Here is a 144179-nt window from a genome sequence, read left to right as displayed (position 1 = left end):
AAGGAAACCAATATCAGGAAATATATGGCTATACTACAGCCTGTAATACTCTATAGTTGCGAAGTTCGCTTGTAGTATCTCAAGAAGAAAAACCCTAAAATTTGAGAAAAAAGTACTATTAAAAATATCTATGCTAAATGAGCTGAAAAATCTGGAAAATAGGGAAACAAGAAAAACATAGGGATATTGTTAGAAGCGCAACAATAAAAATCAAAGGTTCAAGAAGACTGCAGCCACGTATTTGAGAAGGAATGATAAGAACAACAGGGTGGTAAAATAGTTTTTTATGGCAGAGCCAATGGAGGAAGACGTCAAGGAATTTCAAGACTGCGTTGGATGGACCAAGTACTGAAGGTTGTAAGAAGACTTGGAGAGATAGAAATTATGGAAGGCAGATAAGACTGGAAGCGAGTCGTTTTCTAAGCCAAATACCGTCATATATGGCCACGGGAATAAGTAAGGGAGTACTGCGATACGACTATTCTTTCTATTTTTAGGCTTCGTTGGGGGATGGAGGGCGCTTTCTATCGTCCATATCCCCTTCTCCATAACTACGACGCTGGACCAAAGTAATGCATTAAACAAGAAGCTGGATATTCAGTCAGTCGTACGAGTGCAAATTTACACCAAGGGCGAAAATCACCACTTGGCCTACCCGTGAGAAGAACCCAGGACTTCTAATTGGTGGTCAGATATGATGTCAGTTACGTCACGTTGGTTTACATGGTGTCGACGTCGTGAGTGGAAATTATGGAGCTTTGGTGCCTCCTATGGTACAAAGTGCCACTTCAACGTCAGCACTTTGTTTCGAGAAAATACCGTGATATTCACCTCAAGAGAAGGTGGTGTTGTTCGTATTATACGTGACCTACAATAGGGATCTCAAGGATCGAATTCTCGCAAAGCCAGATGCTTTTTTCCCTCGTGAATTTGAGTACACATAAAAATGTGCCATTGCTTTAAATTTCGTTAGTAATTACTCAAATTGCTATTAGTAGCACTCTAATGATCACAGACACAGACCCTTGGAAATGTTGAACAAAATAGAATATTGGTCTTAAGTGGTGGAGTTGGATACTGGGCAAAAAACTGCTTCCCCTTTTGCCGACAGGCATTATTGCTGTATACATTGAAATATCTCGATAAAAAATTCAATTTATTCATCCTCGCCGTTTAATTTTTTTTCTCTCTAATGAAATCTAAATAGGCATCTAAATTTCACTCAACTACGAGGCAGCACATAAGGATTTGTCAATAACACTTAAATGTCAGCATAAAAACCATCAAGCATAAAAAATAAAATACCTAGTGTTAAATAATATCTCCAGCCATGCCTTAACATTTTTTGAATGTCACTAATTAGGCTAACAGAATGAGAGAGAACAGAAAACCACACAGTGGCCTTCAAAAACTTTAAGACGAAAACAGTGTAGGTGTATTTAAATTTTAATTCAAGTTCCTTACCACCATTTCGATAAACACCCTGTACGCTAAATAACATCTATGTAGATATCCATGTAACCTCTTAAGTTTCTTAAGTAATTATTTTCCATTCGATCAAAATTATTTTTTACTGATCAATGGTAAAAAGATATCATGTGACAAAAACCGTAAATATTTCATCATCATAGTCACATTTTTCACTCTGACACATTATAAATTGGATTTAAAAGTAAGCTCTCCATCGCCACTTCGAAAATAATCCTACAAGCGAAATAATATCCACGTGCATACATTCACATAAGACTTGTAAGGTGATTAGTTTCTGCCGATAAAATTTGCGATTTGACTATAAAATATTTTTTTCTGATCACGGTTTTATTTTGTTAAAAAAAACATAATTACTTCATCATCATCACATTATACATTCCTCCCTTCCGATGAACTACAGATCCACACAAACTTTCACTCGCCTAAAAACCAGAGAGATTTCTCCAGATTCGGAATCTCCATTAGCATCGGAAGATTCACTCGTCGCAATTCAGACCGAGTCCTGATCCAGCACAACTCCCTCCAAAACTCTTCCCTTTCCCTTTTCTAATACCCTTCCCACGCGCCATGACTCTCCCTCACGCAACCCTACTCAAAACCCTTCAGTATTACCCTTCCCAGGCCTCGCATAATCCTTCCCTATCCCTCTCTCCTCCACCTTTATGTAAGAACCTTCTCCTCACCACCAACCCCCAATAACCACACCAATCCCCACACTCCTTCCTTCTCGCCATCCACCTCGAATACCTACTCTCCGAGCTCAAAAACACGGGAATTAAATGGGCCCTCCCCGAAATGCTTATTCAGATGGACGTGTCAATAATGCTTTATCGCTCCGCGATTTCGATAGCGTGATATATCAGCGTTCGAATGCTTCGGTTTTGCCGGCAGTCGGCGGGGGGAGAAGTGGTGGGGGTAGTTTTGGTGGATGGTTATGGCTGGTAGGGCGGTTTGGGGAAAGTGAAAGGGCGGGTGGAAGTGGGGGAAGGGAGTGGAGAAAGGCTTTGCCGTCTCCCGAGTTTGAGGAAAGTGGATCCATGGGGATGAAGCGCCCCGTTCGGAAACTTCGGATATAACCCCTTTTTGATTAATCTGGTTAAGCAAACCGTCACATTCTCACAGATCAGGTCCTTTCAAAAGCGATGGAAAAAAATGTAATTAAGAGCAATCCATTGCGTCTGACGCGTTCCGGGAATCCGATAAAATTTTTTTTTCCAAATATATATGCTTTTTTGTGGATGTGTAGCGTTTTTTATCACAAATACTTTTTATGATTTCAGAGTACAGCATGCCTTCATATGATACGTGAATGCCTATTATATACAAGAAAAATACTCTTTGATGAGTCTTGGGTTAATACTGGAAGAGAAAGAAATCTTTTTCATATTAATAATATTTGCATGAAAACAGCAAATACTAATTGTACTTTCAAAATAAATTCATTTTTTTGGGTAAATTCTTCTGTAATCATAGGTACGTGGTTTCAGAATGTATCTCTTATTATAATGTTATTATAATTATAATAGCATTATCTCCCTTTCACTAGAAAGTTGCTTTCTAAAAAATTCAGTGATATCGGGGAGACTTAACCGTATAGTTAGATATGTGTGAAGTGTGTCACCTTTGTTGAAGTAAAAAGTATGATTATCCAAAGTGGACGACGCCTCCAAAAATATATTCAATAACATCAATTTTCAAAATTAAAATTTAGCCAGAAGTAGAAAAAATATGATTTTTTAGAATAAAGGAATGAAATATTATTACTATATTTTTAATTGAGAATTCAATTACTCGCCACTAAGGTATTACTCCATGATAAGTAATTTCATAACTCAGTGTTTAAGTGGATATTTAGAGTCATTAAGTAAGCAATGGTTTGAAGGTGAGTCCAACAGTAAAGTCCCTCACCACTATTGAAAAAAAAAATGAATTGGAATATTGTATGAATATTATGAGCATATTACATATCGAGACGCAAAGTAAACTGACTTCATTATTGATGAAAACATTATAAAAAGAATTCAAAGGCCGTGCCATAAAAAATATTGCAATTAGATTGCCAGCATAACCACTAAATTATTCCGTTTATAATAAAATAAAATCATGCAAATGGAATGTATGCAAAATATAAAATTTCTCCATTTTGAGTCTATGCTGGACGGTAAAAATGCTAGCTTGCCAACAATGGTGATGCTTATCAAAAGGTCGGCCTCTGAGTGACCCAGGAGATGTCACCGCAGCAAAGGAGCTCATGCGGGCTGTGTGTCGAGACGTGTTAATCACGTCATGGTGAGGCCACATGACAGAGGCCTAATTATTCATTAACTGGTCAAACTATCAAAATTGAGGTGCGCTTAAATATGCAACTTCGTGCAAACGGAGAAGATCGGTGAAGCACAATTCTAAGTAGTAATCACAAGACACAATTCGGCTCTAAAAGGACAAGAGAATAACGCCCCATCCGACGGCCAGTGAGATTTACATGAAATTCAATCAAATAATTAAAAATCATTCTTCCATACACCTCGAAAAAAAATGTATTAAGGACACTACGCTGAGTTAGCAGAAATCTTTATAGCAACGAGTCCGATTCGAAAAAGTTTCCGGCCAGCATCTAGCCGGAAATTTCTGCGGTCATTTTGAATCTATCAAACGTGAGACTTCATGAACGAACAGTCGAAAAATCAGGAAAATTTGGTATGAAAAAAAAGCGGAAGTAGCAAATGAGTTACTTCCTATGAAAAGAAATAGAAACGGGAAAAACTTATAACAACCATCTTTTAATTCCCGCACTCGATGCGCGATTATAAATCAAATAAATTAAGGAAATACAGAAACTAGTGAAGCCTAACAAACCTATCTTGAGGACTAAAAACTATAATCAAATCGCCGATGTCAAGAGTGACCCAGAGGATGTCAGCGGAGTAAAATGGGAGCAAATGCGGGCGACACGTGAAGCACTACAAAAGTAAGCCTCCAAGAGACAAAGACTGACCTTCATAATTCCCTGAGCAGTCAACTTGTCAAAGATGAGGTGTGGCCGGAAATAAACAGCATCCGCGAATGGGAGGAAACGTCCTCTCTGATGGCGCACATTACAAAAATGATCTAGGAAGGCGAAGGCAAAGAGCGCTGGCATTAGATTGCCGTGAAGATAGGCCCCTCTCGCAGAGGGCAGACCGGGACAATGGTGAGATAAGGACGAATTCCTTTTGTTGGCTAAAGAGCTGTTGCTGAGGCTGGGCTTCAGTGGAATGGGGCAGATAATGGGGTGTGTGGGAGGGGAGAAAGATGGGGGTCTGCCTGTGGATAGGGGCGAAGGAAGAGAAAGAGAAATATATGGGATGAAGGAAGGGAAGGAAGAAGGGAGCGCTGGAGTTAAAGGCAGCCAAGGACATTAAGGTCCCGAGATGTCATTAAACGAAATCTTGGGATGAGCTAGGGGGGTTCGGCTGTGGAAGAGGGATGGCCCGAGCGAGGAAGGCGGGGAAAAGGTCCAGTAGAATGGAAGCGAGGGACAAACAGACAGATAGTAGAGTAGAATGGAGGAAGAAATGGGGAGAAACTAACTAAAATTACGCCATGTAATGTTAAGCTTAATATCTGAAGTAGATTTTTACTTGTAACTACTGCATATCATGTAATAATAATAAAATCATGGCTTTATTCCATTCATTTGCAAAATTATTTGCATACAATAAGCATTAGATATAATATATGAAATTAGGCACTCTGGAGAGATTGTAGGATGAAAAAGTTAGAGGAGTGATATAGATAGCCGCTGAGAAAAGAGACTAGTCGAGGAATTAGAGAACTGAAAAAGGGTTTTAGTTGGTCTTACAACAACATCTCTAACATGGCGTTCGCTGTGACTCTCTTAAAGATATCTATTCTCAATTGCTCAAGCGATGTAATCCTAGCGCCCAACTTCCGAGTCTGTAGCGGCTCCCATCCTAATTTGCTTAACATCAGTGTAACAATTTCTGTACACCCGTAGCGGTTTTTAATGAATCGCGCTGTTTTCCTGTTTACTTAATTCAAGTCACTGGTTAAGTCTTTTATCCACCTAATCCACTATGTTCACTGCACATTCAAGATGTGGTCGGGAGAGTTGGAAACAGCACCTTTATTTTCTTTCTCAACCGAAAATCTTCCCACATTATGCTTGACGAATCATAACTTCTTCAGGACTCTTTCACAAATATTCCATAATTGTGTTCCACACAATAGGTTAAAATTTATCGTAACTCCCAGGTCCAGGTAACTTAATTATCTCTACAAATTTTTGTTTCGACGATATCTACTTTGTAGTTACTACGCACTGATTCTGACATTTTTGCGATAAACTTGCCTCCCTAGAGCACTTGGCAAGGACAGTTTAGGAAGATGGAATTGGGAATAGTTTAATCTTCGTTTACGATTTAATTTTCGGTAACTTTTCATTACAACTGCTATATTTGAAACATTTTCTCTGCTTTCAAATTAAGGCTGCTATATATCAGCAATACTGTGTGAAGTTTTTGTTCACATCAATCGTAATTTAGTAAATATAACCATGATTCCAGAAGTAGGCGAAAGCAATTCATTTAAACTTGTGTTGAGAGAAATGAAAGCAATTCAATAGATAAGATAATACAGGAAAACAAAGCGGTTCGAAATTCTCAACGGTATGTGTACAGACTATCCAAGGCCATAGCCACGATTTTAAGTTCCGAGGACGGGAAATTAGACGATATTAACCCCTAGAAAGCCAATAGCCTTCACCGAAGGGTAGGTCATAGTTTGGGCCTTCGTTCAGCCTGTTCTTCATATCATGGCGACAACTTTTTTCGGCTCTTTTTGTGAAATTTCACAGGAAAAATGCTGACCGCTTCTTATTTGCCTATGTTCCCGACTTCATCCAGGATATGGTTCTCTTTGGAAGAATTGCTTCAAATATGATGGGGTTAAAGCCAAGATCGTGCATCTTATTTGCATGGTATTTGGAGTGGGTGACCGACGGCTAATGCAATTTGCGCCCTAGAGGGAGATAGGAAATGATGGGTGCAGAAAAAGCTAGTGCTGACATTAGCCTGCTCATATCCCCCACACAACATTCAAGCAGGGATCAGGAAACCAATGATGCGCTGATAAATCTTTACCGCAAATTAAAAATATGTCGGAAATGTTTTCTGAATGCCCTCTTTCTTCTGATTATTAATTCATGTTCTCACTATGCATTTAGTATACTTTAACATCGGTGTTACATTTTTGCTTCCTATTACCAGGAGAATTGTCGCAGATATATTATCATTTCGTTTTTTTTAGCAAATGTTGTTTTTGTATTTGCTATGCGAGTAAACCCATAGAATAAATAAACCTCATTCAGTCATACCACCACCGTATATTTCATTTTGGGCAATAATATAACGGATGGACGCTCGCTATTTCCAAAATACTGCCTGATTGTCTTTTGCTGCACCATGATCCTTCATTTTTATTGATAGTCGTCACTGATGACCAAAAGTGTAGAAGGACCAGAGTCAAGTTCTCCTGTTTGGTACCTCAACTGTCTTAATTTGGGGGAGAATTTTTTTGGGCACAGCAGGGTGGATGAAAGAAGAGGGATGGGGCTGGAATTGGAAGGGGATGGAAGAGGTGTTTGGCCAGGGGTGGCGGGACGAATGCGTCCCCAGGGCCGTGTCCCTGGCTCCGGTCCAGCGGGGAGATCCGGAAATGTTGGGCGACGGGATAAAGTCTATTTGGGACACCTCGGGGCAATCAACGTCCCTCTGCCTGATATCGCCCCGTGTTGCGAGGGGTTGTTCGGATACGTCACGCAGACCCAGCGCCACCGTCCATCCTTCTTCGCGGACCGTGAGCTTTATCCTCAACGCATTGCCGCTCCTCTTCCACGACAATCTGTAGGGAGTATATTTAATGAACCGCATCCCTCTTGCACAACCAGATCTACTATTTTCACTGCATATCATGTGTTCAAACGGTTCCTCTTAGGAAGATTTAAGAGTATACCCAGTAGAAAAATTATATGTTCAGCATATTTCTGTATTTCAAATATTATAACTATTAAACGAATTGAAAAATCGTCGACCATTTGTTAGGGTGATAATGTAAATACAAAAATAAACATGCTAAATTCAAAACTACGAAATAGTTCACAAAATTCAATTTCTTTCAGCCTCGCATTAATTTGGAATGGCTCCAACATTATATCTCTCCAACATAAAATTTTGACTCTAAAACAAAATACTAAGGAAAGGTTTCCAGAATTGGGGTACAGGAAAATGTTGATATGGACTTAATCTGAAAAGATTATAGACCTATTTCCAGAGAGCAACAATCCATGATTGTTTTGACGTGTCAAATGTAAGTGGTATATTCTTTTAATCCTGATTGCTGACAGAAAAAATACGCGCCCTTTTAACAACAGTTTTAAAGTGTGCCGTTCTTATGACTTCGGCCGAAGTCCAAAAAACCTGGCTGATACTCTATTTTCGAAACTCACTATTTAAAAATGCTCATATTCATTAAAGTTTTTGCGTCGAAAAATGTCAGAGTAATAATTTAAAAAATCGATTGTTAACGTACGTCATTTTGGTAGAAAATCGATATGAAATGCGCAAGGAGATAATTGTTACAATGTAAAAATTTCAGAAGAAGCGTTGCATTGCGTCACCATCGCAACGTTGCGGTCATTCCCATGTCTAATTCAAATGAGTGGATATGCGAGAAAACGCCGTCCAGCATTGAGAACCTGCAAGTCACGAATGATACGTCCATTCATTTTTCTCGAGAATAATTGGTTTTACTAATATGGATAAATTTTTGCCATAACCACCAAAGTAACAGTAGAAAAATACTTTTTGCGGGTTCATTAGTTCATGAGCGCTTAAAAAAGTGAAAATACCATGAAAATTAAAAAAGTGACACCATATATTTGTTGTCACTTATCAAGGCGTGGTAAAAAGTAATTTCACCAAATGGTAATTTGGTATATATCGGGGAGGTATAGGTTCTCGTCCACCATTATGCCTTTAAATGCAAATTTCCCTGAAATTATTGCCTGTTTGATAGAAAACAAATTATAAGGCCTTATTAATTCCTCATACCCACGTATCACGTTCTTAGGGAAGAAAGTGATAGATTTGAAAGAGATGCTTTCGATGCTGGATGACATGTTTTTACGGGCATCGCAGGCCACACTTAGAAAAAGGGGAAAAAGAAACGAGGCGCACAGTAGTGAAATGTTTGTAGGAGCGGCGTGTCGATTGCTCTTCGGGTGGACGCAGAGAGAGATCGTTTACCTCGAATGAAAAGGACTTTTACGGGCGTTTAAAAAGTGCTCCCGAACAATCCGGGGACTCGGATTTTCTGGTCAGGGAACGATTTAAGGTGAAGCGACCGACATCGTCTCGAAATTACACTCCAATCCGAATTGCCGATAACAGCAGAATCAAATCAACGTAATGAAATCGACGAGTAATCAATCACGGCCAAGCATGTAGAATAGGGCAGTCCGTATTTTTATAGATTTCGAATTTGTTTTAGGACGCCCCCCCAGTTTTGTTAACCCCTGGACGCCCCCCGCTTCTGTCATATTCGCGCAGTAATTAATAAATTAAAGCTTAACAGTATGGTTATAAACAATAATTACGATTAATCTAAGTGTGATAGGAATTGTTTATGTCAATGTTTATTCTTAATCAATAATATTAGAAATGTTAAAATAGTTCTTGGAGTGTAGGCCAATGTATGTTATGCAAAAAAGTTTTAGCCAACGTTTCTGTCTATTTTAAACCATCATGAGGGCTTAACTTTGTACATATTTATTGATTTTATGTTACTAAGCAATGAGAACTATTTTAACATGAATTAAACGAGGTCAAGATAAGGGAAAAAAATAATATTAGAAACTGATCAACAATAGTCGCTCACTAATTTCAATCAAATATCCTCCTTGAATACATAGATGCAAATGGCGCAAAGCAGTCATTCGTGTTTTTGACCGTGTTACACTAATTTTAAAAATCTGAAAAAAATTGGAATATACTTTAGAGTACGGGTAACAGCATGTATTTTTTTCGGCGTGTCTATTGTTTCCTAAAGTTTTTAATTCAATTTTTAAAATTTCAAACTCATGTAAAAGTTTAGTTTTCAATCAACAAATTTTGAAAAAAAATCAGAATGGTAGTAAGTAATTGTGTTTACATTTTAAAATCAAGAAAACGATTTTACAAAAATAAAAACTGGAGACATAGTTGAAAAACTAAAAATCATGTTTCAATTCTTGTTGGGTTATTATTCATTGTTAAGACCTGAAACTTTGGGAAAACACACAATTTTGGATGCACTTTATGTGCATATTTTTTTATTTTTCAAAACATCTGGGGGCACCGTTCACCATCTTAGCCTGCTAGACCCTTTTGCTATCTTGAGCTTTTTCGGACATAACTGAAGATGATGTTGGTCTCGGATTACTCTATCACTTTTATGTGTCTCACAATAACTCATTTAAATATTTGTAGAACACCACTTCAAATATCTTTCATTTCTGCCCTTTGGTTCCCGGGATATCGCACCAAGAAAAGAGCGCACACCACACCAGGCAAATATTTTGGGTGACACTTTGTGCATTGCATTTGCACTTTGCACAACGTACAATTCTGTATTGAAAAAACAATCATCGAGCCAGCCACAAAATTTTGATCTGAAGAAGGGTCGATTGCATAAAATAACCTGTCCAGTGAAATACACCTGAGGATGAAGTTCGCCGTGAAAAAATATTTGAATTAGCCGGGAATCGAATCCGGATCTCCCGATTGCCAATCAGATTAGGGTTCAAATCCTGACATAGTGAAATATTTTTTTTATGGTGAACTACGCGGCTGAGCTTTAAGCCACCGAGTGCGTCCACCGGGTTGCGGATGGTGGGTCAACCTCTAGATATAGAGGTTAGCTGCTATATAAGCAAGTTTACTTGTCGAATAAGCAGTCGTGGACAAAAAGCGGCGGTTATCCGAGGTGGTATGGGTCTATCCCTGGGTGAGAAAGGCCATCTAAATGATACACTAAACCTGTGAAGATACCGTGACTCGGCGATGAGATGCCGCCAACAATTATGCCTCACATCACCCGGAGGAGAGGGCAGCAGCTCTTCTTCATATGAGTGAAGGTGGAGATCACGATAGTCAGTACAGCGATGCTCATTGCACTTCAGGCGTGGTAACATTTACTTTAACGGCTGCAGTACTGCGATGTGGAAGGCAAGGGGAAACCACCACATTATTATCCCGAGGAGGCGCAGCTACTCCAACTTTAAACTATCTGACATGAAATGGAGAGCTGCGTCAAACCAATCTGAGGATTGTTGACTAATGATGATGATGGTGAAATACATCCTAAGGTGGATTCAACTTTGCACCCATGGATATATTGGACCCCATTATTGAGGGAGAGATATGGAGATTGAGGAACAACAAAGAGTTGAGAAAACTGTAAAAAGAATCAGATATTGTGTGGTAGTCGCAGACGATAAGGATGGCTATGACATGTTCTTTAAGCCATTTTATCCTGATTTTTACGTATTGTAGATATATGAAGGAATGAATGCACACGTAACAGCAGTGGATTTGCCTAGTGTTCCAAAAATGGAACAATGCTAAAAAAAAGCTTATAACAAAAAAATACGCTGTTTCAAAATTGTCTTCACCAAGCACCATAGGTTATTTAATACTGAACATGCAGGAAAAATTTTACAACATTTGGGCGTTATGGCAAATGGTTATTAATATAACATTAGAGATGGTCTCAGAAAAACTGACTTGAAAAAAAAAGACCGATATTTTTCAAAACACTGGCCGCGATGGATGGGCCAAACTGACTAAATCTTTGCGCCCCATAATAAAACATAGCTTTATAAAGAGGTACAGAAAGAAAACCCGTGGCATATTGGTGTATAATAAGTCGTATTCATTAAATTAGAAAGTCGCGTCAGGTGTTCCAAAAATGGAACACTAGGCCTAAATGGGTTAATAGAAATCACAAGGAAATGGGAAACTTGATGGCGAAACACCACCTGGAAGACCAAGAACATTCTTGAGTGATGGAGTGAAGACACACCTCTGAAATATGGGAGATCAACTCGACATAGCAGAGGAGTGAAGGGCGCAGAGGTGTGCGGTTAATGAGGCCTAAGACCCTTTCCCAAATCCCTCGGACACGGGAGTACGAGAAAAGATGTTAATTGTACTTCCATCATTATGGGAATGTTTGAGGGACGAGCATGATTTGTTATTCGAACAATGGAAAAATAAAGTTTCTGCTATCATGCTACCATACTTTACAATATGAAATGGCTTAATTCAACTGATAGGATGTCATGAGTAAATATCGATGCTTAAATATCAGCGAATTGTGTTTTGTCAAACATTCCTGGGAAATAAATCCCTAGTTGATTTTGGATGATCAAGTAATGGACGTGTATCCAAAGTATTTATAAACATATAAGATCACTTTTCTCATGAAACCGAGATAAGTGTCATATTTTCTAAAAAAAAACTTAATTAAAGAAAATTTTATGGTATTAAGGTACCAAATAATCTGCATCAACTTAAAATGTATCCAACGTTAGGAAAGGCTTGACCGTGACCATATAACGTTTACCGAGTAACCAATCATTGTCAACGTTGGAATACGTTAAAAGCGTAATCAATATAAATTTTCTATAAAGCATGACTATACTTTCCACGTAAGAGTACTCATCTAGCAGAATCCTGAACATATCTAAATAAAGGTGAGATTGATATTGAATTACTGGAACGATCGCATTGGAATAGGGACACCAAAACAATTAAAAAGTCCCGATGGAGGATGGATTTTCCTTGATAAATCACAGCTCTTATTACGCTCCAAATGCTTGGGAGGTTTCGCAGTTCGCCGCATGTGCTTGCAGCGAATACTGCACCGAGGTTCATTCAATGCTTTTCCAACCGATCCTAATGAAAATTTAATTGGGATCGTATCTGGGTCAAGAGAATGAGTTATTCAATACTACGTTCACATACAACTCTCTACCACTTATTAACAATCAGCCATTTGCATGCGTTAATGGCAGTAGAATCGAATACAAATTGTATAAAATAGGTCAAAATCATGCATACTTAGGCTTTAAATACGACGTTGGTGAAATACAAAATTAAGTTTTTGTAGATGGCACTTGTCAAGGATCAAGACATAAAAGGTATAACCCATTTCATCAACGGAATGAAATCACGGTTGGCATTATGAATTAATTTGAAATTTATAGATGATTTTCCATAATATGATTAATCATAAATGCAATCATGTCAATGTTTGAATGTATACATCAGCATTGACTTATATAACTCACGTAGTACGAAGCGACATTAGGAATTATCGCCGTTAGTTCCTGCATTTTTTCAAACCAATTCATCGTATGACTTAGGTATTGTGCCATCACTGCCACTCATAAGTCATTTTTCCATTATGGTTCATACGTAATAGACCCTAAATAATAATATACTTCATAATTGCTTTCCGAAAAATAACTCCCGAGATTGTTTCATTAATATATATTTCAACTCTTATTTATTCCAATGCGGCTCATTATATCTACCAAAACTTAAAGTAAAATTTTATTTAAATAAAATAATACAAATGTACTTGAATTAAATCATTGTCACACATAAGTCAATGTTTCTATTGATGAAACAAGGTAAATATCCGAGGGAAAAAAACTAGAAGAATTATAATTCTTCTAGTTTTAATAATTATTAGTACAAAAAATGTAAATCAGTTTGAGAAAAATCTTAACATTACATCATTCACGTGTACAAGATAGAGAATCCAACAAAATGTTTTGTGATGTCATATACCCAGGAATTATATGCAGAACGATTTTTATTTTGTATTAAAGTTATGAAGAAATCATCATTCCTATTCCATTGCATTTATTTCATAGCACTTCGACAGCTTAGTTATTAGTTTTCTGCACCAAAAGGAAATTTTATTGAAACCCTTCTCTGAGTGTTTTATCAAATTAAAAAAAAAACGAAATAAATTTTTTCGTAAGTTCCAGCAAAGTTTCCGATAAAGCTACTAAAGATCAGATGCAGTAGCTGCTCCCTAAGATCTCGAAATCCTGCTGAAAACGTTGGAAGGAAAGAAATAAAACTACGTAGACTGCATCGAGATAGAATGAGAGATGTAGTTGAATATGCAATGAGATTATGCAAATTGAAACGAAGAAAAATCGATGAAAGTGGTGGCTTTTCGAAGTGAGCTAACACGTGCTCCAAGTGAGGTAAACATTATTCCATTAAGACTTTTGGTATCGGGTGCATTGCCTTAGATCCTTGTTCAAAAAATCTTTCGTCTCAGGCAACGCCGTGGGCTACTCTCAGGAAGAAGAAAAAATATGCTTGTTGATGCTATTTAATATTAAAACGTATCCAATTAATTATTTTGAAAATCTCCAAACCTCGGTCGTATAAATGAAAGAAATTTCTAGAATGTATTAATGAATTTGCCTGTCTACAGTAAGGTAAGAGAATTAAAACTAGAAGTCAGGAATCTGATATGAAATTATGTTTAATAGGGTATATGGCACATATTCATCTAAAGTATTTGCTTATTGATGCAAGGAGATATTTATTTTTTTACGAGAATATTGTGATACATCTGTATTAGATGGATTAAAAAAATACTGGGGGTATTGGACAATTTAAATTTTATAAACAAATTTTGACATAAATCTATTGCATGCCTTCTGGTACAGAGGTACACTGCATTTGCAAACTATTATTTCAAAATTTTACGCCAAATGCTTCATTCTGCATGCAAAAAATAATTAATATAAATTTACAAAACAAATAAGGCAATAATGTTAAATTTCTCTATTTATCTTCTGAAAAACTACTTATGCTCCGGCTATTTAGTATAATAGAACCAGAATTTCATCTAAATTGGTACCTAACCAATGAATTGCATTCGACAACTTTCCTCTCTAGAATGGACGCACAGTAAGGTATCAACTCTATACCTACCGATATATCTTCCCACCTTATATAATGTCTGGCCTCAGGATTCCTCCAATTGCTCTTTCCCCTCCCACGAGTCATGGACATGAAGATGAAATGGGGGATAGGGCATTAGGAGTGGGGGTCCCATTTTTTCCAACACCCTCTGCGACCGGTGGAGGGTGGATTGTAGAAAGGGTCTAAGGAAATGGCTGAATATGAGAAAGATGGCGCGATATCGATTGCTTTGGGCGCTGGAAACAGGGACTATGAGGGTGGGATGTCATGATTGGTTGGGAGTGGAGACTTCATGAGATTCCCTTAAACCATAACTCCTCCTCGTGCTCCCTTCCTCACGACTCCATTTTTTTCCTCGCCTTTTCCCACAACGTCACATGAACTCCTCTCCCTCCACTCCGGTATAAGTACCTACTTCCGATAAAAAAATAAGAAGAAAATGCGAAATAAGACTCCGATTTTGTTTCCTGTGCATGATTGCCCAGTCGATGGAAAGTAAAGGCATAATGTAAATATGAAGGAAAACGTTCTAAATTTAATATCAATTTTGGGGAAAAGCGTGACTAATAAACTCATGGTTTCTATTTTTAAAACCCCCGTGCTTATTTTACCACTCCTAAAAGTAATAAACTGTAGATAATCTTTCTAAAACTAAATTGTATTCGCAGAATGAACTGAATGTATTGGAATTTACATGAAGCTGGTATTGTTTTATATTGTATATCATTACTAAATGTCCCCTATGTTTATGTTATGTTCTTATGTTTCCTATGTTTAGGGTTGAAAATGATGAACCCTTGTAAATTTACGATCCTAATGTATCTTGTACGATTTTCTCCATGTAACTGTGTACAATTATTACATATTTTATGAAATGTTGGCCTTCCTGTATTTCAAGAAGAAGTTCCAAGCAATGCAAAAAGAGCAAATGAATTTAACCGAAAGTGTAGGACTCGAATCAAATTAGAATTTCTTATTATCGAAGGTCCTTAAATTAACATTAACAAGCTATTCCAATTCAAGGAAATGACCACTGTATATTAGCGGTGGACCTTTAATTGTTATCGTGAGTGCAGCTAAAAGTGCGTAAATCCCTGACGGTAAAAATAATTTTCCCTGACTCGCATTCAAGCCCGGATCTTTTGAGCTTAGTAAGAAATAGCTAAAATGATATAACACCTTAGTGGAACTTGGAAGATCCTAGATTCGAAATTTCCCGTGGAATTATCACAACGTCAATTATTTATTAGTAGAATAAATTTGTTTGATAGTGGCCAAAAACGTTATAAATGTTATTCCAATGAGAAGGATGGTGCAATATCGATGTCTAAGGTTGCATATGAATAGCACATGAAGAGTTTGAGGGGAGGAAGGGCAAGAAAAGGGAGGAATTCATTATATAAAACCATTGCTAGCTCACAGAATGGTTGAGAGCAGTACCGATAGCTGAGATCATTTGCGCCCTGAAGGAATGGTAAGGAAGCAAAAGAGGTGGGAGGAAAACCAGGTGTCCGCATTAGGCTCCTCTACTCGGAAGGTGCCAAAGGGTCCACAGCTCAACGTTCATTCGAAGGATGGAGTGCTGTACTTGAGTGTTCACCACAAAGCACTAAGGTACGAATCTGGTTGGCTCCGAAAAATCTCCCCCTCCATCAGAATTTGAATCCGAGGCCACAGGGTAATAAAACACTATAGCAACTACACCAACCCGATCTCCGCTGATTGTAGAGGCTACATGGGATTCCTTAGGCAATAAATAAAATAGGGTAAATTTTTTTCTCTGCCCTTTCCACACCTCTCTCCAAAAAGTTGTTCTCTACCGCCTTCCCAATGGCAAGTATTCAATGGAAAATAATTGAGTCGAAGGAAAGACTTTGATAGGTACCTATTATCCTATTTTTACATGATTGCGAAATCATTCGAAAAAACTTTGTCAGAAATATGTTTCCTCGACTTAAAATTGGTAATAGGACTTACCAGTATTCGGATATTTACAACACGAAGTATTAAACCCTCACGATTTCTATTTCAGCTACGGCCCCAGGGAAATCCAATTAAAACGCCATAATACAGAGCACCAGTAACTCTTTCGATTTGGTGAATGAAAGTGCTCGTAATCATACATACGTAAATTTTGCGCACAATAACAATTATTTTCAGAACTGATGAGAAGAAATTCGTAATTTACTCCCGGAAAGTGAGCTTTAACTCCCAGTAAAACTATGTAATGCTGCAGATATTGAATCGAAAATGAATTTATGCTTTGCAGTCTTCAAAATGTCAACTGCATAATCATTAAAATGCTTCTTATTCTGTGGGGAAGATTGTGCGATACAGATCGTGATATCGGAGATGGAAATGGAGACTATTAGGGAGGGATTTCATGATAGGCTGGGAGCAGGGAGACTTCATAAGAATCCCTTAAACTATATCTCCTTACGGGTTCAATTTCTTTCTGTGTTCCTTCCACACTGCCATCCAGTGAGTTGTTCTCTCCCGCACCTATGGGATCGCTTTCTGTGGGCTCACTTCATTCCCCCAACTTCTCCTCCCAACCCTCTCCCCTTACAGCGGCAGACAAAATCCCTTATGCCCCCTCATCACTCCACTCCACCCCACACTCACACAATCACCGTTTCCACTACGTCACACGAGCGGCAGCCCCCTGCTCCTTTGCTCTTTTTCCTGCCGAAGATGCTTTTCCAGAAAACGCCGTCACTAATCCTGGCAGTTTACCAAATGGGTTCCATGTAATTCCCTCTCCTCCCGATCCCACGACCATTCTTTTTCCTCCTCACCCCGTCAACGCATTAGGTCCAAACGTCCTCATTCACCCCCCTCCCCCACGATTCGCGCCAAACGGAATGCTTCCCAACCCCATGTCTTCTCTCATTCATTCCTCCCGCCAGTTCTCACGTTCTCCTTCGCACTCCATTGCTCGCCTTCGCAGGATTGACACCCAATGAGGATTTCTCTCGTAAACTTAAGGAACAAGAAATGCGTCGGGAGGAGTTGACGCACTTTTAAGGCCTGGTTACACGGTGAATTGACCAGTATTAGTACATATCTGTTTGCATCAACGATTTTTGCGGAACGGAACAATATATGTGCGAATGAATGAACCAAATAAGAACAGATTCAATTTTATATTCAGGCATTTGCAAAGGTTGTATTAGTTGGTCGAAGAAATAAATTTGTACGGGTAAGTGCATCGTTTAACGAGGCCTTTATGAGATTAGTTGTAATGAATTTACCTTATCCTTAGAGCCTAATGAGTTAGCTTAAAACTGGTGTGTTTTTGCGGCAATTCAATGTTAGTATATGTATAATCTCAAGATTATTTCTTTCACATAACTAAAATTAAACAATCAATTCTTTAATAGATTTCTACAGTCATTGCTTGAGATACTCATATAAATAGAGTATTCTATCGTCTCAGGTTTAACATATTCGAATCAAAAATTAAGTAGATGAAAAGAATACAGTTTTTTGAAAATGCAATGCATGTTAAGTAGTTAAAACGCCAACATATAGAGAACGCGCATATTTTATTTTTCACTAGCGAGTTTTATTTTTCATGATGGATTTCTCTTTTCCTGAGAACTCGTCTCTTAATCATTCATCTATTCCCGTTCACGTGTTCATATAGTCTACTGATCGCGTTCACAGGATTGACACCCTATGAGGGTATTTTTCTTACAGGTAAGGAGTAACAAATCAGGAGAGGTTATTGTTGTTCAAAAATAAATGACAATGAATACATCAGAAGCATACAGCCATTCAGGCTATAACTGCGTGAAGGCGAGTTCCTAGAATCGGGAGATCCGAGTTAGAATCCCGGCAAAGCCGAATGATTAATTCATGGCGATTTTTTTCCTTTGTGTAAATAAATTTTCACACGTGCGTTTGACTCCGAACAAAGTTACTTGCTTCATCCAAAGCTTTGGAAATAAATGTTTTCTAATGCCTCAAACCGGAGATTGCACCTTACAAAATATTTTTCGTAAAACCAACTTTCAAGAATAAGACATAGAGACTTGAGAATAACTACAAGATATGCTTACACAGGAAAGTATGAAGCGAAAAAGGAGCCAGTAACCAACATAATTGTGGAAAAATTGAATTGCTCGAATTTTAGTTTCAATACATTGAAATTACTAACTTTTTTGTAAGAATAAGTCGCGTGGAATCGATCACTTGTTTGAAATTGATTAGCTCGAGTTATTTTCTGCTTACTGCCTGAATAATTACGGCCAAATTTTATTCTTAAACGTAATCGCAAACATATTTAATTTTTTGAAGGTACACTGACATGCTTGCTACACTAAGATTATTTTTTTAAATTTACGAAGGGAAAATATGCAATTTACAATCCATTGAAATAAAAATGGATTTATATCTTTGTACGGATAAAAATCATTACGGAAATTCCCGAGGAATTATTACGAGTATGATTGTTTAATAGTGGTATTCCCTATCAAAAATGTAAAAAATATACTCCATGAAGACATGCATAACAACGTGAAATTATATGCAAAATTAGTTTTAGAAATAGATTCCGATAATGAGGAAGTATGCCTTGTGCGAGGCATGATGTCTAGGACTTTATAAGCAGTAGCTAAACAAGAAGTTGAGGCATAAATTCAGTGGTAAAAATTATTGCAGTGTCTTGCTAAACTGAAATGATAAGGTAGAGGTTTAAGGAGAGATATTTCTAAAACTAGTGAAAAGACAGATAAACCACAATGTTACCCCTATCACGCTCTCGTTGAACATGATTTTATGGAGAACTTATTTTAAAGTGGGATATCTCCGGGAAGAAGAGTAAAACCTCCCAATTTGTTACTTTCGCTTCCGCCGAGAAGGATCGGCAGTTTAACTCAATCCGGGACTCACGGGGTCTGAGGGACGACGTGACCGGAGTTCGAAAATAGGTGGGCATGCGAGTTTCGGCTCGTAAATCAAATTTCCGATCGGAAAAGAGCCATTGCCCTCAACAATCTCTCTCCATCCCCAACCAGCTCTTGTTTAAACACCTGCATCGGATACGGAACTCGCGTCTCTCCTTCACGGCGTAGCTAACACACCAGTGATGGACCGATCACTGGAATTGAGTGATTGGTCTCCATTGCACTCACTTCAGCTACAACGCAATTGACTACGAGTGTCAATTAATCTTTAAAATACACTATGCATTACCCTTTAACCAGTGACGTGCAATTCTCGTTACACTACCAGTGACGTGCGGTCTGGGAGACCGCAGTAAAACAAAAATTCGTAAAACGTTGCAAAGTCATTTTTATTGCGTAGTTTACTGTTTCTTTGACTTCTCAACTACTATAAAATTTATATTTAATATTATGCATTCCAAATACAAACTAACTTTTCAGTAAAAATTGTTATTTGAAACAGGATCAAAAAACGGACATAAGAAACACTTGAGTTATTATTTTGGCTATGGTATTTTTTTTAAATTAACTACTTAATTATCCACGTTATGCAACTAAAAATGCACCCTTACAATTTATTTATTATTATTTTTCTTAAATATCACTAGGAATTGTTTTCGACAACTTTTTAATTCATTTCCTCCAGCATTACGTTTATTAGATTTCGAATTTATTGACGTGAGGCCACACAGACCGCTACTAAAATTCAGTCGAATATTTTCAGAAATAAATAGTAAGAACGTTAAATTTTTAGAGTGCTATTTCCTTATTATACAAAGTTATGACGCTTACGAGTATTATAGATATTTTGAAAAAGCAATTTTGAAAATATTCATAATTATAGAAACGCAGCGGTCTCTCAGACCGCACGTCACCGGCTAAGGGTTACTATCAGTTGAAATTTAATAAGATTAAAAGTGAATATAAATGAGTAAAACCTGAATTTAAATTCAATAATCTACGTCACAGCTAAGTATAAATCATTAGATGTTCTATGCTCGTTGATAACAGTTACTTCAACTACAACGCAACCGACTACGAGGAGCTTTTACTCATATATAAATATGCATTACTATCGAATAAAATTTATAGAACCCAAAATTAAATAGGAATAAATACAAACTGAATTAAAGTTCAACCACCTGCATCACAGCATAAGTAGATATCATCAGGTGCTATATGTTGGTTGATTACGGTTACTTAAGGTACGACGCTATTCACTGTTAGTAACAAATTTTCTCTGAAGAATTATGCATTACTATCAGATTAAATATACAAAAATCAAAAGCAAATAGAAATAAGTACAAAATTAATTTCAATTCAACGGGATAGGTTGCCGCAAAAGAAGCAGTCCTCGGGTGCTATAGGCTGGGTGGAATACTTTATTTAAATCTAAAGCATTGCATGAAACTAATAACTTTGTCCGCAATCACACGCATGGGCGCCAATTTATGTACACCAAGGATGGTATTTGCCATGAATTGATCATTTGGCTTAGCCGATATTGCAACCCGGATCACCCGGTTGCCGGCCACGTATGCTACCATCTTTCTTCTTGCTCGCTAACACCAGTCTGAGATTCGCATTGAAAAAAAAATTGCTTGGTGGTTTAACTAACATCCTTTGAGTATCTTCCATCTAATACATTCTACAATAGGGTGGTTTCCTATTTTTTTAATTACCGAAATCGAAAGATTATTACTCCTGGAGTACGTCTTTTACGCTTATAGATTTTAAATGACGATAACTATTTTTCGCGATTAAATGAAAAGTGAACATTTTCAAGCGCGCAAAAACGCGACGGCTGAGTATGAATGCCGGGAAAACACCGTGTGACGTTGTTCTGGTTCCCGCTGCCGCAAGTGAGATGACCTTGGGGCGAGGACTTGAGCGCTGATACGACGCAGGATTCTAGCAGGTAGCAGAGTACCTTACTTGCAGGTAGCGCTTGGCTTAAGTAAGTATTATTAATACCTTATCAAACGAAGGAAACTTTCCGACCATAGGAAGTTTTAATAGGTAATTATTAAGATATGTTTCCCTGTGCTCTGTGCCTCATGCATGCATTGGTAATCTCAGGCGATGTAAAACTCCTATCTACTCGTATAGAAACTAGGCCCCTGTGACGTCACGTGGAGTGGCATCGCATGGGCGCCAATCTAGCATTTTTTCAAATGCGGTTAAAATTGGCCATTGCCATTCGTCTACACTGGGATTTCTAAAACAAAATAATTTGTATATTATGAATACACTAATGGTGGGTAACAAATCGAAATCAATGCCTTTCGTTTTCTTTGATGAAGGAAACAACCCTATTCAATAAGAAATGAATGCTCTGTTTACTACAGAATGAGTGTTACATTGGAGCAAACCATCGAGAAATTGTATCTGATGATGGTATACCATGCTGCAATGCTAAGCCCGTTCCGTAGTTAAAGTTAATCGTGCTTGAGAGCTCCCAGAGTATCATAATAGACTGACGAAAAAGCTGCATCACTAGAGAAAAAGTTTATGCAGGATATTTGAGGTAAAAAAATACCAATCTTTGGCAGCGGTTTTGCATAGTGATTGAAAACCGTTATTGTTTTAACCAATGGGAATGATGAAAATTTAGTTACGCGAAACTTTATTGTCATCCCATGTATTGAAATTTTCTTCAGAAAATAAGATGAATGACATTGGTATTAGAATAGCAAAGTTTGGAGATTGTATTTAAACTCCCTTATTTATCACCCAGTTAGCAAAGCAAACCTATCTCTGAAATCGGTGAGTCTATGGCCATGAAAATATGTACAAACGTGGGCAGGAAAAGAGCAATAGCCTTACTAAGTTTAGAAAATGCAGATGATAAAAACTAGACCCTTTTTGTGAAATTGCAGCCTACCAAGGCAGTGCTTGGCCTACAGTATGAGGCCTGCGCTACTGATCGTTTCGCCAGTATAATTACGTATTATACACAATGTTTGACACCGAGAAAATATACTGCCTTCAGAAGAAACAAGCAGATGACCGGAAAATATGGTATACATTCCTGAGAGAAATGAAATAACTCGAAAATTTCATTATTTTTACCGGTTGCTTACCCTCCTGTGGAATCAATATTTTCTTAAAAAGGGATGACACAAAATTTCATTCCGCAACTTGGATGCCGTATTTTTTAACTAGTACAGATGGTATATAGAAACGGTAACTTTACACCAACTCCTTTTAGTTTCATCGCTATGAATTATTTGCATTGTCAAATCGGCCTACAAATTCTCATTGCCCCACAATCATCGTTAGGTGTTTATGTCGTTTAATATAGCTGTTGGCATGCATATGATAGATGCAAGCGTTTACCGAAGATAAAAGATACCGTTCTCGGCGAAATTCAGTGGAATTACTTGATACTTTACATGATGAAATCTCTTATTTCTACGCATCTTTCTTTCTACCGAAACAGGTTTAGGCACGTAATGCCATTTTTAAGGTAATTAAAAAAATATACAATAAATAAGTGTGATCTCAGACAAGTGCTTCCTAGAGATGTGTGAGTACTCGAAAATTCGAGTTCCAACTACTCGACTCGAGTGCTTCGAGTAGCATTACCAATATCGAGTTGAGTCGAGTAGTTTCGGTTACATAGATATCGAGGCAAGTGAGTTCAGAAATCTGCTGACAGAAGACGCCATCATGAAACTCATGTAATAATATCGTTTTTAGAATCGATAAGCCGTTCTCATACCTTAGCCTAGGAATTTTATTTATTTTTTTATTTTTATTTTATTCTCAAACCACCGGATACAGCTCCTATTGGCCATTTTACACCGGGGTGTTCAAGAAATGTAATTAGTAAACGTATACAAACAACCATGCCCTGGACCGGGGAAACCTACCCAGGCGGGACTCGAACCCGCGACCTCTCGTTCGGCAGGCGAGAACGTTACCCCGCCGCCACCGAGGCCGGCCGGAATTACAGCTTTTTCAAACGTAAGAAAGAGTTTGCTATAATTGATTAAACGAAGTAAGATATAAGGAAAAAAGATTTTGGTCTAAAAAGCTAAAGGTAATTTCTATAGCTCGTTCGCTTCGTCAACTCAAATTCCATGAAGATTCAAGATCCATAAAAATCGTTGATATAACTTCTAATAAAGATCTACAAGGTTCCCCAAAACTTGCAACTTTGGCAAGAAAGTACTTTTAAAGCCAGACAATGTATTGCTATAGATAATTTTCTGTAAGCATTAATACTGTAACATGGAGACATCTAAACCTGCTGCCTGAGCATTTAGAACATTTAGTTTTTCTACGTGAGAATTTGAAATGGTAAAATATTGCATGATTCATTTACACATATAATCTTCCTTACAATTATACAAATGCCTTTACTGAAGGCTCTTCTGAGCAGTTTGGATACACGATTTAATTGGATTGACGACATATTACGAGAGGTAAATTTATCTTAACTGTGCTTTTGGAAATGCATAAGAAACATTAACTGTCATTTACCTCCTAATTGTGGCACAATAACCATCAACGTTTGTTATATTCTTTTTATTAGATTGAGCTAAGCATTCAGAATGGAAAATTCACTAGGGGTTGAAAAAAATAAGAATATGTTGGAGCATTGGCGCAGCGAGAGGGGGGTTTTGGGGGATAAACCCCCCAGAGCTCAGAAAAAATTTTAAGTTTAATCCATTTTACTTAATACATTAGTATTACTTATGGAATAGTGTTAGGATTTATCAAATGTCTCTCATAAAGCGGTAAAACTCGCCATTTTGAACAATTAATCTTAAAATTTTCTGGAGGGCCCCCGCAACTCCCGCTGATCCTGGCGAGTATGCAATACCCTACACCCCAAAGTATTAATTGCACCTAAAACCACCTCCTATCCCTCATTCCTAGCTGCGCCCCTGTGTTAGAGCATGCATTGCTATATTGCCTAGTTCAGGAATTGTCATACTCGACTCGATACTCGCGAGTAGTTTTCAGTTTTACTCGACACTCGACTCCATATCAAAAAGTACTACTCGCGCCCCCGTAGTGCTTTAATTATGTTAAATATTTACCGGAGACGTTGCTATCTACCCGGCATCAATTTATATCCTTACTCAGAGGCCCCAATGAGCCATTCACCCGATTGCATCGTTCCAGGGGTACCTTCTCTCATCACGGTTCGAACATTAAGAACACAGTCGACTCCATTGCTTCCAATCGATGGATGTCGTTTAATGGTTTCGCCTGAATGCCTTCCTTCCCTTTTCTCTCCGCCAGTTTTCCCATTTGAACCAAACCGAAGAGCGTCCTTACATCTTCATCCTCTAACGTAGTGAACACAGATGATTAGTCATAATCTTCACCAGATATCATCTTCCCCTTCGCTTAGTCTGACATGCATCCCCTTGAACCACTTCACTCCCCTCCACCCTTCTCCAGCCCTTAATCTTTCTTTTTCCTTCAATTCCTCTTCCCAGAATTCCGTCTACTCCTCCAGCCGTGGCGCCTTGCGAAGAAATCTCCTTTCCGAGCAATGAGCTTCCTATTCATTCGCCGCACGTCTTACCATCCCCTTCCCATGGAAGTCCACCCTCGTCATCTTAGCATTCATCTAAAACTGAAAAATACTTGTACTCCTATAAATCCTTTAAAATTGATAAAAAAAAAATCCATATTTTTTGGTAAAAGGCGACCAATAACGCACCATTTCATTCATATCACCCCCATATGCCAGCCAGCATCAATTAATGTACCCCATAGGGAAAAATACTACGCATCTCAAAAGAAAATGCCAATAGTAATTACCCCTTTTCCAACGAATGGATTTGACAAGGATATTTTCCAAGTACTTGTAACTTGACCTAATTATTTTTACTATCGTCAAAAATAATCGAGTATAGGCAGCTTGTTTTTTTGCGAAGTAATACTTGATTGTTTTTATAATATTGTGCAATTGTTTTTATAAATTGCTTAGCAATATATTTATTAAGATATTTCTCGATTGAATTTGACCTTTAATAACAAAATTTTGGACTTCACTGCCTCAAAACACCATCGGAAGGGTTAAGTATTCGTAAAAAAAATTCCCATGACAGTACTAATAACGCTATAAGGCAGTCAAACGCCTGAGGCAGTAAAAATATTTTTTTTAAGAGCAGGAACTAAATATATAATATTCACACTTTCGGCACTCATAAAGTGGGTCCTAAAACTGTTGACCACATCAAAATAGAATTTAAAACATAAAAAAGCCATAAGGAATAAAGTGTGCCGCAGGCAACCCTTCCAAACCGAGGGAGTACGTTATGTGTGTGGATGACAGGTAGCGGGGGGACTTCATCAAGGAGATGGGCGAAATAATGAAAATAAGGGAGGTGGGACAAATGTTACGAGGGAGGGAGGAGATGGGTGGTTTATGGTCGTGAGGGGTGAAAGTGTGCGGGAAAATAAAAGGCACAGGGGGTTGAGTTGAGTTGAGGGAAGGATACCGCCCGAAATTTACTGAAACAAGTCACTCACCCCCTTGCTATTCTTTTATATCCGCTCGCAGGCAGGCAGCCGTAGGTGACGAGGACTTCGCGGATATGCTTCGATGGACATTATGTGAGGAAAAATTATGGGAAACGGGCCGAAGGCAATTCAGTAACGGGGGAGGGAGACATTTGAACCGCGAGTGGGCTCTGGGGTACAGGGGATAGGATTAGAAGGGAAAGAAACCATTTAGGGGAATGGAACAAGGGTGAAGTTGGAACAAAGAGAGAGAGAGGAGTGTGAAAAAAAGATTACTTAATAAAAAGTGACGGCCTACAGAGGGAAGTCGGATGGTTGGGCATAAAACCTCATCGCTTAGCATATACAATGGCCTCAGCTCCTTTGTCAATGGTGATTTGGGCCGATGCCTGACGATGACACTTTGTCCCTTACCGATGCCTGATGGTGAATGCATTGGTAATCATTATTTTGGCCGAAAAAATTTGACTGTTTGGACTCCTTCTACAGTTACCCAGCAATGTGGCTCTGTAGGTGACCTCTTTAACAAGGGAATATACTCAAGTTTCAACAACAGGTGTTGTTCAATCTTCACAGTGTAATGGGAACTGAACCCAGGACCCTGCGATGAGCAGCCCAACGCACCAACACTAGGTTAACACTAAAACCGCGGACGGGACTTTTTTGTCCCATCGCCCTTTGCAAATGCTTGCCATTCATGTACTAGTGGTTTGATCCCTTTGAAATTTACTGACTATTACTCATTTTTTTATGTTCTTTCGAATGGTTGTATGGAAAACATTGAACGATGTTTGTTTCGCGAGAAAAAACGTCGATTTACCTAGAACCGCGGGATGGGACTTTTTTGTCCCATATGGGGAAAACATAAAATTCCAGTTTTTTTTTTGTACACTTATTTTGTATTTAGCATAATAACAGTTTATTACGAAGGGGATCGAAGCACAGATATCGTTATTCTGCCAGTTAGAAGCGCAAAAGGGAATAATCTGTGCACTGCGCCGGCCGCCTACTTACGCAGTGCCGGCCGCGTCACCTCTGCCCGGCGCGTCTGCAGTTCTGAGCTTGCAACCAACACGCTTCGCCTTGCAGCACATTTAAACATTAAATACTACCTAAACACGCGTTTTGTTCATACAAACCACAAAAAACCGTTAATTATACTTAAACATGACAGGATCAACGTATTTTGACAGTGGGACAAAAAAGTCCCATGCCGCGGTTTTGGTGGGGTTGGAAAGTTCAGCGGCTCTAGTGTTAACACGCTCCGCAAGAGTGCGCAAAATAGGTCACCTGCAGAGTTTGGTACAGAAACTCCTTACGTCCGGCTGAATCGTATTCAATAGAAATTTAAACAACTAAATTTATTCATACTAAGTTTTGGGAAAGCGTCATTTTTTTATTTATTCCCAAACCACCGAATACAGCTATTATCGGCCATTTATATTGGAGTATTCAATAAATTTAACAATTGCACGTATACGAACAACCATTCCCTGGATTAGGGAGCCCTTCATGAGCGGGGCTCGAACCCACGACCCCTAGTTTGGCTGTCGAGGACTTAACCACACTGCCACCGAGGCCGGATTAGAAGAGGAAGAAACCGTTCAGGGGTGGAGGAGAGAGAACAAGGCCGAAGTTGGGTTTGACAGTGAGAGTGGAGGGTGAAAAAATGGGTTACTTAATAAAAAGCGACGGCCTACTATGGGTGAGATGGACTGGTGGCCATAAAACCTCTTAGTATTTCGTCCCATCGCTTAGCATATACAATGACACCGCTCCTGTGTCAATGGTGATTTTGGCCGATGCCTGATGATGAAATGTTGTTCCTCATGTATCTGAGAATTTAGCATAAAACCGCCATGAAATGCATCGGTAATCATAACTTTCTCCTTCTGCTTCTAGCCTCTCCATCGAAGCTGCCTAAAATTACTGTACGTTTACTATTGGAAAGTAATTTGTTGTCTGGGGCAATTAAAAAACATTATTTTTATTTTTTTTGATTTGGTCGAAAGCAGCTGCAGTGTTTGGACTCCTTCAACATCTACCCAGCATTTATCACTCTAACAAGAGATGGTGTCCTGGTGTCCAGTGAGTGTCCAGTGACGGATCTATTGGATGGGTGGCGGCTAAAAGGACTAAAGCCCCCCCCCATTAGGGGTCCAATTTACACTAGATATAATGGTAATTTTTTCCTACCCCCACTACTGCTAGGATTTTTAACCCCAATGAGCCCCCCTTTGTCCTATCCTGGATCCGCCACTGTTAGTGTCACCAACAGGTCGCGTTTAAACTTCGCAGTAAAATATAAAATCGAGTTTTAAGAGATGAATATCAATGCTAAGGCGTCCAACAGTTCAATAGACCTTAGTTTTCGAAATGTTATCTATAGAGAGGACATGAATTTAGCCAGAGGAAATTTACGGTTTTAATTTTTAAGTCACCTAGTTACCACAACTTATGATAATTAAATCTAAAAAATAGCCATATTTAAAAACGACTATTGATAATAAATTCTACAGATTAGTTCAGACCCTTGTTGGTAGAACCATATTGGATTATTACACAAATATCAGTATGAAGCGTACCGGACTATTTGAGCGTAACAAAGTCTTGGCTAGAAAAAAATAACCAAGCATGCAAATTTTTGCCAAAAACTAACATTGCTTGAAAATTAAAAAACAAAGTAGTTACATTATATAGCCTTTTAAGAAGGAAGACACTGAGACACAGAACACTTGCTTTCATGTTACGTCAAGCACTGTGGTGAGATTGCTGGCCAAAAGCTGAATTCACATTAAGCGAATTGATGCGTGGATAAAAATCAAGGTGACCGTGAACATGTATTTATCCAAAGTTACTTTTTTACGTTCTTTTGGTTTTAACGGTTCATTTTTTATATGAATAATTCCTGGGTTAATAAAGTAGTTGCTCTACTACATATATCATTATCAAAAAAAGTTTATAACAGTATAATAAGAATAGTTGACAGTGTAATACCTAATACTTCAAGAGAAACCTTTTAAGAAATTAATTCAACTACTTGTGTAAAACAATTTATTTTTTAAGTTGACCAATTTTTATCATTCACTAAAAATTTAGTGCTAAAATGAAAATATTTTAAACGACTGACGGAGCAAATAAATAAACAACGCTGCACAGACCTCACTTTTTCGGTGCATGAAGATATTTACCAACAAGCTTGAGTCAACTGTTCATTCTGTAATGACAGACGGCAAGCAATCATGAACTCCATAAGTCAGTGGCGCAGCGAAGGGGGGGGGGGGTTTGGGGGATAAAACTCCCCCCAGAGCTCAGAGAAATTTTTAAGTTTAATCCATTTTACCTAATTCGATTAATATTACCTATATAATAATGTAAGGATTATAAAGATATCCATCAGAAGGGTGTAAAACTCACCATTTTAAACTATTTTTCTTAAAAATTTTTCTGTAAGAAGGCCCCGCACCTCCCGCTTCCCTGGGGGTATTCCATACCCCCTAACTCCCCAGTATTAGTTGTGCCTAAAACCCCTCCCAGCCTTAATTCCTAGCTTAACCCCTGCCATAACCAAGTAGCCCAACGCGTCATTTATTCTTGTTAATCAGTCACTTTATGCTGTCAATTATAAAGAAAACTCATGGAATACCTAAACTGGCATAATGAGACAATTCGAAATAGAACTCTGCATTCACGAAATAACATCTGAATGAACATAATCTATTCCACTATCTTAGCCGCTCAAGATAGCGGAAAGACAATGAAAAGAAAATATCTTCTTTTTAGACTATGAACATCGCTCTTGAGAGACTGAGAAATGGTTACTTCTGACGCAGAGTGATTCGTTAACTCTCGAAAACAACTGTATTCAATAGCTCGAGCAGAAAACATTGAGTTATTCACAAAGAATTTCCCTCGGGCGGCGCTTGCCTCCTGTCGCTTCTCTACGAGCGAAATTTCACTCGAAGAAAGTCATGGGACTGTCACACTCGACGTATTTTTTTCCCTCCTCCTTACTCAGTCCACACCAGAGAGTCTTCTTTTCCTCCGGAGAATCTTCTCTCGGCTTCGTCCTCTTCCCCACAGCAGAAGCCTCAAGCTTAAGTCTCCACCCAACCAACCTTTCTCCTTCGAGCAAACCTTTTTCTCATTCTTACCCGTATCTCCCTTTATTTTTATTTTAATTTCACCAGAAGCCCCTCCTTTCCATCATACGCAGGAATAACTCCATCTCCCGGGAAGTCACGAGATTAAACTCCCCCCCCCCCCTCCTCCCTCACCTACAGATTCTTCCCCTCTCCTTACTTATTTTTATTATTTTCTTCTCTTCTTGACGCCAAAGCGATTCCCACGCACCCCCCCACACAGTGCCTCTCGCGGCGCAAAACCCGAAGCTTCCACGACGATGATCACCGCCCGATTCAATTTCAGTAAATCCAGGCCGAAGATCTCTTCATTTTTTTTTCTTTTCCTTCCAGAGATAGCTTCACGTGCACATTTACTCTTTCACTCTACCGTCCCTCCTCCAAAAGCAGTCACTTCTTCTTTTTTTATTATTATTTCCTCTAACTCTCCTTTCTTCCTTTCTAATCGAGTCTTTAATCGCATTCAAGTGTGCATGTATTTACGTAAAACGTGCGTTCCGTTCTTCAAGGTTGAGGACGCGCATAAAGATTTCCTTTGGTCTTCTTGAGAGGAACACGTTTCTAATCTACGAATCGCAGCACTTATATCCACGAAAAAAATATGAAATTTAATACGGCAGCGTCATTTGCACGTGCATAACCTTCTCCTAACTAGGAAAGTTAACATAGCTAGCCATTAACGATCGGTAAATGTCTAGAATTAATGATGCTAAGGGCAACTTTTGGAAATATCATTTTAATGAACAAGTTTTTCTTCAATCTCATTAAAGTGATTATGGGAATAGAATTTGGCAATAAATAAAATAATAATCGGTCTTTCACATAAGTACTTGATGTAATTTTTTATATATGCAATGCAGCATTCACAACTAGCATAATGCACTATGCACTCAGAAAAAACTTCAGAGTTTTACTCCCAATACTCATGCATTCCAATGCAAATTATCCAACTTCAAAAAATACGTATTGAGACGAAAATTTACTTCATGAAAAAAACTAATGCTGAAAATAAAATAACAGACGTAGGCCAAGAGACCTAAATTCCTCTTTGAAATAAGTCGATGAAATATTTACATTGATTCCTCATATAGTAATTGATTTCGTATCAACGAACATGTTCACTTTTTTGCTTAACTGCTTCTTCAATTTCGAATCTAAATCGTTTTATGTGGGTGTAAGCATGTAAAAAAATGCGTCTCATTCTTCTAGGTAGAGGAACAATATAAAAAGTCCGTTTGGTACTCGTGAAAGGAACGTTTTTCTAATCTACGCATCGCTGCACCTCCTCTCGAAAATAAAATTAACGAAGCAATATTGACTGCAATTGCGTTATTTCCGCAAGCATACACTTCTCCAAAATAAGGAAGTGAAAGTAGTTAGCCGTAGGTTGTCGCAAAGAAGTTAAAATTCCGGTCTAAAAGGATGTTAAAGGCAACTCAAAGAAATATCCTCAGAGACAATTTCATCTGTCTATTTTAGGAAGACCTTTAGAATGGAAGCACAAAATAAAATATTAATTGAAAATGATCTCTATGGATCGAAATATGTTGTGCCAAGAAAATAAATTATTGGAAGTCAAGGAATTCTTCTTTTCATTTGTGAGTATTAATTGGTCCATTGCTTGAATGCGTGGTGAATATACCTAAGTACCTAACAGGTTTTACAAGGCGTGGTTAAATGCAGCGGGTTCGGTTGGGAGAAAGAAGGATTCATACCCCGAATACTGATATATTACTGAAAGTTTACTATAATAAATAATACAAGTCATAGACGGCCCTTTTTTACCCTCACCCCACCAACACCTTGAAAAGTTCCTTCAAAAACCACAAAATAGTAATGATAGAAAAAATAATGATTCTTAAAATAAAATGCAGCAGTATTTACGAAGGATATAAAAATCTCCAGTTAGCAGTCGGAATTCTAACACAAAAAATATATTAAGCAAGCGAAATGTAAAAGTTTTTATTGGGAGAATCGAAGCAATGACACGTTTATAATACCCTAAACAATAAACTTGATGGAACTCACGCAGTTTTTAACATATTTACGTATATTATGTTATACATCAGCAGAGATATTGGGAGAATCTAATTAATGACAAACTGTAAATGATTCCTTAGAAAATCTACAGCAAATTATCTCTTACTATATAATTAACTTATAACGAATTTTTCAGTCATTGTAAAACTCGTCGACAGCCCATTCCAAGAAAACCGTTATAAGACCATTAGTGGTTACTGATACGCTCGGGGAACGTGGCCATTTCTCCCAGCACCGAATGAGACACTGGAGTGAAGACAAACACGATTAGATTGCATCCGTGCATCTTCTCACGGGCTTGAGTTGTCTCCGTTTAATTTCCAAGACCAACCCAGCAAGTGTTCATCACGGGTGCACCCTTATATATTCCCCACCTTGGAAGAAACCCCCGCCGTGATTTTAAATGCCTATTCGGCTGCACGGAGATGCTCACTTCCTTTTACTCAGTCGGTCTGCTCAACTCATTCCGAGCAATTACTTAGCGAAGGAAAAATCAGCAAACGCTCAATTATCTCCAAACGAGAGAATGAGTCGCATCAGCTACCTACTCGAAGTTTGCTGAGGTATGAAAAGGGATTCTGCAGAGAATTAGCACCATTATGCAGCCAAAGATTGCTCTTGTTTTGATTAGATGCGCTTGTACCCGATTTTGTACATCACAATCACATCAGTGAAATAATTGAGAAGAATTTCCCAAATAAACAACAGTTTTCAGCTGGAGGAAGACAAGTAGTTAATATGGTACCTTTCTTCGCTCGTAAATCCTGCTTTTTATCATACAACCAATCTACAGATATTTGGGATTCCTACATCAAGAGTACAAATTTCTAACTGAACTAAATGTTTTACCGATGCACATTTCCTGCTTTCAATTCAAAAGAATTTACAAATCTAGTCTCTATGCGCAAATATATATTTTTCAACTGATCAGTGTTAAACGTTGAAAGAAAAACTCTGCGATCATAAGTTAAGCTGCACTTTTGAAAACATACAATTGCCATAATTTATGCTATAAAATATTGTCAAAATACTAGCTACTACTTTTAATTGCCTGTCTAATCACTAATGTACACTCAAAAAAAGGATTGGATGAGACATCCAGTTTTAATTGGATAAGTGAAAGTTGGATACAGTATCCACTGCAACAGACACGGCAGCCAACGCGATTAGGTTGTATATCTAATTAAATTGGACAATCATAACTTGATTGTAGTGTCCAAGTGTTGGTCCCCACACCAATGTCGAATATATCCCTCATCCAATAGTTGGATCCCACAGCCAACTCGATGGATAAGGCGACCATTATCGCTTCTGCGTCAGTCATCACTATAGCGACGGACTCCCAAACAGTTCTTATAATAAACAACTCGTAAGTGAACATGTTTGGCGTGCTTTGTGGTAAGTAAATAGCTTTTAAGCTTGCTCTTGTTATTGAGAAAATATTGCCATTCTATGCCAATTTTAATATTTTTTATATCTTACAGCACTTTAATACGAGAAGAAGACCGAGCTAAGGATTTTCTTGATGCTTTGGGCCTGAACCTTCTCGAGGAAAAATATACCGGTAAGCTTGCCTATTGTGTTTCGTTATTATGCGTAGCTCTTATATTATTTCACCGTTCAAGATTTTACCTTGTGGGTTGATATTATCCTTAGGTTGGATACTATATTTTTCAACCCATTCGTTTTCTCGAAAATACTTCCGGCCAATTTTGATGACTACCATATGAATTATACATTTCGTTACTAAACAAATGAGTGCATTTTAACTTAATACATGTGTATTACAATATCACTTTTACTGAATGAAATGTTTGTATTCTCATTTAATCCATTGATGAAAAGTTTCAAGTAGTTTTTCATTAGATTTCAATTTCAATTGGATTGGATTGCAATTTCATGCACATCGGATAACCTGAGTTCCACTGTAAAAGTAGAAATGCAGACACTTATGCACTTATTATGCGAAGGGCTCTACCCTAAATGTATATAATATCTAAGTCTATTATCAGACGCTAGCTTCTTCCAGAGACCTCTTTATTCATTTCATATCACAATTTATTTTTCCCCCTTTCTTCCTTCCAGCTCCTATTTAAATGGCTTCCCTCTCAACGATTCCCTCTCTCTTTTCGACAACTCATTGGCAACAATCCATTAGTATTTATTAAGCATCCACATCAATTAAACATAAACATCAAATAAATAATAGAAATCAAAACATAAACATAATATCAAACGTTACAATACGTATGATCTGCAATATAGAGATGTGTATCACGAAATTTAGAACTCATATCGAGGATATAGACCTATATACTATAGTATCCATACTGCAAGGTGTAACATACCACAGAATTTTTAAAATCATTTTTCTTCTAATCTAGCTATTCTTGATGTTTACATGTCAAGATGTTACGGCTGATTTATGTACTGTATAAATAGCTTAAGTTGTGAGTAGGAAGTAGCTTCCTTTTCATGTAAAACGTTGGTAACTAATTGCAACAGAGTATAACCAATAATCATAAAGGCAAGTTTAATTATGTAAATTCTTTATATATTTATTCCAGTTCCTTAGTGGAAGATTGTGAGGTGTTGATGGACACTGTGAACTTAAAGGAAAATTCCCCGTGAGTTTGTGTCATCTTGCCTTGAGGTTCCTTGGGTGAAAAGGAAGTTCACCCGTTACCGAAGTGGAAAATGTGTTGCAGTTGGTTTCGACGATTCCAGCCTTCCTGAATTTGGGAATGTGGACAGAATAATTTCCAACGAAAATGATTGAGTGTTTCGTCTACAAAGCTCTGTACACCCTGGATTTCGACAAATTTTTAATTTTTACGAAGTTCTTGAAACCAGCATAGTAAACTCCATCAATGTTGAAAACTTAATATCTTTACAGCCTGTAATTTATGTAAGAATGCCGGACTATCGCAGCAGAATTGTATGCAGCCTTCAGATATTGTGTAATAAAAATTTTCAACTGAATGTTTTTTTCTTATAAAAAAGTTGCTTCCATTTTTAGTAAATACGTTTTATAAAAGACCACTGCTTTCTTATATCATTTAACTTATTTGCATTATTTATGGCATTCAATTCAACATGATAGTGATCTTAGGTGAGTAAGTCTTCAAGGTAACAAGTTGCAGTGAAAATTATGAGCCCCAAAATTTACTGTAAATAAAACATTATATTTAAAAAAAATGCATTTTCTAACTCTAATGTTCGTCGTAAGTGGCGGAAATAGTACCACGAAAGGATATTATAATGTTACTTTCAAATGGTGACACTATTAATCATAATATCAGTTGAAATATTACCCATTCATTAAACGCTACGGCAACAATTTCGCAAGGTTGTGGCATCCAATATAGATGGACGTAAGACCCATCGACGCTGGCTGCGGTATTCAACGAGTTGGTTGTCACAGCCATTTCTTTAACATGGCTCCCTCATTCAACTTACTGGATGGGGCCATAGCAACCATTTAAATTGGATGTGGGATCCAATCATCCAACTATTGGATACAACAACCAATTTTTTCTTTCAGTGTAATTTAAAAGGTTTGGTAGGAGTAAAGAGGAATGTAATAATTTGGTTAATTGGCGAAATAAGGAATTTATCCCACATATTTTTGTTGATATACTTTTAATTGCTTCATTTTGTTGTAATTTTGTATTCGTTATACTTTTCGTTTACATTATTTGCAATAATGATAATTATTACTTATAAAATTTTTATAATTAGTAACATACCTATGTAAATTATCGCTATGAGATAAATGCTTGGAACCTTCCTTTAATCCATGTTCCCTTTTTGGGAATTAAAAATAGAATAAAGGGTCATTTAACATGATAGTCTGATCAAAATGCGCAGAGCCTATTAACAACTGATATTTATTGATAAAGAATGACTGATCCTTCCAACAAAAATATCATTGTTTAGTTTTTCACGAATACTGAATAACAGTCCTTATGTATAAGTTAAATGAAACTTGCCTAAATCCTGTATTTACGTTTTGTACTGGGTATCATTTTTGAGATAAAGAAATGATGATGCTAAGAAGCTATTAGAATACTTGCGCCATTTTTTAAAGTTATTTATCTTTACACCTTCCCCTCGAAAGCAGCAAATTTAAGGCCTTTATAGTGGGGGAACTACTGAACAATAATGCATCACAATTTTTGAGATTCATTTCTTAGTTTACTTCTTTGATATACCGCAAATTGTTTAAACTATTTCAATCACCAACAATACCGAGGATCTATCATAAACAGCTCCCAAAACAAGATTCGACGAAAAAGAAATTCTAATTTTAGGAATTTCATATTCATTGTTAGGTTTCATTAGATATTCCCAAACATTCTTCCACACTATCATAGTATCAATATCTCATTTGAAATATACGAAAATACTATGGAAAAATCGGCATATTCATTCAGAGAAATTGATAGTTCTTTTTAACTTACCCCTTTTCAGAAGCATTGTAAGGAGGTATGACTTTGAATTGAACTGTTAGTTAAGGAACAGAATCAATCACTCACCTGAAACAAAGGAAAAGAATGTATTAGCTTAGGATATCCAGGAAATAAAATAAAGCAAAGGGCTTCATTGATATACTTTCGACGGGAAATATAATCACTTGCTAAGACAAAAATGACAAATATCTAGAAAAGCAAAGCTAATTCTCATTCACTCGGGTGATGCATTAAGTTAAGGAATAATTTTAAGTCACTTATTACAGGGTAGGTAATCGATTGGGATGCAGCATTTAAAGATGAAAAAAATAATACATAAACTATGTGAACTTCAGACGGCAGAAAATATCTTATTGCTGATAGGAAATGGAAAAAAAGAAAACGCACGCAACACACAAGTGGAGAATTAGATAAAATAAGTTGTTAATTGTGATCGATCATGAAAATGAAGTTGTGAAATTTATCCCGGAAGACAAACAAAAGCCTTTTTTTTACAACCCAATTATTAAGTTGTTCTTGCTAAGTTGTTGTTGTTGCGTTCAATTGCTTAGTTAAATGTAATGTGCCAAACTAAGGACAAACCACTTCCCTCACTCCAATTATTAGTATGCAAAATCAAACGCTGTGATTGCGATAAAATATTCATGTGTTAGTCAGACGGGCCGAAGCTTTGCTACCCGCAAGGTGGAGCACAAGATATGTTGGGCGAAGGGAGACCACGCCTCTCTCCTGGCGAAACGCATTCTCAAAGAACGCCACACTCGTGGATTTGACCTGCAGATATACCACGTGGAAAGAACGGGCTAAAGAGTGGACTTATTAGAAAGTCTGAATATTGTGCAGGGAGGAAGCAGTTTCCGGTTGAATGAGCAAACGTTTTCGTGTCACTCCGAAATCCTCGCCACCCCATTTCCCAAGCGTCCATTATTTCAATTACTACTCCACCACTTCCCCATCCTAATTATTCCTCCTCCCTCTGAGTGATATATAAACGGTTCACAGATATTTTATAGCTGTATGTGCCCGATGATGACCTAACGGTTGAAACGCGTAGGAAAAAGTATAACTTTTGGAATGAGTCTTGTTTTCCTCAAACAAGATGTATTATTTCCATAATATTAATTTCGATGCGTCAGTCAACGATTTCGTTACAATAGCGCCGACCCCTGTGTGCAAAGGCGAATTTGTGCTTTTCCTTAAAAATACCTCACTATGTCAATTCGCGCAATTGGCTTCATCCCGTGTTGCCCTACCTTATTGCCATTTCCAACTAGTATTATTCACTTGTGCGTTCCATCAGTGAGTTATATGTTTTACGCTTGTAGTACACTAATGTGTCTCTTGATTTTGTGGTACTACGAGGGGCCATTTGTTTTCAATTTCCGATAGCTCAGCAAAAACACCATGCAAGCGACAGACAGGTGCTGCGCGGATAGGGGAACTGAAGGAGCTCTGCACCACACGCTCAAGTAATTTCTGAGTGTAAGTTGTTAGTTTAAGGCTAGAAGCAATCTCATTAACTACACTACCTCAATTGATTTCCTCGCCAAGTGTGCACTGCCGACCGACACCCAGAAAACTCGCAAAAGGGCTTCAAAATTGACTTGCTTTCACCTTAATGATGATGAAAGAGAGTTTTTTTTAATTGAAAACTTAAAATGTAAATTTGAAACAGTGTGAAACACTATGTCCATTCTCTTTCAAAAAAAAAGAGACATGCTGACTTCTGTAAGAGCTCCCATCCATGGCAACGCCCGTCATTTCAGCGCCGTAGCTCAACTGCTCCATTACGCGGAAACGAAGATGTGGCTTGGAGGCAAGCGTTTTCAAACAGGCGACGAGCTTCAAGATAATGACAACACTCATTGGAAGTCATAGGTGGAAACATTCCATGAAGAAACGGTAGTAGAGCTTGTCCACAGCCATGACCAATTCCTTGATCGCCGAGGCGATTATGTCGAAGGAACACACAATTGTACTCAATATTTACCTATGAAATGATTTTTAATCAATCATTTCGTCATCTGTTCATGGCCCACCGAGCTTGAAACAAACGGCCCTCATATTATGGGGAGGCAACGAAATACCATGAGGTAGAAATAAGTCATTCCTAACGTTTACCAAGTCTCCCTCACGCCCAGACCAAGTTCCATTTGGGACCTTTACCGTCCATAAAATAAATATAAAGAAATCAGCCGGCACCAAGTCACTGACGAGCTATGCGTTCGAAATATGCAAACCATTGAATCATTCTCCTCTAATTACCATTTATACCACTTCCCGTGCGTTTAAACACTTTCTACCAACGGTCCTCTGTTAGATACTTGAATAAAGCATTCGCACCCAGGGCATCAGATCAAAGCTCAACACGCATACCGCAAATTAAAATAATTTCCGTATAATTAAATAAAGGGGCGCATTCAGGCAGTAACCTGATAAACAATTTCCATGCGTCATAAAACAAATAAACCTTTGCAGTTTTCGGTGGTTATATACGCACTCTCGCACCCTTTGTTATGGGGGTTAATTAAAAATGGCAGTATTTACAGCGGAAATTTTTATTTTTACAGCGGACCATTAAACAAAGTTAAAAAGAATATAATCATTAAAAATAGAAGCAGAGACGCTATTTCGCAAAAAAATAACTAAATAATGCATGTGCACTACAGTGAGAGGCTCAATTTGAATAAATAATCAAATAAACGACACAAAAAAAATACACATCCACGAAATTGCCCCGATATATTTTACTAAAACGTATGAGTACTGACATTTCATAAATGAAAATATGACACTATAATTCGAAGAAGTTTTTTTTTAATCAGTTGACTGGTTTCATCTCTTGAAAGATTAGCAGTCAATAGGCATAGAAAGAGAAATTACGAGATCATTAGTAACGATCTAGAGATTTTAGCTACAATTTATTGGTTGCCGTATTTGTAATGATGAAAAGATAACTTATCGTCCCAATCAATGAATTTAATCCACTGTGTTATGATGCTTACGATTTAAAAAAATATTAATATAAGTAGCTCCATCAGCGTTAATATAGCCGTATGAGGATGTGAAAGTCGAGGGTTTCTCAAGAAATAGCAATGGACGCGGTGCAGTTAGAAGAGCTTTCTTTAGCGGAATAACGAGCCACGACCAACAGCTCGATAAGTATGGACACAGCTCCACCGCCCCCGTGTTCGGCGAGGCAAAGATGAGCTTTTATTTCAGAAAATCCTCGAAGATATGTTGATACAGATCATTAAAAAATGGGCCTCTATTGCACCTGAAGTCAAAACATTCCTCAAGCAATTCTCTTCCACCGTACAGCATACTTCTAACGCATTTCTCATGTTTACATTAAGGGCTACCTACCTTCAATCCCTAGTAAAAAAAAAAAGAAATAACCTTTTACCCGCATAATTTTTACGCCAATTCCTATCTCAGTGAAAAGAACACCGAGGCGTTCACGAGAGGGATAGGATATTGGGTAAACATTGGGTTCTTTGTAGCAATTTGGGGTCTAGAGGCAGGATTGATAATAATAAGGGGAAGTTTATACCGTGTCAAAGTAAAGGATTTCAAAGAAATTTATCAGGAGGATTGAGTTTGGTTCGTCTTAGGGCTGATGAACGGGCCAAAAAGCTTTTTTTCTGTCACATCCTTCTTTCATGCCTCATGGACTAGCGACGTAAGATCTAGTAATGCATCATGAGGTCGCCAAGTGCAGACAGACATTTGAGAAAACTTGCTTTATTTATTGCCGTACCACCGAAAACAGCACCAATGGCCTTTTACATCAGGGTATTGAAATTAATGTAATAAATATATTACGTTATAAATAATCGAACGTAAACAAACATCTTTTTTCTGAATAGGGGCAACCTACCCAGTCGTTATTCGAACACATGACCTCTCCTTTGGCAGACTAGGCTAGACAGGATTGAAAACTATTACGACACTCTTTTACATTAGGGAAAGATTTTTAAAGTATAAAGGAGAAGACACTAGTATTCAATTGAAAGGAAGAGTAAGAATGTCAAAAATATCTAATTGCAAGAGGATTAAGAAATAAGATGTGAAAATTTGAATAAGAGCCGTACAGTATATCCAAAGGCGTCTACAGCGACGTGGTCAAGGACTCTCACAGATTAGCAGACATATACTTCCCTCAAAAAAGCAAAGGAGGAATTTAAGTGAGGAAATTTTTATGATAAAAACAAAACATCTCAGTAAACATTTTAAACTCAGTCTTTCCAGTTCTTCTGACGCATAAGAAAATATGTCTAGCTATACTTTCTTCTACTTCGTGAGCTAACAGGCTTCTGATACCTATAAAAACTTATAGCTTTCCATTTTCTTGAGAAAAAGCGCTGGGACACCACTTTATTTTTACCTTGACCGGAAAGAACACTCACTAATAAGAGACTTGGGTACACAGGCCGCTCAGCGGTGGAAAACATAAGTACTTATTACAGGCTTTGGGGCCCCAAAAGTCCGACGACTCCAGCGAAGATTCCAGCGGAACCATCCTATTCAGTGCACCCCTAATTTTAATCACAATTGCACAATAAATACATGGAACCTGATACAGAGAATATCGTAGAATCCATATACCTCTCATCTTGAGGTTAAATAGAGATGCATTCAACATGACGTAAAAAATTCCTGAGCACCTTTTTAACCGGTTCCATATCGTTATTCTATTTAATAGTTCTCTACGTGATCTCTTAGCAATGCTAGATGTACACAAACTAAAACAAAGTTCGTTTTACGCGCAGAAGCCATATATACATCGAAAAATAAAAATTATTTATTGGAAGTGATTACGCATCGATCTATTGCATCCTACAATATCATTAAGGATTCATTGGTGACCCAATTAAAGAATTAATCACCAATGTTTAGCGCAAACATTCCAATGCCCTTGCAATATAAAACATTTGATGAATATACACATTAATTTTTACCATTTCATCGATAAATATAAATGGATGAAGTGGTGCAATTGAGTGATAGCTTCACGATATGCAAATATTATGCAGTCACCACGTGAATTATTCCGGGGGTGATTGGTCAAAACATTAGCATATACCAACCCACCATGAGTAACGGTCCATTTGTTTTTAAAGATAATTGTTCAATTAGAGAAAAATGAGGGGTCAAATTAAGCTATGTGAAAAGCTATCGATTGACTACGATGTTTAATTAACACCGGAACATAATCAATCACCGTTAAATGCATAAATTTCAGGTATTAAAAAAAGTTAAATGACCCGTGAAAAAAATGAAGAAAAATATATTGACGTCCATAAAACACGCACGTGTCCAAATAAATTACGCAACCTTGCCTGTGAAAAGTGAAATAAAAAAATAGAAAGAGAGATATCAGGAGTCATAATGGTTTTGCGAATGAGTTACGCCTGGAAGAGATCGGAATATGGCATCCGGTCACCGAAAAAAGAGGGTATAAATATCTGTGAATGCGATAAAAAAAACTGTAATGGAGAACAAAACGTAATTGCCTGCAAACCGATCGATATACGGAACAAAGGCAAACTTTGGCTCAAAAATAACTCCCCTTCATTCACAGGATCCCGGAAGTTTGTGATTGTTTTCTATACAAGCCAAGCTTTCATTCCCGTTATTTTCTACGTTCCAAACATTTAATGTTAAATTCTCGATTAAATATATTTCGCACCTTAAGTTCTAAAATCCGACGATTTCATGGATATGCCAAGTTGAAACTTACTGATAAATAGGTCATAAACCTTTGAATTTAACCTGTGAATTTTACACATTCAGTGAAAATACCATATTTATTCCTTTTAGCTTATTCGTACTTAAATTATTTCAGTTTCTAAATATTCTAACGAAATTTCTAACCATATTCCATACTTTAATTAAAAAAAAGAGATATTAATACGGTTAAGTTTTAAGTACAATGAACCAAATCATCCGCAAAATTAAGAACTAAGTTATGAATATTGAAAATTCCCCAGCAATGTTAATAATATATATATTTTCTGGAGAACCTTTCTAAATTCAAAAATTAAATTTTTATTTCAATCGTAAACTCATTAGCATTTTGGATAATGCTGATAATCTCATAGTTAAAATAGGTTAATAAAGAAGTACAAAGTCACGCTACATTTCGCGGGGGGGGGGGGGGGGGGGGACTTGATTCCCAGGATTTAATCGATGATGGCTACAGAATCAACTGAAAATCTCTTGTTACTAGCTAATATGAGAAATTTGAAAATTGCTTATAACAATCACACGTTTTTAAATATACAATTGCGTCAATAATGAAATTGTTTTGGAGAAAGGCTTATTACTAATACTTCGATAGTGCCAAAATGCTTGGAGATCAACATAAAACATCCTCTTTTCACATGTCCTCAATTTGCTTGACGTTTAAACTCCGTTTTTGAATTCCTTAAACTAGTAACAGTTGTACTTTAAAGATTTAGTCAAACAATTACTTATCTCAAAGCTTGTACGTATTGAATTGGATTTGATGGGAGTAAGGATTTCATTCCTCAATCTTGTGAGCAATGAGTTTTATTATCCGATCCCATTTTCAAACCTATTAATCTGACCTCAGCGTGATTCCCAAGAAACGAATGTGTGCAAACTTAAATTGTGGCAATCAATAGGGTGGTAATTGAAGAAAATACGCAGTGAGTACTGTACGGTTTATCTTTACTTAAACTATAGCAAAACAAATTTAAAAAATCTTTCATAATTTCTTGCTACAAACTAAATTTGTTTTTTGAATGTTTTAAGTGCATTCAGCATTTTTTCAATTTTTATACAAGTATTGATAAGAGATTGTGGATAAAGCTTGATTATGCAGTGATTTTGATGGAATTTTAACACGAAGCCCTCAACGTCTTCAGAGTTTCATTAAAATAACCAATAAACTTAAAGTGTGTCATAACGGCAACCAATAATTTTAGGGGCTTAATAGTGTGCATCAAACAATTTTCAGGAACTTCTCAGGATGGCAGACAAAGATTACCAAGAGACGAACTACGAATTACATATTACAAATTCCACTCTCAAGAATTTCGTTTTTCAACCAAATGTCTAAGGAAAGTCTTCAGTATCTCGTGGCTTTGAATATCACTGTCCATATCAGATCATACCTTAGAGTTTTTATGGCCAAAATGTCTCCTTCTTTTCTCAGTAATCTCAATCTTTTGAGTTAAAAAAATCAATGAATTTGGAGAGTTTCCCGTGCTGTTTCCATGATCCTATATCTGATAACTCTAACTTTTTTTCGCCTTCTGGCTCAGGTTATTGGGTACGAGTTACATTTAAAAAAACTCAAAAAGGTGAAAAACACAAATTGAAGTCGGAGCAATGAGCATTGACGCATCTGCTTCACCTGATATTCCTCCTTTTGCCAAAACGAAACCGGACGGCTTTGGAACCCCAATCGGACACGTTTTTTTTACGCCGTGCAAAGTTTTAAGTGAATTACCGGACGGCTATGTTCCGGTCCCATGTCCCTTATCATTACCATGCGCACTTTGACTGAACTTTAGCGGACGACTCTTGTCAGCCTGGCGTTGCGGTGTACCCCAGGGGTAACGGGAAACCTGATTACGGGAAAAGGGACCGGAATTGACGAGTAAATATGCCTCTGGCTAAAATAAATGTTTCACTCAAGCTTACACAAAGAGAAAGATCATCTATGGCGTAAGGAAAGTTAGCATAGGGAAGTGAATAATATTTTGGAAAATATCCTCAAATCGTTTCTTATTACAAGGGACACACCTTAAAATTTAATAACCTGATAAGGACACCAATAATTTGGGTCTTGAACCGTGCACTTCAAAAGAATTCTCAGGAACTTGAGATGGGAGAAATACAAATAACCTATCAGAAGTATTTTTTATAATTACCACTTTCAAAAATCACTATACACGACAATATAAGTATCTAAAGTGAAGTCTTCAGCATCTCGTACCATTAATTATACATGTCAACATGGAAGTATATCTAGTAAAACCCATCACATGATAATTATAACTGCGGTGCATTTCGTTTTTTATCTACGAATTTTCTTAAAGCATATGTATTCATTGATATTGAAATTAATTTTTTAGATTACAGGAAACCCACCATGGTAAAAGTAGGTGAACTTTCTCTTTTACACGTTGCTGATTGGGTAGCTGTGGTCCCCGTTTATGTTATCGGTGTTGCGGATTTCCTAGGCTTACCTGATATGCCTTGGATTGTAAGGGCTCCCTTTTGCCATCATCTCTGCTCTATCAAAATGAAATGTATATCCTGCCTCACTCCAAACGTTTCTAGTAATGGCTGAGAAATGGTGTTGCTTTTGTTTTGTAGCCCTTACATGCTCCTTAACCCTGGTGAACATTCCTTGGCATTTTTCTCCAGCGTACCATATACAACATTTATCATAATCTGTAGGCAAGCGAATAAGTGATGAATGGAAAATGACCAAATAAACTTTGCATGGATTACTAATATATTTGAATGAGCACTACACAGGCTTCATAATAGGCTACTTCATCAGATCATCGTCAAGATTATGAAACTTGGGTCATGCTTCTTCAATTATAATAGTGAATCTAATACAATTTATTCTTTTATTTTTCATATTGGAAAGGTTTCACACAGTTAGGCCTGATATCATCATTTATAAGTGAAGAATACTACCAAAACATAAAATTCATGTGCATTGTAGTTATCGGAAGAGCAGCTTCCATTAAATGGATATAGATTTCCAGGAAAATTAGGACAGAAACAAGAAAAAAATTATGATTTTTTGCATTTTTTGGGGTCGTCAGAAGAATTCCACGCATTGTTTTGGTTATTGTTCGACGCTGCATGCCTCAAGAAACGATTTTTCAGGGAACCAGCCGAATTCTCTGAATATTCCGCATTTTCCCGGTTTTCTATTGCACGGACACCCTGCATTTATAAAATGAATCATCATCACTGGTCAACAATCCTAGGATTGGTTTGACGCAGCTCTCCACTCAGTTCTCCTTTCAGCTAATCTTTTTACACCTACGTATTTCTTCTCTTTCACATCTCTCTTTACTTGTTCCATATATTTTGTTCGAGGTCTTCCTTTTCCATTCTTACCTTCCACTAATAATAAATATTTGTATAATATAAAAAAATAAAATGAATACTATTCCAATATTCTATGGCTAGAAAAGAACATTACATATAGATGTTAAATAATTTATTTTCTTTTTTTATGCAATCACTGACTAGCTATGGTTTAGGTTTCTGTCAAATGGTAGTCCGATCTTTCTTTTTTATATAATGAGTTATTGTGGAATATTTGAAATTTTGCGTTAATCCCTAGCCCCTTGGTGCCTTTCGATAAGAGCAGGCTGGTACTGGAGGTTGGATTCTCTCCACTCGTCCTTCCATACCCTTCCCCCATGGCATGAATGACCTCAGCTGCCGGTCGCCTCCTCCAAATACCGTACCATGTACTATTTAACTGACTCACTTCATAATGAATAGAAAAGAAGTATAGAGTACTGTAATGGAAAACGTGAAGAACTACGCGTTCTGTGTTACTTCGCATTATATGCATGGCTTATAAAAAGGATAAGGAATATGAAATAAAATATGCGCATAATATATCGACAAAATCAAAATGATTTATCCATTTCTGAGGTCTGATGCAGAGTGTGTGAGTCTGACGTCTATTCATTGGTATGTTTTAAGATTTTTTTCGCGAGCAGTGGCTGGGGCAGGTGATGACGGTGAAATATCTATTCGATCGCAACCGAGAGACTAGCTTGGCTGGCATGACGATGCATAAAAGTGAAGTTTGCGGTTCGCTGCACACTCGGGCTTCTGATACACAGTTTCCAATCCAGGTGATCCAGTGAAAAGCCAGAGAAAGGCCACGTTAGGTTACGCATTGCTTATTTGAGCTCGACTGCGGATAAAAAGACTTGTATGGAAAGTAGAGCGTGCAGACTCATATCTTTCCGGAGCTAAATTCACTGGCGCTGGAGGAATGAGTCAAGCATAGGGAATATAGGTATATGTTTTAAACTGCTTCACAGTTTTAACGCAGAGTTAATCACTAACGGAGAGCATGTTAAGATAGCTTTGTGAATCCCTGAGGTAACATGGAACAACTCAGTGGAATAATACGCATAGAAAATTTATGATGATCACAAAAAGAAGCATATTCAATGTATTTGCTGTGTATTTATTTGAAACCAATGAAAATTTATGTCCGCGTTATTTGGGTGCTTTTATTCTTATAAATCTATATTTTACCTATAGAAAATTTTGATTTCATAAGCCACGGGCAAGATACATATACGATAATGAGTATTATTGAAAAATTTGAATTTTGGTCACAAAAATGAGCGGAAAGAAAAAAGGAATCTAATCATGAAATAAAATTGAACTATAAAAGTAAGAGATAAATTTATAATTATTTGTTATGATATTAGTTGATAGACTCTTAATATCTTTTTTATATTTATCCAGTAAAGAATTGATTTCATGGTTGACGTTCTGTTGACAAACATTTTGTAAGAGGTTAAACAAATATCGAGACTACTAATGCTCTAATGTTAAAAATAATACTTTATAAGAATTTTGAGCTAGTTGTAACTGAAATGATTCAAATACAGATTCAATTAAAAAATAACCCGGACAAGTTGTGTAATGATGAGTCATGCAATTCGAAAAATTCACCTTTTCTTCAGCTTATGTAAGCCACATCATTTCATGCCCTGATGAAGATGGACAACTCGCACATCGAAACGTCGGGCGATATGGAGTTGGAGAACCTGACCCGGTGAAATTCCCGAGTAACGTTCCACAATTCTATACTCCGGGAAAGTCTGCGATCATTATTCAGTGATTGTAAAGCCTACCCTGAATGTTTGATATTCACACGTATGTGACTTAGTTCAAGATGGGCTCTGCCCACACCCATTCAAACCAACATTCGGGCTGAATGACTGAGTGATTGAATATTATTTTATCATTGGTCGATTGACATTGAGAAGGGAATATTTCTCACAATTATTTGGTCGGGGGAAGGGTTTCGCAAGTGGTTGAGATATTTAAAAGCAGAGGAAGGGAGCGTGGAGAGAACGTGGATTAAAAATTCACTCATAAAAATACACACCTCTTGGGAATGCAGGGCCAGAGATAAATGTGGGAGGTTGCGTAGGCATTTAATATTTGAGCCAGCCATAATATACCAGATTATGTGTCATAATATTTAAAAAAATATATACTTTCATGTTCATTAAGGTCTTCATGTAACTCCGAGAAAATACGGGTATATGCCACTCAATCCAATCAGTTAAGTAATGCGGTGTCTGCTGGGATCTACTACACATGCATTTCAACAAAGAGCAACATAACAAAATCTCCAAGATTGCTGAAGGTTTTAATATAAAAGAGGTAAGCACATAAGGGCACTCTTGTAGTAAGGTGGTGGAGGAGTAAGGAGGTGTAGGAAGAGTTTCACGTCTACAGGGATCACCGCCTTAAGACTTATACTCGCGGGTGAAATGGAAGGCCCTGGAGTACTAAAAGACTTAATACACTGGGATGCATTTAATGCAATGAATCTGATGCATTGAATTTGATTGAGCACGGATTTAACCTATACTGCTTAGAGATAATTTCGGTGTATAAGCATAAAAAATAACATCAGCAATGATTTCCCAATTTTTTGTATTAAATGAAAAGAAATAGTATTACACTAATTGACACAATGAAACATAATTTTCATGTTATCTCCCACATAATAATATGGATTTGCCACTTGGAAAATATATTAATTTTTATTACCTGCATAATTGAAAAATGGAAAACTATTCCTCAGATTTCATTGAATTCCTTACATAAAACCTAATATTCGTAAGATGTTTTATATAATGTGAAATACGGGAAGATATTACGCTCAAGAATCTACTTTTGGACCTTAACAGGTGCAGTGCTATCATTTGAGGACTGTGGACACATGCATTTCACGAAGTACTATGTTACGCTACTCCAACGGTAGTTGATGTGCTTCAAGGTTTAGGTTTGTACGTAAGTGAATGAGAGGGGTGAAAACATCAGTCATGGGTATGAGATTCACCGCCTGTAGATATGTAAGGGAGCCAGATAGCAGGGACAACGTAGTACTATAACAAAACACAATATCAATAACGGCTATGCCTTTACTGAGAAGCATTGAGATATAACAGGAGGCATATCTATAAATGGTCACGGATTTTTCTCTTCCGAGTTATGCATGTATGCTATCCGAGGAATTAGAATTTTCATGGAATTTCTGACATCTAAACAAAAAATATTGAATCTTTGACTTTTGAGGAAACTAACTTATTCCCATTACTCTTGGATAATACGCATTTCCTTTTAATTACTTGATATTAAAGAAAATTAAAATAATTTTCTGGAATTCAAGTTGATTAAATCGTATAATTATACCAACATTACATCAAATTTATAATTAAAATATCAAATGAGGACATTTTTAACTCATTTACTCTTTTTAAAAACTATTTTGCAAAATTTTAGAAAGGAAAATGAGTATTTTTTCATGATATTTGCATCCAACGCCGTAAGATATTTCACAATGACAACGGTATTCGAGGAATTCTCAGGATAAGAGGTTGAGGCGTGAGAGGAGAAGGTTAGTCGAGGAAACTTGATTGAGATTGGCGATAACCACCTCATAAAGACCATTGCTTATCTAGTGTGCAAAATGACATAAGCAGAGCTGTACGTAACTCCAACGAGAGGTAACATATGGCTTTACTAATGTTTCAGATATAGCAAGCAATTTACCTCTGGCATAGTTATTTTAAGTAATTATTTATCATCTCTCTTTTTCCTAAGATATGTGTATGAAAATTTGATGTCTTAGAATTAAATTTTTTGGAATGAAATATAAAATTCTTATAGTAATTAACAAAGCAAGGTTCATTTTCCGAACCTGCCCAAAAATTGCACCGAGTAGTTACTTGGAAAATATACCACGTTATTGTTCCAGGAAAGTGTGCAAAGTATAATTCCAGAGCCTTTACCAAGAAACAACTTGTATATTTTGTAAATTAAAATCAAAAAGTTATGAAATACTTTTTAAAAATTTAATTTCAGCAGGTTTACTTCACTACTACATTTATAGAGTATTTTAAAGTGCAATGCTACCATAGTAAGCATCTACTAGCTGAAATGTGCATACTGCTAACTGTTGCGAGTATGATACTCAATGGTTACGTCAGTTGACGAGTTCTCAGGATAAGGGGTTGGAAGGTAAGCGTAGAAAGGGTTGGGGAAGGGAAGGCTAGTCACGAGGATAAGAGTCACCGCATAAAGATGTGTACGAATCAAACGAGCATGATAGAATCATCGCAGCTGTAACTTTAACTAGAGAATTATATCACTTACATATGTCGCTTTACTAATCACTAGTTTTGAGAGATAGTTAGCAAAATGATTCAGACAGTTATTTTCAAGGAATTTTTAGTCTCATCCATGTTCCCAGTGAGATATGTGTGGAAATATTTATGTCCAAGAACTTTCATGCAACATTTTTCTGTTATTTCATTATTAAAACTTTCTTGAAATTATTAACGAAAAAACAACGCTTGTTTTCTTGACCTACTGAAAAAAATATTTAATTCTTACCTGAAAAATATATACCCTTATTTTCCTAATTAGTTAAAAAATAGCAAATTTTCCAGAAAAGCTTTAGTTATTAAATTATGAATTCAAACCACAACAATATGGAACAAGTGAAATTTTGGCAGTATAGATTGATCAAGGCCGATTTAAGAACATATTAAGAGCAATAGTATCGTGTAGAAAGCATATATTGGCTGACATTTGCATTCTGCGAAGTATTATGTTACACAATGCCATCGGTAGTCGAAGAGTTCTCAGGATAAGGGGTCGGCACGTAAGGGAAGGAGGGCTTGAGTGGGGAGGAAACGTTAGTCACGGGGATAAGAGTCACCGCATAAAGATGTGTACTTATCTAGAGGGCGAGATAGCGGAGCCGCAGTTGTATAACACGACGTCTTCATCATTTACGGCTGCGGGCGTCCCAGGGTGGGTTGGGAGGGGGTTATTTCTTAGGGGTGAGTGGGGGTTGGTTAACTCCCAGTGGCGAGGGCTGGAGGGGGGCGTGGTGTAACAAGGACTCTAAAATGCTGCCGAGCACTGGAATACACCCCACTCGTCCGACTGCGCGGGAGAGGGCTTCTTTTTAAGTGGTCGGTGAGGAAGAACGACCGACTATGTGGATCACGGAGGAGAGCGTTGGCTGTACTGACTCCTCCTACCGTCTACCTATGTCTTTATTGTCACACCGGACTCTTCTAAGTTTCTCCGGCCTCTCTTTCTCTTGGCTTTTCCTCACTGAAACTTTAAAAGCACTTAAACGTTTCTTTGTTCGCATATTTGGTCATAAATATCGCCGAGTTTTTTTGTTTTCTAAAACAGCATTAATAGAATGGTTTTTGTACACATTCTTATTATCTGTGATAGTGGTCCCTCAAGCAGAATTATTACTCTGAGGACGTATATATTGTCTGGGTTAAGCAATATATTGATCTTTTGTGTTGCATGTAGCCCAAGGGTATTCGATAAATTAGCATAAATATTCTTTTATTTTTAATGGTGGACGAATTTGTGAGTTTTGTTCCCTCGTAAAAAAATGCAAAATTCAACCTCTCATACTACTTGCCTTCCTGACATGAAAATAATTAGACGAGACAATGAGTCTATTAATGGATTATTTTTTACTTGGGAATTAAAAATTTTCTTTCAACGTTCATCGCTCATCGTTTATATTTTATAATACCTATATAATTGCGGCATATACTATTCGAATTTGTTTATAAGAATGAATTTCCCAGTACCTACCTAATAAATTATTGCACCACACATTCATGACTTTATTATTATCAACGAATTGAGTGGATATAATTTTCTTTAAGCTGGCAGACACTTTTCTGTTTCAAACAAATGTTATTCAGTTAAAGAAATAGTGCATTATCTCTATTGTACAGATTTTTACTGAGTCCTCTTTCAGCACCCCGATTTCCCGTGACGCAGGAGGCGAAGCATGAGGAAGAAGAGAAATACGTGGCAAAAATAGAGCGAAGGACGGGACGCCAGAAGTCGAGATGGAAGGAGGAAGAGAAGAAGAAGTTAACGGTTTCACCCGAGGATTATTTTCGGCTGGAGATAATTCGGTCCAACAGCACACGGGGAGGAAAAACCCTCCTTAACATCCCCAACCGCCCTGTAATCACATTGACACGGAAAGGAATTTAAGTTTCTCGCAGGGAGAGGAGGGAATCGGGAGATAAATAAATTGTGCGGAGCCCCGGGGAAAGAGGACTTCTTCTAAAGGAGGAATATGGTCGGGGAGGAAATTTCATGGTTGCATTAAAAGATTTACAGCCTCAAAAACGCGGACGGCGGCCATTATGTTACCCTTCTTCTTCTCCAGTGACGAATATCAGCACGGGGCACAAACGCCGAGAGACAATTTTCCACAACCTTGAGGCACCTCGCAGCGATAATGAGAGCAATAAAACGCGAGAATTCCAGCTGGAAGGTAGGAATATTAATGCTAGGGGAATGATCGTATATTACTGGTGATTATACAAAACACGGTTGCTTTTACGATCGAGCGCAGGGAATTTTACAATGTTAATTCTGCGTATTCAAAGAATGAATTATAGCGTAGGACTCCTACCACGGTTATTCTTTATGACATATCAAATCTCATGTCTAAACTACGTGGCATTGGATAATTAAAGCGTAAAATTATTATCAACGGTGCTTCTTGAACATGTTCTCGACTTATTATCTTAGTGGAATAGCGCCAGGCATAATAAATTTACTATTATTATTAGACATGTGGGTACTGTATAAATATGAATAACTTTTCCAATGTCTTTCAAAGCATGATATTCAGCTAGATAAGACCCCTCTTATGCGCTCTGACCTGGTAATTTTCTCATTATATGCACGAGAATCCACTATTTCTTTAACTGAACAAAAGTTGTTAATATCAGAGAAGTATATACCCACCAACTTAAAGTATACTTCATACTTCATCGATAGTAATAAAATTATTAATTAATAATTAAGAACTTGGTCTTTTAAAAGTTTTCTTTGTCTTCAATGCAAATAGTAGATGAAGCAGTTGATAGATTAAATGAAACATGAATGTTGATTTATTATATAAAATTTTGAGTTTCTAATTCGAAAATAAGCCATTAAGAGACTCATTGCCTCAACTAATTATTTTCATATTAATAAGGCAAATAGCCTGAGGGACTGCATTTTGCAGTTTTGCTTAGGGACTGAAAATTTACCATTCTACCTATCATTGAAAATAAAAGGATATTTATACTACTTCCGTGAAATTCTTTGTGGCTACATACTACACTAAATATTAGTCTATTGCTTCACGCAGACAATAGATATCCTCCGAGTAGTAACTCTATTTAAGGCTATCTACTATCACAATTGAGAGAGTTATGTAGACAAAAGTCATCGTGCAATGGCTGAGCATGAAAAAAAATAAAAACATATAACGTAATGCTATTATAATAGCACAAAGGCACACAAATTTGTCAAACTACTGGGTGGCTCAGGGAACCTCACCACGGAATTATAATGCCTGTGGCTTATTTCGAGGTAAGCTCTACCCTAACCTATCTAAACAAACTTTCGGCTTGTTACTGAGTGAGTATATGAGTATTGGTCAACATGGAGTTACTTAAAATCAAAAGAACTCACCTTGATTGAATATATGCCGAGAGGAAAAACGCAGGAAACAGAGAATAGTAAAGTTATGTAAGTGAAGTTATCGTTTGTAGAAACTTCTGCTTCAAACCTAAGGGTCCTCAATTTATATCACGGTTGAAGCCTTCGGGCAACGCGACACTGAGTGCCATTACCATACAAGTTTCGAATTTAGTGCTGATGATGACGGTAGGCACCAAATTGCATAGCAAGATATCGTCTCAATATCTGACCAAATACATTTGAACTAATTGAAGTTAACACGCCTTTGGTTTAATCTGGGGTTTTCTATACCTTAATTCATTTTTAGCAACCTTCAAATTAGCAATTTCAATAGGACATTTTGATCTCCCACCGTTCAATGCCAGCCTAGTGCCATGTGTCTTTCATCTTTACGCTGAAATGAAGATGTGGCTAGAAAAGAAGCGATGCGCTTCTGGACAAAGGCCAAAATCATTGGAAATCATTGGTGGCAACATCCTATGAGGAAAGAATAGCAAATCTTCTCCACAGGCATGACTAGTTCCTCAATATCCGAGGCAATTATGTCGATAGGACACCACAAGTGCGCTCAATATTTACCTATAAAATAAATTTTAGTCAATCATTTCGTCTTATATTCATGGCTCATTGGAGCCTGAATAAAAACGGCCCTCGCATAAAGCTTATGTATTGAAGCATACAAAATTTTGCAGACAATGTGTCTATTAACGCAACCCGCATGCCTCCGAAGCAAATTTTGGTTACGTGCCTAACCTGCGGATAGAACAACGCCATGAAATAAATTGAGTTTCGAAAACGAATCGTCCAAAAGAAATATTTAGTGCCCAAACTGCTGAAAGCAATTAAAAAACAAAGCAACATCATCGCAAAAATCGGGGAACCGTAATTCCTTATTTTAAAGGAGACTTCGTACAACGAATACTCGAGGAGGTAAAATAAAATATACAACATTAGTTGATTCTAAAGAGGAAAAAATAAATAGACCTTGGCGTAGAAGAAGAATTATAATGTCGGAACTTATTTACTAGTTAACTTATACTTCCCAATTTAAACGACCAGGGTGTTCACTGCCGAAAATTACGACTTAATTTAGAAAAAAATATAATTCCTATGATTTATTGTCAATTATTTCAAAAGTTAAAACTTTTCCAAGTATAAATTTACTGCCACACATTGCAACATTTTAAAATCCTTTAATTATAAAGCCTTCTTTCTTTGATTGAACGACAAGAAGTGGAGTAAAAAATGTATAGTTGTCTATAGGGTAAGACGTTTATCTGCTGACCGACGGGTCCAATGAGACGCAAAAAAATCTACCCTACGTTAAACGTCAGACATACAAACGTAATTGGTGCATTTTTCTGGTGTGAGCTCTACTTTCACCCACCCCCAACAAATTTCTGGAGGAATCACAGATCATCATCGCTGGTCAAAATTCTAAAATTGGTTTAACGCAGTTTTCCTATCCATTCTCCAATTAGCTAATCTTTTCACACCTACGCATCTCCTCTCTTCCACATCCTTCTTTGCCTGTTCCATATATTTCATTCGAGGTCTTCCTTTTCCTTTCCTACCATCTACTTGTCCCTCTGCAGTTGTCTCCATCAGGCCATTATGTCTCAAGATATGGCTGCTGAGGTTGTTCCGCCTATTTATTAAGATTTTCGAGGCTTCTATTCTCTCAAACACTTTTTAAGACTTCCTAACTACGCATTCGGTCAGTCCATTCTATACCTACTATTCTTCTGTCCTTACACATTTTGGAAGCCTCTAAACTTGATTCCTTCCCTGATTTCATTGTGCATGTACCCCAAATGTAAGTTCTGATAAATTTTTTACTCGCTTCCATGTTTATATTTCCTGTATTGAATAGCTATTAATTCTAATGGAATGTCTTCCCCTGGCCTAATCTGCTGCACTGAGTGGAATTAAATGAAATTTTTGGGCAAATTCAAAACAGTTATTCTACTGCTAAGGTTAAAAAAATATTCTGATAACAGTACCAAACAGGAAACATAATTAACTTTGTAAAAATATAATATAGCCACTAAAAATTTCTTACATCATAGATGATCACTTCAACTGAGCGTGTTAGGAGGAAAAAGAATATAAATAACTCCCGTATACGGAACTAACGGGGGTAATGCAATAAAGCTGGATTCGAGGAGGAAGATCGGGTTGCCTTGTCATTTCGGGACTGATAAACTAGTAAACTTACTTTCCCCCAGCTAAGCAACCAGAATTATTGAACTTCATTTAAAAAATAGGTATTGCGGTTTGTTGTTGATAAGTTCAAAAGTTAAGTTTCATCCGGATATGCCGTCAACGACAAAAAAATATTATGATTGTATGCCAAAGAAAATAACAATATCAGATGATATGGTATACTAATAATAATATCCGTTTGCTTATATTTTCATTACTAAAATCATAGTTTTAATAATATTACGTTGGGAAAAAAAATTATTACATTATTCTACAAACTTTACCATAAACAAGTAAGCATTAAAAGTAACTGTAAGCCCTGAAATTTCTTAAAATAAATGATATCTTTTCGACCTTTACCAATCCGTGGCAACATTCTGTCGGATTCACTGATTACCTCTCGTTTACCACAATTACCTAACTGTGTAAACTAAAAATTATGACATTATTCCATAAACTTCACCATAATCGAAACAACATCAAATCCAAAATGTAAACCCTGAAAATTCTCTAAATCAAATGATATCTTTTCGACTGAATGTCTTAGGAGATAAAAGAAAATAAACTCCAGTACACGAACATAAAGAGGCCAATGCGATAAAGAGAGCTTCGCGTAGGAAGAGTCTCGGGTTCCCGTTTTCATGACTGGAGGGGGCGGAGACTAAAGAAGGGGGGTGGTTCGGGGTGGAGGAAGAAGAAATATGGAGGCAAGGAAAAGGGGTTGGCGTGACTCGTGTTAGCGGGAGGATAGCCGTGGTCACGATTCGGATTAAGCCGGGCGGAAATAAAGAATCGTATTGCAGGCCTTGATTTGTAATAAAAGGAGAAGATAGCGCTTCGTGGCGGTAATTCTGGAGTCGGGGACGTCCGCAGTCGAAAATATGTTCTCGAGTCACGTGCTTCGAGAGAGGAGAAGAAGAAATGGCTTCTTTTATCGCGCTTGAGAATGAAATCTTTCTTATATTTCCATCGGAGCCAGTGTCTACGCAAAAGAACACACTCGTTCGAAACCACCCCCTCGCAATAATCTAATTTAAATTTTGCATCGACAATTTAAAATTTGAACAAATAAGTGTCAAACTAATTAAATGAATAAAAAATAGAAAGTAATATGCGACTTGGGCAATAAATTACCAAAATAATATCAAGTTCTAATTGAAAAAAAATAAAAAAAAATAAAGTGAAAAAATACTGAAATGAGAAATAACTGCACAAATATAAATAATTACTTATTCTCTGCTATACACGTTTCTTATTTCACAAAACAATTATCTTACACTTACTACGGACACACATACGCCAGTGAAAAATTCTCACTATCAATAAATTAGTTTGGCTGAGTTTTGTACTGGCCGGAACGGTTGTTAATTACATCTTTGGCGCGTTCATTCCATGCTTGAACGGAAAAAATAGTTATCCCAGAAATGTGAGATATCTGTCGATCCGTTCATTACGAATAAATCGTTAATGAATGATTAAATATAGTTATTTTGTTTTTAAATAATTTCATTTAGATTGTAGTCATAAAATACAAAGTCGATTAAATCATGAGATAAAATTTTCAACCGTTGCATGGCCTTAGTTAGTTCTGCATTACGTGATAATAATTAAAATTTTGATAACATTTGTATAAAATTCGAAAGCAATCTTTTAAATAATTCTCTCAAAACAAAGTCTATGCAAAACAACGTACCCGTTCGGAACCCGCGATGTCCTAATTCATATTTTGTATCAGCTTGTAAGTTGCAATCTTTGTCTGCATGTCAGCGCGTACGCAAAATAATTCACCCGTTTGTTACTAGTGGTAATCTTATTTTCGTATCAGTTGCTAATTTTATTCTCCCTATGCCGTAAACAAATTCATTGGCTCAAAAATGTATTTCTGAATGTGATACTACAGTATATGTTAAGCCGATATTGCAAATAGTTATAGGGGATATTGTTAATAAAGTAGAATTGTACATTGTCGGTATTAAGTTTCGTGTACATTTCGCTGTCATTATTTAGTGTATCATGACCGGGAATTTAAGCAAATATTCATTAGAAACACTCCACAAAATATTGGTCGTTAATTTTGTATACATGTTACAAATAGTTTCTCAAAGAAAAGTAGGAAACACTAAAAAGCTGAGGGTGAAGAACTTAATGAATCATAGAGTGACCAGATTATACAGTGAATTCTGCTAAAAATTTCTACGTACATTTTGGCACTACTTAAAGAAAAGAGAGGGACAAGGAAATATTTGATATGGTGAATCGTGGCTTAAGAAGAAAATAGTTTCCGGACGTATCTTGTCGTAAAGTATTACCTACTGCATTGAAGTTCTCAAAACTTACGCATACTCTTTCGCAGAAAACTAAAAGGATTAGAAGCGCTTTATCATTTCGCAATTGATACTTTGTCATCGGTCGTGAAGAAAAAATGTATCGCAAAAATGATAGATTGACATTACAGATATAAAAAATTGCGCGTGATGCAAATGGATCTCCTTAATTTATTAGTTTCATACATCCTGGCGAGTTATTAAAATAATACAACAACCCTAACTTTTTTTATTCAATTTAAAATATCGGATTACGATTTTGGAGTCAATACACTCATCTATCCTTCAAAGGGTAGCATAGAAAACTTGGTCCATTTAATCCGTATTAAATATTAAGATTGAAACTAGATACATGCATGTTCCTAACATGAATATTATGACGCAATGAAGAAACTTTAAACTAGATGATAGGAAAATATTTCAACGATTCTACGAGGAAATATAAGAACTAAATATTTCTGCTGCGTAACTAAAGTACTAGGAGCATGAAGCTAAACTCCAACAACTGGAAAAAGTGTGCGCTATTAACATGGATAGCGAATTTAAGCAAAACTACATCACGTAACGTCATAACATACCAAATTTACAGTGAGACAGCCTTATTTCCGGAACTCAAATAAGTCAGTTCGTTCCACGAAATAAAATCTCCTGTTTCAAATCCACATTGAACGACTCATTGGTGCAGCAATAATATTCAACCTTCGGTAAACATGCAGCGAAACTACATTGAAATAACGATACCCATATTTAACCTAGATAAGGTTTAGGGATAGCAACTGATATATTTGACTATTAACTTTAAACTGTGGGGAGCATATTAATTTTCGTTATTTTGATTTCCCTACCACGGGTTTTTCCGCATTGCGATTTTCCTAATGACTCCCCGTACGCAAAACTTTTTCGCGTTGAAATTAGCAAAGGCGAGCTACGCGTTAAAACGGGATGCCACTAGCTCTACGCCCTGAAGTAATTCATTTCGAAAGTGGGATTAAAACGGCGAAATTTATTGATTCGCGGATCGTTCGTGAGTGCACCTGACATGTTGCAATCCTCGCTTTATTCCCAAACATATGCGATCGCTGCTCCGCGGTGATGTATCTAATTAGGGATTTCGCGAAGAGTTACGAGGGAAGGTAAGGTAAAAAGAAAAGTTGAAGGAGCAAGTTATTAGCCACAACATCTGGGGAGGCGAAAATAGGTCAAAAAAAAACTAAATTGCATAATCCGACCATAAATCTTTCCACCATCTTTGAATGAAATGGAAAAAAATAATATGAGCATCTTGCATAGTTTCTTCTCTCTAGAATATGGTGAAAAGACAATATTTTCCCTGTGTGCCTTTTGATTTTGTCATCCAATGTGAAGTTATCAAAGTGGAAAATAAGTTTTAAAGTGTTTAAAATAAAGATAATTGAGATTAAAAATTTAGTTTAGAATATGAGATAACAGTGGTATTATTCTGGCATGGCTTATAACGATTGTAATGAAAGGGAAAGCTTGTTTTTATCGATTGAATTGACTAATATATATCCATTCTGTAATGGCAAAAAATATCAAAGAAGGACTACAAAGTATCGAATTATAAAAAGGCTCTCTGTGGAGCAGTGACCGAGCCATGGAAACGTTATGGTTCCCCGATTCTTCCAAACGAGAGATCCCAGTCTTTCCCAGAAGGTAGTCATATACTCATTCGTACAGTGATTTAGGCGCGCTTTCGTATGAAGAAAAGACAGAGTGGGCCACCCACAGCTTGCTTCAAGTCGTACATAATTTTACCGCGGAGGCAAATCTGAGTGAGGCCAAAGGAGTTAGTTCCGCAAGAAAGATTTTCCACACGATCCTTCCGGTGGTCCAAACTTCCCCTCGCGCCACCATCAATCACCTTAATAGGCCAGCTTATTTTCCACCGCTGCATTCTTACCTCCAATAAAGATTTAAACGCAACCTAGTTCTCGGAGCAGTAATTAATTCCGCTCCGTAGAAACTGTTTTCCACCGCTTTCATCATCCTCATAAGCCCACTGCTAACGAGTAAAAGATGGTCGACTTCTCATTTCGTCCCTGTCCAGCCATGCTCTATGGTTTCCACCATAAGTCCACCCACGTTTGCTAGCTCTGTTAAAATAAAGTTGCAACCAAAGCATGTGAGTCAGAATCCACACAAACCAAATTCTTTCACCTCTAAAACTAAGGATCTTGTCTCCCACTGTAAACGACTCGGATTTCAACGGCCACTTCCGGAAAAAAGGGGCTAGCTCCAATGCAATAATTCTATTCTATCTATTGTGTTTACCGCGGGAATTATACTATTGAGGATATATTGCCTCAGTAACCAGAGAATATGATTTGAAGGCTACAAGAATGGCTTTGATTTCTTAAAACATATTTCGATTGGAATTCGTCTCCCCCGTACAATAAATGACTTCAATATATGCAACTTTGAAGTTGGTATTCAAGTTATTCTAAGCCGCATCCGTATTTTGTTGCTGGTGTGAATGAACTGCTAAAGGATTTAAGTATAAAAATTTTCATTGATTGGTTTAATTCTATTTTTCACTCACAACTAATTAACAACAAAGTACGGCGATAAAAAACACACGCATTCTAAATAGAGGGCCGCCTACACAGGCGGAACTCGAATCCACGACCTTCGCTTTGGTAGGCGAGGACTTTATCCAGCTTCAAACGACTCATGGATACCTGGATTATACAGATTTTTTCGCGGATATTGAAGCGTAATATTATTTTTGATCCCGTTTAATTCACAATAAACGATGGTTTACTTCACAACAAACGATTATTTACTTCACAATAAACGATGGTTTACTTCTTATATCACCCTTACAAAGATGTACTACACGAGTATTTCTTGAGTATTATTTAGACATTTGTTTCCATGGTCTTTCACTCAGTTCAATCTTCGTCCAAGTCAAGTTTCCATCATACTTAGAAACTAGAAATGCTCCACACAACGAGTTGAATATTTTAGTGAATTTCATGACACTAACGAAGAAAGCAATTTATCGCATGAACAAATGTCTTTCTTGAACTCTCTAGGACATGACATTTAAAACTCTTTATGACTTGCATTAGTGCATGAAAATAAGTTCCTCCTATCATTTGAAATAGGTAATTTCTTTTTGGAATTTTTAAATCCCATATAAGGTCACAATTCATAATAGGTGCATAATGCTCAAAATTACTACTTATGAAGGAGTACGAATAAGTATTCATTCAAAATATAGCGAAACTACAGTGATAAATGGTTGCCGCCATGTTGCCTTCATATGATCGATGCTCATCAGTCGGGAATAACAACAATTTTCAATAGCCGATTGCTCAAATTTGATACTCAGACCGATCGAAAATAGCAATCATGCGTACTTATTATAGTAATTACTTGGAATTTATTGCCATAGAAACTTTTAAATTGACAAGGATACAATGAAATGGATATTTTTCTTTCGGGGATCCGTGTATATACGTACGCAGTGCGCAAGCTTTAAATATGAAATTGCAGAGACAATTGACATGCTAAAGCCTTGAATTAAGATACTAAAGTAGTTACATTATGTGGTGCATCAGCGATTAAGGTCATTTAGCCGCATTTAATGATCGCAAAAGATAAGGGAAAGGGTAATAATTTTAATTAAAAAACAAGTCTGGTCCTTGAGTAACGTGGAAAAAATAAAAAAGATGCAATTATATTTCAAGGTAATTTGAGCGTAAGAATGTGATGAGTCGAGAGACGTGATAGTGATTGTCCCCTAGCACATATGCTAGGTTCCCCGAGGATATGACTCACCCATGCGACCCAATATTTTTCACAGTCCGTCAGGAGATGTCGTCTTGTTAGTAAACAACCGCAATCAGCACATAGGGACTGAATTTTCCCTTCAGCAAAGTGGTGCGAATGGGTTAGTACGCTGTCACCTACCCCAACCGTGTTACAACGCTTTTCTCTCGGCGGACATTCCTCAAGATGGTCTGCCAATCAGATGTTGCAGGTTTGATTTCGGGAAGTTTGTTATCTTCGATCTTCAGCATTTGATTCTTTCAAATTTTACGAGTGATTCTCATGATAAAGCGCTTAAATTCAGATTCATTCCTGGTTCAGATGTATCATATAAAAATGGTTGAAATTATAGCTATCTGCAATAACTATGCACTTTAATTGTAGTTATTCCATGAAAATATTTTTTTGTGATATTACAAATATTTACTAGTTCAGCAATTGAAAGTGATTTCACCTCCTATCAAGCTAAATTTGAAAATAATCACATGAGCCACTGATGTCCTCATATAAGACCTGTTATCTTTTTTAGCAGGAAAAACCTTTGAGTAACACCGCATATCTCGGACACCTCCCTTCCATGAGATGCAGCATACTTATTCCGCCCACTGGAATTTCGCTTTAAATTTACACTACACAACCCTTCTTCCCTTAGGTAAGCCGCGGTCGGCGCGGAGCCAAAAGATGTATTATGCATGCGCTTTATTTACCAAACCTTACAAGCAGAACGCCCCCTTTCCGATAAGACCCCGTTTCGCCAACACCAATCCTCAAATTCCTCGCGTCCCTACCCTTTCTTTCGCCCTTCGCCTCCCTGACTACTTGGCTTTTCCCCCTCACCCCTCAAACTCCCTCTCCTGAAGGTATATAGAAGAGTCTCCTCCCAAAACCTTAGCAAGCCCAAACCCCCACCTTCTTTGCCCACCCTAGGATGCGACGGAGGAGGGAAACTTATCACCGGAGGAGGTTTTGCATATGATAATGAACCTGGCTAAGAAGATTTGTTTCCCGAAGCAAAACCTTCGCATCTCTCCTCTCTCCTTCGCAAGACCAACGACACCAACAGGCCTGTCCGTGTTCCCAGGATTCCCCAACCAACCGACCAACCCGATGAACTTACCCCGGGACTGGGAAAGTTGCTACGCTTGGGTGCCTCTTTGATCGAGTTCTTTTCTTATCAAGTATACCGCTTTGCAATGGCAGCTTGGGAGACAAAAACACCACCATCGAACGATGAACCAACGTTGGAAATTAACATTGCCGTCACAATAATTTGTTCTGGCATTGAAATTGCAAAGCTTCATCATTTCAGTAACTTCTTTTAAACTCGAAATTTAAATCAGTACCATCTTCAAAATTCTTTCCTTGGGATGTCTTAGTATTCGATTAGAAGGCCAGTCGATCCTGTTCTGTCCACCACACGCATCTTACTTGTGATCTAAATGTAGCCTGCCAATCAGGATGATGACGTGAACACGTTTCCCTGCCTCTTCTTAACCATGAAAAAAATAATTTGGTTTAAGGAAAAGGTCACGTTGACAGAAATATAATAACTATTTTTTTAATTGTTATCTTGACCTCGTTAAATTCATGGTAAATAGTGCTCGGAGTATAGGTCAATGTATGTGATGCAAAAATGTTTTAGCCAACGTTTCAGTTTATTTTTAAACTATCATCAGGGCTTTGAAAGAAAACATGAGAACAATATAAAATAAAATGATATACAATACTTTACATAAATAAATGTTGCGATAAAGTTTTTTTTAATAATATAATTTAATATAGGAACAGAATAAACAAAAAATTTTGACATACCTTAGCTTTGCACATATTTATTGATATTACGTCACTAAGCTATTACGAAACCTAGTTACCATTTATTTTGATTAATTAAATAAAAATAAAATTTACTAAGGTTTTCAATGTCTGTTTTTTATTATAACTGTTTATTGATTTAGGTATATGAACCATCTCTTTAAAAAGTCATTTTCGTTGGATAAAACTTTTTTGCATCACATACATTGACCACACTCCGAGAACTATTTTATCAAGAATATGATAGTAATTTTAACGGTCGACAGCAACCATAAAGGTGAACTATCATTCTTTCACGGAGGTTTTCTATAATGTAACAGATCTTCACTTATTTCCAAAAAAAAAATAAACAGCCTCCAACAATGTGACTGGCAAAGGAAATAAGAATCATAATTACGAATGAAAAAATATGAATTATTTAATTCGCTAATGTATAAAAAGAATAATATTATATCGATTTTTCCGGTTTCTTCTTGATCAAATCATCCAACAGTAGACATATTTGTTCAGGAATGTGTTATATGACGTTGTCTGCGATGAGATATAATCCCAATGTAATGACACCTTATAATATATATAATACTGAAATGAATAAAAGTAGTAATTGACCTCGAGAGTGTATTGTTTTAGTCATTCGGAATAGGATAGTTAGTATTATTATTATTAAATAATTGGTTACAAGTCGACCGTGAAGTCGGGTGGTAACATAAAGTTATTACACAATAATATACATAAACCACAATGCAAAACAAAATACTTACTACCACAAAATTTTTAAAAAGCCCTCAACAAAACCATTTTTACACAATACATGTCCCCGTATACCTAGCACCAAATCAGCAAAAATACAATACATATCTACATTTACATTGCCCTCAAAATCCATTTTTACACAATAATATACTAATTGTAAGACCAAATAAAAAAGACAAGAAACACAAAATTTTTTAAATATACAATTACAAAGCCCTCAAAATTCAATTTTATCTATCCTTTTGGTAAATATAGAGGCGTGAGTTGGAAATGGCTCAGAAAAAATTTCTTCGGGTAAGCCATTCCAATCCTCTATCCCCCGATGTAGGAAGGAAAATTTAAGTCTATCTGTCAGCTGCCTTGGGGCCTTAATCTTATAATTATGATCCCTCCTCCCTAGATAACTTGGTCCTTTTAACCGCTTCGTTAGCTCCCTCCACGCAGGATCACCACTGTAAGTTTTAAATACACACTTCAAGCGTGCTTTCTTCCTCCTTGATTCTAAAGAATTCCATCCCAGCGTTTTTAACATTTCCGTGACACTTGCCTTCCTTCTGAAATTTCCCAAAACAAATCTTGCTGCTAATCGCTGAAATTTTGCTAATTGCTTGATCTCACGATTCGAATGAGGATCCCATACTGATGCCCCGTATTCTAGAATGGGCCTAACAAACGTTTTATACGCGAATTCCTTTGTTTTTTTACAGCTTTTTCCAAGGGTCCTCATCAAAAAATGTAACGCCCTGAAAGCTTTGGTCGCAGTTTTTTCGATATGAGTTCCCCATTGCAGATCCCAGCTTAATGTCACTCCTAGGTAATTACAACATTTGGTTTCTGACAGTAAGTCACCCATAATATGGTAATCATTTTGTACACAACTCCTACCTTTCCGAAATCTAATTAGATTAGTTTTGCTGGCATTGATGATCATTTTATTTTCTTTAGACCATTTATCCAAATTATTTAGGTCATTTTGTAGGATGATACAATCATCTACTTTGTCTATGACTCTATAAATAATGCAATCATCTGCAAACATTCTAATTGTGCTCTTTATATTCCCACTAATATCATTTACGTAGATAATAAATAGCAAAGGACCTAGCACACTTCCTTGCGGTACCCCTGAAGTGGCATTGAATTCATCGGAAAAAATATCGCCGACTCTAACACGTTGTGATCCACCTACAGTAAATGAATTTATCCATTTTACGACCCTACCATCCAAGCCGAGCGCGTTTATTTTTTTAAATAGAATCTCATGATCTACCCTATCAAAAGCTTTTGAGAAATCAATCAGAACCCCATCAATTTGCTTCCCGTTGTCAAGCCCCTCCACCAAATCCTGATAAAGAGATGCTAATTGACTTTCACAGGAGTAACCCTTACGGAAACCATGTTGTCCTTCCCAAAACCAGTTCTTTTTTCTTAATACCTCCTTGATATATTCCGCGATCAGATGCTCCATTAATTTACACACGATGCAAGTTAGACTAACCGGCCGATAGGAATTAACACTATCTCGAGGCCCTTTTTTGTAGATGGGAGCTATGTATGACTGTTTCCAATCATCGGGTAAATCACCATTGTTAATTATTACCGTGAACAAGTGTTTAAGAATTATAACGACAAGTTGGTCACACTGGCCAACTAGGATATGCTGTGCATGAATGCTGCTCCACATCAAGGTATATAGTGCGATAGAAATAAAATAAAATGAGTTGTTATCTTTTAAGTGTGGTATAATCGTGGTTTTAAATCGAATTTGAAATCCGTGCGACCTCCATGATTCTTTCCTTGGGCGCTTTTGAGATTCGCTTTGCATCCTGGTCGGTCCCGTGTTACCTACTACACGCAAAACACGTTGATCTTAATGTAGTCTATTATTTAGGATAATAATCATGAATAAGTTTCACTGCTACCCCTTCCAACAATGCAATTAAATGTATCCCCTTATGCGACGTATCAAACAAAACTCTCCTCTGTGAAATTGATCATCCACTAATGTTTGTACTGCAAAATAAGTATAACAAAACAAAAATATGGGCAAATGGATTATCATTAATATGGGCAAAAATATTTCTAGCCAAATGAAAAACCATTGCCTTCAACACAATAACAACCTTTGTATTGACCTGACCAGACACACTCCCCCAACTACGTAATGCTGAAGGGAATTTTTTGCCACTATCTTTCAGGGTATTCAGTATCTTCATCACATTATTTCATTCAAACCATCCTTCTCTGTTTAGCTCTTCAAGTTTTGTCGGAATTTTGTACTCTACAGATTATCGTGTCTCAGAATGAGGACAATTAAACTGTGCAGCGTTTCTATATAGCTTCCTCGTAACTCCCTTCTTTTCAACGCATTTGTCGTAGAAATCATAAATCGTACTGCTTCACCTAGCGGAATTCCAAAGATGCTGGATAGGAAAGAACTTCCTGAACGAAGTCTAGAACCGCGTAAAATGTTTAAAGCCGTCCTTGTCTGAATTCACATGACTTGCACAGGGTTTGTTGTTACAGTTCACAAAAGGTTTGATTATGGCACAACCAAATGACATTTTTAACAAGGATTAGGGAGCGTGGTATTCTAGTGGGCGGAGGGCTTGGGTTTTGATTGAGTGGTCGCGAGTTCAAATCCTTGAGAGTGAAGGCTTCGGACACCCCGAAAAAATATCCACGAACTGCGAGGTAGCCCGGGAAAAGGAACTGGTCATTATATGTGGTACCTATTCATATTGTCGTGTCCGACTCCTTCGACGAGTAAGCTAAAAACCTAAGTCTAACATGTACTTCTATTGAAAGTTATTAAATGGACTTTACTTAAGAAATGGGTGTGTATTATTTTATGATGACTGCCTCTGAGAAATAAGATTCCTCTCTACCTCAAGCTACGTAACGACCCCCTTCAATATCGTGCTCTTTCGAGACCACGACAATATGCCTGCTTCTTATTTCGGAGTGAGCTCTACCCTCGCCAATACAAAACCAGCCTTTGGGTTTAAATGCTTAGTCTAGTCGAATTAACACTCAAAAATATTATCAAGCCCTGAAGATATTTTTTTTATTTCGGTGACACCAAAAAGTAACGATCGGAATGAAATTATTACATTAAAAAAACCTGATTGGTTGACGGGTCATTCTAGGAGCAATTTGAAGCTTGGATGGTATCAATGATGAGAGCGTGCGAACTAATATGGTAAGAGCAATGCAGAATTTCTAGAATATTAAGATGTGATCCACAAAATACTAGAAATCCTGAAACTGCTATAATTTCAGCATTGTTGGATTTATGTGAAGTCGAGTATCGTGTGTTTTTGGTTTACAATACTTTCATGAATACCATAATTTACGCAATATTGTAATCAGGTGTCACGCTAGTTCTTACGCAAAGGTATAAAGGCTTCCAGCCAAACAAATCTGCAATAAACTAAGTAGAAACGAATCTTACTCGTGTCCAATTTATTATAAGAACTGAAAGCGTAAGTTGCGTAAACATCCCATTCCTCTTGAGCCCAATGAAATGAATAATATTCATTCCATGAAGCGATGCCATTACTATATGCGAGAATGTAGGTATTACAATATACTTTTCGTTCAAATCAGCCAGCCCCTGAACTCTGAACTGGAAAAGTTATTATCTGACATGGATATGCAAGAAGAATCCTTAACGGAAAAGCTAAAAAAGTGCAGACAAGCAACGCTTCATGAATGAGAACTTTATTCATTTATTTATTTATCAAATTGTCCACATACAGCATAGTTTGCCATTTTATAGTGGCACAGTATAACAAACTTAAAAAGTACAAACAAAATCAAACATAATAAATTCAAATAAACAGCAATACATTGAAAGTAAACTTATTGACCTCAAGAGTTTCTATTAAGGTAGGAAAGAGCGCGGTTTTTAAATGAGTGGTTTGGAAAGGAGAACGGGTCAACGTGATCTAGAAGGGAATTTATGAGGGAAGAGAGGCGGGAGAGGATGGAACGTTTGGTTAGTGACAATCTGGGAATGGGCATATGGAGATGCGAATGCGTTTGAGTGGGTCTGGCCATTGAAACTCTCGTCTTCCGTATGTTTTCCGAGTGCATAGTGCCTAATGTACCCGACGACCAAGGCTGGGAGAAATACAGACTCTTGGATTCTTCATTATATCCGAGCCTCAAAAGATATTTCCTTGCCATGCGCACAAAGTAAGCCGCACGTCCATCACTCGTTATCCACCACATTCTCCCTTGGCCAAAGAATCAAGGCAACTAATAAATATTTTAAGAGTAAAAAGAAACAACAGGCTCGATACTTAAGAAACTGACGCAACGAAAACACTTCTATGGTATACATTAAACTCTTGTCTATGAATTATAGTAACAATTCCTCATACTTTTTATAAATACCACGTTAAGCGTTGACGGGAAGCTTTTTAAGTCTTCCAGCTCAAATGAAATACCTCGATACCTCCCTTTTCGTTTATTTTTTCCCATTATGACCTCCCCTTATCATTTTTAGTTTTGGTAGACTCCAAACCAAACTTGGCCAACGTCCGAGCCATGGCAAATACAAGAAAAATCTCATTGGCAGCCATACAAATCACAAATTTGGGCAAGAATCGACCTAATCCACAGTCTTGTTGACGATATTGATGATATAAATCCTTATTCTTACCGAGATATAAAATAATACAGGGATACAAGTACAGATATTGACCCTGAAAACTTGCTGTGAACAAGAAATTCTTTTTCACTTTATAGGGAATACTAATCACTGAGAAATTGATAGCCTTTAATGGGCTGAACTCTATAACAATCTGGCAAAGAATATGCTGGAGGTCTGGAAGGATTCCAGTCAAACAACAGCCCAAATTTAAGGCCTTGACACAAGTGATGATGAAACTCTCTCCTTTCCATTGTTTTTTCTGCTCACCACCACCCGTGGAGGGACTATGCAAAGCGCCAACCGTCTCCGAAGACGGAGGGAAGCGCAGACTCTTGAGTCCTCATTATCTCCGCGCCTCGAGGAGATATTTCCTGGCCGCGGCCACCAACTGTCCCGCGCATTCGCCACCCGTGACCCGTAGAGCCCCACGGCGCAAGCCAACCCACGGATTTATTAAGTGCCGCAGCTTTATGTGGCCGCACTTTATCACAAGCGCGGCAAAATGGAGCTAATATATAATGCTCTTTGCAGGACCAGGCACCGTGGATTACGGAGCGAAATCTCCTCCGCTGGAGACTATCTCATCCTCACAGCCGTTACAATTTTTTTCTATCTCTCCACCGCGTATTCCTTCTCGGGTTCTTCCAAAGTCGCCCGATTATATTCAGAAAAGTACCACCAAAACCATAAACTTAACTTTCTCTCAGTCCAACCCGTAAGTCCTGAATTCATTTTTTAAATAAAAACCATGCACAATTTATCTGCATAAACTACATGGATCATCGCGTTGCTGATCGATTGTAAAGTGCAAGTTCAAAAAATATTAATGCAACACAGGCCAATTTTAAATTTATTTGTAGATGAGTAAGTTGGCAACCCTAATGCGGGGTAAAAGTCGCAGAGGGTGACTAATTTTTGTTCATGCAAGCTCCATGCATTATTTGTATTATGAGAAGTAAAATAATCAATACTTTCAATTTTACGAACAGATGAATATAGATTTATGAGTACTTTCCTTTCCACGAGAAACAACATTTTCAACGAAGTCTCTGCTGTTTTGTTATTCTAAAACAGTGTAATTTTCTAATTATGAAAGAGTTAACACTTAGCAATCACCGTCAAATATCAACTATAATTGTACAGATCGTGTGTCGTGTTTTAGCCAAGCATTTTTCTCTTACCGACATATATCGCCATAATACAGGGAAACTTGTCGAGTTATATTTATAATCAACAATTGAATGAACTAGGAACAGCATTGTGTAAGCACCGATTTTGATGACAGCTATAAGGAAATATCATCCGGTAACGAACACCAAGTACAAATTATAGCAATAATGCGATGTTAATTTTTTGCTAGTAATGTGTAAATTCTGTAAAATATGCAGAAGGAACGCAAACAGTCCTCTAAATTTATTTTACTTACTGAGCAGTACTGAGCAGCAATCACCTTGCACATATGACAGCCCCTCCATTGGTGAAAAAACATGAGTCACAGAAACGAAGTTGGGAAGCTATTATTTGAAATTGGAGCTATGATTTCGGGAGCTAGATTGTGTGCCCATTATAAACTAAGTTCTGAAAGTGTAGATTATAATGGACAGAAGAGGCCTATACCTATTTTACTACAATACGACCGATAAAAATAGAGAAAAGGCCAAAATATCATACCAGAGACATTATTATTTATTGAACTTTATAAAACCTACCCTTAAATTGAGGTTGACATGAATTTAGCAAACATTGCTTAACAACGAGAAAAGTTAAAACATTTTTTGTAGAAAACTAAATTTCTGCAATCTATGACGAACCACTGTTTTCATGATATGAAATATTTTATGATTTCGTGGTATGAAAACGTTCGTTCGTTAAAGAGAGCTAAATAAATAAAGTTCGTTAAAGAGAAATATATCTTAAATCTAGCACTGTCGGCATTTGCAACTGAAATTCATTTGGCTCTTTTCGCACATTAAATTGACAAATGCAACTAATTAACTTCACAAAATACTTTTCAATGATAATTCTTAGCAAGGAAACCATTTACAATAACAATAAAATAGAATTTGAAGTCACGATTTTTGCAATTGCTTTTAATTGAAATTATAAAATGGGTATGCCCGCTAGGGTGGACAAACGCATCTCGTTTCTCATTTAAAAATTAATAAAGTCGGATGAGATATTTTGAGTAAACCATCATTAGCGTTATGAGTGCACACTTCCTCTCATACGAAGTATACAAAATTTTACACGTTAAGGACTTGGTGAACATACTTCGTGCGATGTTGGTGACGATAGCAGGATAAGAAAAAAATATCAGGAGAATATATTTCCTGTTTTTTGTGATAAACCAATGACGTTACTAGAAGGACGAACCTGTAGTAAATATTTTGACGACATTTAAAGAAAGTGGACGTCACAGATCATCATGGAACAAATTTTGTAACGACGGCAGTACGGATACTTTTGTGCTTGCTCGACCAAAAGGGCAGAAAGTCTTCCCAAACTTCGTAATTTCCTTGAAATAAAGCATAATTTCATATATAAGTTCACAATTGTACTTATGTCATTAATTTGATGCTTGAAACTTGTGAAACAGTGAATTTTATTTGTATCACTTGCTGCTAGGTCAGCGACGGCGGCAATCTTGAACAAAAATAAGAAAATACCCGGTAATTGCCTTCCCTTACTCTAGCTATAGTTTGCCTTCCATATTAAAGTTAAAGAGTCATTAAAGAAGCAAAAGAGAGCGGGGATTTCTATAAAGATATTGATCTACTTACAGCTGAAAATACAAGTATGGACGTGAGGAAACAATTCATCACATGCTATTTATAGAATATTTTACTATATAGGAAGGAGGTTAGGACACTGAAAGGTGTGGATAAATCAATGGTGGAAGCATTCAAAATGAGGTGCTATGGAAGAATGATGAAGGTAAAAGGGATCGGCAGAGTAAAGAATGAGGAAGAATGAGGGCTATGGAGAGTGGAAGAAAAGAGAAGTGTTCTAAAATCCATGTTAAAGGAAGACGGGGAAACTAAGTAAGCCACAGTATAAGGCATGATAATCTGATGAAAAAATCGCAGAAGGACAGGTGGAATGGATTAAGGGCAAAGAACAGCCGCGAATGAGTCTCAAACGTCGGGCTATTTAGAAGAAATGAAATGCGTCGCAATGAAAAGGCTTGCCGATACGAGAGTAGAATGAAGAGATGCATCAAAGTAATCTTTGGATTGTTGACTTCTACTCATGAGTTATGCACAAAAACAATGTTGATTGAATAGCGATAATTTGAGTAGTTAGTTTACTTTACTTAGATTCCTTGGTGCAAATTTGGCGAGGGTAGCATTCCTTTATTTCTTAACGCGATTCAAAGGAAGATGAGAGTATCCGACGAATACATTCCCTTCACTGATGTCCCTCGCGGGAGCTTGAGAATCCTAAGTAGGGAAGAAAGTGGCAGCGTTCTGCCCGGGACGGCCATTAATAAATCCATTAACATAGATTGCTCCCACGAGAGAGAAAGCCCTCATCCGCCAGCTACGAACGTGTGAAATCCTGGACCACTTACCTACCCCTTGTGCCTCCAATGCCATTCTCAGCCAAACCTCCTCTCTTGCATTGTCGCCAAGGAAACGTACAGGGGTAGAATTCTTTATTTTTCCACATCCGTCCCTTTCCTTCTCCCTTCACGAAACCTTGAAAGATCCTTTCCAGTGCTTCAGGCGACGGATTACTCGACCACACGCTTTCCATCTTGATTTACCGACGTAATGCTTGTTTAATTCGAATATTTGGGATTAAAATTATCAACATAATCTTGAGGTATTCAGGAACATGTAGGAACTTTTCCTACAAGACAGTTTTATGTCACATATGACTGATCTTCCTTTGAGAAAATAGCAAATATTACTATACTAGCAAACGTATTTGGTCTTGCTCTTTCGACGAGGTAACAAGCTAACAGGGTGATTCTCAAAAAGAGGAGTCGTCTTACAGCTGAAAAAATTAGGAAACAATTTATTAGGTCATGCATTTGAAGCATGTTTCTTTATAGCATTGAGACATTCACGATGACAGCGGTGGAGATGTCAAGAGAGGTAAGCTTTGAAGACATGGTGTAATTGACGAACGAAAGATAGAAAACCAGCGAATGATGAAATAGAAATAGCAGGATAAAAGGGATTTTAATTTTAATTTAAGAGTAAACTAAGACTAAACTCAGCAAGACGGTTCAAATCTTTAAGCATTCACAGTAAATTTTCGCAGCAACTGGGAGCTGAAAAAGTAAACAAATATGTTTCTGAGGAAGACTTCGGAGGGATGCTAACTCAATAATAGCCAAAATTGTACAACAAAATCCATCCTGCGAGTCAGTTAAACCATGTTTCGTACTGCAGCCAAAAATTAAAGAAGGCTTTCGGGTTATGACTCATTTATTCAAAAAAATTGATGCAAAATGTAGAGCACAGACATCTTGCCCAACGTTAAGCAGCATCAGTATTAACGCTGAACGCAAGACTTTTTTAAAACCACTCCTGCAAAAACTGGTAGAGCGGGGTAGCTCAGCGGGTGCAAGACATAGCTGTTGATCACAGGGTCACGGGTTAAAGTCCTGGGTGAAGACTTCGGACACCCCCAGACTAGATCCTCGAAGTTGGAGGTGGCCCAGTGACGGGCACCACCCCCATCCTAAATAAGCGAAAGTTACACTCCTGTAGCTTACTCAGGGGTGAGCTGCATCATCACCTACGAAAACTAGTCTTACTAAGTGAGTGAATCCCGTAAAAAAGCTGCTAATAAACACCGAAAATTTTCAAAAGAAAGTGAAATGAATGCTTGAATAGTGTGAAAGTATTTTTACATCCTGTAAAAAAAGCATCTATTTGGATGTTACAAAATCGTGCATAGCAAGGACAAAGACGACACACGGACATGCCAGCGTATCCCATTACACTCCACTTTTTAATCAATATAAAATTACGTAACACGATTTTCCCATTCACTGATTAAAGGAATCCCACGTTTCCGCCGTCACCTCTCGACCATTACTCGAATAGCTCCCGCGAGATATATTGTGCTTACAAAGTAGAACTAGAAACAATTCCAATGGCTTTTACTCACAAGACCAATACTTAATATTAACCGCGCGTGCTTCCCCAAGAGGAAATAGGGTTTGCAGGAAACGAGAATTATGCAAAGCATCACTCAATATCCTCGGAATGGAGAGATTAAAAAAAAATGAAAGATTCCTCAGCCGAAGCTGCAAAGATTTCTCGAGAGACAACTAGAAACTGACAGAGCATGTCAGGGCTCCAAGAGTCAGCTGCTTTTGAATTCTCAAATATTCTTTCACTCATGTCCCGACGAAATAAGTGCACACAAAGGTAACAATCGTGCTTTCGAGCGCGCAATTCGGAACTTTTTAGACTACCTTATCCATCATATCCCAGTAAGATCACTCCATGAGCACGCAAAAAGTTACCGGAATGGATTTCCTAGTCATTTGGCTCTGAACAAAGAAGCTATTCGTGAAGTGACATATTTTCTAAAAGCGTACATCCCAATTGTATTGATTCTCCCATTTAAGATTTAGCGGCCACATCTAAGACGGGCCACATCGCGACCACAGGGGGCAACTCGTTACCCGACACAGATAAATGGAAAAGTGGAAGAGATCCAAAGCGTTTTATCGGCTTACCATGTTATAGGATGACAAGTCTTGTCTTGTCATCCCATAATCACTTGTTTTTTACCGACAGACGTAGATTCTTGTAACCATTTTAAACGTTTTAAATCTCTAATTTCGCATTTTCTGAGCCGGGGCTAACTAGCTACCCCAGTGGCCGCTAAGGGTTAATTAAATTGAATAACTGCCTGAAATATTTAATAAAGAATGCGTTCCATAGTTTAATTATGCGTTCCACAGATTAGTTTAAATTTAATTATCTTCATTATGAACCAATATTGGATTTTTAATGGAAAAAAATTATGCTCGTACCTTGGCTCTAGGATTAGCCCATCTGGACAATTTAGCCTAGGACCATTGGGAAGCGTTGGTTCATGAACCACATCGGTTGAGGCAGAGTGGGATGGGTACCTTCATTTTCAATTTTAAGATAATCGATTGTTTTTCATATTATTTGTGAAAACCTACGGTCAAATAAAGCTACAAGACATTTAAATGTTCTTAATTTCAGCTGTGTATCGAAAAAAGATTTCAGCTCTCTATCTCCGTTCCTGCATCGCATCGAAAACAATGACGCGCAATGTAGGTACCATGAACTTGCGTGAACATTATGAAATTTTTGTATTTTCATCCGCTATTGACTAATGTAAAGAATTTATTATGTTCGAGTTGATTCGAATTCTACACGAAAAATGGCTCTTAATGAAACAGTGCACCTCCCGTGAGTTATTTATCGAATTCATTCATCGATCAGAAAGTGAGAATAGCCTGTAGTATATATAGTATAATATAATATAATACAATATAATATAATATTATATTATATGAAATAGTCTATGATATAGCCTAATATAAATAAGTATACATACAGTAGTCACTTTACGCTCTTTAAATACATAACTCAAAACATGCTGTTGCTTATCGTCATCAATTAAGAGCCAAGTTTTGGGTTATGCGACCCCGATCACTCGGCAATTACTCTATTTATGAATAAAATATAACTGAAAATTGGAGAACGGCCTACACAATAAAATAATTACATTGCACAATAGGTCACACAGAAAAACTTCGTTAAGTTCAGGTGGTAAGATGGGAGATATCATTTTCAATTCATGGCAATGATTTGATGCACTATAATGAAGAAAATCCGAGTGTAAAGGACATTCACAATACACTTAGAAATTTGAATATAGATAAGAGAGAAGCCAAAGTAGATAAAGCGGATAAATTACGTCACACGCAGTAAAATTGATTTCAAAATCCATTCCAAATTCAGGTGTTTGCAGTAAATAGTCATGTAAATGTAGTATAACTGGGCGAAATAGATCAGAATGATTGTCTGCGAGTTAGCTTTGTGGAAGTCCATAGATAGTAATAATTGAAACAGCTGTAGTCAATTTCCATGATTTTCACTTGTAAAAAGTGTGGAAATTTACTACAGCTGTTTGAATTATTACTATCTATGGACTTCCACAAAGCCAACTCGTAGACAATCAGCCTGATTCGTTTAAAAAACTAAATCCATTATCATTGGCAACAGCCAGATAGTATCGAATTTAAATTTCACAGAAATGCCAATGATAATGGTCGAGGAAGTAAACATACCGTTCTGTAATAATGTGAAAAATTTGGGGCTGACATTAACCATGAATCTTTCCTGGAAAGAACGCACGATGAGGATATCCAACAAAATAAATGCAATTCTATATCAATTAAAAATCCATAGAAATTTACTGCCACTTCTGCTAAAAAAAGAAACTGGTGACCGCACTCATTCTCCCTCACTTAGACTACTGTAGTCTTGTGTACAATGGCTTAACTGAGGAGTTGAATATCAAGCAACAACGTCTGTTGAACTCCTGTGCGAGATTCATCTTTAATTTACGGCGAGATGAACACATTACCCTTATTTTAAAAAGCTGTCCTGGTTTGATCTTAAATCAAGGAGAAAATATAACATGGTTTGTTTTATGTTCAATCTCTTCAAATATGGTAGCTCTCTGTATTTAAAGGATCTTTTTCTCCCCAGCTGTAAACACACTAATGTTGTTCCAAGACAAGACCCCACATGTTTTTTGTATGCCCCACAGTTCCGCACAACTACAGTTCAGAAATCATTTACTGTTGTTGCCTCAAAGCTGTGGAACGATTTGCCGAAACAGGTAAAAGACAGCGCATCACAGGAAATATTTAAGAAAAGGATTGTCACCAACCTACTTTCTGGCTACCCACGAACACTGATCATGTAATTTAATAATCATTTATCTGCTCATTGATTTAATAATACCTAATATTGTGTTAGAAGTAGTAATCTAGTTCTTGTTTCCTTTGTTAAGATAAATGTCCTTTTTTCGAAGTTGTGTTATTTATTTCTTGGTATGTTTATTGTTCATTTTTTTGTTAGAAAAATAAATTATTGTTTTCCAGTTTTCCTATGTTAATTCCAGTTTACTATGATATTATACTACTGACCACTTTAGCAATTTCTACGTTCCAAATGAGTTAAAACTCCTAGAGCAATAAATGAGTTAATTACTATTATTAATTATTCGTAGTGCAATGCAGTGCTAGTATGGCAATCAAGACGAGGTTATTTCTGAAGTTATCTATCAAATAAAGAGTAGCATACGTGTGCAAGATGGATTTCCCCGGTAATTTAATGAATGCATCAACAAAATTTTCAAAAAATCTTCTCAAATTCTCAGCATATCAATGGGAACGTACCTGCGCTGACCCAAACATCTGATTTAAAGAACTACCGCCATAATTGATATGTAAGGAATACGTCCAATACCTCACCTCACTTAATCTGACCGTCATCTAAGGTCTTCACCAATCAGCTCACTCTATGACATATAAATGATCTTATTCCATGGCACCACCATGATTGAGATAATGTCTATAAAGCTTTTTACTCTGCCATGACATGAGGGTTGATCTAAAAAAAACTCTGGATTCATCCGAATTGAATGAAGAAAATCCTTGGATTAGAATGTGTATTTGGCTGCCAAACAATTAAAATACCGATGCATAAAGGCCTTCCCATCTGATGAAGATAGAAATGTGTGCTAAATTATCATAAAATACCAACTGAAGTATATGTAGAAGTGACTGACCTAGTATTTCTAACACTTACAGGGAATTCGCCCCGATATAAAACGATCATATAGTCACTTGACAGGTGATATGTGCTGCTCAGTAAAAAAAATCATGGGCAATACCTCAGTGTGGTTTATTCGAAACTGCCACTGCTCAATGCCGCAGAACGCGTGAGGTGATGGTGAAATGGAGCAGAGCTATTCCACACGGAACGGGAATGAAATTACGATCCTCTTTGCATTCAAACTAATCGTCACCACATTAAAACGCCCGCATTCAAAGTTATCGCTTTTCGGAAGCCAGAATAAAATGACCCGGACACACTCAATATAAACGCCGAATTATTCTGATTTATGCACGAGTGTCGGAACTATGGGGATTTTAAACTTTAATTTTTTTTGGCAACGATCGAATTTGGCGATAAACAATGGGAAGCCAGGGATGAGGGAGAAGAGAAAAAAAAGCGGAAAATAAGGGTAGGATTTGGCGGGAAACAAAAGAGTGTCGGAAGAGGTCGGAGATTCCGACATTTGCGAGATTCCCGCACCCGACGAGATGGGACGGTAGGTAATATTTGAGGGGGACAAAAACACCCGTGCCAAAAACCGAAATATTTGACTTTTGTTCGCGAGGATTCTCTCTCTCTCTCCATATTTCCCATGCAAGGCGATTACCTCGGCCCCTCGCGGGACCGTTGTCTCTTCTGTGAAAAGCTCCGCTGCGATTTCAGCGACGGGACTCGCAAAAACACACATAAAGGAATCACCAGGGGGGAAATATAGCGACTCTCTCTGATGATTTCGGCAATCCTCATACACAGATGGGGTCGTCCATACGGGCAGGTTGTTGAGCGCGCTGGGTATATCCAATTTATTCTCCGAGCTCGCAACGCCATCTATAGGATGGTTTCGAAAATTTCAACTCCGCGCGCTCAACAATCTGAAACGGGTGAGACACTATTGCGATCGTCAAATTCCATTATTTAAGCGCTCCGTTTCATGCGCATGTAACCGTCTTCCGTTCTCCGTTTGGCATTGGCTTCATGCAACAGCCTGGCACCATTCCGAGTAAAATTTCATTCTTAAATGCAAGCGCAAAGCTTTAAATACCATAGCAATTGTAAAAGATGTGATTGTTGATGCTGATCTCGTCTGAAATCCCAATTAACTATTTATGCAAGAATCTTTTTTTTTCTAAAATCTCATGAACTTATTTTACAAATTGGCAATACACAAAACCCCGTATAACAATGGGAAATTTTGAGTTCAAGTTTGGTCTTCACTCTCTTTTGCAGACGACATTTATCAAATGAATGGGAATAGAATTATATACAATTATACGTAGGAACCAATATCTAATATCCTTTATTGTCTTAAAAATTTCATTCTTCTAATAAGGAAGCTTCTCTTCTTTATGGGTTACCTAGCTGGCATCAATATCTACTTATTTATGAGTTCAAATAGTGTTGTATTTATAGAAGGAATATGATTGACATTAAATAATCATAATTTTTGACTATGAAACCAAAATACTTTCTGTTGCTAAAATTTACGAAATATGGGTGGTAATATTGTTAAAAATGTCATCAAGCGAAAAAAAGTCTGGTTTAAAATGGCCATTGCTTGTCCTTCTAAGTAGAGTAACACTCCCATATTAATTTATACTGGAATAATAACGCAGCTCGGTTTCCCTGCTTCTTTTATTCTCTTATTATCTCTTACACCCCAGAAAGAAAAAATCATATTCTCATGAATTCAAATGCAATTGAACTCCTTTTTATATGAAAAAAAACGCTCTTTGCGGATAATAAAAAGTCGGTACTAGTCACAAAGCGTTCTCTTTTGAGGTAGCTGAGCCTATAGGCAAATTTTGAGGTACCGAAGTTCCAACTTTTTATCAATTAACCTAGAATCGTTCACCCCTGGATTGAGAGGTTATATCTATATATCATAAAGCCCCTTAACGACCACTTATTCATTCATTCATTCACTCACTCATACAAATGTTTGGGGTGAACGAGACGAGATACGGCAAAAAGTCTAATGAAGACCCCCTTTAAAATTGTCTGAAACCCCAGGAAAAAATATGAAAGCACTAAATTTACAATTTATCTGTCTATTCATATAAAATTGAGTATGGGGGTTAGTTCAAAAAATGGCCACCAAATTCCAATGGCAGCGCGGCAGTCATACAAACGAGCAATCATAGCAACATATTTGTTTATGCAAACAAGAGGAGCTAAATTGGGAAAGAAGAGAAAGGAATTAAAACGAAAAACTGATAAATATTAGGAAGGAAATTAAGAAAGTAATATTTGAAGTGTCTATTTCTTTGCGTCTTCTTTCCGCAAAAACAAACATCTGTTTAAATCAAAGCGCATTCAAATGAAAAGCGGAGAAGTATAAGGTAGGAAATTAATATGTAGTTGTTTTTGGTATATTACATCGAAAGTGTGGTGGTTATTAATTTCAAAGTTAACAAGTGCACTAAATGCCAATTTAAAAAAAGTTTCGTGCTGTTGACTATAGTTCGTATCTTGTTGGCGATACACGATTGTAGTAGAAAGACTTCCAAGTTCAACAAGTCTTACATAATATAGGTAGGTAAAAATGATTTTATTTTCATTTTTTGTGATGGTGATGACTTTTTATTTTTGTTTACGTTATTTTTTCCGTTAATGTCCTTTTTAATGTACAATGTTATCCGTGAGCTGCAGGAGTGAATAGGCAGTGAATAATACAATATGGAAGATGAGTGCAAATAAAGGTATTTCTTATTCAATTATTTTTCTTGCGAAAATCCGGTTCCTTGAGTGACTAAGTTATTTAACTGTGAAAATTATCGAAATCTTGACATTCACAATGTCTTGTACACCAAAGGCTGTGATCCGTTACTCACCAGATTTATTGCGCATTGCGTCGGATATTAAGGCTGAGATATTTGTGTATCCCGATTCATTAAAACTTTAAATAGAGGTATTTCTGAAGTGAAATCATTCGCGATCACGATCAATAATATTTCGATAAAATTCGTCATACTAGCCCCAATTCATGCTAAGGCGCATTTGTTTCTAGATATTGATATTCAGTCCCTACCTAATTCGCTTACGAAGGGGAACAGATGTTACATCTTATTCGTATATCAAGAATTTGGTTGAGTTTTGTGAAAAATAATTAATAAACGTGTTTTTCATTGTAATTCGTAAAGTCATTATGTTATGATATTACGTATGCATTGGGTGTTACAGTGGAACGTGGTCTCAACGTTTTTTGTATTTGAATTGAATAAGTTAGAGAAACTCGTAGAAATTTATTTTACTTTTTTAGCCCCTCAAAAAAACGTTACTCTTTATAAATATTTACATTCATATTGTAGCCTACGTACCATGCGCTCGTTTTACGTGGAAGCGGAAATATTGCTTATACCTAAGCTAGCCAGCTTAAAAGTAAACGATCCTTAAGTAACAAGTAGCAAACAAGAAGTGTGAGACCTCCCACAGTGAGCATAACACGCCGCAGGCCTTTTTCGGGGGGACCTAGGGGGCCAGAGCCCCCCCAACGAGCAAAGCGAGTATATTAATATACTCCAATGACATACAAGGGTGAAAAAAATGATTGGCCTAAGACGCTCTGAGTCAATTTTTCCATGTAATACAGGTAACTCCATTGTATTGTACTTAAGAACTGAGGTTCAATTTTCCATAGAATAGTATAAAATATAATTTTACGGAATAAATGGACAGTTGCGTTATGCAAATAATATCTTTGTAGGGCTTTAACTATCACAAATAACGCTCAAGAGACGACTTTGTAATGAAATCATTCCCATGGTGTACATACAACGATGATTAATTATATAGATATTTATTCATTGGCATTGATGATTTATCGTTTACACTTTGTTAATCTCCATTCAGGAATATAGACTTCCTTGCGGCTACGCTGTTTCGAAGAGACCTTGATTACCCATGTTATATTTTTCATTCCACCAACTCGAACCTATTTATAAAAATAGCAAAAAAAACAAGTCACTGCTGTCTCAAAAAGCACCACAGGGAAAATATCGATGGAGGGAACCGACGTGGAGAAAATTAACTATCAATCTCTTCATCCAGATATGTTTAGCAATAATATGAATAATAGGCAGGAAACATAAAATTTGGAATAAATTAAACCATATCGCAATTTAAATACGGGCAATTTCGAACAAGAGCCAAAGAACGCATTATATATATTTCACCACTGCAGATTCAAACGCAGTATACTGTCCTTAAGTATTACGAGAATATAAAGTACATTCCTTGAAACACGCAACAATCACATTTGTCTTGGAAGTAATATAGCATATCCCTCACGACAGTGCCAATTAGGTACTACAAGAAATAATGCTATGGCCACTTCCATATTTATAAAGCATTAGTCATCATTTCAACGGTTTTGCAGGGGCTAAAAGGTAGTCACTCGGTTATTGAGCTAGGAAATATTAGAGAAATTAAACTCGCGGAATTAAACAGTTACGAAATAGCAGGCCGTGTCATATCCTTTTTAATATAATAATTTTTATTTTATTTAATATTTTTAGGTAATTTTATATGGACATAAAAATCCAATTATCTATATAGGCGGAGTTTTTCATAATTTATTTGTCCTGGCTGCTGTTAGGGATTCTACCTTGACTGGAAATTTTAAAGGCGAAGTTGCATTGTGGTAAAATTCAAGGATTAATAGAAAATACCAAATATTTGTTGTGATATAATAACGTTATGCAAGACAATCAGAACCATATATCTGAGTAAAACATTTAACAAAATTCCTTCACTTACCACGGACAAAAAAATATCTCAGTATTTCTCCAACTCGATGTGGTAATGAAAAGAATCACATCTGGAACTCACCTGAAACAAAAGAAAAGACAATAAGTATAAGATTCAAAGTTTTCGAGGAAATTCGCTGATTAAGTACAATTTTATCTCTAAGGTGCTGTAACTTTTAAATTTACCATCAAATATTGCCTCGCGTGATAATAACATCTTTGAAAAAACATTTAAAAACTTGGATGATGCTTGCTATTTTCCTAAAGAAGCACCAAAATATCAATGCATAGAAAGTATCACAACGCATTCAATCGTTAGCGATGTTTCTCTTATGCTTCGTAGTTTGTAGAGAATAATAATACGGCGGTAGTATCTTACGTGCGTAGGAAAAAATCGGTTTATTGAGGTTGTCAACTTCACCCCTATCATGACTTCCACACCGAAATCTCTCTCTAGCACCTTCTGCCATCCGCTAGCCCTCCACAGTGAGCCACCCTCAGCTTCCCTACCCAGCACATTCCATCTTCGAACCCATCCAACATACATTCCCTACCACATCGCACCCTCCGATATAGCGGGTCTCTTTTCAGCCGTTTCCCCTACTAGCGTCCCCCCAGCATATATAAACCCACCGCCTCAAACCCTATTCGCACTCCATGCCATCGACCAAAAAAAGGGAGGGAATAGCGCACACACACATTCCGAACCCACTTCCTTACCCTCGTGGATCGTAAATTTCTTCCGCTACGGCAGCGCCGCCGCCGTCGACGTCTACAACGACGATACGACGATGCAATGGATAAGAGATGGCAGCACCGCTGGGAATGGAAGCAAACACGGCGACGCTGCGGCCGTTATTTTCGATTTATCCCGGAGAAATCATTCGCGAATGGTTGACCTCGGATAATTCATCGCCAATTTTGAATTGTACTGTTTCACTGATGCCTAAAAAAAATTGAAGCGAGGGATAAATCAATTTGTAGGTTCATAAAACATCCCCCCTTGTCTACTGAGCGTGATTTCATCTGTAAAATATAACAATAGCATGGATATGGAAAACAAAAGGAAAATAAGGAAACTGTATTTCAGCATCAGCCTCTGTAAAATCTATGCGTGGTGTGAAATTGTATATTATCAAAAAACAAATTCAACAATACGGCGAATATTTATAAACGGGTCAAGCTCATGTAACGTCGCGTCCTTGATGTTTGGCATGATTAATTATGCCATGGTCCTTGTATTATGCATTAATGTTTGAATTGTATTTTTATTTGTATGCATGTTTATGTTCATATTGCTGTTTTGGGAGTTGAGGGCGCTATGGTGATGGAGGAGTAAATAAGGGATTGCTAGTAAGAGAGCCATATTGGATGTAAGAGAGTGAATAAAGCTCCAGAGATTATAGATGACTATTATTGTTTGAGAAGCAAAAAAAACGTTTCTACATCACCCTCACTAAAAAGGTTTCATTGGTCATTCTCTTTATTTGAAAATTTGGTTTGAACGGATTTTTTAATCTTATGATTCCATACTATGAGTAACAGAGAAAACATATTGACAACTCAAATAAGTAGGTACCCAATTTCAAAATGCATGAATAAACTCCATAAACGCATTCAGGTGATCCGAAAAATGTGTTTAATACTCAAATTTTCGAAAATTTTAACTTATCCTTGGATCAAATTTGAATATTAAATATTTATAACGGAATTCCAAATCCATTCGTGCATAAAAAAACGCATTCACGGTTAAAATATTCGTTGGAAAAGGCTCCATTAATGAAGTAAATAAAGGTTAGTGTTTTAGTGAAACTTTAAACTGACATCCATATTGCATTGGCTACGCACTGGAGTTAATGGCCTAATTTTTGCTCCGAAGACTTGACTCTTATAGAAAAGTACACTCCATAAAAAGCGGGAGTTGAACTATAATTTGTATCAATTTTACCGTAAATTCCAAGACATTTTACGCTAATAAATTAGTAAATGATAGATGATACAATTAAACGGAGCATTTTTGTAATAATTTAGCGTATTTACACCAAAAATATGTTTGTATAGTAATGTAGAAAAAATATTTACCAATATTTTTTCTACTATACAAGACATAAAATGCAGCATTAGTGTAAAAAATATAGAACATTTGACACAGATAATAAATTAAATTATAGGGTTTTTAAAAATTTTAGTAAAATCTCAAACAGTCAGAGCAAGAAATGACGGAGGATGTGAGCTGAAAATACCCTGAGAGACGAAAAAAATGGAAAATATAATGGAAAAATTCTGACAGCATCGCGGATATGTTCTAACCGAAAAACTATTTGTTTTATTTGCAAACACGTTAGAATCGAAAAAAAAGTATTGGAGATTGACGGAGTTGTTCTTTGTACATCACGTAGAGGGAGCGGACCAACGAACTATGAAAGTAGCGTGGGCGGAAAGAATTCAAAATTAGGTCGGTCGGACTTAGAATCGGAGGGAAGCAAGGGGACTGGAAAATGAAAATAACGAAAAAAAACAAGGGGAATGAGAACGAAGCTCATTCGAAACAGGAGGAGAGTTACCTATACATATATAGATAGACCTTCGTCTTTACACGCGAGGAATGGTGCAGAATGTACGGTATATGTATGGGAGAGGCACGGTGGAGTGCAAGAAAGGAGTTGAAGGCGGTTTCACGGTTGCGTTCATTCATTGGCCTTTCCCCGTCTACGTCTCGCGCATGCGCGCGCGGCGCCGCTGCATAAACACGCGCGTTTCCCGCCTTTGGGAGGGGGGACAGTAAGACAGTACAACAAACAGCATCAGAGTCGGCGGCGTGGTCATCGGAGCGTTTCGCTGCTTCCGGTCAGCGGGCACTGCCGCTCATGTCGGGAGCTGTTCCCTGCAATCGGCCTTATAGAGAGATAAAAATGATGCGTTCGTGTGCAAGGTGCTAGCTTGCGAAAGACGGAAGTGATGCATAAAAACATACCGATATATCTACATCTATGTAGTATAGACTTCCCCACAATCCACTCATATTGGCGCAGAAAGGGAGTTGATTCAGCATATAGAGTTACGAGACATGCTGCACGTTGTCCATCTCTGTAAATAATAGTTTCTCCGACATTGCAGCTAGCTTCTTTAGGCCCATAAAGTACAGAGAGTTGGTATGTTCCGTCTTTTATGCACATCCGTCGGAGTTAGGCGTCTTCTCATTTGTTCATATAGGAGGCCGCAGACTTCTCAATGGCCCTTCTTCCCTTTTTCTTTTATTTCCAGAGGAGATTCGAGAACGAAGCTCCTCTGGAAATAATTCTGCTTTCTTTAATGAGTTGAATAGCTGGGATTCCCATCCTTGTTCAAGGTTTTTGTGGATTTCAATACCTATTTTTCTGTGTCTTCACCACTGCGCGAAAGCTTAAATGAAGGAGGGAGGGCTTTGAATACAAGCATATCTCGAAGTTAAAACGGAGAGGGAATAAATAAGGAATGAATACATGCCCTACCGCAAGCTCATAAAATCAAGTACCTTTTCTTCTCAACCCGAGTATCATCGTAACAGTACCGTTAGCACAGTCGTAGCATATTGAAGAGGATTTAGGAAAAGGTGGGTGGCAGTTTGAAAAATTTATGACATAGATATTGGCACTTGACAAACGGGAGAGTATTACGTTATTCAACCACTGAGCTATTGCTTTAACGCAGAGGCAGTTTAAATCTAAATCAGCACAATACCTCGTAAGCAGCCTCAATAGACATGAGACGGGAGGGATGTTACGACACTTGCCATTTGCCTCTTACAGCAGGGGTCTTCAATATCTTTTTAATGCAAGGGCACAATATCAATATCACATCGTCCGGAGGGCCACAATGCTCCAAGTCACTATACTACCACATCAATAATAAATATAATTTCAAAGTGCAATATTCTTTATTGCTTAAAAATTTCAATCAATCAATGCGATTTCTATAGTGAATAAACGCGAGCACACTGAGTGTACAATCTCTTTTATCTACGTGCCGCTAGCGTCCTCGGATTTTCGTTCACGGGCACGACGCAATACAATATTTTCTTTAAACTCTAAGGGCCACATGAAATTAGCTGGCGGGCTACATCCGGCCCCGGGGCCGCGGTTGAAGACCCTAGTCTTAAGGTTACCAAAACTAAGGTCCGAACAGTGATTGAAGTGACTGACATAGCTCAAACTAATGTTCAATATAGGTAATCCTTAATTGTTCTGGGGTATATCTGGGTAATATTTATCTGTATTTTAGGCAATATAACTTCTTGAGTTATTGTATCTGTCAAACCTGGATATATTGTGCAGTTCCCTCATAATTTTATTTAACGGGAACGCATACCATCGAAAGACGAAGCACATAAATTACAACAACTTACGTGAAATTCGTCAAGACAACAAAGACAAGAGCCCAACAGAGTAAGTTTTGGTAGGAAACATTAAGAAAGAAATCGCATCAACTCAATTAATAATTAGTAAATGATTAAAAATTTAAAAAATCGGAAATGAAAATAACAAGGAAAAATTAAAACATTGTTTTCACACGCATAATACCAAGCATATTTTGTGCTTTTGTACTCTGTATGGGATTTACGCAATAGTCTCAAGAAGCACTACAAGTACATGTAAGAAATAAACACTGATTCGGCTGGCGACAATTCTAAACAAGCATGTGGCATGCATAGAGATGAAAGAGACGACGTGTAATGGTTAGAATGATGTTTGTAGAGGGACCGACATGCCATGAAACACGAAAGGGTTTCGGGGCAAAAGGGTTCGCGTCACGAGACAAAATAATAACTGGCTCCAGTCACGAGCGTGTTCTCTCTCTCTCTCTCTCTCCGAACTGACAGCAATAGGGGCGGGGGCAGCACTAGTTCCTGGCAGACAACCTTTCAGTGACTCATCGTCTGGGAAGAACGTTTTCATTAACTGAGTGTAATCCTTTCTCATTATTTACTATTCATAATGTTAATTTTCCGTGCCTGAGAGAAGGGCCTTCTACGTTCAATTTTTTTTAAACTCGGCAAATAAAATTTTCTTTCAAAAACTACTACGTCTTTGTGTAACTCTCAGATGCTTGTACTTATCCGGTATGAGACAACGGATTGATATGACTATGAAGAGAGGTACGCGGTAACACCACAAACATTAAGGCCATTTATTTATACAGTAAAAAGACGGAAATTAGAGTGCTATAATCCATCGTTAGTGGCTCACTGTAGAAAACAATTTTACAAAAAAATCAATTTTGTATCCTTGCCTTTTCAGCAAATAATAATACTTGACTGAAAATTTCAAAAAATCTTATCCGAAAAGTTCCGAAACTTCTCTGTATAAGATCTCAGGAAGATAGCCTCATTTTGAACAACATTTAACAACGAAACTTAATAACGTGCATAATATTAAAAAAAATCTAATATTAATGTTACTTTATACCATTTTATCTTTTTATATTTAATTTAATTTTTAGGTTTATGAAATTTTAAGCAAAATAATTTCACACATTGCTAAAGAGACGGAAAATACAATTGCTTTACGCTCCCATTTTGTAATCAGTACTTATAGCATATATTAAATTGCATAATTTCATTTCACGCAGGGTTTTTTGAATTTAACTTAATCAGGAGGCTAACTAATATACCTTTTATATGAAGGTCAAAACTTCAGATTACCTTTAAAGTGGTTTTGAATTTTACTTCTATTTCAACGTATGACTTAAAACGATGATTATTCGACGAAGTTCATTTACTTTCGGGTTCTAGGAAACCACCTTGCTTTCTGTTCTTTAAAAATTAGAGAAATGTCGAAAGGTCAATGCGCCTCTCGGGACTTAATTAGTTTATCAATGCAGAATCGAAAAATTGCAATCTAATTGACCACTCGTAGATACACGAATATGCCTGCCTTGGCAAAAATAAGCCTGCAGAAGGAGATAATTAACTTTTCTTTCACACTTATAGAACGTAAGGTACTTACCTAGAAATTTCAACCGACATAATTGGGAGGATATAAGCTAATAAGAATCTATTTTAAGCGAAAAATAAACTTTAATTAAAATAAAAAACTTACATGCCGTATAAGACGACTCACGCGGCTATTCCGGATACTGCAGAGGAAAATAAAATCATGCGCTCTACGCGAATCATGTCATGACCGATTTTTAACACTTCGGTTGCAAGGCACTTTGAGATTAATTTTAGATAGTATACAATTTCGTTAACTGAATTTAACCTCCACTGAAAGAAAATCCGATGTATTCAAAGCAACCCCCATGCCTTCACCATGCTGCAAAGTTGAGATCATTCAGATATGATGAGTAATTGAAAGAAAATATCAATCAGCATATCGAGACGGCTTCCTTCATGCGAAAACGTGAATTTGGAAGGCTTAATTATTTATGAGACGAAATACACGATGAATAAATAATTAATTCGAAGGAGAAGTTACCGCACGAACACAAAAAAATCACATTATTTTTTTTCTTTCCTTTTCGTAAAAAGAAGGAAGCGCCAGGAAAAAAAAAAACCTTAGAGGTGAGGCTGTTGGGAATTCGTAGGTTCACACGCGAGTGGCTCTTCTCGTGCGATCTCGTAATTAGTGATTCGTTTCACGTTGCCTGCCGAGTCACGGGGACAGCACGCGTCACCGCGTGCGATTACACAACTTGCCGGCGGCGGCCAAGGTATTTTATTCTTTACTTTTTATTCTTTAATTCTGCGACCGAGTCGAGGAATGAGGCAAATAAACGCCACGCAATCATGTTATCTTCGGTTTTAAGGGAAGGGGCGCGATGGAGTTTTCCGGATTCAGACCGTTTTTCGCGTGGTCATGCGTAGTTATGGGACATGAAATATATGCATTTCCTAACGTCGTGCGCCACGTCTAAACCCTGCTCAACCTTCTTGGAGGCATCGCGTCGGATAAGATACGCAAAGCAAAGAATAAAATAAGGAGAAAAAAGTAAAGAAGTATGCCAATGAGATTTTGCATTTGGGATACTCAGACTTTTAGGATTTTATGTCTGAAAACCTAATATGGACAAAATGTGGCACTGAATTAGAAATCTTGAAATTAAATTAAAAATATTTAATAACACAAATATCAGATAAAATTTCCCCTGCATACTTTCGCTAACGCTGAAGGCACAAAATATCTAAAATTAGTACGATGTTATCATTCTCTACTCACTAGGATTTCAGTTCATAAATGAATTCTTCTAGTACCTCGATATATTCAATACGATTCCTATTGCTATGACATATCAACAAATGCACTTGATGAAAATATCACTGTGACTGTTACGAACAGGTTTGTTAATTGATGTTAATTACCACGTAATTATTAACTCAATAGGCTACAAGTGTATCAATGAGCGTGATTAATAATTGCTTATGCAATTTATGAACAGATAAGGAGACATACTTATGAAAAACGCTAGTAGCAACTAGTAGGCTCGGAATAATACGGCTACACATTTTTAAATTCTTCATTAATAAAAACTCTGGGCCATGTTAAAATATGATGTCTAATTGTAAGTCACATCTATCAATAATCATCCAAATTCAGATGGAATACTTATAGGGTAACATTTTCTCAACTTTTTCAGTCCAATGATAGTATGAATGAATAAAATGCTTGATTACCTTATCTTAAGCACTGTGGCAAACCGGAAAGAAATGACTTATGAAATTGAAAAAGCTTTCGTTTTTTAATTAAAATATTGCAATTTATTTCGCTTAAAGTTCGCAGTGATCTAATCATTTCTATCTATCGCATTCTCTATGGTTCAGGTGTTTTGACTCCGTAATATGAAACAGTGGATATATTTCTTAATTTATTTTTGAAATATTCCATTTGAATGGTTCATAGCATAACATAGTCGTGGGATGGCTGTAGATTTATATCTTGAGCTGTTTTAGAGTTTGGACGCCTAGTCTCTTTGTGATGCGCACTTTGCACGTACTTGCTGAGCCTTGAATATCGTTCGATGAGAGGGTAATGTATGATAACAGTAGGTGGAATGGTTTCGTACAAGGTCATTATGCAAATAAATTAGAGACAGTAACTTTATGAGGTCATGTTAGATATTAAAGAAACTACAAACACAGCCAAAGAGAAGAGCTTGGATGACAACTATCAAAGGATTTACTCAGTGCAGCACATACTCTACATAACAGCCAAGAACGCAGACAAAATATTTGTCGAAAAAAGCATTTAAATGGTCTGAAAGATAACTAAAATGTGGAACTCCGAACCATATCGACTTTGATCATACGCTATGTCTGTTAAAAAATTCAATATCCATTTTAAATTTCCGCGCGACAAAGCCCAGCCAAGAAATAATATTATGACAATAAGTGGTGAAAACGCTTATAGCTCAATGCAAAAATGGCTATCCCTTCCAGAATCCTTCCACGCCCCGATTAACTACTACGAGTAAACGAAAAAGCATATTAATAGAAATAAGTTATTCGCCAAAATTGCTAAATTTGCGCAATAATCTCCTGTTTTCAAAAGTACTGCATGCCATAGGTGTATCTAATTTTCAAAGCACTTCTGGCACCATTTCGTATGAACTCATAAACGAAGCGCTCCAAAAGAGTTTATATCATCAGCTGTTTGAGTGCCTGGACGGCTAATCTCTTAGTGATGCACGCTTGGCACGTACTAAGCCTTGATAGGGCGTATAACAGCCCTTCGTTCGCTCAGCAATTTCCATCGCGCTGTGATACTCAACTTCAGGGTATGGCTCTTATGATCCTGGCTTTAGCACGCCTCCCACGATAAGATTATCAGCGACGAACAGCTAAAACTGGCTGAAAGTCAATGCTTGCACGGTACATGAGGCACGAATAGGCTCACAAGCAACTCAAACGAATGCAGCCCTCTGTGTACAAGAGAGTCAATATTCAGCCATGAGATGTGATGAACCTTGTGTTTCAAACAGAAATTTCCTACCGTGAGGGGGGTAATTAATACCTATCTGTAAAAAACATTCTAATAGCATGTAGAAAGTTGTTGAAAGGTTAAACAGATGGACTTCTAACTTGTAAAAACAAGAAATACACACAGCAGAGAAGAATAATGCTCTCCGGTGCATATACCGCAACAAAATTCTGTCGTAAGTGATTGAACTATATTGTAGGTGAATTTCTCTTTTATTGTCATAGGAGGTATAGATACGCATGGTATTTAAAGAAAATTAATAGCCGATATAAAATCTAACAGCAGACTTGTTATCATTACTGAATATAATGAATCCCAAAGCAGGCGTTTTATTCTTTTATGATATAAAGAGCCAGCAAGAAATATGGCCTAAATTACAATAGTTTACTTAAGCGACTTACGAATGAAATTATGATGGAAAAAATTAAATGCATCTAGAACAAAAATGATATTAATCTCTAGGGTACAGTGATGCTTGTAATTTTAATATGCTTAAACCCAACAAAATAAAGCATTGCTAGAGAGAAATCAGACGAAAATATGCCAGGAGGTAGGAGAAAAAAAAACTAAAAATTAAATGATCATTCTATTGATTACTATGAATGCGTGTCGAACGAATCTTGCTTCTGGGAAGAAGAGCAAATAATGACTTCGGAAACGCTAAGGCTAACGTCATAATTGGCCTTATTCATGAATAACCTGTTTAAAAATGACATCACCGCTCTCCCCAAACCAAAGTATACAATCATCACCGCACGAGTACACGCTTCGGACTGAAAGTTATGCCTCTGAGATCAAAAATAATGGATGGGTATAATCAGTGGAAATATGAAATTATGTAGACTGTTAATTACGTCTTTACAAAGTCCACTCTCAACTCTGTTGGACGGATACTGAAATTGGCAGTTTTACGACCACACACAGTCATGCTTAGTTTCATTTAGTACCAATGACTGAAGTATATGAAATAATACGCTCACTAAATTTTTATAGAATAAGGATCCTTCTATCATTTCTATACTTTAGGACAAAATTTATCACTTTCCTCCCTTTTGAGTAAACTTATTTTGATTATGTAGCTGCTAAATCATGTGATCGTAAAAATAATTTTAACGTTTGCAGATAAACGGGAAAGTAAATATTTTTGTTAACTGCTAAGTGCATAAACATATTTAAAAACCATGATAATGGCCGAAATCATTCTGAAATGATCCATCAGCGTAAAAGAGAGTTGAACATCAAGTACCTAGATCTTTTCACAAGAATTTGGGAGCAATAGATGACTGACGATGAAACTATCTAATCTCGCTTCCTGAGATTTATAGCCTTTTAGAATTATTAAACTTTACCATGGCAAAAGGTAACTATATGCTAACCGTTCAAATTATCTCTCATGCAGACATGTTTCGTAAACGTAATGACGAAGTTTTACCTTAATAGCAATTCTAAATTTCAGGGTACATACAATTAAAGTTTTGCCAATTGTTCCTATGGAACATATTAAACATTTATTTTACCTTAATTCATTATCTTATTAATCCCCGCGTCATCTTATTAAAAATATTGAAAAATTAAATTTTAATTGCAAGAAAGAGATTAAAAACTGCCAACATTTTTTTAAAGTGCTTACTGTGTGTTTCATGGTTTCCTTTTAATGGAATTGAAGGGTATGATCAGTCATGCAAATTGTTTTACACAATCTTTCTTAACAGAAATACTTATTTTTGTAAAAGAAAACGAATATAAGCAGGAAAATTTGACATGAGTTTGGATCCTTTCTCATAGATTAATACAACTGCTCACTGGAATGGTAAATATGCTTCCAAAATAGAATAATTTAACCTGACACCACAATTACACCACATTCTGACATATTTTATTTCCAAGAAACAGCAATGTTATCAAACAACTAAAATAGTCTCTTTATTCAAGTGGAAAATCCCCGATTCCTGACTCACGTGTCTGAAGGCAGATTCGGTGGCATATAGGTACGGTAGGCAAGGGAGGGCGTCCCTGAATTGGAACTTAGCACCCCATATACACAATGATGTCATCATGACTTTTCCCCAGCACGACAGAAAAACCAAACCCGTCTTTCACCCGCCCTCCCTTCCCGCAGCGGAGGGTTGAAAGAGAAGATCCCAAACACCCCTTACGATACCCTTCCCCCAAGTAGTCAATTATCCTGTTACCCCTTTTGGTCCCCAAACGATTTTAAGCGCATTAATTTTTCATCATTGCCAATGAAGGGGAGGAGGCAATGACACCAATTATTCCTCTTTGAACATTCGTTGGGAACATAAATGGATTAGGACATCTTCTTTCATCGATTCATACCTAGGGTTACAAAATGCTAATTATTAAGGTTTTCTGGCATTGCATTGGTATTCTGATTTTCGTTTCTACTTGCCAATATCAAATATTTCATTCGAGATCGATTTGTAAGTTTTGTTCAGTGTTTTTTGAGGTCCTAAAAAAGCTTATTTTTTACATACCCCTGCGTTTCCATTTTATTATTATTACGCATCCAAGGATCATTAATCCTTCATTTCTCTCTCATAGCTGAAAACTTAAAAAAATAAACTATTCATCCAACAGTTCCAATATTGGATTGAAAATCCTCTATTCCCAGCTTGCATATCGCAAGCCTTTATTTTGTATCATTTAAAGGTAAAAATATTATTATGCTAAAATATAGTATGCTTACCGATGCCATATTTTAGCATAAATTAATATTTTGAGGAGCGGTCGAGGACGATTGCCGCATGAAAACGAAATGAACTCACAATACTAGTACGTACATGGTTAATAAGAATCTTAAGAATAATATAACGATTAGCTTACGAAAATATGGTGCAAAAATTAAATATATTCAGTATTCAACTTGGTACAAAACTGCTCTGTGGGTAAATTCAATACATTAGAAAGAGTGGAAATATTTTGAAGATATAATGATTGAAAAAATTTCACACTTATCAATCAGTGTTAATTTATGCAAGTAAATGTTAAATATCGGTGCTCACTACAATCGATATTTCATCATCCGCCGGCATCACACAATGCATATATTTATATGAAAACTTATCTTAAATGCGCACGCTTGACGAAGACTGTACACATTTTTGGCAGCCAAGGAATGGCTCAGTTTTCATCAATCGGTTCAAGCAACAAGATAAGAACCTTTAGTATCATATATCAGTGATATGAATTCCCATTTCAGGCCTTGTTAGTAATTCCGTTAACATTCCAGAGTAATGAGTAATAACAAATTCAGTGATGAATTCTTTTTTTAAAATAACACGCAGGTTTGTACCTACGAGCGCTTCAAAATATTTTACGTTTTTTTTTCAATGGGAAAATATACCCACTTAAGCATTGATAGTAAAAAGTGCATCAGCGCGTAATTAGGTCTAAAATGTTAATAAAACTGTCCATGTAAATATTACTTAAACCATGCATATAAGGTTTTCCCAAAAACTTGGGTAATGGAACAGCAAAGTTGCGAAGCGCTGACCTCAGATATGATTTCATAAAAAGAAATAAACTAACAGACTCCAAGATAAAATAGCCTACAAACTTATTAAGAGGTCAATGAGAGAAATAATTCTATGTAAATAAGTAAATACGAGCATGATGCGCCCACTTCCAGCGGGCTCCCCCCGCTCTTTTCAATGCTAGTTCACAGAGGGATAGGCGCGTTTCTAATTTTAAAATGTAGAAAAAAAAGGCAGGGTCTTATGTACAAATTTAATTGGAATTTTCATGTACAAATTTAGGTCAGAGGACCTCTTTAAGCACAACATTGGAAGTAATTACACTATCCTCTGTGAAACGCACATGATGACTCATACTTACGTATCAACAGGAGTCTTGATGTGGAATCAACCGCATTTTGATAAAAGCTATTTAAAGAATGCGATATATTGTTGCAAATGAACAAATGTACCGGTTTGTGCGCCGTTAACGTCAGGAATATTTACAGTTTTTTTGTTTTTTTTTTGTTTTTTTTTATTATTATTTAAAAACCAATTTTAGGAAACAGTAGCAATACTTAGGAAGTAAGATATGCCGTCGCATGTTTTCTGATAAATTCTGTGCATTTTGGTACCTCATTTGTAGAGTTTGGTTGCGTATAAGTTGAGAAAAAGGTATCTGTACAGTAGAAACAATATAGATGATAGCAACTAATTAAAGGTAATGAGTGAAAACATATCACACACATGGTGCAGTGTTAATTTGTGAAAGAAAACGTAAAATGTCGATGTCCGATACGATCCTTTTAATCACACACCGGCACCACACAATGCATATATTTAGGCCGGAGCCAGTGGACAAGAACATAGCAAGTGTGTTTCCGTTACACACGGAGCCATAACCATTATCGTAAAATACATTAAAGAGGTCGCCGCGTACATACTCCCAGCAGAAATCCCCCCCCCCCCTCCGCACAAATGCACGTTATTCCAACCATAATAACATTTTACCTACAAAGGGACGAGAGCAGCTTTTCGAGGTAACAAGGGGAAATGTGATTTGTTACGCTTCAGCAAGCGAGTCGAGAATATATCCTTATCCCAACCGCCCGTCGAGGACTTCGTAAATCCCGGTGAAAAGGTCCATGAGCAAGGCATGAAAATGACAAAAGTCTTCACAATTCAAAACCGTGGGGAGAACATCACTTCCCCTAATGCAATGGGGAAGGGCTTTTGATCAGGGCGTCGGGACCATCAATACAATTTCAACCTTAATATGGATGTCAAATAAATTTTCGTGTGTATTTCGCGATTAATTCTTGGCTCTCATTCAAGAGGAAAAAATAAAGAATAATTAATTTATTATTAGTTAAATGAGAGAGTTAAACATTTACGATATATCTGGAAATATTGTAATGTCTAATTTAGCTAATAATTAGAACTCATACCACATGGTGCCGCATTTCCCATAAGAGTACATATGTTTTGTTTCTAATTTGTGCACTAGTATATAATGAATATGCATTACTTTTCAAGCACAAACAAAATTGAACTACGGAAGACACAGCTAGTAATAGAAAATATTGACTTAAAGAAAATTAAACCGTTTACATTAAAATCATCCGGGCTAACGAAGTACCAAAATCATTACACATGACCCTGAGAAATTTCGTGATTTTTTCAAAATATTTTCCACAGACATGATGCATCGATTCTATCACACAATATTTAGTTGGCGCTAGCTAAAATGGTCAAACATTCTAAGGCTCGGAAAAGGGATATTTGAAGAATATCGCCGCATTGAAACAATGTATTCTCCATAGGAATTTACCTTAGTAAAAATGACATAGATAGCATAATGATTATCTTACCAAAATATCATACAGAAACTAAACATATTAAGTATTCAATTAGGCACCAAATACTGATAACGGCTATAGGTATAAATGTGAAACATATGAACTCGAGGAAAATGTGTTCAGCATTTGATGATCCAATTATGTCTCAAATTCAATGGAAAAAGTTACAAGCATTCGAATACGACGATTGGAAAATTAATATGCTTCATTTAGTAAAAGGCTTGTGATATGCGGGAGAAACAGGTTTATGGGCATGCTCACTCTCTTAATTAATTCCTTCAAATACCTTCATAATTGCCTTTTACGAATCTCATGCCTTTTGAAATATCCCGAGAATTCTCAATTGATGAATGCCATGAGGCAACCAGGTACTTAAAGGGCTCAATTTTTCCCTGTTCACAGAAATTTCACACCTTCAGAAACACCAGCTTATCGCCCCTTACGGAGGAGAACTCTCCGCACGAGGAAAGATGCTCCAACAGTCGTGAGAATGGGGAGGGGGAGGAGAGGGGAAAAAAGAGGGATGCTGGCACGAAATTCAGGCGAGTGGGATTCTTTTTACGAATGCCTGGGACTCCTCTGCCTAACTCCCCAGTGGCTCCAGTTGAGATGGCCTGGCATTTCAGTGATGTAGGAAGGCGGGAGGGGTGTGTCAGGCGGGGGTTGACTCGAGCAGGGGTGGAGGGGGGTGAATAAAGGAGTTTCTCCGAGGGTGGGAAGAAGAATGGGTGAAAGGGGAAAAATGCCTGTGACGTGTCAGGAATTTTTGTAAAGGAAACTCTCCAAAATTTCGATCACCGAACTACCAGGGAAAATCTGAGCGATTTGTTGAGGCATTAGTACGAAAAAACAAACCACTAGATACACATTCTCTGAAATAAAAACCAATAATTATAAGACTTCATTGTCCTTTAAAGAATTTCTTCGCCATATTAACTCCTACAGTACAGTAGGATTTGATGGAATTAAAACTTTGCTCTTTCTATGCAGTGATTTGTTTTCTCCAACCATGGTTTCGTCACAGAGTAACATTTTCACCTTAAATATCCGCCTATATACTCACGGCAGCTACTGCCACTTTTACAATTAGTTGCCACACGAAAATTAACATAAAAATAATAATGGCTGCTGGTACATGTGTAAATAATAAAACCTAACCCATACGAAAATATTCAATGATGATAACCATTGGACTTATGCCAGGAAAATACGATTAAGAAATCGCCGTATTATATTCTTTGATCATTCATTGACCTTCTACGATTGTTGGCTCGTACTTTTTCGCCGCGTTAATTATCAGATTTATCCATGCCTCTTGAGTTTCACCGACGGTAGTTGGAAATACCAGCATAACTGAAACCCAGAAGCAATGGAGACACGATGATTTGTGAATCAAAATCTAAAAGGAAAGTAACATGTGAATCAAAAAAGATTAACGGATACGATAGAGTAACAAAAGATATTATCATGCCGGAAGATCATGTATTTTAAAATAGCGAGAATTATCGGCATGAGAAGACAAAATGGTTGTACGATAGGGAAAACATCCATTATTGAGAAACCCGCACGGTGAGATAGAAATCTGCGAGGAGGAGGAATGTTTCTTCTGGAGCAAAAAGAGAAAAAAGGAAAATTTTCTTCTGGGATTTCAGGAGTTTTTACGAAGGAAACTCAACAATATATCGGTCACCAAAACTCGTCGGAAAACCTGAGTGATGCTCTATTATGTTAGGTGGTATGAACTTAGTGCGAGAAAAAAAACAATCGATACTCTTTTACCAGCAATCGATACTCTTTTACCAGCACCAGCAAGGGTAGCAAAAATTACATTGCCGTCCTTTAACGACTTTTGTAATAGCACCGTATGTCATTTGGAGAGGGTGACCAATGTCTGAGATCGCAGAAAAGTTTCTCGGGTTTTCCACCGGTTGATGTCGCCCATGTTTCCCGACGTTTCGATCCGCGACTTGCTGATCATCCTCAGGGGATCTTCCGAAGCCCCTTAAACAGCTTCCTTCGCCACATTTACTTGGGTATGTAGTTTCAAATGTTGGATACTGAAACTGAACGCAAAACTTTAATAACGAGTTAATGCCAAGATTATAAACTACTAAGACCCTTAAAAAAGCAAGAACTGCAAGACTTAGTGGTCCCTACAAAGGCTTTCTTCAGAAAATAAACCTAAAAAATATAAATAAATCGTTGGCCAATAAAAATTAGTACAAACATCGTAACTGTAGCAGGTTCATGAATAGCTATGCGGAACCGTGTACCGTATGTAGCGTGTGCCGTATGTGACGTGTACCGTATGTACCGTGTACCGTATGTACCGTGTACCGTATGTACCGTGTACCGTATGTACCGTGTACCGTATGTATCGCGTTATGTACCGTGACGGCAATTATTCTATTACGTCGAAAATCATGATTATTCTACTGCGCAATTTTATTTTCTCTTGTCTTATTTACTATAATTCTCGAGTTCACATGTTTATTTCTCTTAAATTATTGACACCACTATCTGTGTTAAAAGTGCGCTTCCATCTTTTGCCTCCCTTCCAACCACTAGCTTTTTAGTCATTACTATCATGAGACAGAGTCTGATTGGTTAGGTTTTTTACTGTTTCCATGTGTTTGCAATCAATATTATTTATGCATTAAATTTATGTATCCAACGCGGAGTTCACTCTAAGTATGTGCACGAGGCTGTGGGCTACGTCACTTCCATGATTAATGCATTTCTCTGACTGTGCTGCGAGGAAATAGATACAATTGTAAAATCGGGCGAGTGTTTCCCTGGTCTATTCTAAAGAGAGGTCAAATCTGGAGCGTTGCACTCAGGTGAATCGTCTAATCTGCGAGGAGGCAGAGTCGTTCTACTGATCCAAATGGGGGTGAGGCTTGCGGATTGTAATAGGGGATCAAGCAATTGAAGGCGTTAGAAGTGACCGAGTCTTAGCATTTGTTTCTGATGGGAGTAAGGAGCCTAAGGCATGTCACCAGACAATGATGTATAAATTCGAGTAAATTTATATTTTCCCGCCGGGGGTCAATCTTGCGGAATACTCAGGGGGCGGATAGCGCTGCAGAATAATTTTTGGCGAAAATAAGGGGTGATTAATACACCCGTGGTGATTTAATGAAAAAATTTCCTCACAAAAAAAACACTCTCACTATGGGTGATTTAATGGCTTGGGCACCTTTTTATGCGTTTTTTATTTTTCGGTGAAAATTATATCACACCCTGAGGACCGGAGACTAAGTGATTTACTGCTCGGTAGGCACTGTTCTTTCAGCCGAAGAAAGCCAGTCAACATTATGGAAGATTAATATATTTGTCGTAAAATTCCAAAATAATGCAACGATAAAATACAATATCTATACTACTCTCGCGAGTGTAAAAATGAGACATGATAAATGTTCCATAATGTAAAGTTGTTGCAATAATAATATGAAACCTTTTTCCTTATAGTCTCTTGGACACATATATCGCGTAAAAACAAATAATGTAGGAGGCATGCTCTCATTGGGTGTAAAATGTAAGAAATATTTTACAGAATTTCGATATCTTGATCGAAGCTTTCGCGACTCATCGTGATTAAAAGAGAGAGACATTCGGGTGTATGCCGCGTGACGTAGTGGAGATTGCCCCGACGTTTCGTGACCGATTGCTGGTCACTTCTTCTAGGGAATGATGCTGGAATTGGTGTTTGGCTGAAATAAAAAGACAGCAAAACCATATCCCGGAATCCCCCAGTCTCTCTCTTTTAATCAGAATTTGGATACTAATAAATAATAATGGCGTTGTACCTATTATTATATTAAACGTTGTGGCCTGAGATTGATAGAATAATAGGGAGAGCTGGGAAAAAAAATTTGTGTGCATTAGATTGAGCTCATGATTTGAATATATCGACCTGATAATAAATATCATGATAAACAATGTTCAACAAAAAAAGAAAGCCAATAAAGTATTATCGAACACTTGAGTAGAAGGAGTATATTAAGCTCATGATACTGACAGTGAGTAAAAAATAAAGAGGACAAAATCAATTACGGCCGCAAAGGAAACATTTTCAAGAAAAAATTAATATATTTTATAAAGTCTTTTAGGGTTAGACACTGGGTAAGGATGTCTAAGGCCATCCATTTAATATATTAGTATTGTTTTTAGGCATTGAAAATGTAATGATTAGTAAAAACATAGACAAGAAGAATGCAAACGAATTGGAAGGATATATCATCATCTTGACCAAAAAAGTGCCTTTTTCGAAATTCAAGCATGTGTTGATGATGAAGGTCGAGGTGTACATTTAAATTTCTTTGGGCCCATAAAATTTTCTCTTAGCAAAAGAGTAGTCATTATTCAAAATCAAAATAAAATTTCGTCCAGAAGAAACTTAGACCTATTGTAAATTCTAGCATACCTACATATCCAAGAGGCATAGCGGCTATTTTATTCTCCATTCAACCTTTCTGATTAGCCGGGCGCCTATACGCTTATAAAATGTTAAAGGCCATTCGCAATACGTATGCAAGGAGCAAGCAGTTTTTCAGGAATTCAATAACGTCGTCCGGTGCAGCAAACCATGGCCTCAGGCACTGCAGCGCTAAATGAACCCGAGATCTCTCAGTCCTAGAAAACTACTCCACGTCCTCTCATCGATATCCTCCCTTCGTCTAGGACAGTCTATCCATAGCATTTTGCTATTTTGCTTCCATCACACGTGCCTGAACCATTATGTGCTTCCACATTCAACTACGCCTAAAATGTGGGTGCAATGAAATAGGAAGAAGCATGAATATATAAAATGATAAATTTTGTCGTAAACCTCCAGCAAACATAGGCGGCTTTATATACATAATATAAGTTTTGAAATAGAATTTCCACCTTATCGGTTACTCCCTCTCACATCTAATAGGTATCAAACCGAAAGACTTCACTACTCGTTGTCAAGAGGGATACCTTATCACTCATGATTGAAAGAAATAGAAATAGCACGAAATCATAGAGTACCAAGAATTTTCTCTGGAATAATAATAAACCATTTTGAATATATAGGCTGTAAGCCGTTTACAAGCTGAACGTTTGATTATGAACGACATGTTATTTTGAATGACTTGCATGATACATAGCACAATGTGGTGCAAGTTCTGAATATAAGCGAAATTAAGTATATTTAAATAAAGAAATTAACCTTGCTTAACTAAGGTCAATTTAACCCATAGCTTCACGCGCCCGCAAGGATAGCGGCAGTTCACGCTTGCGGATTTTTGCCGCACTTCATTATTTTTCGTTTTCCTAAATATACATTAAAATATTACGGTATTCTAACGCATTTTCATAACTTCTAATAATTAAAATCACTTAAAATTACATATTTTTAAGCACTTTGCATATTTTCCTCTTTCATTTACAAACAAAAATAAAGCACATTATTGTTCACATTTCTTTATAAATACTTTAAACAATTTTTCATAAGGAATTGCAGACGATAATGTTCTTGTTGGAGGAAAACGTACAGTAATAGAATACTAAAGTGTGCCACCAGTGATCTGTACGCAGAAAACGCGATATTTCAAATTTTCGAAAAAGGTGGCAAAATCCCCGCTTAGCCTGTAACTAAGGGCTAAGTTAATTACTTCGTCAGATTCAACACTCAAGAGATCTTCATGTATAAATATGCATTATAAATGAAAATCAAAGAATCGACTTTCAATAGCATTCAGCCATTCAGTCACATGCTTATGCCTTCCCTTAAAAACATCAGATAACAGCTTTTTCTCCACTCTCTTCTCTATGACCATGAATGAATGCTGCTTATCTTGTCTTTTATAGTTTCCGATCATACGCCTCATTCAATCTGTAAGTATAGTTTTTAACCCTGATTTTCAATCTACAATTGCCATGAATAATGTTTTTACAAGTATTTAGCACCAAAGGTACGCAGAATAGTAAGAGCGATATAACGAGTGATCTACCGACCATAAAATCAAAATGAAGATTTTCCATCCTAAAAACAATTAAGATGTCCCAAAAAAATCCTATCTTAAGAGCTGAAGCTCATGTAAGAGCTGAATATAAATTCATAAAAATAACGTTGGGAATTGATAATATTGAAAAAAAATCTTAGCTTTAAATGAAATTTTAATGATTGGGATAGTCTGTTTTAGAATGACAGCACATGACGGAAAAATCTCAAGTATACATTTCAAAATCATGAATGATGGTTATGCAAGGCAAAACTCCCATTTCAACCGTATAGGAGCTGGAGACCGCCACCTACGGCAGTCTTACCGTGTTACATATAAGGCATGTATCGTGAGACCTACCTTACATATATATATGTACACGTTTCTCCTCATTCCACAGGGGAGCTGTATTCTTAGAAGGCCTCCGCGGCAGTTGCATCCCGGACCGATACGTGACTTGAGTTTTGATTGACTGGTTCACACAGACTTATTTGATACCCAGGCATGGCCTCTTTCGCTATCCGATACCCAGCATTTGGTAGTGGAAAGGCGGCTCTTTCGATAAAGCTTTGTCCATTCTAGATAACCTGCTTTCTTTCCATGGCCTTCCATTACAATTCTTGAACCTCTGACCGACTTCATAGCGTCCACTATCAACATAGACCACATCGTGGTCACAGGGAAACCCAGATTTACTATCCAAAACTGGTGCACGTGTGGTATTTGATGCACTAAAATCATACACTTCAACGTTATTGAATTGAATAATAAGAATGAAACAATTGTTAAGCGACGTGAACCGCGGTCAATCGCATTTCAATATACTTCATCTCTTGAAAGGATTCATTCTTTTTAAGTTGGTGGTGAAATAACAACTTAAATTGCGCACCTTTGATGCCAAATACTTGTAAAAACATTATTCATGGAAATTGTAGATTGAAAATCAGGGTTAAAAACTATACTTACAGATTGAATTAGGTGTTTGATCGGAAACTATAAAAAACAAGATAAGCAGTATTCATTCATGGACATAGAGAAGAGATTGGAGAAAAAGCTGTTATCTGATGCTTTTAAGGGAAGGCATAAGCATGTGACTGGTAATAATTTTCGGCATGCCAATTGCATAGAAACTGTACCTTATACAACATTTATCAAGTTTGAACATCAATGAGAAGAAAAAATAATGCGCAAAAATTGTAAAATGCTGGTCATAGATAAAATAAAATGGGCTATTTGTTAGTGATTCACGGGGGACGACCTGAAACGACATTATCATTGATGCATAACGCAAACGATGAGGAATGATTAAAAATTCCTGGAAAAATAAAAATTAATTGCCTTAAATACTTGCTAACAATAAGCATATAACAAAACTAAATACGTTGTTAAAACAAGAACAAAAGCAGAATACCCCCTCTGAGTAGGAGGGGCAATTCTCAGCTAATATCACTGGTTTCTGAATTGAAAATTCCCTAGCTCTTAAGGGCAGTTCGAATGTCTACGACCTTTCGAAACGGCTTCGCCATCTCATTCGGAGTAACTAGGTGGAGTGGTGATATTGTCTCATTAAATTCGTTTTAAGTGGCACACCCGCAATTGCTTGTAATCCCACGTCCTCTTAAGTATTGGCCTCCTTCAAAGGGCGCTCAACCCATTACATTTAAGGGCGCTACGGGGGGAAGAGAACGTTACCCACTAAAATTCTCCATCATTCGACACGCTTTGGGCGATCTTGCCCATCACCGTATTTGTTGAAAGCCTCGAAGCATTAGCAATATTCCCTGGAAATAGCCGCGAGGAAATTCCGCGTTTAATTCTTTAAAGCTAAATTATGGATACGGCCCTTAAGGATAGGAACGGAGTCCAATTGTTGGGAGGGCTCTTTAAACATGAACCCGCCCTAAGGAGACTATAAACGTCCGAATAAAACCAAAAATAAAGAGCTATTAGGTCAGTCTATGGCCACTGGACTGTTTATTCTCACTCGTACACACTCCGTTTAATTTACCAACAACTCCATCGAATAGCTCGGGCAATGAGTCCCTGCTAGACAAGTATGCCGTGAAATTTCAAAGAGTCTTCCAGAATTTTTTTATTCGATGAATAGAGCCAAACGACCTCTTTGAAAGGTGGAAATCATTACTACCGTTCCTGTGAACAAACACATGAATTAAGTTTGTTTTTACTTAATGCATTGGAAAATAAAGGGCAACAAAGTTAAATTTCTCAAACGAGAAAAACAACACATTTTAGAATAAAATTATGTGTCCATAAAATCGCCGCCAATGCACTTCTGTCACATTTAGCTCAACTACGTGGGATGGCTGCTCACTACTTTAGACCTCAAGAATGCTGGCAGTATGCACGTTAAAAGTGGCGGGAAATGAAGACCCGTAAGTGTTGATTTTTGCATTGGAAAGAGCGGAAATATCATTAATCACTCTTCAATAACTGTTGGACTTTTGCAAAACGGCGTGACTTTTAGGTCATAATTTGACCAATGCACGAGATAAAAACTGAGGAAACTATGTGATTTGAGAAAAAAAGTGTGGAATTAAGTGCATTTAAAACTTTTATACTACGCATTTGGATAGATTCATTATCATTCATAATCGTGGAAACCAAGACTTACATTTTATCTTATCATTATTACTCAGTATACACTCAAATTTCATTTATTCATTTTTTCTGTACAGAAATGGCATAGGATGATTTTAAATTTAACCTACCCTTATTAGCTAACTAACTAACGGGTATCATGATTTTTTTACCGTATTGCATTTAAATTATAATAGATGGATTACAACTACCCCCGACCCAAAACACTGATGGCACTTTATCAGTCTCATGGCAACTTTAAAATTGCAGTATACTATTTTGGTATACTTATTGAACCTTCAAGCTAATATTTTTATCACCCTTAAATACTTTGCACATTATAAATTTATGTCCACCCGTTTTAAAACAAACATAAATACGACGTACTTGAATCCAGTCCGGTCTGAATTTCGACTGCTGTATATGTGCTGCTGCGGAAAATACTGGCTGCAATAAAATCTAGATACCTTTGGGAAGTTTCTTCAATATGCTATAAGCTCTACGAGTTCATCCAAATCCGTACTTGCAGGTAAAGGTCGTTTGTTCGCGGCATAGAATTTTGCACCCAAATCCCAACCATCGAAAAAAAATTCAAAATCGACTCGTAACTTCGATAAAAAAATGTCAATGAAAAGGACCCACCTAAATAGGTAATAGAATGATTCCAAGTGCAACCGAAACTAGCGCATAAAGCACCGTAAATGTGCAGATCTACGAATTTGAAAAGGTATTCAATAGCATTCCAGCCCATTGCAGGGTTCCTACTCTAAATAATGCACGATAGCGTGGAGGGTCCAGTCGCGCAGAGCTTAAAGTGTTTATTTGCGAGTACCGATTCATCGACGTTAGCATTAACGAATTCTGTGAAGGCCAACAACATGTGTCCTTTCTTGTGCTACACCTGCACCCTGTGACCCATTTCTATCGAAGAATTCAAAACGCGCGTAAAACGTACAGGATATGTGAAAAGACCTTAGAGTCACGATATATAGCAAGCTAACAAAAAAAAGTTGAAGGAGGACGGTGGTGAATAATTCAATGCTGTTGAAGTACCTGACCGCAATTTATGTGAAAATTCCTCATTCTTGGAAGAGGTGGAAACGATCGAAGTGAACCTGTGGATGAAGAGGACTAGCCTTGTTTAAAACTGCGGTGTTTCACCGCGTAATGACATACAAAATACGTTGGCGACTTAGAAAAGAACTTAGGAATTTGATCTGAATATCCAATGGTGCAAATATTTAGTAACTAATTCGCTAAATTTTCAGGTTTTGAAAATTATATCTTCAAAATTTATCGGAGTATATAATTTTATTTAGACTATGTTATGCTTTAAAATTTCAATCACCCAGGCAAATATTTGTATTCGTGCTTTAAGTGGGAAATAGGAGCAAACAGAGAATAGAATTTATGTGACAGCCATTGTGCACTTTGGCTATTAAACTCGTAAATTAAAGCATATAAATCTACATTCTATCTCGCAAAGCAGCCTCGATAGGCGTATACACCACCCGTTCACATAAAAATAGGAAATGCGCCAACGAAGTTGCTTCTAACATTTATTGAAATCCTATATTTTCCGGAGTGAAAAGGAGCTCCTATGCCTCTCCGTTCTCTTGTGCATGAAATATTTGTCTTAATATATCATTTATGTCGGGCCAGGAAATATAGTAGTGTGCTAATATGATGTTCACCGTGTCACCCTGAAAAGTATCTATTATCAATTACGCATTGAAATTAAGCCATACGCGCAGCCTCCATGACTCTATCGGGTGAACTCATTACAGTCTGATTAGAGATCCAAATTTTAGTAGTGCAATACTGGTATGAAAAACAAAGATATTGTAGAAAAATTAAATTTACTTTCTCGGTGGAAAAAGGAGAAAACAAAATCATTATTTACGCTGCATTAATTGGCAACCTTGTAAATTTAAACGTGAATGAAAGCATGCGTAATCCCATGCATAGCCTACTGTTCCACCCAACCTGCACCTACTAAGTCTTGCGTGAGAGGAAACACCGATTGTGAGCATTTCAGTGCATCGAGCTCGAGAGAGACCGTCCCGAAGGCATCATTGAGAGCGAGGGAACCCCTGCCCAAAAGGCAGGTGGGTAGGCGAGAGCGGGGACCGGGGAGATTCGGTGGAAAGGGCCGGCGGAAGGAAGAAGGGGGAAAGCCGGGTTAGCTCGCACTCTGGACTCGGTAATTAATCCCCTTAGACGTGCGCGAGCAAGTGGCGGCCGGAAGATCCCAGGCACGGATTTCGCCTTTCAGAGATCTACGACGAAGAAGAAGAGAATAAAAAAAGAAAGAAATCGGGGACTGTTCCTCTTCCCTATCTCTCCAAACCTCTCGTCCAACGAACACTAACGGCTCTGGACGCACACAGAAGCGAGCACAGTGGGCCTTTGGCAAGTAGCGCGAGAGAGGAAGACTTTAAACCCCTCCCTCTCGCTGTGTGATGGTGGAGATGAATGATGCAGCGAGCGGCCTTTGCCGAGACGCGGTTTTGCAGCGGCCTAGGCGGTGATTAAGGTCATAGTATCCCTTTAATGTTCAACAAGAATGGAAATATTAAGGGGAAGGGAGATGAAGTTGGAAGAGGATTTGGCCAGGGGTACATCCCATCCTTTCCCTCCTTCTCCCCCATCCTGCTCCCGGAAGTGGTGGCGATTCGGAAGGAATACACCGGCGCAAAATCTCCCGCATTGAGTTATCTGGCTCCAGCTCATTCGATTCTCGTTTTCTGGGATATCACAATTGAGCCAATGTGTACGGAATAATATTATGAACACAGCGTGAAAGAAATAGGTTAAGTTGAAATATGGAGGGCTTTCATGGAGATCGGCTGCTTTTCAGACAAGGTGATTTTACAGAAAAAATGAATGCACAAAACGTTTTTGAATTCGACGAAGATCATCATTATCAGGCTAATTGTTTCCCTGATCAACATGAAGTTATTCTTACACCATTAGGTAGAGAAAGAAGAAATCCATTTTTTTGTATGAACTTCGTGACTTGATTTAATATGTTTATGTTTATCCAATTTGGGTCAAATACGCACGGCTTTTTCTATAATTCGTTGTCATTTTAAAGACTGCTTCGTTATGAACAGAACTACGAAACCAAAATTGACCGTAATTAGCTGTTGTAATATATGGACCATTGATGCCTTTCTCAAATCCAGCAATCTGTATTTTCTCCCGTATCGGAAAAAAGTAAAATGTACCGAATTTATAAATTTTGAAATAATACCTTGACTACGATCATAAATCATAAAGCGTTTGGCAGATAATTCAAGAGATATCACTAGAGTAATCTACCGACAAAGTAATGGATTTCTTTTTCCCCAATCTGTTATAATAGGAATTGCTTCAGGCCCATCGGCAATTTAATAGGCCGATAATGATTACCCTCGTTGAAACTGATGACGTTTTGCAATAAATTTATTTGGAAAAACCAAGTCATTCTTCCATATTTGAAATAATAAATAAATTCCATGAAATTACGCCCGAGACAACGGAATTAAATTAGGCAGTTACCGAAGCTGAATTAAGCTCATATGTAACTATATAGTTCAAAAATTACTTTGAAAAAATAATAAATTAAACAGAAGAACTCAATACTATACGAGCTATATTCCATCTGAACGGAGTGAATTATGCAATTTATTGCGCTTTGCCAATTTTTTTATGAAAGAAACTGAATAGTCAAGCGCCTAAAAAAACTAGTTCCAGACAATACCACTACATCATTTTAACCCAAATTCTCAACTAGAACGGAAGTATTAATGCATGGGAAATGAAAATGGAAGAGGATTTGGTTAAGCTTTTCCTCCTCCACATCCCAAGAAGTAGGGCGATCGCGCCAATTGAAGAGAAGATATCCGCGCGAAATATTACGAATTGAGTTATCCACCTCGACCTCATTCAAATATCGTCTTCAGGGATATCTCCATTCATCCGATTTGTGCAGAACTGCATTGTATTGCAGTATGTGAAAGAAATTGGTAATGTTACAATACGGAGGGGATTCATAGAGGTCGGATGTTTTTCATACTAGGTGAGATCGAAGCAATTATTACGATTTAATAGATGCCAAATTCCCTTCAGACTAGCAGTGAGTAAAAATGGATCTAAGAAATTTCTTTTGAAAAATACGATCATGTTTTATTATATAAAAACTATGTACTACCCATTTCCTTCTCAATTGAATATGTTGCACAAGGTAGCATGTAACATCCGTGATAGTGCAATCATTTCTGGCTCAACATAGAGGGATATCGTTATGCAAACGGGAGTAATAGTCACGTAGTCCATTTTCTCACGCCTTTAACTTAACCAAAGCGGTGTTGGTAGTTTATCCCTTATTTTAAGGGTGAAACTACGTTTTTTTTTATCTTACCTCCAAAGGTACACCTACAACCAAGTACATATTACGTGTCAAAACCGGCTGGGTCAAATCAAAGTTATATGTAAAATTATCGATTGAATAATTCTCCCACAAGCAGTGCGTTACATCATTTATTTAGTTATTGTTTATAGATTGTGAGGTTCAAAGAAGAAGACAGCTATTGTAGTCCTACATTGTAAACTCACCGCAGACGCCTTCGCTACAACCTAATGCCAGCATGTAGACCGCATTAGCATTACTTCTCATCAATATTATTTCGTTGCCTAATGTCAGCTACTTCCCCCGAGGAATAGACAGAGATATAGCCACATAGTGAAAACATATCCTCGCGAAATCTTCAGTATTGAGTTTTTCGTATGGACCTCGTTGAAATGTCATCTTATGGGATTTCTCCTTTGAGTCAATGTGGGTTGAATTGCATTCCCAGCAGTGAGTCGAACAAATACGTGATTCCAAAATATGGAGGCTCTCCAACGTAAAGAGCTTTTATAAAATTCGGCCGTATTTAGCACCCACAATTCCCAGGTATGGCGCGTACTCATGCTTAACGTCCAAATCAACCTTTGACTTTAATCTAGCTAAATGTCTCCAAATTTGCAGGCATAACGCGAACTTATGTAATACGTGCAGGGAATTCTCAGAACCTATACTACCGAAATTTATCTTCTTATATTTGCCAAGATTCACTCATTTTTATATTAGGGGTAGAGAAATCCAAAATAAATACGCTAGGGATGAAAGACTAGCATAGTTCATTGCCTACTAGTTTCCTTTATTAATAATGCACATCAAAAACCTTTTTGTAGATTTTGAAAAACATGCATAACTTCCGTAAGGGAAATTAGAGTACTAAGTGAGATGCCAGAAGACTTTTTTTGTCATGTGTACGAAGTAATCTCGTAAAAATGAGATGTAGCAATTCAATTAAAGAAAACATTCTGAATATTCATCTATTTCACAAGATGTACCCAATAAAATCAAATTATTGCGATAGCCTATTTCTGAGTGGTCGTTATTTTGAAAATAAAACGGTGATTCTCGGAAATATTTAATTTTTATTAGACTCTACACATTTCCATCATGTCCCCGAAAATGGAAGTCATTTAGAGGATAAGCCTGTGCTTGAGAATACACCTATTTCAAGCCTATCTTTTTGATTCTGCTTCATTCGAATCTCATTTCCTTAAATATCAATATCTCATCGATATATATGACCGTTTTTTTGGAACTTGAAAAAAAAAAAAGATTAAATTATGTAGGGTGTTCATAGAAAATGGCTAATGTGAAGATCGGCCATGTCAATGCACGCCAGATTTGAAGAGCTCCTCATTGAGTAAGAAGTTCTCTCGCAATGGAAAAGTATGGTGTTTATTCATATTTCTTCCAAAATATTTGCGGTTGTTTTGAAATAAAACCCATGTGAACTTACACGCTCCGTCGATTAGCATATTGTTCGTGTCAAAAAGGTTACTTAACTAAAATTCTGTTAAGATATTGAAAGAAAGGCACTTTTGCGACGAGAGAAGGGCAGTTGAGATTCACGCAATTTTTTCGGGTTGTTGTAGCCCCTGAGAGGGATGAATAACGAAAAGAAAGTGCTCCTAAATAGAAAAACGATATCGAGAACTTTTGCTTACTTTTTTCACCAACATGTTTGCAGTTCGATATTAAATATAGTGTAAAATATATAACGTCAGAGTACAAGTCGTCAAAAATCATACCAATAGAGCTCATTCATATAACTAATACCTATTCCACAAACGACAAAATTAAAATAAAACAAAATTATCACATTTATACCCTTTCAAAGCATTCATCAAGTATTGGCAAAGCGAGAAAACTTATTAATGATACATGTTTAACCAAAATTTTCGGCGACAGTATAAACAATGCGGTCTTCTCAGTTTCACCATGGCTCTTCGTGAGATGTTTCCCATATCAGAAACTTCTGTTGTGTAAAACGTATTCTACTTGAGAAAAATTGTAAAAATCAAAAACTTATTGAAGTTATACTCTTGCAAAGCAGTCATCAGATCTTAGCAGCGGGATATAATGCATTGTTGTTACCTACTTAACCCAAATTTTCGGCGATAGTTTTAACAATGTGATCTTCCCAGCTTGATGTGGAGACCCAATGGTTAAATGATACGGTGAGTATTTGCTTACTTATCTGCCGATATGTTTGTATGTGGTTGTACACTCGGATATAAAATATGCCAATGAAATTAGCCAAGGTATCCAAATTCATACCAACGGAGCTCATTCCTATCGCTGTTACCAATTCCACTTGAGAAAATTTGTAAAAATCACAACTTATTTAAAGTTACACCCTTTCAAATCATTCATCAAGTCTTTACCATCGGTTCTTCTTCGTGAGATCATTCCAAATTTGAAAACTACTGTTCGTCTCACTATTACAAAATCTACATAAGGAAGATTGTAAACCTCACAACTTTACTAAAGATATAACCTTACAAAGCATCCATCAAGCCTTGACGACGGAGATAATTCATTGTTGGTACCTAATAAGCCAAATTTTTCGGCGATAATTTAAAACAATGCGGTCTTCCCAGCTTCACCATGGGTTCTTATTCGCGAGATCTTTCCCCAAATCGAAAACTGCTGGTCGACTCAGTTATTTAGTGGCAGGCTGCTTGATTAAACTGCCACGGAAAGTGTACGTTTCGCAGCATCCACTACGAGACGTGAACGGAATCGAGCGAATATTTAGAGCGAACGAAATTTAAATCCAGCCAACGGAATGAGATAATTTCCAATGTAATTAAGAAGACGCATTGCTGCGCGCGGTATGGGAGAGAAAATAAATGAATGGCTAATTAATTAAATGCCTTCCCACCGTTTCTTTTATCCCATCGCACACCAGAGAGGAAAAAAAAGAGGTGATTTTTTTCCCTCCTCCGCGAGTGTGAATGGCAAGTGAAAGCTCAGAGCCGAAAAAAATCCCCTTTTTTTATTCACCATCATTCCCCAGTATGTCCACCAAGATATTTTAAAACTCACGCGGAAAGAGCGCGGCTGACCAAATGAATGGAATGATAGGGGTGATGGTTGAGGAAAAAAGGTATTCTGGAAAGGTATGCGCGTGACTCAACTAAGTTACTGAAGTTAAACATTCTTAAAATATGCTACGAAGCGGAAATAAAACCAAGGTAGACGACCTGTGCCCCTGCATCTGTACCAATTACGAGGATTCAATTATCAAACATGAGCTTAAGTTGTCAGAATCCTTCACAATAGTATGCCAGTTTTGGGGCAGCACTAGTGCTTAAAAAATTTCTCTACTCATAAAAAAGAAACTCTTCATATCATGCAACGCATGTATACCCATAAGGGGCGATAATTCCATAGTGGGCAAATTTTTTCCTTGACTGGAGGTCGATGCCGGGTCTCCCGACTCCGCGCCAACTGTTCTCACACTTGAAGTATGGTGGCATTATTTCTTCCTCTGCGGAGTACCAAGGCATTAGAGCAGGGACAAGTTGATAGATGATGCCAAACGCGCAATGCCAACTGCTATTTAGTGCCGCAGTACCTAATACAGAACTAAGTCATAAATATTCACGGGCTAGCCGGCCGCGTACTTCTTTGGATCGGAAATTGGGAGGTCCGGGTTCAAATGCCAGCCAAGGCAAACGATTTTTCCTAGGTGAAATATAAACGCCACATGCGCAATTGTGGACAGTTGGCACCTCCACAATAGTGCTCCACTAGCTAGTGCACTCCTATTTCCTTAAAACATATCCTTGCTGAAACAATTTTCCTTAGCATGGAATCAAACCAATATCCTTTGATACCACGTCTGGGCTTTAACCCTGTTTATGGTACTTACCCTGATATTACTAGACCCAAGAAAAAAGTTGGCGGGAAACACTTGAGCAGGTAGAACTATTGAACTATATAGATAGCAAATTAAAGGGAAATGGATACTGCCGTAAGGACATCAGAAAGAGAATTTCACTTGAAAAGAATGCGTTCATGAACAGGAAGGAGCTTATTGGAGGATCGTTATGTAACAGTTTAAAGAAAAGGCTTGCGAAGTATCTGATCATGAATGTAGCGTTTTACGGTGACGAAACGTCGACACTAAGGAAGGAGAACGAACTGCGACTGGAGGAATTTGAATGTGGGTGTGAATAGGGAAGGGGAAGTGGACGGAGAGGAGGAGGAAAGACGATGTGCTGGACATGGTGGGTGAGAAGAGACAGTTTCTAGATGAGATACGGAGGAGATAAAGAGTATGAATTTAGCGAGTACTGAGCGGGGAGGGGGAATTGAAAACAGTGTTGGGAGGGAGGAATGTTGGTAAACGAGCGAGAGGACGGAAGAGAATGCTAGAATGCTCTTTAGATGGAACGGAAGGGAACACGCTTTTTTTGTGAATTGAAGTGGGAAGTCCCTGAAGAGAATGCTAGAATAAATCTGAAATACTCCATAGAAACATATCTTAATCGGTTGTATACTTTCATAGCAATGGTATTATATCGATACATCCACTGCACAAACGTTCAACAATCGCCCACCGAATCAAATCCGCTCATCTAATCGCCCAACAATACGAATCTGCTCAGCTGGCAGTGTCCGGAGCAAAAAAGCTCACCTTCAAGCTTGGAGAATAGGAGATGAGCGTTTATGCTCGGGCTACTGCCAGCTGAGCGGATTCATATTGTTGGACTCCCAGATGAGCTGATTAGATTCGGTGGGCGATTGTTGAACTTGTTTGCAGTGTAGGTATCGATACAGTTATTAACTCCCATACATCCATAGCAGAATTGATGAAACAAATTTTATTTAGGATAGTACACAATTGCCAATCCATAATAAATACGGTAGATGGAGTATTTTCCAATCATTTTGAATTTCATTGGAGTTTACTTTCAAATTTTTACTGATTCATTTCAGACGCTAAAATTCATTCAACTCGGTATCACTTGCAACGGAGGTCGCAGTTTATCCAAGAGAAAAACACCCATGAATGATACAATGCCTCCCAAGACGGCTTCGGGTGATTTAGCCATGAGCGCACCATTGTTAATGTTTTCAACTCAATCAAATTTCTCTTTTTGATTTCTGATCAGAAAGATCCCTGCACGTAAATAGTGATCATTTTATTTGATAGAGATGGATAGTGAAGTAAATACCTACCTTGATCCAAATTATCTTAGAAAAAGTCAATAAAAAGGTGAGAGGATATAGAACAGAGAACATAATAAGAACAATAATAATAATAATAATAAAATATTTTATACATATCTTGTGGCCTATTGTTCTAAATTGATATGTAATAAATATATTTCATTATGTATTATTCTGTATTGCATTATCTTCTGGTTATGACAATGGACAGTGGTGGATTTGCTGTCTTAAGGGTTATTCTGGTATAATTATCTTGCGATAAAAACTAAAATAAAAAGGTGAGTACTAACAGAATAAAAAGCCACTTGACCCGACAAAAATAGGGAGATTTAGTAGCCCGTAGTATTCGCAACAACCACCTTAAAGTCCATCATGCCCTGCCCTTCAACTGTTCACTGTGCCGTGGCAGACGTCCACATTCACATGCCTTGGTACGAGAATAGCGAGTTCGGGGCTTCGAAACCCCAAAGAGGAAGGGGGCTGGAATCGAGGGAGGAAAAAAATTACATAACTGCGGGCCGTTCACCGGGAAAGAGAAGCGGAGGTCAGGGGAGGAGAAAGAAATCCGACTAACACCAAAAACGCCTCCGCTCTTAATTAAAACGCTGCCAAAATAAATGGCCGGACATAAACCTTGAGTAATGAGTTCGCCTATATATCCTCGTTCCGAAACCCCTCACTCTGATGGCCACGGGCTTCGCGAGAGAGTCATTGACCGAAAAGCTATTTTTCCCATTGGATCCTCTCCCTCACCGCTACCCCCAATGCATTCTCTCTCTTTCCCTCCAAAGGCACTTTCACGTAGCCACACCCAACCCTCTCATTCACCACCCCAACACCCAAGGAGGGTAGGACATAAGGAGGCAATGTATACCAGTTTTCAGAGTGGCAACAATTGAAGTATCTTGATTTCACAATGGGACATATCACTCAGTCCTGAAATGGCAATTCATTGAAACACTAAGCTAAAATATTGAAATGAAAGGCAGATGTAATTTACCGCCCCTTCACCCTAGGTGGTTGTTATATAAGGAGGAACCGTTTACCAAAGTTATTTCCAGTTATTTTATGAATGTTTTAGCAATAAACACACAAAACATGAAATTATTAAAACTAGAAGAAGTGGAAAGAGGCATAGATAAGATTCATAGAAGTTTGGCTTGATGAAGTTGTATGCAAAGTCATTTTTATCATTTTTTCAGTTCTTTCAAAAATATTTCAAGCACAATAAACTAATAACTTGAATGCGTGCAAAAAATGCAGCCACTTTCATTTCAGTAAATTGAACTTTAACTAATTCACGCCTGAATCGGTTGAACTTACTAAGGAAAAATTTTACCACTAAGCCATTAAATAAACTAGCGATCTTTTGCAACGGCAATATCCGCAAGTCAGGTATGGGTTATTCCATTTTATCTAACACCTCTCGCAGCACCAAAGCCTAATTCGTTTAACACCTACGTAACGCTTGCAGTACGCCCGTAAATGCTTTGGAAGAGGATAAAAATTACTCCAAAAAATGTCATGTCAGTCACAGCTCATTACAATAAATTTACAAAAGCCGCCACTCCCGTCACTGATGGACGAAGCGATCCAATATTTCACCGAAAAATAATTTATAATGACGGCTGATTAGTTATGGTAAACCTATAAGAGAAATCCAATTTGCTGGCCCAATATCTCAAAAACACAGTGGAGTCATCAGTTAATAAAAACAGCTAACTGATTTTAATGAATATAGAGAACATTTTAATTTTAATTTATTTTTAATTGTTATACAAAGTGTTATTTGCTGGTTAAATCGTTTTATTGTTTTATTTAAATTATTTTAACTTTCTTATACTATTTCTTGCTATTTTGTAAATTTTTTGTCGCTAGTAGCCATTTTTGTCACTATTTTTTTGTTATTATAATTAAATATTTCAAACACAATTAACACAGTCAGCAAATGACATTTTTTAAACTCTCAGGTCAGGTAAGGCTCATAGAAGTGTGACTTTATGCGATTGTATCTATACTAAGGCCGTCTCAAAATAGTCGCCCTGCTTTGTTCCAGGCTTTGTAGCCAGTGCTGCCCCGCTTCCAGCATATATACACCTCGCCTTTGCTTCTCGCTCCTGAGCCCTTCCTTGGTCCTTCATCCCACCACCTCGGAACGGTGGTGTTCCTGAGGGAGCCATTGCTGCCTCTCATCGGAGCCATAAATGAACCTCAAGCCTCGAATCTCGAAATACCTCCACTCTCTCCCAGGATTCGCGGGGGAAAAAAATCTTCCATCAAATATCGAAATCAAACTCTGATTGGTGAGGGAAACCCTTCTTTGCCATCAAAGCCACGAAAGCTGAAATAAATGAGAGAATGAGAAAGAGACATCTCATATCGACCTGGACCGATCAGCCCTGCTTGGAACAAGTCAACTTCAAGAATCGAGTTCAATTGTTGAGTTGTGATTTTATTTACTTAAGCTTTGGGTCAGTGATACTTTTGTCAGTAAAAGTCGCTGAACTCAATTCCAATATTTTAATCACGTCAATTACAAGATATATTCCTAACAGCCTACACTGAAATGCAATTCATTTTGTTGTAAGGCAAATAAGTAGCAATATGTTTAACCATTAGATGTTTGAAGACAATATACATTAATAAATATTAATGATACCTCAACCTACAATAATAATAATAACATCGTCTTTATTTCACAAGCGAATTTAGGGCTAGATAGTCCTCTCTTCCAATTAACTTGTTTGACAATCACATGCATCCATGCCCTGGATGGTGGTCAAACTACCCAGGCGGGATTCGAACCCGCGACCTCTAGGTTAGCAGTCGAGGACCTTACGCCGGCACCACCGAGGCCGGCTAAGAGAAATTGAGGGAGGAAGCATTCAAAATGTGGTGCTACCGAAGAATGATGAAGATAAAATGGATCCTCCGAGTACGTAATGACGAAGTGATAAGAAGAGTGGGAGAAAAGAGAAGTCTTCTGAAAACCTGAGGAGAAGACGGAACAATGAACTTGGCCACATAATGAGACATGATGGCATGACCGTAAACATGATCACACAGGCATGGTTGGAAAGGAAGAAAGGAAGGATTGGACCCGAATGAGTTACATAAAATGTAATATAAAAGATGTATAAGAGAAGTAATCCTTCGCTATAAAAAGGCTAGCGGATAAGAGGGAATGGAGAGCTGCGTCAAACCAAACTTATGATGGTTAACTAATGATGATGATGATTACATTAAGTATCCACAAATTAATGTTTGTACGAAGACAAAAGAAACACTGTAGGCATGCATTGAAATAAGTAAATTTTATACTCGTGCAGTAGGTACGTACGTAAGTACAGAACTCTCAGGCAGCAATATTACGAACACACTTCACTGTGTTGAATAGTTGAGACTTCATTCTTTCAATTCCTTCAAACCGTGTAAGAGTCATACACTAGATATCTCTTCAAAAAAGTCACATATTGTTTGAAGAAAGCATCGCCATTGTGGCTTAAACTACCAAGTTAAGTATCACACGCGATGCAACACAATTTTATTTCGCATCTCCGTTAAGTTTGGTGAGCGGCTGTTGTCTAACTTTCCCTGCTACTCGTCATTCAGGCAGATTGCGAGGTAGCATTTGTTTTTTATTTAATAATTATTACTTCAAAAAATTAGCAGAAAAATGAAATATGGGACACGAAAAAATAATATTCATAATGGATTCTGGCATAAAGGTACAAACAATTCAAAATGTTATAAAAATAGATATATTTACAAAGTAAAACAGTTTACAGACCAATGTCTGGATGAATATTAGCATTCTTTAATTACTAATACACACTAAACAATGCATTTAATGACAAACAGTCCTTGAGATAGTGATTTAATACTTATGAGATTTTAATGACTTTTGAGCAACGGGAATTTTATTATTCAATCTAATATCAATGGCTAAATGACTGTTTAATATTCATAATGAGAGATGATGGTCCTGACGAATATGATGGAAAACGTGGGTGAAATGATCATGGATATTGGCATTGGATTCAACAAGGTGGAGGTTTTGCTTTATAAAGAGTAACAAGTTTAGGATAAAATTTTAAGATTGTGCATAAGTAGGTAAAAAAATATATTCAATGAAATGTCGGTCAAATCTACCCTCGAGTGCCGTAATAGATTATCTTTTTCGGATCACCTTCCGAAGTCCACTTCCAACCCTTCAATTCTCCAAGCCCTTTTTAAATCACCACTTCTTCGATCCACTCGTAATATTCTTTCCAGCGATAACTTTTCGCGTGAGAGAGCCTGGGCTGGTGAAGGGTTATGCGTATTTATATATTACGGCCATCCGTCTTTAGGCGCCGGCCAATTTCCATTCCGCTGTCACAAACGTTTAAGTGAGGCGAAATGAAATTTCAATTAATCAACTCACTCTGCGGGAAACACGAGGGACAATCGTTTCCTGGTGGGAAAATAACTTATGGTTTGGAGGTCATTGATCCGGTAACAGGTTGCTGTCGGCAGAAATTTCCGTGGCTAAGCTTGGCGATGGACATCACCGTAGACAAATGCTTTTCGAGACTGTTGCACGATTGATGGCAAAAACTTTCAATATATCGAGTCGCATTTACAAATTGCGAACAGTTGGCGTATATAGAGCGAGACAGGCCGTGTGTGGTCGAGGAAAGAGACAAACACGGACTTTATTGCTTAGCTATTCCACACGATAATGAGAATAAAAAAAACATACAAACAATGCTCTGTCCATGCGTGAGCACTGTCATAGGCTAAGCTAAACCTATCAACCAAAAATTTAGGTCAAAGCACGACGACGTGAGAATCATGCCTTTGAATGCTTCATTAGAAATTAATTTATAAATAAAAAGGTGCATGCATCATCCACCGTTTAAAAATGGGAATATTCTCTAGTTGAATTTCAAATATTGACGGTTACTGCATATATTGGTTCTTATGAAGATTAAAAATGGCGAATCATCAGGGAAATTGAAAGATTTACGAAGTCTGAAAGCATCTGAATAAAAATAAGACACTCCCACCGCCATCAGAGATGACTTAAACAGATTGCAAATCAGAGAGTGTGCTATAAATGTTCCTCTCCATATTTATTTAGGTTTAGAAGACGCTATTTCCACTTGAATTAGAGATGCCTCAGATGAAGATACTCTTCTAATGTACTGGTAATTGGGAATCGCATAGATATATATTCGGTCATTAGCGCTCTTAGGACAGAATAGGTTATATTGAAATACGCATTTGCAATTTTCCAAGATTATATTTTTTGTGCAGAGAAGTTCAGTGTCAGCGTTTGAATGCTCCTCGCAGTTGGCGTTTATAAAGGGAATACATACATCATAGCTCCCCTTCTGTCGGATACAGTTTCGAACATGAGGCACTCTCTTCGAACTACACATGTTGGTTTTGGCCTACCACTGATAACTCTCAACCGCCGCTAGAAATTGAACTCAGACTCATTGATTAGAAAATCACCAAACCAATTTGATCACCGCCTTCGACGTGTGCGTGCGTAGGCGTGGGTTACGTCAGAATGTTATCTATTCCTTTCGGGAAGGCAGTTCAATCAAATCTATGGATCCGCTTCGCTTACTAAGCCCTCCCAACCGATGAAAAGCGGATCCAATCACCGGATCATATAAATAGGATTGACAGAGAAAGGGAAACACACGATGAATGGCCATTTTCAACTGAAGTTGAGCAGACGTGACGCTTAAGTTATAATTGGTTTAGCCTTGGTGAGGATATGAGGACCATTGACACAAGGATTAAGAATGAAAGTCAAAATGAGTTAAATGTGAAGACAGCCGTTCTTCACGAAGAATTTCTAGCAATTAATGCGTCTCATTTACAGTGTGTTCCAATCGTCACATTAAACGCATTGATGAACAGGATTTCTGTAGCTAATTTAATGTATATACCAAGGATTTATTAGTACCTTGTTAAGAGTTGGAATATAATTCAACCGAACTCTAAAAGGAAAAACAGTATTTTCCATGGTACCAAAGCCTATCATTTTTCCATGCATATTTCTCGTTTAAAAAATCAAGTTTTGTTTTTAAGATATTCACAGATTGTAGATTAGATCTTTGCAAACATTTTGTTACACCCGTAAGGCAAAACATATTTGTGAAAAACATCATCACCATCAAATATCATTAATCTTCAAAAGAATCTAGGACAAGCAGCAAAATATATGGTAGTCTAGAGGTTATAATACTTTCCTGCTCACATACTTGGTAAATGGTGATGCAAAAAAATGTACCTGTCTCCTTCCCAAACAACACTTCATTTCGATGGCATTAAAATTATAAAAATGTTGAGTTATATTTTAATATCGAAAATGGAAAATGCTGGGATGGTCTCCTTTATGTACTCGGAAAATTTGATATGATCTGCCTGTATTAGCATTTTAAACTGTGACGAAAAATAAAAATTGCAAAATATTTTTTACATTTGTGACCATTTAACTGATTTTCAATTGGAAATTTTACAGGTATTTGACAAAGGTAAAAAAATTGCATTTTAAGAAAAATTTTGATGTAGGAGTGCATTCTGAGTTATTTGGAGAAATTTTGGCTAACGAGGTGGTGCCGACGGTGAACTCATATTTCCCTAAGGGAAGAGTCCCTCCTCCCTTAAAAATCTAGTCCAATGGCTCTGACCAAACCTCTGTCTAGTAACTGAGTCCCCAGCCTATACCCTCACATTGCTGTTTCAAAATTTTCATACACCTCCCAAAAATATATATACCAGGCTAGCTGCTCTTTCTTCAGACAGCTCTTGATAATGATGTGTTAAGGTTGAAACTGGTGGAGCAAATGAAATAGGGCGGATAATTACTACCTCTGTTTGTAACTAATTACAATAATTTCCAAAAAGCGAACTCGTCAACTATCGATCTGACTGCAAATTGAAAATGAGGGAGTAAATGCAATGAGGGAGTAAATGCACGAAAAAAGGCTCCAGCATCCTCATAAAGTAATTAGTGGGTAGGAAAATACGAAGTCTGATGGAAAACATCCCGACCTGACCCAACTCCTCTCTCTCACCAGTCCCATAGGGAGAGATCTCTCCCAGCCGCCGCGGGTCGAACTATTCCAGCGGCCCCTGGGCTTTCAGGGCCTCCCACCATTGTATTTTGGGCCGAATCCACGCCTTACCCCGGCCTTTCTTCATACCGCGGCCGACAAAACCAGATTCCCGCAACGCAAGTCTTGGCAACTCTCTCACCGTCTAACAATGAGGTTCCCACGCGACCGGCCCTTGTAGTATATAGCACGGCGCATGCATTGTTTATGCTCCACCGAGGTCTCTTCTCAAGCCCACATCTCCAAGAGTTTAGACCCCCCCCCTAACTAGGCGCCAATTCCCCAACCAACTTAACTTCATCCCTTCTACATCTGCCTACTGAAAGCACTGCATCTTCACAATGAGCACATAAGTAAGTTCCAAAAATGAAGAAAAAAATATGCTTCTTGAGGAGGCCACAAAAAGATCAATGTCCGATTTTTTTCGCGGGAAACCCCTTAAAGTTGTAAAATGGTCTTACTATGACATTATCAAAGTTTAGATCTGACAAAATAACGCCAAAACCTTTCTAAAGGGCGGTAAATTTTAGAAAGACAAGATTTGAAACGAGAAAATATGTTTTTCTACCATAAAATGAAAACCATTTGTCGTAGAAGAGTAATTATAAAATCTAATATAAAATTAGGGATAAGGGGAGTTTAGCATATTTCAAAACAAAGCAAAAATACTGTCCCAATCTAATCCCATTTGGCCGCTATAGTTAAGACACCTGCAGGCGCTTGCCGTTACCTTTAAGTATTTATTTTCTGTCTCATTGATTGGGGAAACACAGTTTTTACACTTGAATATCAACACAGGTGTCTTACTAGTATATTTATTTATTTATTTAATCCAGTCCAAAAACAGCTCGAGGCCAATTGCAGAGGACCACAATAACAGGAGAGGACTACAATAATACACAATATATATTGGAAATGTGTTTCTTTCAACATGCTTTCACAAGATGCACGAACTATTTCAATGTACGAGCAATATCCAATCTTCCCCATGGAAATGTACCAACAGCCGAAGATGCTGGTCAAGTCAAAAATCTAAAAATTGCACACCTCTTCTTAGTTTCATACCACCATACCCAGAGGTCATCCCGAGAGTAAATGGCAGTAAACTAGATGTAAAACATAACTAACCTTTCTCCGGCTAGTAATAACCACAATGCACAAGGACCTTCTTGTGTAGCACTTCACATCACATTTTCCAGCATTCATATTATTTCCTTAACACCAAGTTACTAATACGCATGGGTACTTAATTTTCTAAAAGTTAATGCAGGAAGGAATAAAGACTACTATTAGCCGCCTTGCCTTTCTCCTCGCTTCATTAATTTGGGTGCATAGTATACACAACTGACAACAGAACAAAGAGATATTTAATTAATATGATGTGTATAGCAATTTAACAACACAGTCAAGCTAGCAAAACCTTTAGGAATTAACTATTAGAAATCACATTAAATTCTAAACGAAAGGATATAGACTGAATAATTCTACCATTCATTTTGAATTGAATTAAAATATAATTAAAGCAAATGATGTATCCTACGCAAAATTCAAGCGGTCTTTGGGCCGGGATCCATTAGATTTTCAATGGACCATAACTCTCTTTAATTTCTCACTAATAGCTGGAAGCGCATGCGATTTATACATTTTTTTCTCAAATGACTCATAAATACTAGTTTGCCACGGATCTCCGGCGCGCGAAAAACATTCATTCTCACCTTCTCCTTTACTTTAAGCGTGCGTTCATCTCATTTACTCGGACCCCTTAAAAACGATAAATCTCCTTTAATGTCTTGCCGTAGACTTCAAACTCGAAAGGAAATCTAATTAGCTGCTCGCGCCGAACATTGAACGAGGTGGTTGGCTGGCACGCCGGGCTCCAACCCGCGCCTTGGCTCCACAGGGTTCCGTTCGGGAAGCGAAGCCATCCCGGAGTGGAGCACAAAGCCTGTTACTCGTGATGCGCACATAGGTAGGAACATGCATGAATTAGTACCGAAATCTCTCTCTACGGAGCAGTGAAAGGCAACACCATCGCCCAAGTACCAAATTGAATTTCCTCCCAGAATCAACTGCCATTATTGGTCCGCGAAAACCTCTCAAACGAGAATGTAACATTGTTTGCCTCCCTAACCCGAATAATAAAGGTTATTCCTTGGAAAACCTTCTGAGAAACTCAAGCAAACACGTTGATTATTCAATCGCACATTCGTCTCATTGTCAATTAATTTCAATTTCTCAAATTGCAATGAGATAAGCGCTTCATTTTAATGAACACGAGTATTATAGTATGAATGACCAGGGAATGGAAAAGGATATAGAAAAAATATAGCTGACAAAAAGTACATTTTGTACAATACATCCATATATAAAAAAATTGTAAAAATATTGCAAAAACTGAATCAAAAAATGAAACAAATATAACATCTTATCAAATTTCTAAAAACCTACGTTCAGAACCGTTTGGAGATTTTTACTCTAGTTCTCTATCGTATTCTTTAAGATAAGAATAGTTAAGGAAATTATAAAAACAAAACAAATAATTTGTTAAAGGAACGAAATTGAGGCCCCCTTAGCATTCGATTGTTTTTTATACATTTAATTTAAAGATTTCCTTCAAAAAAACATGTTCCTGATATAATTTAGATCTTCTCTAATTAAAAAAAGACGTAAGGCCATTAACATTTTATATTTTTCAGTACCGCTAAACATCTCTCACCTCTACAATTGGACTTTATTTGAAACACACCCACGCCAATTTAATCTCAGAACCACTACCGTAACTTGTCCACGAAAACCTTTATAGGAGAATGTAACATCATTTGATACCCTAGGCGAAATAATTACAATTAACTGTCAGAATATCCTCTAAGAATTGATTCTCAAGCAGATATGACTGTTGCTTTGCCATGAGTAATCTCATTGAGGCTCTCAGCCGCTTGGAATTCGTTGCTCAAAATTGAATCTAATATATAATCAAAATCTTATCGCCAATGAATCTCATACAACAAAGATAAGTAGCTTATTAACCGACTGTGACGAAAAGTAGCATAAATCGAAATGTGATTGCTCAGAAAGATAATATTTCCAAAATTAATATCTCCTGTGCTGATTTCCTCTCTAAATTCAATGCCGAAATTAGAAATGCTGTTTGCTAAAATTCATTAAAAAATCAATTTTTCAAGCAAACAAAAAAAGCACAGTGCATTTAAAATATACAATTTTTGTCAAAATCCAATTTACACTAACCATTCACGAAATAAAAATATACATTTTTGGAATGTTAGTAAAACACTTAAAATTTACGACGGGTAAGTAAGGAGCTCTTAACTCTATTTTTTATGCTCTCTCAACAAAAAGGATATTTTTCCATTATTCTGAAAAAATTACTCACTGTCAGTGATATTTTTGGTCCTTGTCTCCGAAAGAAAATATTTTGGCCTCAATAAAGTCATTACCACAGCATCATGTACCTACTTATTCTATACACTGGAGGTGTGGCACTGTATTGAAATAATGTCACGTAGATGGTGTAAAAGAAGAAACTTGGCATTAATTAGTATACAACATTGAATTTGCAACGCGTGCTTCGTATATATACTGGAGATTGAACCCTTGAGTGATATAATGTCACGTGAATATTCGTAGTTAGTGAAAAAGACGGAGTTGAAAGCCGTTTTCCTACTTCCGATATTTTGTTAAAAATTTGAAGATCAGTGTTAATAAACACCGTTAATAAATCTACGGAGATAAATACGCATTATTAGCTTCAACAGTAAAACTTTCGATCAATCTGATGCGGAATTTATTCCAATGTGCAAAAATAAATAAGTAGATAATTGGAATTATTGAGTCTAAAGATGAGTGAAAACAGAATAATGAACTGAAAAAATCAATACTAAATAGGTATGGCTCACACTTATGCCCTATCTTTATTCCCATGAATCCTGTTATCTTACTTGCTATGACATCATTATTTTTTTCTACCGCTTCAATCACGGACGGAAAACTGTTAATATTTTAATACTCACATACTTTTGTTTCAAATGAAGTACTACTGGGTAGAGTAGATAACCTTTTTCCAGACTGTAAATAATATATTTTCGAGCGTAGAGATTAGGATACAGGATTTAGTTTGCATCGGATACACAGATTAATTCAGCGTTTTCTTAACATATCTCTCTCACAATTAGCGTAACACCAGCTGCCACCAGAAGGCAAATAAATCGCTGTTGTGGCCATTGAATTAAGATATTCCTAGATATTTGAAATAAATTGCACCCGTCACATGATTCGAAGGTATTTTTTTCTGGATAACCAATCACACCAGAGACTAGTGAGAAATTGTCCGATACGACTCAAAAAAGACGTAGCAGGTTTTACTTCAAGGATAATTATTCACAAAGAATATCATTTTCTCTTTTCATGGCTGCTACTTGGGTTTAGGCAACGGAAGTAAGTAAATGTTAGCTATAACTACGAAAACATTAGTTTTATCTTTCATTTTGCAGAGATTAAAGATGAAGAAACATAGAAATAGAGGAGAAGGATATTACACCTTTAATTTAGCAAACGCACAGGCAAATGCAAGTCACGCAGCGTACAGAATGTACACAAATTAAAACTGCTGAAATACTCCAAGGGAAGACTGCCGCCTAATTGATTTAAATTCTAAGTCTACGAGGGTTTTATTTAAAGGTGGGTGCAATCCAAAATTGCTTAAAGGGAATTTCTGTTTAAGATTAAGAAAACCTTTCCACCTTCAAATATTTGCATGGTAATCATTTGAGTGGAATAGCATAAAATAATGGAGTTTGATCTTACTCTTGGCGAACGATTCAAATCTATTGATAGTTTATAATGCAAAAAATGGGTTCAATATCAACTTCATCGTAGAAAATTCAACAGTAGGTATGCAAACATCATTCAATATGGTGATAATAATTTTAAGCTGTTAAATGCTAATAAATTTATAAATATTTTAAGCCCAGAATAATGTTACATCGGCAATCTTAAAATAATAACATATGGTGAAGTCCTATCCGAGGAAAGAGGATTGCTATTAGTCAGCCAATGACATTGCAATGGCTGCACAGCGAAAACTAAGACAAGTGACAATGTTTTCGCTTAACAAGGATGCTTCCATTGCATCCAAAATATTCATACTTTACGACTACTACCATAAAGAAATATTCATAACATGTAATAGACATTTTGGTCCTAATTATGCATCTCACAGAAGAGTTCTACAACAGCGATAATGATTTTTTATGTTTGATAAACGCTATTATATTTAGGTATTTAGGAATGAATCACACTCAAAAAAGTAGATTACAACGTAGCTTCATCAGTTAGTTCTGATAGATCGCTTCTTGCATGCCACCGTTCAATAATGTTACACTTTGTTTCTTAAGCAATTTCCAAAGGTATATCATGACATAAAAAAATGTAGTGATTCGAGTAGCCATCTATCCTCTTGCCGAGGTAATTAGCGTTACAATTAGACATTGTGGCATTATGTATCGCTGTAGTATAAATAAAAACATCAGAAGCAATCAGCAGGTTAATTTTTTATGATTTGAGATAGTATGACGCATCAGAAGGTGTTTTTTTTATAAACTCTTCCATTCATACCCACAAGGATATTGAACGAACATTCGATTTGTGGAACAAATTATCTGCATGGTCGTCGGGTTGCGGAAACTGGAGGTGAATTGCCGGGTTTTTATCTTCATCGGTTAATGGAAAGTCGAGGTGAGCGAAGAGAATCAGAGGAAAGACATAAAGAGTTGGGAGTCGAAGAAATTGAAAGAGAGCTCAGGGGATGAAATGGCACGTCGGGTTTTATACTTCCTCCTTTAAGACTTAGGAAAGAGATCGAAGGTGATCTGCATGGAATGAGAAAATAAGAATAGAGATAAAATTCGGCGACGGCGTTAGCGGTGTGAAGATAGGGAGAGAGAGAGAGAGAGAGAGAGAGAGAGAGAGAGAGAGAGAGAGGGAGAGAGAGAGAGAGAGAGAGAGAGAGAGAGAGAGAGATTCAAATTGAAAAAAGCAAAAACGCGAAAATCCATTAAATTTCTTCTTCTTAGGCGTACCATCCATTTTCCTCACGGGGATGACGCTTGATGTTTTTTTTTGCAGTGCGGATCTAGAAGTTTATTTTGCCGTATTTTTTTCTTCGTGTCTTCTCATCACAGTCACTTCCTATAAAGCCCCATCGCGAGAATGGATGAAAAAGAACATAAAAAATAGAAGCGGGTGGGGAATATGGCTTCCTCTTGGAGGAATCATCTAGTTTTCACGCACACACGACGACGTGAAAGAATGCGACCCGTTCACGAAAAAAAGACCAAAATCGTGATGCGTTTGCGGGCCGCAATTCCCGTGGTGATGAAAACCACTTACATCCAGCCTTCCTACCGCGAGCGAGATGATATTCTCTTCGCTGACGCAATAATGCCCACAGAATGTCTCAAATCATTATGCAATTGCTCCTAGTTGTCGAATCGGGTAAATCTATTTTCAATAAGGAGCAACGCTTATTGGCGTAGGAGAAAAAAATAATAACCATGCATGTATTTATCAAATGTTACTGAGCTTATCTACATTCTAGTTCTGACAGCCTTAATGGTGTTTCCAGTGGAATATCAATTCTAGTTTTCATTTAATAATAATGATAATAATAATAACAATAAGTACAGTGATATGCATCAAATCATTCCCTAATTTGGTTGCGTCCAAGGGGACAAAATGAAAACTTTTATTAGTCGGTGTATTTAGATTTTATCTCCAGAGGTTTCGTTCTGATATGCGAATATTGCAATATATTATTAAATATGATATCGATGTCATGATAAATGGGATGTTGCCGCTGAAGTCTTCCAATAAAGCTCTACTGCTACCTATGAGACTGCAATCAACAATTCCAATAAAGGCGAAGAGATAATGTGTCTTCCTCTTTAAGGAAATCATCTAGTTGTGGCCCACGCTTAACGACGTGGAAAAATGTTTCTCTTTAATGAAATATTGTATTTGCGCTGTCTTTCATCTACATCAACATACATCCCCGCAAGCCGCCTGAATATACGTGTGGCGGGAGGTGTTAGGTCATTAGACAGTAAAAAATTAACAGAAATTGCCTTGACGAAGTTCCACCTCGCATTTATTAAAGTCCTTGATTGTTCGTGGGAAAAACAAATCCCCATACTTAACCGTTCGGCAAAATAACTCTCTTGATTAATCTCTTCAGACCCAGCGTACACATACTTGGGCCTCCACGTTTTATTTTTTACATCAAATGTGAATTATTGTCGTTAAAACCTTCCGCTGCAGTTTTTTGTAACTTTTAGTGCACGATTCTTCCAAAACATGTCACAGGCGTTTTTTTCTGCATTCGTAAAACAAAATGGATGAAACAACGGCAAGTAAGGTGATCATCTTGCTCGAGTGTGTGTCGAAGCAACATTTTTCATTAGTTTAATATATCTATCATTTTCCTCCTAATTTTCAAGTGTTTTGTATCAAGCTAATGGCAATAAACTGCAAAATCCAATAACTTTCACTGCTTATATATATTGACGCGAAATTACAAGGTGCACATATGTGTACCAAACTGTAAAAGGTTTGTTAGAAGGTTTTTTTTTCAAATTTCACTGTGATGTATATTTTCTATGCACCTTAATTATGAAGGGACCCTGACACATAAATTAAGCAGCCCAGAGACTCATTGGTCTGAAGAGGTTAATCGTTCCTTCCGGACCTGGAAATCGAGTCGGGTTCCAATGCGATTTTCGGCATTGTTTCCAAAAAAAAAGATTTATTCTCAATTTCTCGAGCGGTCTAAGTGAAGCGCGCAGCCTCCGAGTGCTTAGCGGCTACCAGCCTGATTCGTTAAAATCTGTTTAATGCTTTCTGTAAGTACGCCCGTAGTAGTATAATTCTACGCCGCTCTCATATGCTCGTCGCATATTCAAGGTTTAGCTGGACGGGTGTGAAATGGTGCATCTCCTACTTTTTCACCCGAAAATCTTCTCGCAAGACGCTTGACGAATCTTAGCATCTTCAGGGCGCAGCCACAAGTATTTCTTAAACGAATACGCCACGATTAGCTCGATGTTACCTTAACTCTCAGATACTTCACTCTCAAGTGATGTTAATACCATATACCTTGAGCTTCGTTCCTGCCTTTCATGAGGTTCCAGTATTCTATTCGATCGCGAAATTATTTTCGCAGAGTTCGTTCTTGATCTTTATTCGTCCTTTCTCAACCATTGGTTTAGATGAATCGACATTTTTACCATGTGATAAGTCGTTGTTAGCGAATATTTTTATCATGCGTCTGCAGGGTAAAGTTTGCTGCGCCTATCACGCTGCTGTATTTAAAAAATATAGCGTGCTACTCAAGGATTATATATTTAAAATATCTCAAATTTAACGTGAATTTCAACTCCACTCATTGGGTTACAATATCAACTACCGTAAATAGTTATCCTATTGTGTCAGTCTAACCTGAGTTATTCGTGTATGCGTTAAATAAAACTTATGTCATTCCCTGAAAAAATTTTACTGGCGTTGACCATTGACCTCTAAGATTTTGAAGAAAATCGGTGTACAACCTCTTTTATATCACAATTTAAAAAAATTTAGCTTTAGTAATTTTGTGTGAATCGCAATAGCACTTCATGAGAGTTATCACCAAAATAGTGGTTTTCCAACATTACGAAATATTGAAGAATACATTTTACGCGAAGAAACCAAAGGAAACATAGGCTTGAATACTAATTTTCGTAGTAACATCTTCGAAAAATTATGTATTTTAAGGGATTTTGATTTTGATAATTTTATTTTTATTTTTACCTAAAATATTATTTTCAATTAAAACATTTACGTCAAAATTATGCATAATCTTTAATTGGACATAATGTGATGTATTTAACTTTTGTCAGATTAATTTTAGTTTCATTCACTATACAAACAAAGTCCATAACCAATTCGATCGAGGATTGCAGTCACCTTTTAAGGCTTCAAATTTCGGAGACCAATTACATCCGTTGCGGATAAAAAAATGCAGTGGTAAGAGCGGCAAACGGTAAACGCGGAATCTCGCCAACAATGGGTAATGCGTGACACACATGTTGCCCCACCACGTTGGTATGGAAACGTTTTACGACTTCCTTTCGCAGCGGGAGAAACGTAGCGCCATAAAATTTCCCAAATGAGCCAATCTCTACACCTGACTTCCCTTGCAATATGCAAAGGCATTTTTCAGCCATAAACCAGTTAAACTTTCAGGTACATGTGCGACAAAATGGTGTCTCGGGCATTAAAAAGTTTGTGTGTGCTAACCTCTGGCCGTAATATGGCTATCAGTCACAACCGTGGTTGGTCTTAAAAATATATATTCACCCTGACCCAGAGAAACGTAAAGGGCATGAAAAAATATCGTGCATGAAGTTTTATTCCCAAATAATCTGCAAGAATTTTGATAGATGAGGGCAGAATATCTGTAATATTTGAGAGTAAATAGGACATTAGTTTGATAAGTTACAAAGAGCCTATTAGATAAATCATAAACTGTTCTCCTCAATAATTTTTCGGTACTTACATCCCATGATGCACGATCATGATATCTTCAAAAAGTTGAGAACAAAAAGTAAAATCATAAATCGCAGCATAAGTAAGCATGCGGCGACGAGTTATAAATATAAGCTTGAAAATAATGTGTTCACTGGAAAAAAAATATTGAAATTAACCGAAAGTAAACTGATTTACATAAAGGCCAAATATTTACACTAGCACTAAAGTATTCCATAATATACACCAGCAATATTTCAATAAAAAAAAAGTGACGGATCTGAATCCCGGTCAAGCACAATAAAGTTTACTCTGCATTCCTGCTTTTGACCTAAATAACAAAGATGCATATTAGCAGTGATCACAAATTCCCATAAATTACTACAAGATATCGGGTTACCTGTTTCAGTTTGAGTTCGTTCCAATGGACAGGCACGGCCATGGGTAGCAGGAAACTGACCTTTGTGAACTTAGTCGCTGAATAACTAGCGCAGTTTTTCCAGTAACTTATAAAATAAATGACTCGAGGTATTTCATTTAAGCTTCCAGGTGACATAATTTTAGGAATAGAATATTCAATGGATGCGTTCCACTCTTGCATATTATTTTCAAGCATGTTTTCGCTAAGCCGATTCCATTATTTCACAAACTCAATATAAAAATGGCTGGGAATTAAAGAATCTGGATATCGTAGTGGTCCGTGGTTCGATTTTCCGGTCCAGGGGAATTTTTTCTCATGGTAATTCTTGTATATTTCACCGCCGTTCACGCGGTAGGATTAGAAATATTACGCAAAACAGACACATATTTAATGTAAGTATAGAACGAAGCGAGTGAAGTTTCTTTCCATATTTCATGATTCTGCCTAGTAATGCTGGAAAGATTGGACAGAGTTTTATATTTATTTAATTAATGTACATCCAAAATGGACAAGGAAATATTTATGCTAATAATATAGCAATAAAATACTGCAATAGTACACCGTGTAGCATAATTAAAGTATTATTTTTCGAAAATAAACTAAACATATACGTCTAAGCATTTTTAATAAGTTAGACAAGAGCTCAAAAATGTATGCAGGCAGCCGAGAATACCCCTGTTCAACAAGGAGTAGGCGCTTACGGTGTGAAGCTTTTGATATCTTAGTTTGATTTTATATAAGTGATCATATAGTTCGGCCTCACGATGGCATCTTCTAGCTCCCTCTTATCTTGTCACCTGGGACAATCGTCTAGATGGCCCTCAATCTTAGCCTTAGCCTTCCATCTTATTTGGAGTGTGTCCAGTCCCAAGACTTTTATCATATCCGTCAAGCTGTTAATTTTCTTGTGGCGATCTTATATATCTTACAAGCTCCTTTAGCATCTTTCCCATTTTTTTGTACAAAATGAATAACACAACAATACATTTTTATTGAATTCAATGCCCAATTTAATAATAAACTTAAAAAATATAAGTGTTCAAATGTATCTGGTTGTAAAGGAAAAGCGGGGTTGAAATAAATTGATTGTGGGTGTGGCATATTGGAACAGTTCTTGAAACTGTGAAGGGAGTGTAGCATGGGTTGGAGTTGGAAATGAAGACGGGATTTTCTCCGTGGATTGGGTTCATTTCGGAATGCTCTAAACCCTCCAGATATCTCTCCGATCCCGCCCACCTTTGCAAGGAGGATTAGGTGGTAGGGCAAGGGGTTTTGGGAGGCGTGTCAGGGTCGCGGCAAGGGTATCCTTGAGGGATGAGAGCAAAATGATTAATGGAATTGTGTATTTCCCACACTCCACGTCTTCCCAAACCTTAGCATCCACTCAATTTTCTCGGCGAAGACGTCTCTAGAAATTAGCAACAGAACCGATTTGTTAAGGACTCCTTCGTCGTGGTGAAAAAGACAAAGCCATCAAAGCAAAGGAAATATATACCTAATGCGTATTGGTTTATACAATTCATCTATCAGCGTCCGAAGTAACCTTTCAATCGGAAGCCAATGGAAATGTCTTCCAGTATTTAAGGTTGAAAGAATTTAATTGGGCATTTGTTTTTCTTTGGGAAAAAGCATCTAATTAGGTATAGTGCTCGATCAAATCGTTATCATGAACATTATAATTTCTTCATAGGCAAAAAATCGGAAAATATACCATTGTTTGCAAAGGGACTTCACATATTTTAACCGACAGTATCATTAGTTTTGAGGTCATAGAGGTACCTACCTGTAAACTAGCTTATACTTAGCAGAAAAGCTAAAGGCTATCAAACAAAAAAAAATAATTTAGCATTTATCAATGGTGCTTTATGATCTTAAGAGACGAGTTGAATGATTTAGACGAATAAAAATAAAATTATATCAAAAGTATCATTCATATATAAAATGGTTACATTCTATCAAATCTAACTATGAGCCGTCCTCAGCGCGTAAAACAAGACTATACAGCGTTAGTTAAGCACAATTCCGATTTTCATAATACCCAATAATTGTAATAATACCACTTAACTGTCATTTTCCCGCTTTAAAGATATGAAAAATGTTTGAGCTAAAATAACTACTGATTAAAAATCATACCGTTATTTCAATTATTCAAAAACAAAACTAATTTAAATTTCATTCAAGGAATAACCGCAGGCTTGTCAGCGACGCACGTTAACTCACTTGCAAGAACTTTTAATTTGCGGTGATTCCTATGGATAAAATTTTCTTCTACCGAGATTCGAACTCAGGTCTCCCAAATTCGTACCAGATGTAACAACACTAGAACTACTAAGGTAAATAATTGCTAAAAAAAACATATCATCACCTCTAGTAAACGCTTGGTAGCTATCTTTGAGCATCTTTAAGGATTTAGATTATAATACTTGGATACCATAACGTAATGTTAAGCCCTAGTGGCACTATTAAAAATATATGACAAAAACGTTGGGAAAAGTTGATTTTTAAATAAATTGACTTCTCTCGAAAATTAAAGGGAAACTGCGATATAATGACCCATCCATCCGTGTGCAATAGGGCTAAAAATGGTAATGATAAAATGGTATAATAAAGTACCACCAAGCTATTCACTTCAATAGGCAAATGGCAAGCTGCATAAGGACATCGGCCATTAACCTGTGATTGTGTTAAAAAAATTTCTCGCTAACTACACATGAAATTTATACAATAGGATTGTAATTCGATATACATCTACAGTTGGAACGAGACTCCTAGGGCGGGCTCGCAAGGATAAACTCCTGGGGCAGAGCCTATAAGCACGAGGCTTTTTACCTCTGCACCGCAGAAGGAGGATAGGTAGGAGAAAGGAAGGAGGCGCCGCCACGATAGGAGCCCGACAACGCCTCCTGGGAGTGGATAGGTAAGGAAGGGAAGGGACGAGGAATCTCGCACCGTCACAAATGCGGGCGGGTCCTACCACCAGCGAAACCAGGCAACAGCCATTGCTACTCTAACGATTTTGGAGGATTATCCGGTGAGGAAGAATAATCCAACGATCAAATCGTTAGATACATCTACATACTAACCTGCAAGCAACCACAACCGGCGTGTGGCAGGGGGCGTTAGTACTCAAGACTGATTTTTAAACAAATTCACCCAATACGCCATAGTGTTTCTTGCTTTTTTCTTCCTCTCATATGTTTGGATCCTTTTAATTTGAGCGAATTTAGAGACGTTTGTTGGCCTAAAAATCTATTAGGTGGTAACTTCCGGTTGTATTTCCTTTCGCTATGCTCTAGTGTCAAGACGCTTTTGCCTTGGAACACTATCTGAATTTTGAAACTATCATGATTAGGAAGCAAATTGAGGTCCTTCTAGTCAGCAGAGAAGGGAAAGATAAAGCGAAAGGAATGCCAATGCCGCTGGCCACGTGAATTTTCAGTGGAAAAGAAACAGTTTCAAAGATTTATATTTTCTCTCACTTTTAAAATGCCCAAAAAAGGAGATATTTGACAACTGAATCAAAACTAGCATGTACTACTGTTTTTATTGCTCGGGAGTAAAAATAATTCCAATATCTATCCAACCAGCAAAATATCTTTCTGAACTATTAGTCTGTAGGGCTTAGAAATGTTGTAAGTTTCTGAGTCGATTTTCTCTGCGTCGATCTGAAAGATGCTTATTCCAAAATGTTCAAGGAATTCCTTCCAAGCACGTGATCTCATAGTCTCCCTAGGCTTCCAGCTTAATTCATGTAAAACCTATGTAACGCTATCTATTCGCGTGTAGCAATTTTTGACGTTCAACGCAGCATTCGTTTCTATTATAATGAGTTCACAAACCAAGTCTTTCTGCACCGGACTCCCATGTGCTCGCTTTAGTTAGGCGCAGGTAATACGCAGGAAATATGATTCTGCAAAGAAGAGTAGGCACTAGGAAAAGGATTCCGCAAAGGTACAAATTCACTGTAATCCACTCCATAACCTCAAACCGTGAATGTTTTTTTTTTTTTACTTCCGCGAAGAGCAGCCTTCTCCTAAGCCAATGACTCAACATTCTTTCGCGCGCTAATGGCATTCAGGACTTCACCGGGGCCATTTTCCCTTCGCGAGAAGATCCTCCGAGAAGCAATCTATGCGGCTCTGTGTGCGCAATTACTCGCGCGAGTGATCTCCCGCGCCGCAAAGCATTCTGGGTCCTCTCAGAGGCGAATGGTACATTTAAGTACATAGGATCCCGCCATTGATCTAGCCATCTACGCGCCCCCCGTCTTCCTCCTCCCTTCCCCCGGGGGATCAAATTGTACCTTCGCTCACGCGCCAGCTCTCAATTACAGCTTTACTCCCGTACGAGGTCCATCGATTTGAAATGAAGGAAATTTTCCCTCGGCCTTCGACGAAGGAATAGTAATTTTTCCTGAGTGCTGTTATATCTCTTTTCTACTCGAGTGCCCCCCAAACTCTGGACACATAGAAGCCATTTGTCTTTCACATCACATCTGATCTGGTGGCAGTACGTCGATGAAATAATAATTAGACGATTCCGGATTCTTCATTTGCCTCATATTGGTCAAAAAGACGCGAGTGGCAAAATTTACATCGCTCATTCGGGATGGAAAATTTGCAATGACAAAAACATGCTGTTATTATTAAAAAGTGTTTTGTCCATGAAGTTTGACTGCTAAAATTACTAACCTAATCAAATAAAATCACAGAAAAATTACATAAATAATTGAATGCTTAAAGAACAGGAAACGTTTTAGAAAAAAATAATCGCTATCCATGACTAAGTAGATAGCTAGCAATGGCAGCAAATACAGGAGTTTTTTTTCCGCCCTTGACACGGAGACGCACTAGTGGCAGGATGCATAAAAAAATTAGGTCACATGCACCTCGTGCACATTTGTAATGCAAATATTACTGCACAAAACCTATTCGTCGCAGTGACATTAACCGCATTTTTGATTTCTAATTTTGATTCTGAAAAATTTATAGCCTCTATTGGATAACAAACTAAAGCCAGTCCTTATTTAATAATCCATTATAAAGCCTGTGGTTTTCTCCAGCTGCCTCCCGCTATCCACGGGCAATATATCTGGCAAAATTAAGTGCCGAAATTTATGGGCCCCTTCAAAACCGCTGAAATTTCCTCCGGTCCCAGCGGAATGCACTGTTTAAGAATTAATCTCTCCCTTTTTTTTAATTTTTAATTGAACACCGAGAGCGGAGAAGACGACTCAACACGTGGGAGGAAGACTGCCACTTCCGTTTGAAGTTGTTAGTCAATGCCCCGGAACGCCAACGGAGTTTTTAAGGCCAATCGCAACAAGATGGCTCGCGGCAATAAAAACTTACTGCTGCACGAAGAAATCGCTTAAAGGCTTCCTCATCGTTACCGGGAGGAAGTTAAAAGGGGTTGAGTGGGGGAGGAGGGTAGGAGGTGAGTTCTGGAGGACTTGGGAAACGGGGATGGGGGTGAAATGGAACGGTTAAAAGGATTAAGCAGGGGATGAAAAGGTCGTTTAGGGTCCGCGATGAGGAAAAGTATATCGCCATTACTCCGGCAATGGAAATAGGAATTAGATCGCCCTATGAAATCTCAATAGCGCTCGGCCCGGGAGAAACCCTGGAATTCCGTCGGAGGCGCTCCCGTCCTACCGCGGCCCCGGATAATGGGATATATCCAGGAGATTATAAAAAATACCTCAAGGGGTTGCTCGGGGAAGGATACGGCCCTAAATTAGGGGGCCGGAAATTTTGGTTTCGCGGTGGTGGTAGTAGTGGAAGGAGTGATGAACGGAACGTATTTCAGCTAAGAGAAATTTATTTATTTCTTATTTTCCTATTTATTTCCCAAATAGTGATATACGTCTGCGAATAAAAGTATTAAAAAAAGGTCTCGTGAAAAAAATACAACACAGTTTCCATCTCTGTATCGCTCAAATGCTTGGAATAGATGCTTAAAACGCACGCTCCGTTGAAATATTGGCTCAAAAAGGCGTATTACGTGCATATTTGGGTTTCATTTTAAGGGAACTACTACGCAAATATATTTAATTTGACTCACTTATATCACTGGTTTCCCAGATCTGGGTAGGTCAAAATTAAATATTTGTCTCCAACGCTTCACACATAGCATGAACTATAGAATATTGACGAATTGTTTGTTTTAAGGAGTGCTGAGAAAAACATGCCGATAATATTTCGTCAATGAAATTATGGTTTTACGTGTGAAGAATGTAGTGAAATAATGAACGTGATACACTGTTTAGTTTGATTATATAGCTAATATATGTCATTTATGGTTATGTTACTATCTTTAATGAATTGGTAGCCAGTCTAAGCAAAAAAATTCATACTTGACGAAATTGAAGTAAAAATCCATTGCTTATAATAAGGAATTTATGAATCACGATAATTTTTAATGTCATTACCGTTAACACTGAAAAAGCCACCTAATTAATTGGAGAACTGCCATAGTGCATCTCAACTCTCTCATTGGCAGCACTTAGCTGTTTGAATCTGAAGAAGCTACAGATATAATTGCAATAAAATAAATTCCATTCACACATTTTTAATCTTTATTTCAGAGTCCACGCTCCAAGATGCAAAAAATTGATTTTTACTGCCATTACTCATAAACAATTTCACTGCGGTCCCTAACACACATATAAACATAAAATTTTAAAGAATATAAAAATCTTGGATCCCCATCAACCAGGTTATGGGTCTTCAGCTTAGGAAAACGTTATTTCTTTTAAATCAGCCCAAAAATTATTTATTCTTTATATCAGATTCGTTAATGAAGTGACGGTAAAGCTATCAGTGAAGGCGATTAAGCTTTTATCTGCCGACACAGAAATGTCAATTTTATTAGGTTCCATAAGTTCTGCTTGGAATATGGTTGGCCATAATAGGAGTATGGGCGTATTATTTAACTGTAACATTAAGCATTTAAACTTAAAAATCCCTCCTAGCATGCTATCCTACCTATGTTATAGCCTGAAGATCAGACCAATATTTTCCACCCTGAAAATAGCATTCAAGGATTCCCACCTTATATGATGCAATCTTCTTGAGTGAAAACTGAAGTAAAGACAGAAAGAAGACGTAGCTCAGAAGAATTTAGAGCAACATTTGAAATCATCTCCCTGATTCCATAAACTACTTCCCTAGTAATTAAGCTACTGCTCGACATGATTGGAAAAATTAAGGTAACAATTGACTTCAATTTAGACCCTAAGTCAAGACTTTGAAGGCTAAATAAACATAATATTAGAACTGAAAAGATTTTGCCCAAAGAGAGAGTTGTGCCACAGTTTCCGTAAATAAAAAAGATTCCCATCTTGGGCCTTACATGATGCAATGCATGATTGAGATAGAGACAGGAAGGAGACGTAGCTAAGCAAAATTTAGAACAACCTTTGAAAACATTTTCCCGAGTCGATTTAATTAGCTCCTGATCAACATGGTTTAATAAAAATAACGGTAAAAACTGCGTACAGCTACACCCAAATTTAAAACTTTTTAGGTTAAGTAAGCGTAAATATTAAAATTAAAAGCCTTTTTCCAAAAGATACAGTTATGCCAGAGCTTCCACAAGAAGTTTACCACCCTACAAACAGCTTTTAAAGATTCCCATCTCGGAACATACGTGATGCGATCTCCTTGACTCATGACCGAGGTAGGGAAGGGGATGAGATGTAACTCAATTAAAATTCAGAAGAACTATCGGAAAGATTTTTCTCAAGTCCATTTAATAAGCTTCACGTCAAAATGAATGAATAAAAGTGACAGAAACTATTTAATTCAATTTAGACTGAAAGGTAAAACTTTGTAGGTTAAAGAACGTGAATATGTGTAAGTCTTAAGCTCAAAGATACGGTTATGTTAGAGCTTCCGCGAGAAATTTACCACCCCACAAACAGCTTGTAAAGGATTCCCATCTCTGACCTTACCTACGTGATGCAATCTCCTTGACTCGTGATTGAAGTGAGCTTGAGGATGAGCATGTTTCCTCGCTTACTCTGTAGGTGGCGCGCAAGGCGCTAGAACGGATTTGTGCACTCGGATACCTCACCCGCTCCTGCATCTCACAGGAAATAACGACGAAGAAAGAAAAATATTCCTCCTAAGGCACAACAAGTCTCTCACCGTCTTATCTCAATTACTCCTCCTCGCTTGGTACTTCAACCCTAAGATGCATCAGCGTTAGCGATCCGAGGAAATTACCTTCCCCAAGGCCGGGTTGAAAGTCGTGTCTTATTATTACGCAAGCATGGAAGCGTATGACGAGAGGTACGATAGAGGGTAATCCTTGCGCTAGAGTAAAACGCATTGTAAACCTTCGCATCACCACAAAAAAAGGAAGATTTTTTCGGTGATAGCCTAAGATTTGCATTCAACACAAAAAAGAGTTGTGTATTTTTTACACCAATTAAAGGAAGTTATGTAATCATACAGCCTAATCTCTCTTATGAATTACATTTATAATCGAATTATCATGGTTTTTACGTGATTTTTAATGCACCTGTAGTTAATTTTACATGCATTTAGCATAAATTGACGATTCATATATCCAAGATACTGACAAGGATCATCTATAGAAGAATAGAACGAAGAGCAGAAGAGTATCTGGATGAGGACCAATTTGGATTCAGAAAAAGGAGAGGTGAAAAGGAAGCAACATTGGCTCTAAGGCTGATCGGATCAAAGATTTCAATTATTTTTATCGATATTCAATTATTTTTGACAACAATAATATATGCAGTTTTCTCACGCATTGTACAAAACTGGAAAATATTCACATTCACAAAAAACATATGAGCATGAAAGTTTAACTAAAACGACGCAAATGTTCTAAAACTGAATCTTTCCCTCCACTTGAAAATTGTATGCATGTGAATCTTTTTATTCCCAATTTCACCATGCCAATATTTTTACAGGACTTTTAAAATTCATTGTCGTGCTTTTCAGTGTAAATATTTTCGTACGGCTATCACATCCGTTACATAAATTACTTATCACCAATCCCCGGCTATAATAGGTCATAATTAAAGAGCATTGGTTATTTGATATTTATAGACATTTCGAACAGACCTTACTGAGTAAATATAAGCCTAAACCTTTATAAATATTGAAAGACATACTAAAGCAGGACCAGAAATATGTCATGATATAAAACTTCAAACACAGTGATCATGTGTTTTAAGAATCTTTAATTTGCATTAAATGGGATCTCACAAATATTAACAATTCACTGTTTTTTTCTGCATTATAATGCTATCTAAGTTTAAAGCTATTCTTCATCTTTTTTTTAAAACGCAGATGTTTGCACAAAGCGTGATTTTTTCAATTCCCCTGATTTTTATCCACGATAAAAGGGACATTTATCTACTTTTTCAATTAGGTGGTCGCAATGGAGGTGAAAACGGTATCTATTCTCATGCACGAGTAAACAATGCCCTCAGATCAACAATGGCCGCTGAATTTCACAATGCTTTTCCACGAAATAAATATATCCAATGAAAGGGGCCCATAAAATCCAAACCTCGACATTCACCTCATTCAATAAACACTTGATATTTCCCAGATTTCCTCCACTACCTTTTGTATCCTAGGTCCGTTCCTACCAGTAAAATTCACCTCGTTAAAGCCAGCTGCAATCCGTAATTTTAGGGCAGAATGTTCTCAATGCGACTACTACAAAGCTATGGCTAAAGCTACTATAAAGGGAGTGATACTGTAAAGATGAAAAATTTACGCATTCATCCTCCAAGTTTTGGCTATATTTCACAAAACATTGAATAAAATAGCAGAATAATCTCTCTCCATCAACTTCAATGTCACGTAAATACGTAAAATATGCAATTCAAATACTAAAATTTTAAAGATCATAGTTTTTCTTCCGCTAATGTTGCCAAAACTCGCAGATAACCAACGTTTTTATGATTTTTTGCCGTATATGTATTTTCCAAAATTTAAGGTAGGGTAAGGGAAACAATTCTTCATGTTTATCATTCAATAGGCTAAATTTTTTCATTGCTTGCATGCTTTGTTTCTCTGGAAATTGACTAGTAAACATGCGAAAAGCTGGCCGAAGAGGACAATGAAGTTTTAGTTGAAAACCTATCCGAAATGACTCTCAGTATTTGCCAATTTTTGTAAATACGACCTAACAAGTCACGATGCTACAACGATATGCATGGAGAAATAACATAAAAACATCAAATGAGATAAGATTTAAAAGTCAACTAGCTTGTATATTTATAATTCTGTGGTCGAGCGAATTGGATTCCAAAGCTTCAATCTCTCCCCGAATACGTATTCTCTATTTTTCTTCGGCATATCAATTACCTCCGTGACATGATGTACTTAATAGCCTACGATGAATTTTATTATAACACAATTCTGAAACAAATACTTCAAAATATTATGGTTGCTCTATGACAAATAAACCACAAGTTCAGTTCTTTTAATATCTTCCACCCGTTCTATAACCATTCAATCGCAACAAGTATATTATTTTTAAATTCAAGTTAAAAAATATCGATTTCAGGTTTTTTTTTACCCCTTCAGGTCATTTACTTTCACTGCCATCAGTAACACTATTCCCCGGGTTATTTGTTTTTTTTTTAATGAAGATAATTGAGTTCTGCGCTGTTGAAAATCGGTAAATGCAGAGTAAGAGGAGATTTATTTTTGCATAAAAATATTCAGCATCGAAAAAGACCTTTTAGCTAACAAAAATGAAAATACGGCCAATCATGTCAAAAAAATTGTACAGATAAGGATGCATTTTTAGATAAGATGTAGAAAATTAAATATATAAATGTAAAACCTGCAAGCTTGATTGAGTCCCATACAGTGCTCTCCACGAGCTAACAGGTAACTCGCGGTCGAAGCAACGTGAAGGTAGAATTGTCTCTGAGGGGGTTATTTTGATGACTGGATACCCTCACACAGCTAGCGCTTCCGCCGGAATGAGTGTCTTCCATTCTCCCCCTCATCTCAATTACCTTCGCAACATATTGAACTAAAAAGGTTACAAAAATATCATAATTATCTAATGCTGAAATAAAAATACCTAAATACACATTATTCTTTAGACAATCAGTCACAAGTTTGTTTCCCTTAATGCCATTCTTCAAAAATAAAATTGATACGTGCTAGTGGTGCTTTAAAATGAGAACTAAATATAATAATTTTGCTGGTCATAAAACAGTCAATTACCACAAAACTCCTCCCATTTGGCAAATATTTTTTTTATTATGTTCCTTTTTATCAGCCCTGATTTTGCGCGGATAAAAGTTGTAGGTTTTTTCCAATAGAGAAATGAATTTTCAATCTAAAAATCACTACCAATTCCTAAAAAAACTACAGTTAATCGTAATGAAATTGCGGCTTATCACGCTATGAGATTACATCAAAATACATGGAGAAATAATACCAAGAAATCAAAAATAGAATATTATAGCAAAATATTTACGCTACATAGTATCCCTTACTTTTGCCTCTTCGAGTACACTGGAAGTCCAAGGGTTATTCACAGGGACTTTTCGATGACCCTGCATTTCCTCGTCCTACTGAATGTATGCCTCCCGGTCTTAGCCGCCACTTCCATCACCTCCGCGAAACGATGAACTTAAAGGCAATGGGAATGGAACCGAGCGCCATGCGTCGGTTCTTCCCTCTCCTCTTCGACAAAGCCCTCCACCATCCGCCTCTGTCATAGCCCATTCGCTCGCCTCTCCCACGGTGGCTATTAATCTCGAAACACCCATTAATCTTCTTCGTTCCCTGCTCAGAGATCTGACGAGAAACCCGAGGGAGATAAAGAGGCGTTGGATCGTGAATGGAAGCGCAAAGACAGATATATTTATTATTGTATATGTGGGTACGAGTGCAAAAATGAGAGTATTTTTACGGCTATGGGTCCGTGTGCATGAATTTACTCTGAGCATTCGTACTACGTAGTTATTGTTGGCGGTCGCAGACTCAAGCAAGCTTAGAAGTTATTGCCTCCATTAATGATTGTTACATTACCTT

Source organism: Ischnura elegans, chromosome 11 (assembly GCF_921293095.1).
Source record: "Ischnura elegans chromosome 11, ioIscEleg1.1, whole genome shotgun sequence".
NCBI lineage: Eukaryota > Metazoa > Arthropoda > Insecta > Odonata > Coenagrionidae > Ischnura > Ischnura elegans.
The sequence above is the reverse complement of the archived record's forward strand: the minus strand, read 5'-3'. Positions refer to the sequence as shown.